The 144179-nt window shown below is 42.7% G+C and overlaps 3 protein-coding genes and 1 long non-coding RNA gene across 8 annotated transcripts in view; 2 read left to right on the top strand and 2 right to left on the bottom strand.

Moving 5' to 3' along the window:
* Positions 1 to 3732: 3732 nt before the first annotated feature.
* LOC110259968 (uncharacterized) lies at positions 3733 to 78167 on the bottom strand. Of its 4 annotated transcripts, none has more exons than XR_014841222.1 (5): positions 78056 to 78167; positions 59206 to 59426; positions 58826 to 58889; positions 19992 to 20077; positions 3733 to 3846 (listed from the first exon to the last, which is right to left on the bottom strand). It is a non-coding gene; the product is annotated as an uncharacterized LOC110259968 (long non-coding RNA). The 4 variants fall into 4 exon arrangements; XR_014841221.1 differs by lacking the exon at positions 3733 to 3846 and adding an exon at positions 27828 to 27952 and having other exon boundaries at positions 19584 to 20077; XR_014841220.1 differs by lacking the exon at positions 3733 to 3846 and adding an exon at positions 61620 to 62676 and having other exon boundaries at positions 19584 to 20077.
* LOC110260117 (spermatogenesis-associated protein 31E1-like) lies at positions 45395 to 47621 on the top strand. Its single transcript, XM_085016186.1, has 2 exons — positions 45395 to 46028; positions 46204 to 47621. Exons 1-2 carry the CDS (start codon positions 45395 to 45397, stop codon positions 47619 to 47621), a joined length of 2052 nt encoding a protein of 683 aa, XP_084872312.1.
* Positions 47650 to 49165, top strand: LOC110259967 (spermatogenesis-associated protein 31E1). The gene has a single exon (XM_085018471.1). The coding sequence runs from the start codon at positions 48122 to 48124 to the stop codon at positions 49088 to 49090; it is 969 nt and encodes a 322-aa protein (XP_084874597.1). The 5' UTR covers positions 47650 to 48121; the 3' UTR covers positions 49091 to 49165.
* A 24212-nt stretch (positions 78168 to 102379) lies between the features above and the next one.
* SEPTIN10 (septin 10) overlaps positions 102380 to 144179 on the bottom strand; it is a 63175-nt gene continuing 21375 nt past the window's right edge. The window contains exons 2-11 of one of the 2 annotated variants that reach the window (XM_021087089.2): positions 142316 to 142384; positions 137010 to 137130; positions 136404 to 136599; positions 124904 to 125090; positions 120221 to 120382; positions 117897 to 117993; positions 116585 to 116753; positions 108117 to 108249; positions 105947 to 106134; positions 102380 to 104186 (exon numbers count right to left, since the gene is read on the bottom strand). In XM_021087089.2, the coding sequence (XP_020942748.1) occupies positions 104171 to 104186; positions 105947 to 106134; positions 108117 to 108249; positions 116585 to 116753; positions 117897 to 117993; positions 120221 to 120382; positions 124904 to 125090; positions 136404 to 136599; positions 137010 to 137130; positions 142316 to 142384 (1338 nt within the window). In that variant the 3' untranslated portion in view covers positions 102380 to 104170. Of the gene's footprint in view, positions 104187 to 105946; positions 106135 to 108116; positions 108250 to 116584; positions 116754 to 117896; positions 117994 to 120220; positions 120383 to 124903; positions 125091 to 136403; positions 136600 to 137009; positions 137764 to 142315; positions 142385 to 144179 lie in introns of both variants that reach the window. The other variant, XM_085018472.1, reaches the window with a different exon arrangement.

The raw sequence follows: 144179 nt of genomic DNA on the forward strand, positions 1-144179 counted from the left end.
AAACGCATGGAAAATTTCTCTGATAACTGAGTTGAGTATCAGTTTTCAAATTAAATTTAAATTCATTAAAATGTTTTTATAATTTAAGTAACCAGTGCCTCAGCCATGCTAGTCACATATGTGACAGCAAAGCCTAGAGGGCTACACTATTCCAGAACTGAAACTGGGTCAGAGTTGTTGGGATAGAGGGAAGACAAATTCTAATGATGAAAACCAATTCTGGTGGTCACATTCTAAGGTGATCTCCAAGGATTTCCACCTCCTGAAGTTCATACCTTTGTGTAAGTCCTTCCCCTTGAGTAAGGGCTGGATCTGTGACTCGCTGGGATGTTACTCTTGTGATTCATTTATGTTATCTAAAACTTCTCAACAGACTTAAGACTCTCCTTATGGGCTTGATGAAGTAAGCAAAGGTGTTGGAGAAGCTCATGTAGCAAAGAACTACAGGTGCCTCTAGGAACAGTGACATGCCTCCTCCCGCCAACAGCCAGCAAAAAGTCCTCAGTCATTCTACTGTAAGGAAATTCATGTTGCCTGCAATATGAATAAGCTTGGAAGTCAGTTCTTCCCCAGTGCAGCCTCCAGGTGAGAAGACAGCCTGGCTGATGCCTTGATTGTAGTCTTGTAAGAACCTAACAGAGGACCTGTGTGCCTGGACCCCTGGCCTATTGGAAAGTTGAGATTATAGATGTATGTTGTGTTAATTTGTTACTCAGCAACAGAAGCAGATACAGGCATGAAAGGGGAACCAGGATGTGGAGCCTGAACTGTTCTGGAGCAGGGCGCCAGACGTAGCCTCTCTACAGAGTTAGCAAACGAAATTTCACACTCGAAATGAAACCTATCTTCTTACGGGATGATACATACAGTATTGGGTCCAACATGAATTCACTCAAGTCTGTCATGCTTAATGATCATTTATTTAGCAAATATTTGTTGAATGCGGCAGTCGGTATTGGGAATGTAGAAATGAATTTGGCACAACACCTGCCCGCAGACACCTAGTGCAGAGTGAAAAAGATGGAAAAAACAACTATGACACATTCTGATGAATTAGAATATATAGATAAGTATATAGTTCAGCCTTTAAAAAAGAAAAGACAAAAACCTTTGGAAACCTTCTCTTTCTCTCACATTCCACTCAATCTGTTAGTCAATCCTACAAGTTCTGATGGAAGAAGTTTTCACATATTGAGGTATGGGGAAGTCATTCGGGCTTATATATGATATGCCTTGAACTTTATGCTAACTAAAACAGCCCACCTTATGGCCTGTCAAATAGACATCATACATCTGCTTTAACCATTAAAGAAAAGAATGTTACCCACCATCCAGTTATACAAAGGGCTAAGTAGCAACCCTACTGTTGTCACCCACGTACATCCCCCCTCAAAGGAAATTCAGGAGAAAAAATAAAAATAGGATAGATCATCCTGTGATTTGAATAGATGGAACCTAAACAGTTAAGATGCATACCTCCAGTGGGGGAAAAAAAAAAAAAAAGATGCATACCTCAGGAAGAATTTTAGTGACCCCAGATTCTTGCATCTTCCCATATGTAGAAAGGCACTAAAATCATTGAGATATAGGTTCTTTGTGATTAGTAGTAACATTTACCAAGATGTATCCTTGACTGCATGCATTTTCTAGCCAAAATTTCATATATATGGTGACTAACCCTCTCATTTACAGGATATATATATATATATATATGTATATATATATATATATACACATACATACACAGGCTCCTCCCCTACCTCTTCAGAGCAGTCCCCTCAGAGCTACTGAAAGGCAGTTTCCCAGGCTATAGTCCTCTGCATGGCTCGAATAGAACTCTCTTCTGTTCTTATTATAGATTGTTTGCTGCTTATTTGCATCAGCAGTTCCATTTTCAAAATAGGACCGGAATTAAACCTCTTCTCACTTTACTGCTACTATTGGGTCCAAGCTGCCATCATCTCTTACCTGAGATACTGCAGTAGCCCCTGTCAGGTTTCTCTGCTCCTATATCTGTCCTCAACATTCTGTTCTCAATACAGCAGCCAGAGGGAGCCTTTGAAACAAGAAGTTGTGTCATGCAGTGCCTCAGCTCACACTGCAGTGCCCAAAGCCCCTGTATGATCCATTAGTTCTCCTCTACCCCTTATGGATCACTGGCTGGTTCACTATTTCTCTGCTCGTCATTTCTTGACCTCACTGGGCATGGTGTTACCTAAGAACATTTGCGTGTGCAGTCCCCCTGCCTGGCATACTCTTCCCCCAGGTACCTGCATGACTGACTCTCTCACCTCTAAGTTTTTGTCACCTGTCACCTTCTCAGCGAGGCTACCGACTATTTAAAAGTCAGAAGCCCAACCAGTCCCCAGTTTTTGGCACTCCTAATGTCTGTTTTCCTGCTCTATTCTCTGACAATGTAGTACTTACTGCCTTACACATGCTATAGGATTTACTTACTTATTAGACTAATTGTTTATCGCCAGCTCCTCCACTGTAATGTAAACTACTTGAGGGCAGGGATTGTTGTCCCAGTTGTATGCTGGTGAACCTCGAGTGCTTACAACAGGGACCATACCAGACACTCAATAAATATTTGGCGTTGAACTGAATCTTGAAAGATAAGTAGGATAATCACAAGAAAAAAAAAACACGCATGAATCTTAGTTTTCTCAGTCATTAGATGAGGAGTTTGGTATGATTCATTAGCTCTAAGACATTTTCAGAAGCCTCTTTTGGCAGCCTGAGGGTGCATACTTGGGCCACTTGTGTTATTGCAAATTTGAACCTCACTTGGAACACTTGCCTCATCCCTAAGTGGCCCTTGGGTTAAAAGTAAGCCAGATCACGTACGCTGGAGCCTTGAACATGGAAAAACCTTATAGACCTGGTAGAGACCAGAGAAATCTCTTCGTCTTAGCAGAAGGGACCTCTGGCCAGAGGGAAGAGTAGCGCTGCTGAAGAGGAGACGGGTATAAAATTTAGATCCCTCTCAGAAAGCCAGTGTGTCTCTGGCTTGAGACTTTGTATTTCCCCCCGGGGCACATTGTTTCACTGGGACATTTTGGTTGACTTGATAATAAATAGCCAGCTTGGAGGTGATGTTTACATGTGGATTTACTGGTTGAATAGTCAACATCATGAGTTAATTGATAAACAGGGGTGTTTTTTGAATGAGAGTTAATTGATAAACAGGGATGTCTTTTGAATGATACATTAACTGCCACTGTTGAGTTCACTCTTTTAAGTGCTTGCCAAAGGAAACAATGTTAATTACCATTTACAGTATTATTCTTTTATTGGTTGTAAATTCATTTAAAGTATGGAAATGGGATTAGTTTCCTCTACAACTCCAGGACCCTAAGTAACAACAGCCCAGTCATTTTACATCCTCAAGTTTCCATCAAAGGTATAGATTTGCCACAATTAATATGAAACATTCAACTCAATACGTCCTTGAAGAACTGACCCTGAAGAACGTGGATGGGCCAGTTGCCCCCCCAGCCACAAGCCCACACCCTGCGTCTCAGTCTAACTGCCAGAGCCTTTGTTTTTCATTCTCTTGCCCGAGAAATCACTGGTGGTTCAGTGCTGTGGTGAATGCATTCATTTGCCCTCAGCAGTGCACCGTCTAAGAGACGTGGACTTAGGGGAGGTGGGCAAGCACCATAAATGTACCTGCTAGTGTGATTTCTGAGTGTGACTCATTTCCTCCAAGTACGCAGGCAAGAAGGCAAGAGATGCTGCGGGGAAAGCTGGTCTTTTTGTTTGGCAGGAGCCATAAAACACTGCTTCTCGTCTGCCTCTGTGATTCTGTAATTCTGGAGACATGCACAGTAGAACGGTCTCCTTTCAGAGAGAAGAGAAAACTCCTGAGTAAGACACCAACCAGTCTCCTCATAACACTGAGGTGAGGGGTCATCTCTACGGCACTAATCGTCCCAACGAGTATTTCCTGGGTGCAGATTATGTGTCAGATATTTAGTGCAACATCTATGAAAAGAACACATTTTTACACTTTTGGTTTAAGACAGTGGAGAACTGTGATAAGGTCTCAGTGAATTCCTGGGTCTAGGGGAACCATTAATTTTCCCAGATGAAAGCAAGTAATATTGACCATTTTCATTCACGGGGTCACCAAAGAAAGACAAGTGTGAATCTTTTACACTGAGGAGAAGGTGGTGTTTAGGTTAGACACTACAAGGGCATGAGCTCTGTCTTGCTAATTGCTCACAGATCTCAAACAAATCGATATTCTTGACCATTAGGTTTTTTTTTTTTTTCTTTTTACAGCTGCACCTGTGGCAATATGGCAGTTCCCAGGCTAGAGGTCGAATCGGAGCTGCAGCTGCGGCCTATGCCACAGCCATGGCAACACTGGATCTGAGCCTTGTGGCAATGCTGGATCCTTAATCCACTGAACGAGGCCAGGGATTGAACCTGCATCCTCACACAGACAGCATCAGAGTTCTTAACCCACTGAGCCACAATGGGGAACTCAACCGTTAAATATTCTAAGAGTAAAGCAGGTGTATTGCATAAACTGATACAAGAAGGAATTAGTTGGTTATAATAATGCCCACCAGGGGCTGGTCTTAGGTCGAACTAGACAATCAGACTCAATGATTGTACCAGACCATGCTTGGCATTGGGTTCACTGAGAAGGCTAGGGGTCAGTAAACAGCATTCTGGCCTGGCGTGTCAGGTGTGTTTCTTCAGCAGTAGTCTCATAGCAGTGCCTGGATCAGTCCAAGTGGCAGCTTAAATGTGAGAGAACGAGATGACAGAGGTGGATGTGAGAGCCAAGCTCATGTCCCAAATAGGAATCAGTAACCTGGGTATGGTCCCATAGGCAGAGTCTCCAGGGCCATGAGTCCCTGTTCCTAGTCACCACACTCAGGGAGGTCTAGAGCTATGCCTTTCCATCAGGCATTTATACTCTATTCCCAGTCCTTGTAATCCAGAGGCATTTTAGCAATCAGGGTTCATTTTTACCATAAGCAGTGTAGACATTCCGGCTCTGTCAGGTTTCTAGGGAAAGGGGGCTAGAAAGATAATCCAAGGTCACTTTTTTCAGTAGAGAAGGATTTTTGTTAATCCTTTCCTTACATGTACAGTTGGTCTAAGATCTTCATTTTTATCAACATTAAGAAGATACTAATGTAGAACAGAATAAATTCCAGACATGGACCCACATAAATATGGCCAGTTGATTTTTGACAAAGATATGATGACAGTTCAGTAGGTGTATGGTAGTATTTAGTAAATGATGCTGGAATAATTGGGCATTCACAAGTAAAATAAGAACCCTGACCCATAGCTTATGCTACATGTAAAAATTAATTCCTAGTGGATCACAGACCTAGGTGTAAAACATAAAACTATAAACTTTTAGAAGAAAACATAAAGAATTTTCATGGGCTCGCCTTAGGCAAAGAATTCTTATTATGATACTAAAAGTACAATCCATAAATTGAACTCTATTAAAATTACACAACTTTGCTCTGCCAAGGACACTGTTAAGAAAGCAAAAAGACAAGCCAGGAGTACAAATTAACTTAGGAAGAATTGATTTCTTTTTTTTTTTTTTTATGCTGATTTAGCCTTTGCATCTATTTTTCTTTTTTTTCTTTTTTTTTAAAAATTAATTAATATATTTTTCCGCTGTACAGCATGGGGGCCAAGATACGCTTACATGTATACGTTTTTTTTACACCCTTCGTTCCGTTACGATATATCTAGACATAGTTCTCAATGCTACTCAGCAGGATCTCATTGTAAATCCATTCCAAGTTGTATCCAATAACCCCAAGCTCCCTCCCACTCCCTCCTTCTCCCCCCAGGCGGCCACAAGTCTATTCTCCAGGTTCATGATTTTCTTTTCTGTGGAAATGTTCATTTGTGCTGTATATTAGATTCCAGTTATAAGTGAAATTATATGGTATTTGTCTTTCTCTTTCTGACTTATTTCACTCAGTATGAGAGTCTCTAGTTCTACCCATGTTGCTATAAATGGTATTATATAGTTCTTTTTTATGGCTGAGTAGTATTCCATTGTGTATATATACCACCTCTTCCGAATCCAATCATCTGTCGATGGACATTTAGGTTGTTTCCATGTCTTGGCTATTGTGAATAGTGCTGCAAGGAACATGCGGGTGGATGTGTCTCTTTTAAGTAGAGTTTTGTCCGGATATATGCCCATGAGTGGGATTGCAGGGTCATATGGAAGTACTATGTATAGATTTCTAAGTTTATCTCCAAACTGTTCTCCATAGTGGCTGTACCAGTTTACATTCCCACCGGCAGTGCAGGAGGGTTCCTTTTTCTCCACACCCCCTCCAGCACTTGTTATTTGTGGATTTATTAATGATGGCCATTCCGACTGGTGTTAGGTGGTATCTCATGGTAGTTTTGATTTGCATTTCTCTTATAATCAGCGATGTTGAGCATTTTTTCATGTGTTTGTTGGTCATCTGTATATCTTCCTTGGAGAAATGTCTATTCAGGTCTTTTGCCCATTTTTCCATTGGGTGATTGGCTTTTTTGCTGTCGAGTTGTATAAGTTGCTTGTATATCCTAGAGATTAAGCCCTTGTCCATTGCATCATTTGAAACTATTTTCTCCCATTCTGAAAGTTGTCTTTTTGTTTTCTTTTTGGTTTCCTTTGCCGTGCAAGAGCTTTTCAGTTTGATTAGGTCCCATGGGTTTGTTTTTGCTCTTATTTCTGTTGCGTTGGGAGACTGACCTGAGAAAATATTCATGAGGTTGATGTCAGAGAGTGTTTTGCCTATGTTCTCTTCTAGGAGTTTGATAGTGTCTTGTCTTATATTTAAGTCTTTCAGCCATTTTGAGTTTATTTTTGTGCATGGTGTGAGGGTGTGTTCTAGTTTCATTGCTTTGCATGCAGCTGTCCAGGTTTCCCAGCAATGCTTGCTGAATAGACTTTCTTTTTCCCATTTTATGTTCTTGCCTCCCTTGTCAAAGCTTAATTGACCATAGGTGTCAGGGTTTATTTCCGGGTTCTCTCTTCTGTTCCATTGGTCTGTCTGTCTGTTTTGATACCAGTACCACACTGTTTTGATGACTGTGGCTTTGTAGTATTTCTTGAAGTCTGGGAGAGTTATGCCTCCTGCTTGGTTTTTGTTTCTCAGGATTGCTTTGGCAATTCTGGGTCTTTTGTGGTTCCATATAAATGTTTGGATTGTTTGTTCTAGTTCTGTGAAAAATGTCATGGGTAATTTGATAGGGGTTGCATTGAATCTGTAGATTGCTTTGGGTAGTATGGCCATTTTTACAATATTGATTTTTCCAATCCAGGAACATGGAATATCTTTCCACCTTCTTTAATTTCCTTGATTAAAATTTTATAGTTCTCGGCATATAAGTCCTTTACTTCCTTGGTCAGGTGTATTCTGAGGTATTTGATTTTGTGAGGTGCAAGTTTAAAAGGTATTGTATTTTTGTATTCCTTTTCTAATATTTCATTGTTGGTATATAGAAATGCGACTGATTTCTGAATGTTAATCTTATATCCTTCTACTTTGCTGAATTTATTAATCAGTTCAAGGAGTTTTTGGGTTGGGTCCTTAGGGTTTTCTATGTATAGTATCATGTTGTCTGCATACAGTGACAGTGTGATCTCTTCTCTTCCTATATGGATGCCTTTTATTTCTTTTGTTTGTCTAATTGCTGTGGCTAGGACTTCCAAAACTACGTTGGAGAGCAGTGGTGAGAGTGGGCATCCCTGTCTTGTTCCAGATTTGCGTGAGAAGGCTTTCAGTTTTTCTCCATTGAATATTATATTTGCTGTGGGTTTGTCATAAATGGCTTTGATTATGTTCAGGAATGTTCCCTCTATACCCAACTGAATGGATGTTGGACTTTGTCAAATGCTTTTTCTGTATCTAGAGATGATCATATCATTTTTGACTTTTCTTTTGTTAATGTGGTGTATGATGTTGATTGATTTGCTTATGTTGAACCTTGTGAATTTGGGATGAACCCTACCTGGTCATGCTGTATATTTTTGATATGTTGTTGGATTCGGTTGGCTAAAATTTTGTTGAGAATTTTTGTGTCTATATTCATCAAAGATATTGGCCGATGGTTTTCTTTTTTTGGTGGTATCTTTGTCTGGTTTTGGAATTAGGGTGATGGTGGCATCATAGAATGTCTTTGAGAGTGTTCCTTCTTTTTCAACCTTTGAAAATGTTTAAGGAGGATGGGCACCAGTTCCTCTTTATATGTTTGGTAGAATTCGCCTGTGAAGCCATCTGGTCCTGGACTTTTATTTGTAGGGAGTGATTTTATGACCTCTTCAATTTCATTTCTAGTGATCGGTCTGTTCAGTTGGTCTGTTTCTTCTTCTTTTTTTTTTTTTTAAATGATTTTCTCTTTTTTTCATTCGTTATTTTTATTTTATTTATTTATTTATTTATTTATTTGTCTTTTTGCCATTTCTAGGGCCGCTCCCACAGCATATGGAGGTTCCCAGGCTAGGGGTTGAATTGGAGCTGTATCCTCCGGCCTACGCCAGAGCCATAGCAACGTGGGATCCGAGCCGCGTCTGCAACCTACACCACAGCTCACGGCAACGCCGGATCGTTAACCCACTGAGCAAGGGCAGGGACCGAACCTGTAACCTCATGGTTCCTAGTCGGATTCATTAGCCACTGTGCCACGACGGGAACGCCTGTTTCTTCTTGATTCAGTTTTGGCAGGCTGTAAGATTCTAGAAAACTGTCCATTTCTTCCAGATTGTCAAATTTGTTGGCATGTAATTTTCATAGTATTCTCTTACAGTATTTTGTATTTCTGCAGAATCTGTTGTGATTTCTCCTTTTCCGTTTCTAATTTTGTTTATTTGGGTTCTTTCTTTCCTCTTCTTAGTGAGTCTAGCCAGGGGTTTGTCAATTTTGTTTACCTTTTCAAAGAGCCAGCTCTTGGTTTTATTAATTTTCTCTATTTTTTTTTTTTTTTTTTTTGTCTTTTGTCTTTTTTTGTCTTTTGTTGTTGTTGTTGTTGTTGCTATCTCTTGGGCCGCTTCCGCAGCATATGGAGGTTCCCAGGCTAGGGGTTGAATCGGAGCTGTAGCAACCGGCCTACGCCAGAGCCACAGCAACGCGGGATCCGAGCCGCGTCTGCAACCTACACCACAGCTCACGGCAACGCCGGATCCTTAACCCACTGAGCAAGGGCAAGGACCGAACCCGCGACCTCATGGTTCCTAGTCGGATTCGTTAACCACTGCGCCACGACGGGAACTCCTCTATTGTTTTTTGAGTCTCTATTTTATTGATTTCCTCTTTCATCTTTATAATTTCCAGTGGTTGGCTTCTTGCAAATGGTGAGGCCAGCCCTCTGGGATGGCAGGCAGCCTCAGGTCCAGCGCACGTGCATAGGGGAGGGGGAGGGGGAATGCGTTGGGAAGCACAGCTTTCTGATAGCTGGTGGGCAAGTGAGCCCACTGTGGTGTGGGGAGCATTCTATGGTGGCCCACCCCTCCTTCTCTCCCCTCCCCAACACTGGCGCCTTGTCTCTCCTGCAGATCCAGCTCTTCTCCCAGGTTCCCGCTGATGTGGTTTTCCACCCCCCAGCCCTTAGCGTATTGCTCCCTGAACCTGCAACACTCAGCTTCCTAGTCTCCCAGGTAGTCTCTGCCCTGAAAACTGGACAGACCGGTTCCTGGTCCCCCAAGCAGTCTCAGCACTGCCCACCCCAGCCCATTCCCGTTCCGGGAGACTAACCTCCGGAGCTGAGGTCTCGGTGCCCAGACCCCACCCAAGTGTCGGTTTTTGGTGACTGTGCCAGTAGTTCAGATGATCTGTTCGGTTCTCATTCTGCTCTTCGGAACTCAGACTTACTGCTGCACTCTTCTCTGCATCTGGAGATCTCTCTGATTGGGTTGATCTTTCCATTGAGTAGGTGACTGTCCAGGGTGTGGGATCCCTTTTTCCTCCAAAGTTCCCTTTCAGGAGTGCCTGTCCAGCCCTGATTCCCCTTCTCTCACTTTCCTCTTTTCTCTTGTTTTACCCAGTTATGTCATGAGATTCTTCCCGTTATTGGAGTTTAGGTTCTTCTGCCAGTGATTAATTGCTGTTCTGTGTGAGTCGTTTAACCTGTAGATGTATTTTTTTGTTGCATTTGTGGGAGAGGGCCAGCGTGTCCCCCTACTCTTCTAACATCTTGTCTTTCTCCTTCAGGAAGAATTGATTTCTTTATGACGTGGTTGTCCTATTAACACGTGGTCTGGGGAGTTTTTGTTGTGGCTCAGTGGGTTAAGAACCTGACTAGTGTCTATGAGGATGAGAGTTCTATCCCCGGCGTCACTCACTGGGTTAAGGGTCCAGCGTTGCCCCAAGCTGAGGCATAGGTCTTAAATTCAGCTCAGATCTGGCAATGCTGTGGCTGTGGTGTAGGCTGGCAGCTTCAGCTCCAATTTGACCCCTAGCCTGGGAACTTCCATTTGCCACAGGTGTGGCCCTAAAAAGACCAAACAAACAAACAAAAAGACTGGGGGAAACCTTTAAAAATTACATATCCAACAACTGTGTGCAGAATACATGGAGAACTCTAAAAACTCAATGGTAGAAAACAAATGGGAAAGATTTTAACAGACTTTTTACCAGATAAGATCGACAAAAAGTAGACAAAAAATTGTCACTGCTTTGCACATGTCCACAAATGACCATCATAAATGTTGACTTGGATATTACAAATAAATTGTAATGAGTAGGTGATTTGTAAACATGGAAACATCAAGCAGTGGGCCAAACATCAGACCTTCTAAGGCAGCATTTCCAGGGATGGTGCTTTTGCATCTATATTTTTAACAAGCACCACAGATGATTCTGTTGGACTGCAGGATATGGCAAACATTGATATAGCCGGATGTGGAAAACACTTACTATGTGTCTATACACTGTGTCTTTCTTTTGCTTTTCTACTTTTCTGTGTTTGCGTGGCAGCCCCATTGTGTTATTGGCTTACCATATGTTTCCTATTATTTTACCTGCTTTCTCCAGTCCCTAGAATATTTCTCTACAAAGTGAAAGCTTCAGAACTGATGACTCAAAGTGAACCTAGGAGATTGATACTGTGTCCAGATTTGCCTTCAAATAGGTGGGTGATTAGTGATGCGGGTTAGACTTTCTTCACCATATTTTAGGGCCAGGAGATTTGGTATGTGTTGGATAACTGATATGTGCCGACAGAAATTCCAAGACAGAACGAGGACTTTTTAAAGGAATATCTTAAAATTACTGTCAATGTTAGTACTTATAAATTGGAGGAGTCAAATCAGAAAGAGTTGTCAATTAAAAAAATATATATATATAATTGGCAATTTCAAATATATACAGAAGTAGAAAGAATAGTGTAATGAACTCCCATTTCCCCGTCACAAAACTTCAACATTTATTAAATCATGGACAGTGTTGTTCCATCTGTAAGCCTGCCTGCTTTTCCTCAGCCTGGATTAATGAATAACCTCCTATTATTCTATCCATAAAAATTTTAATGTTTATCTCTAAAATCATAACACCACCACAGCCTCTAAAAATGTAATGTTAAAAGGACAAAAAAAAAAAAAAAAAAAAAAGGAGTTCCTGTTGTGGCTCAGTGGTTAACCAATCCGGCTAGGAACCATGAGGTTGCAGGTTCGATCCCTGGCCTTGCTCAGTGGGTTAAGGATCCAGCGTTTCCGTGAGCTGTGATGTAGGTCACAGACGCAGCTTGGATCCCGTGAGCTGTGGTGTAGGCCGGCGGCTACAACTCCGATTCGACCCCTAGCCTGGGAGCCTCCATATGCCGCGGGAGCAGCCCAAAAAATGGCAAAAAGACAAAGAAAATAAAAATAAAAATGTAATGTTGCCTTAATATTATTAAATATCCAAGTCAGTTCACATTTCTCTGATTGTTTCATAATTTTCTTTTTCAGTTTGTCTGTTGAAGAAATCAGGTGATTTGTCGTATAGAGTTTTCCATAACTTGAGTTGTATTTTTTATTTATTGTTTGTTTGTTTTTTTAGGCCAGCACCCTTAACATATGGAAATTCCCAGGCTAGGGGTTGAATCCTAGCTACAGCTGCTGGCCTGCACCACAGCCATGGCAATGCCAGATCTGAGCCGTATCTGTGACCTACACCACAGCTCATGGCAACGCCGGATTCTTAACCCACGGAGCTAGGTCAGGGATTGAATCTGCATCCTCACGGATACTAGTCGAGTTTGTTACCACTGAGCCACAATGGGAACTCCCACAATCTGAATTGTATTAATTGCATCCCTTTGGTGTCATTTAAGACATTCCTTGGTTCCTTATAGAGGCATACCTTGCTTTATTGTACTTCACTTTATTGTGCTTTGCAGAAATTGCATTTTTTACATGAGGGTTTGTGGCAACTGTGTATTGTCAGAGGGTGGTTAGCATTGTTTAGCAATAACATGTTTTAAAATTAAGGTTTGTATGTTTTTTTTAAAAAAATGCTATTATATGCAATTGATTATAGTATAGTGTCAACATAATGTTTATATGCACTATAAAACCAAAATATTCATGTGACCTGCTTTATTGGATATTCACTTTATTGAGGGATCTGGGACCACACCTGCAGTATCTTCAAGTTATACCTATATTCCTCAAAACTGATAGTTTGATCTAGAGACTTGATCATATTCAGGTTCTGCTTTTGGGCAAGAGTGTGCCATAGGTAGTGGTATGTTCTGTAGGAAGGCAAAAGGCATGTTTTTTTGTTTGTTTTGTTTTCTTTCTCTCTCTTTTTTGATGTTGTGGATAATCATTGCCCATACCATTAACTCATCAAGGATTTCAAGTTTCATATTTAAAAAAAAATTTTTTTTATCTTCCCACTGTACAGCAAGGGGATCAAGTTATCCTTACATGTATACATTACAATTACATTTTTTCCCCACATATTTTTAAAATTTTTTATTAAAGTACAGATGATTTACAATGTGCCAATTTCTGCAGTACGGCAAAGTTATCCAGTCGTAAGTATATGTATACATTCCCTTTCTTATATTATCTTCCATCATGGTCTATTCCAAGAGATTGGATATAGTTCCCTGTGCTATATAGTAGGACCTCATTGCTTAGCCATTCTAGATGTAATAGTTTGCATCTACTAGCCCCAGACTCCCAGTCCACCCCACTCCCTGCCCCCATCCCCTTAGCAACCACAAACTTGTTCTCTATGTCTGTGAGTCTGTTTCTATTTCGTATACAGGTTCATTTGTGCCATATTTTAGATTCTGCAAATAAGTGATACCATATGGTATTTGTCTTTCTCTTTCTGACTTACTTCACTTAGTATGAGAATCTCTAGTTGCATCCATGTTGCTGGATAGATGCCCAGGATTGGGATTGCTGGATCAAATGGTAGTTGTATGTTTAGTTTTCTGAGGAATCTCCACACTGTTTTCCACAGTGGTTGTACCACTTTACAATCCCACCAACAGTGTACTAGGGTTCCTTTTTCTCCACACCCTCTCCAGCACTTATTGTTTGTAGACTTTTTGATGATGGTCATTCTGGCTGTTGTAAAGTGGTACCTCAGAGTGGTTTTGATTTGCATCTCTCTAAGAATGAGTGATGTTGAACATCTTTTCATGTGTTTTTTGGCCATCTCTATGTCTTTGGAGAATTGTCTGTTTAGATCTTCGGCCCATTTGTTGATGGAGTTGTCTGTTTTCTTGGTATGGAGCTGCAGAAGGTGTTTATAAATTTTGGAGATTAATTCCTTGTCTGTCGATCACTTGCAAAGATTTTCTCCCATTCTGTGGGCTGTCTTTTTGTTTTGTTTAAGGTTTCCTTTGCTGTGCAGAAACTTTGAAGTTTGCTTAGGTCCCATTTGGTTATTTTTGTTGTTATTGTCATTACTCTAAGAGGTGGATCTGAGAAGATGTTGCTGTCATTTATGCCAGAGAGGATTTGGCCTATGTTTTCCTCTAAGAGTTTGATAGTGTCTGGTCTTATATCTAGGTCTTAAATCCATTTGGAGTTGATTTTTGTGTATGGTGTTAGGGAGTGTTCTAATTTCATTCTTTTCCATGTGGCTGTCCAGTTTTCCCAGCACCACTTATTGAACAAGCTGTCCTTTCTCCATTGTATATTCTTGCCTCCTTTGTCATAGGTGAGCTGGCTGTAGGTGCGTGGGTTGAATTCTGGGCTTTCTATCCTGTTCCACTGATCTCTATCTCTATCTTTGTGACAGCACCATGCTGTTTTGATGACCGTTGCTTTGTAGTATAGTCTGAAGTCTGGGAGCCTGATTCCTCCAGCTCCATTTTTCTTTTTTCGGGATGTCTTTGGCTATTCTGGGGTGTTTTGTGCTTCCAAACAGACTTTAAAATATTTTGTTCAAATTCTGTGAAAAATGTCCTTGGTAATTTGATAGGGATTGCATTGAATCTGTATAATGCCTTGGGTAGTATAGTCATTTTGATAATATTAACTCTTCCAATCTATGAGCATGGTATATCTTTCCATCTATTTGTGTCATCTTTGATTTCTTTCATCATTGTCTTATAGTTTTCAGAGTACAGGTCTTTCATCTCTTTAGGTAGGTTTACTCCTAGGCATTTTATTCTTTTGGATGCGATGGTAAACGGGATGGCTCCCCTAATTTCTCTTTCTGATCTTTCATTGTTAGTGTATGGAAATGCTGTCAATTTCTGTGTATTAATTTTGTATCCTGTGACTTTGCCAAATTCATCGATGAACTCTAACAGTTTTCTGGTAGAGACTTTAGGATTCTCTAGGTATAGTATCATGTCATCTGCAAATAGTGATAGTTTTACTTCTTCCTTTCCAATTTGGATTCCTTTTATCTCTTTTACTTCTCTGATTGCCATGGCTAGGACTTCCAAAACTCTGTTGAAGAGTAGTGGTGAGAGTGGACATCCTTGTCTTGTTCCTGATCTCAGTGGGGAATTCTTTGAACTTTTCACCATTGAGAATGATGTTCACTTTGGGTTTGTCATATATGGTCTTTATTATGTTGAGGTAGGTTCCCTCTGTGCCCACTTTCTGAAGGGTTTTTATCAGAAATGGGTGTTGGATTTTGTCAAAGGCTCTTTCTGCATCTATTGAGAGGATCATATGGTTTTTATTCTTCAGCTTGTTAATGTGGTATATCACACTGTTTGATTTGTGGATATTGAAGAACTCTTGCATCCCTGGGATAAATCCTACTTGATCATGATGCACAATCCTTTTAATGTATTGTTGGGCTCGGTTTGCTAGTATTTTGTTGAGGATTTTTGCATCTGTGTTCATCAGTGAAATTGGTGTGTAGTTTTCTTTTTTTGTGGTATTTGTCTGGTTTTGGTATCAGATGGTGGCTTCATAGAATGAGTTTGGGAGTATCCCTTCCTTTGCGATTTTTTGGAATAGTTTCAGAAGGATAGGTGTTAGCTCTTCTCTAAATGTTTGACAGCATTCACCTGTAAAGTCATCTGGGCTTGGACTTTTGTTTGTTGGAAATTTTTAAATCATAATTTCAACTTCAGTTCTTGTGATTGGTCTGTTCATCTTTTCTATTTCATCTTGGTTTAGTCTTGGAATAGTGTACTTTTTTTTCTAAGAATTTGTCCATTTCTTCTAGAATATTTTTCCAGAACTCTACCAACTTGTATTTTTCATTGTTTTAAGATGGCACTTCCAAGTGATTCCTTTTGTGCAGCCAACCTGAGTTGAATGTCTTGATCTCTAGTATTGCATCAACTCCCACGACTTCTGTGAGTAATAAATTTGGTTATCGATTCTATATTTGTTACATATATTCACAGAACTCAGTTCTTTCCTCACCTTCTGTCTTTTTAAAACAACAATTTATGTTGAAATTCTGTTGTCGAAGTTCTTGGGCATCTTGTAGAGAACTTTGTACATTATGCAAATTGTAAATATTACTCACCAACATTATAATAACTCAGAGCTGCCTCATCATTTTCCATCTTCTGAGAAATATTTAAGTTTGCAATCATTTCCCTTTTTATGTCAATCAAGTTTTGTATTATCTTCCTAAAATGACACAGAGTTTCAGTGGAGCCAGACAAAAATCTCGCAAATTTTCCCAGCATTTACCTAAAGGATTCAATCTGATAATTTAGCTTTGTCTCATTTAACAGCTGCTGCTAGTTACATTTCTATATGAAAATATTTTTATAATGCTTCTCTTCACTGAAAGCAAAGCATGAATGACCTTTAACACTTCCCTTAGCACAGCTTTGTTCAAGATTGCTATTCTCCTTCATGTGAGGATCAGGAAGAAGCTATCAGCCTATTAATCCAAGAAGGTTTGGGGCTCTTGTCTTGTGGCTCATTTTAAAGGGTATAAAATGAGTATGGATGAGTTCTTGTTGTGGCTCAGTGGTTAACAAACCCAACTAGCATCCCTGGTGACGTGGGTTCAATCCCTGTCCTTGCTCAGTGGGTTAAGGATCCACGTTGCTGTGAGCTGTGGTGTAGGTGCCAGACATGGCTTGTGGCTTGGATCCAATGTTGCTGTGGCTATGGCATAGGCCGGTAGCTGTATTTCCGATTAGACCTTCAGCCTGGGAATGTCCATATGCTGTGGGTGCAGCCCTAAAGAGACAAGACAAAAAAAATAAAATAAAGTAAAATAAAATAAAAGAGTGTGGAGAATGTAGTTTAAATGACTCACTAGTATCACTGCCTCAACATCCACTTTGGGTGGTGGAGTGGCCCACAGGGGCCTTTGCCAGCCCTTGCTCGACCGTAGTGCGTGGCCCATGGAGTCTCAGGAAGTGCTGAGTTCCTGATATGACTTCTCCAATGCCCTCGGTGATTAATAGTCCCTCCAGCCTCCCAGCTCCTTCCTCATGTGCACCCCTTAGATAAGACTGCCCCCCCAACTGCAGATCTTACCAAAACCCTGCTCTTCTTGGATTAAATTGGCCAATCTGCCCTTATCCCTGGAACTCCAAAAATCACTGCACCTTTGGACCTTAATAAAGTCACCCCAGCTGCTGGGCTCTCTGCCTGCACCCTGCCCTGACCGCCCCCCCCCCCCCGCCCCCACCGTGGTCCTGCCAGCTGTGCCTTGTACCTGCTCTAGGACTTGGGACTAAAAAACTTCTCTATTTCATCTTCCCTTGTGGTCTGCTGAACCATGACTTACCATCCAATTCCCCATTTGGGACTTGACTTAACACGTGTTAATTTAGCAAAATCACAACACTGCAAAATGTGGTGTGAATTGCTTTGACATAGTTCAGGCTATATAATTGCCCCCAATAGAAACTGTCTTTATTAATATTGTACTTCAACCAAAGAGTTTAGCTAGGCAATGAAGACTCTCCGTAGGAAAAAAAGCAATGTGGCTTCATTGGCTACCAAGCAGTCTTGAAGTGTGGGTAACAGGAGTCCCTTGAGAGAATCTAAGTGAAAATTAAAAGGTGGATGTGTAATTAATTCTCTCACAGTGTGTCCATTAATGTGATCTCTGGAGAAGGTAATTTGGAAGAACTATCAAAATCCACATACCCTATGATGTGGCTGTTTCACTAGGAATACATACTGCAAAAGTATGTTACTACACATAAACATGCAAGAGTGTCTATTGTAGTATAGATTTTAAGAATATAACTCTGGTCCTGCAGAAAATGACTGGTTTAAACCAAATATTGCTTATCTACACTACAATACCATATAAATTTTTACCATTGACATACAATGTTTTAACCTAAAAAATCTAGAGTTCCCAGTGGCTCAGTGGGTTAAGGATCTGGTGTTGTCACAGCTGTGGCTCTGGTTGCTGCTGGGGTGTGGGTTCAATCCCTGGCCCAGAAACTTGCATGCCCCTGGTGTAGCAAAAAAAAAACCTTAAAAATTTTAGGAGGGTGATATTATAAGTTCTTTTTCTTTTTCTACATTATAGTTTTACCCTGATGTGCTATGTATTATTAAAATGTAAATATAAGTTATAGGATGGTGGTTATGGAAAGAAAAGTATTCATATGAAGTAGTGAAGCGTTTTGAAACCATTCATTTCTTTTTGGTTCCACATACTTAGGATAATCATTTAGCTGAACTAGACCAATTTTAATTAAAAAGTGCCTATGGGAATTCCCATCATGGCTCAGCAGAAACGAATCTGATTAGCATCCTTGAGGACACGGGTTCGATCCCTGGCCTCTCTCAGTGGGTTAAGGATCCATCATTGCCATGAGCTGTGGTATAGGTCCTAGATACAGCTCAGATCTGGTGTTGCTGTGGGTGTGGCGTAGGCCAGTGACTATACAGCTCCAACTGACCCCTAGCCTGAGAACCTCCATATGCCGTGGGTGCGGCCCTCAAAAGACAAAAAAAAGTGCCTATTTATCATGTTTACTGTTTGTTTAAAGTATTGTTTACAAAAAAACAAGTGGTTGTTCTGTTTTATTAAAAATTTACTTCTCATTAAACTGTTTTTTGGAACAGAGACAAACATTCTGCATTGGAGCTGTGGGGTTACTCTTAGTCCATATTTTCCAAAGGCCCATCCTCTAGAAAAGAGGACACAAACTGAGGTGACACCAGCCATGTCCTCAGGTCTGGAAAATAAAACCTAGCTGGGCCTGTGACCCCCACTCAACTCCTTGTCCCATCCACCTGCCCTAACATGGAGCAAGAATGGATTGAGGGGGACTCAGAATCACTGCTTTGAATTTTTCCTTGACCATCATGTCTCCAAATCAGCCAAAGAAAAGAGGCAGGGCCACATAAACTACTGAGAGTCCCTAAATTTATAAACAATGAAAACTGTAAAAATGGCACTGTTAGCTCAAAGCCCTTAGGTCCCTGGCACCAAGGATAGCCTGTTTAGAATCCAGGAGAAGGATAACAATTGCGGTTCCTATGGTGGAGGTGGGGCAACTGTGACAAACAGGGGAAAAGATGAGTTTGGGAAGTACAAGCACAAGTGTTCCTGAGGTCAAGTTGTCTTGTTGCCCCTGGGGTTTTCATATCTAAATGCCATCTTCTGCACCTAGGTGGGGTAACACCATGGAAAGAATGTCTTTACTCACCGTTCATCTCCTGAAAAAAGAATCTAAGACATAAAGGACAAATATACTGAAGTTGTTGAAAATAACATGGCTATTAAAAATTAATTAGATCCTAGACAAAAAAAAAAAAAAAAAAAAAGGAGTTCCCGTCATGGCGCAGTGGTTAATGAATCCGACTAGGAACCATGAGGTTGCGGGTTCGGTCCCTGCCCTTGCTCAGTGGGTTAACGATCCAGCGTTGCCGTGAGCTGTGGTGTAGGTTGCAGACGCGGCTCGGATCCCGCGTTGCTGTGGCTCTGACATAGGCTGGGGGCTACAGCTCCGATTCAACCCCTAGCCTGGGAACCTCCATATGCCGCGGGAGCGGCCCAAGAAATAGCAACAACAACAACAACAACAGACCAAAAAGACAAAAAAAAAAAAAATTAATTAGATCCTGCTGTATAGCACAAGGAACTATATCTAGTCACTTGTGATGGAACATGATGGAGGATAGTGTGAGAAAAAATATATATATTCTTTTTTGGTACAAAAGAAACTGACAGAACATTGTATACAATAAAATTTTTTTTTTTAGTTAATTAGAAAGAAGTCAACAAGGTTTAAACAAAGTAAAGAAATAAGTCAACTCTTGGAGTGATTTGACAGTTTAAATCCTGGTTCTTAATTAACTTATAGAGGGGATCACATCAACCCTTCAAGAGGAAGGTCAAGTTCTTCTTTGTTCCCGAAACATTAGACCTATGAATGCTCATCTTTTCCATCAACAGCAATTGCCACGTTGGAATTCAGGTGGCACTTCCAGTTCACAGCATGACTCCATGCTGAGGGGAATAAGAAGATCCCAGGTCCGGGGAACTGAAAGCAGAGGTTTCTTCAGGGTAAACATCTCCCAGGACTGGAAAGTCAGTGTTTGTGATGCTGGGCTCCTGAAGGCTTCTTCTGACATATGCAGAACTCACCTTTTCAGCCCAAGGCATGGTTGGTCTGGCCTCCTCCTTCCTCTCATTAGGGAAAATCGTATGGCTCTTCTAGAACAGGTTGCAATCTGTATAGCAATTCAGAGAAGATCTGGTCACAGGATAATATGGGGCTCGGTATTCAGAAATGTCTGGCATGTTGTGTAAGCCCATGAACGGGATGAGACAGTTGTGGGCATGTGGTCACCTACTCTCCATACTTGCCAGATAGGGGAGAACTTTTGTTGTTGGGTGTTTTTTTTTTTTTTTAAGTCTGATTGAAGTATAGTTGATTTACAATGTCATGGTCATTTCTGCTGTACAACAAAGTGATTCAGTCATACATGTACACACATCCATTCTCTTTCAGATTCTTTTCCCACATAGATTATTACAGAATATTTGGTACAGTTCTGCTATACAGCAAGTTCTGAGTTGGCCAATCATTCCGTATGCCTCAGTGTGCATATGCCAATCAAAGAACTTTGAATTCACGCACTGAGTGCTCAGCAGTAATGCAATTTAGAAACAGAGCTTTAAAAAAGACTAATACGTATAAAGCATAATAAGCCATGACACTGCAAAGATACAAAAGCACTTAATAAATGGAAAAACCTTTGCAGACTCCATAAAATGCTTCCTGTAACACTTATATGTGTAATTCTCCACAATTCCTTAGATACTGTGAAGTTTCTTAGGTAAGTAACAAGTTTACATTAGTTTGAAAATGAGCTGGTTTTCAAGGTCACTAACAGTATCTGTGAGGTCAGCCTCTATTCTTATAACCAAAGTTGAATATGCAAAAAGAAAGCGTGGGAGGCTGGCCCATTGTAGTATGGCCTTGAGGGGGAGTTGCCCTCCTTCAAAGCACAAATGGCCCCTTGGAAACTGAAACCTGTTCCTTGGAAACCAGCCAAAGCTCAGGGTGATCAATTCTTTTAAAGTGCTGAAGAAGTGGGTCTGTCCTGGGTGGCACATGACATAATTCATCCTGCAGGAACCCAGGGCTGGCATATCTGTCCTCGACCCCAGCAGGAGTTGGTGCTTGGCTTAAGAGTAATTCACCCTCAGGGACATAGATCCTCTCCCCAGTCTTGCAAGGGATTCTGCTAGATGTTTATATGCTATTTCCATGCTGTCCAACTGCTATAGCCAATGCAGGAATTCATTTCACTGTTAATCCCTGCTCCAAGGCGAGCTGGTTACTCAGGCAACTAGCCTGGTTTGTTGCTTATGTTTTCAGGGGATTTTCCATCTCAACAAATTAAAATATTAAATTCTAAAATAAATCTGAATGCTTAGAAATTTCTCTCAAAATATTTTTTTAATTTTATTTTTGACTTTTTAAGTTTTATTTTGAAGTACAGTTGATTTATAAGATTGTGATAATTTCTGCTGTACAACAAAGTAATTCAGTCATACATCAAAATATTTTTCTACTACAATAATTTTTAAAGTTTGTTGTTGTTTTGTTTTTCTTTTCTTTATAATGAAACCCATGATAAAGGGTTCCTGGCTTAGGTTTAGTTTCAGAATGAGGTCAAGGATTTGTTCTTTGTAACATAACTAATGACTTCTTTATCTTAATTATTTTTTTTTTGTCTTTTGTCTTTTTTTTGTTGTTGTTGTTGTTGCTATTTCTTGGGCCGCTCCCGCGGCATATGGAGGTTCCCAGGCTAGGGGTCGAATCGGAGCTGTAGCCACCGGCCTACGCCAGAGCCACAGCAACGCGGGATCCGAGCCGCGTCTGCAACCTACACCACAGCTCATGGCAACGCCGGATCGTTAACCCACTGAGCAAGGGCAGGGACCGAACCCGAAACCTCATGGTTCCTAGTCGGATTCGTTAACCACTGCGCCACGACGGGAACTCCCCTATCTTAATTATTTAAGCTTGTGGAAACTCTCCCAACATGTAAAAGTATAAACACTTTCAATGTGTACATATCACAAGTTTTGATAAAAATAAAAAATTATAATCTTTCATTATACAGGAGTGTCTGTGCAATTATTTAAAATGATAATTCAGTGCTGTTGTCACTGCTGACCTAAGCCCTTGCCAGGGAGGTCAAACAAGATGTTGTCCACCAGATTTATGATAATTTGAAACTTACATACATAAGACAGTGTGGGGCACAAGTATATAATGCTTGGAAATGCAGTTTGATGAAAGTCAAATATAGAAGGAAAAGGTTGCTAGTTATGCAAAATAAAATCTCAATCAGGGCAATGGATCTTGATTAATCAGGAGTTCCTGTTGTGGATCAGCAGGTTAAGAACCCAACATTGTGTCTGTGAGGATGGGTGTGCAAACCCTGGCCTAGCTGATTGGGTTAAGAATCCAGCATTGCCACAAACTATGGCTTGAATCTGGCATTGCTGTGGTTGTGGTGTAGGCTGGTAGATATAGCTCTGATTCGACCCCTAGCTTGGGAGCTTCCATATGTTGCAGGTGCAGACCTAAAAAAGGTAAATAAATAAATAAATTATTTATTTATTTATTTATTTATTTTTTGCTATTTCTTTGGGCCGCTCCCGCGGCATATGGAGGTTCCCAGGCTAGGGGTCGAATCGGAACCGCAGCCCCCAGCCTATGCCAGAGCCACAGCAACGCGGGATCCGAGCCGCATCTGCAACCTACACCACAGCTCATGGCAACGCCGGATCGTTAACCCACTGAGCAGGGGCAGGGACCGAACCCGCAACCTCATCGTTCCCAGTCGGATTCGTTAACCACTGTGCCACGACGGGAACTCCTAAATAAATAATTTAAATGAAAAATAAAAAAGGAATCCCAAACTTCCTACACTGTTGGTGGGAATGTAAATTGGTACAGCTGCTATGGAAACAGCATGGTTTTCTCAAAAAACTAATATAGAACTACCACATGATCCTGTAATCCCATGCAATTCCATTCCTGGGCATCTATCTGGAGAAAATTCTAATTTGAAAGGATACATGCCCTCCTATGCTTGTAGCAGCACTGTTTACATAGCCAAGACATGGAAGCAGCCTAAGTGTCCATCAACAGATGAATGGATACAAAAGATGTGGTATATTTATGCAATGGAATACTACTCAGACATAAAAGGGAATGAGATGATGCCATTTGCAGCTACATGGATGAACCCAGAGATTATCATACTAAATGAAGTAAGTCAGAAAGAGAAAAGCAGATGCCATAGGATATAGCTTATATGTGGAATCTAAAATATGACATAATTTATTTATAAAACAGAAACAGTCACACAGAACAGACTTGTGATTGATAAAATGAAGGAGGGCAGGGGAGGATTGGATTGGGAGTTTGGGATTAGCAAATGTAAACTATTAGATACAGATTGTATAAACAACAAGGCCCTATTGTATAGCACAGGGAACTATATTCAGTATCCTTTAATAAACCATAATAGAAAAGAATATATATATGTATGTATAACTGAGTCATTATGCTGCGCACCAGAAACTTACACAACACTGTAAATCAACAATACTTCAAAAAACATAAACTAACTAGGTAATTCCTGTTGTGGTTTAGGGATAACAAACCCCACTAGTATCAACAAGGATGTGGGTTCAATCCCTGGCCTTGCTCAACAGGTTAAGGATCCAGCACTGCCGTGAGCTGTGGTGTAGGTCACAGATGCTGCTCAGATCCTGAGTTGCTGTGGCTGTGGCGTAGGGTATCGGCTGCAGCTTCAATTCGACCCTTAACCCGGGAACTTCCATATGTCACAGGCGTGGCCCTAAAAAAAGCAAAAAAATAAAAATAAAAATAAATTTAAAAAGAACACCATTTATGTTGGTTAACTATAATAGATACAACAAAATTAAAATTTTGACTTAAGAAAACAAATAATACATTAGCCTCAGGTTATTAAATTATTTAGCAAAACCATTGGCTTCTGGGTGGGAATTTAAATTAAATATCTGTGCTAGCTACTTTTCTTAGTCACTAATAATATTTTGGTGGAGCAATTATTTACCATTTTACATGTTACATTTAAATTTATTAATCATGATCACTTATATCTGGAATCTAATATATGGCACAAATGAGATTTTCCACAGAAAAGAAAATCATGGACAAGGAGAACAGACTTGTGGTTGCCAAGGGGGAGGAGGCGGGAGTGGGATGGACTCGGAATTTGGGGTTAATAGATGCAAGCTATTGCCTTTGGAATGGATGAGCAATGAGACTCTGCTGTATAGCACTGGGAACTCTATCTAGTCACTTATGATGGAGCATGATAATGTGAGGAAAAAAAATGTATACATGTATGTGTGACTGGGTCACCTTGCTGTACAGTAGATAATTAACAGAAGACTGTAAACCAGCTATAATGGAAAAAATAAAAATCATTTAAAAATGTTTTAATCATGAGACATATGTATATGTCTGGAGTGTATGTATCTATGTGTAGCTAGATTGTAAAGTCATAGAGGAAAACAAAGCTGCATTATTTTTCTGAATTATCTATTTTCTTATTAAGTTACCTTCCTGAAAATAGTTATAAAGGAGTTAATATCCTTTGCTTCACATTACATTTATATCCTCTAGGTCAGCTAGATCATGACTTTTCTTCAACCTTATCAGGCATCTAAACCCATGACTGACCTATATCATGACTGATATTGTCATTATGTGAACCGTGTAGAACCACATTTTGCAGGACCTGTGGTGAGTACTGCTTCTATCTGCCTTTAGCAATCCAAGCTGCATGGGAAACAGTTCAATTTAATTGTCATTTGTTGGTAGGTAATTGCCGACAATTTGACATCGAACGAGATTTTTTTCTTTCACGATTCACTGAAGTACTAATGTAAACTAGTTTCTTTTTCAGCTTTTAGAATTGTCTCTAATTATAATAGATTTTGAATTTCCTATGAATCAATGACCTGTTTACTTTTTCAAGCTATTTAAAACCTTCTTGAGTGACAATAAAACTTAAAACGTTAAACACTTTAAAATTCTTCAGAAGAGCCACATGCATAGGTTTCAAAATGTGGCCGTCATTCTCAGAAAAGACAAAGTTTTTAAAATATATCATGCAAAATGTGGGCTACTTTAAAGTATTTTTATTTGGAACTGCCATACGATCCAGCAATCCCACTCCAGACATGTGTTCATATTCACTGCAGTATCATTCACAATCACCAAGACAAGGAAACAACTTAAGTGATGATGAACAGATAAAGAAAATGTGTGCTATGCACACATACACAGTGGACTCTATTCAGCCTGAGAAAAGAAGGAAATCCTTCCATTTGCAACAACAAAAATGAAATTGGAAGGTATTATGCTAAGTAAAATAAATCAAAGACATCTACTGTATGGTGTCACAATTATGTGGATTTAAAAAACAAACAGGAGTTCCTGTCGTGGCGCAGTGGTTAACGAATCCGACTAGGAACCATGAGGTTGCGGGTTTGGTCCCTGCCCTTGTTCAGTGGGTTAACGATCCAGCGTTGCCATGAGCTGTGGTGTAGGTTGCAGACTCGGCTCGGATCCCGCGTTGCTGTGGCTCTGGTGTAGGCTGGGGGCTACAGCTCCGATTCGACCCCTAGCCTGGGAACCTCCATATGCCGCGGGAGCGGCCCAAAGAAATAGCAAAAAGACAAAAAAACAAAACAAAACAAAACAAACAAACAAACAAACTCAAAGAAACAGAATAGATGGTGGTTTCCAGGAGCTGGGGAATGGGGGAACGAGGAAGAGACTTGTCCAAGTGTACACATTTTCAGTTACAAGATGAATAAAATCTGTAGATCTAATTATACCATGATGACTATAGTTGATAACTGTAATATATGAATTGAAATTTGCTAAGGGAGTAGAACTTAAGTGTTCTTACCAAAAACAAACAAAAAAAAAAAGAGACAAAAAAAGGTAAATACGCGAGCTGATGGATGTGTTAATTAACTGGATAGTAGGAATCCTTTCACAATGTTTATCAAATCATCGGGTGATATATGTTAAATGTGTTACAATTTTATTTGTTAGTTATACCTCAATAAAGCTGAAATAAAAGGAATGAAAATTCCAGAAGTGTCAACCGTAGGTATGTTGATAAAATTAAGCAAAATATTATTAATACTTGGATGGTATAAAATAGATGGCAGGGTTCCCGTTGTGGCGCAGTGGAAACGAATCCGACTAGGAACCATGAGGTTTCGAGTTCAATCCCTGGCCTTTCTTAGTGGGTTAAGGGCCCAGCGTTGCCATGAGCTGTAGTGTAGATCACAGACACGCTCAGATCCGGCATTGCTGTGGCTGTGGTGTAGGCCAGCAGCTACAGCTCTGATTGGACACCTAGCCTGGGAACCTCCATGTGCTGCAGGTGTAGCCCTAAAAAGCAAATAAATAAATAGATGGAAAAATGACTCAAATATTTTGGCAACACTTTTTGCTCCCTATTTAAAGGGAAGATATTTAATGCTAATGTTTTAAATATATTTAGCATTTTGTGAGAAAATGATTTTAAAATATCAGTTAAAATATAGATTTGTTTTGTGCTAAAAATATGAAGAAATGCTGTATCATTTGAAATAACATTAAAAAAGTAAACTTAAGAATGATTGATAGTGGAGTTCCCATCATGGCACAGCATAAACAAATCCAACTAGGAACCATGAGGTTGCGGGTTTGATCCCTGGCCTTGCTCAATGAGTTAGGGATCTGGCATTGCCGTGAGCTGTGATGTAAGTCACAGATGTGGCCTGGATCTGGAGTGGCTGTGGAGTAGGCCGGTAGCTGCAGCTCTGATTAGACCCCTAGCCTGGGAACTTCCATATGTTGTGGGTGGGGCCCTAAAAAGCAAAAAAAAAAAAAAAAATCTGGTTTTCTGGTTGAGAGAAAAACATATCTAAGATATTTCAGATCTAAAGATTTACCAGCTAAGGATCACGGTGAATGTGAAATGTATTGCCATTTATCGAAATCACTCTATGTGTGATATGCTTTACCTTCTTTTATCTCCAATTCTGCAAACTAGGAATTTTTATCTCCATTTTATAAATGAGAATGAGAGAGCATGTTCTCAAGGTCACAGTTAACTTTCCTTTTTCCTTGGCAGAAAGATATATACCTAGTAACCTAAATTATAAAGAATAGCAGAAGAATTGTGTCCTGCAAAGCCTTTAACTAGATAAATAGATGTGCCAAAGTAAATGGGAAAAATCCATTTCCAAATTTATATACAATCAGAAAGGATGGCTGAAACTGGCATTGCTGATAGAGGTAAGTGGAGGGAAAATTTTATTCACATCTTCACTCAGTATTTCAGATGAAACAGTTACTTAACAACAGTCTAAGCTGCCTAGGAAATCATCATTGCGAGGCCTTGGGGATAATTAACTAGGATGCCCAGTTCATTCATGATTTTCTGATGAGAATAGGAAACTGAAAAGAATAATACCAGGATAATCTGGAACTTGCTTTTCTGACAGTATTAGCGATTTTTTTTTTTTTTTTTTTTGGATACTAGGTGTTTCCTAAAACTTTAAATCAAGAGTACAAAGAGAAATATCTTTGGCCTCATCTTGTAAACAAATGCTAAATCCCTCTGATTTCTCCATTTGGTACTATTTTGCTGGGTATAATAAGAACCATAAAGTGGAGAAAAGAAATATACCAAACAACTGCTGGCCAGGCTAGTGAATGAATAGCAAACTTAGGAGGGATCATCCCAAGGATCTGGCAAAGTCAAACATAATTGTAAGCCTCTGTTTAGCCCTATTAGCCATGGCAGCCTTCCTACACTTCTAAACTGAAATTTAAGCCTTAGCCACAAAATCCAACCACCAGAGGGTGCTGTGGGGCAGTCTCTATCCACTTACCCTTCATACTTCGATTTCTTCATCCTTTCTCCTTGAAACAAACTTTATCACTTCCATTTCAAGACCCATCATACTTGGAGAGCAAAGCCATTTCATACTGTTGTTAGGATTACAGGCAATCAATCCTATTGATTGTAAGATGAAAAGTTTTTATGTTTTGGAGTTCCCTTGTGGTACAATTGATTAAAAATCCTATGTTGCCCCTCGCAACCTACTAAGCCACAGTGGGAACTCCCCCAAAACACTGGTCTTGATGGAGTGAATGGAATCCAACAACAACACAGAGAAAAAAAAAACAAACTGGAAACAAATCCAACTATGGAGTCCTGCCTCCCATTCTCTGACCAGTACTTTCTGTTTTTCCAAGTCATTCTCCCTAATCCTCCATCTTCCACAAGGCTCTTTACCCCACCAGGACCTCAACTCCATTGACTGGATGAACTATCCACTGCCCGCCCCCACCCCATGTTGCCCTCTCCCATTGGGTTCTCTGGAGGAAGCCGATGCCAAACCCTGCCAGCTCACTGAATCCCTTCCTTCAACCCCTCAGCTCTCATCTTGCTTCTCTGCATTTGACACCAGAGTCCTCACACCAACGACACCTGATGCTCCATCTTTATTTCACTGGCATCTCTAGTCTGTTCGGTCTCCACTTTCCTACACAAATATTGCTTATCTTCTCCTCCTTTCTCAGCCCCCAGTACCTTCTTCGCCATCAACAACCTTGCTCCCTACTTATTAAGAAGATTGAAGCCCTCCAAGAACAGACACCTTCCTCATACCCCTACACTGAGAACTTGAACTTTCTGTGAGCTACCCCACAACACCAGCTGTTTTTAAAACATTTGCTAGCTGCAACCTTGTATCTCAAGGTTAGTCCCCCTTATAACAATGCAACCATTTCAGATCCCAACCAATTGGTGCTTGACAAGCACCTTGACTTCTTTCCAGCTCCAATTATAATTCTTGACAAACAATTCATGCAACTAACTGCGGCCTTGCCATTTATGCCTTCATAACCTTCCCCTATTTTTCAGTCCATGGAACACAATTCAAGTGCCCCCTGAATCTGTCTCCCAGGCAGCAGTTCTAATAAATCCCAAATGAAGTCTTTATTTCAATCAGATCTGTTTCCGAAATTTTGGTGAACATAACACATGAATCATTCTGCCCGTAAGTTACTCTCACAATCATTTCCCCATCTTCAAAGAGTAAGTTATGTATATATATATTTCTTTTTTCACCTACCAACAAGTCTCTCTATCCTGTATCCCATTCACATACTTTTCTAAGTAGGCAGATCTGGAAGATATATTTTTCTTGAATAGGGAGAGCCCTCTCGTATATTTCAAACCTTCATTTTTTTTCACAAAAGTGACTGATAATAGAGGAAACTCAGTTTTAACCAAAATTTAGTGTTATATGGGGAACATATAGAAAATATTTTGACAGGCATTTATAACTGTGGTAGAAATGGGATCCTAAAATTCACATCTCAATCTTCTGTGAACCTTTAGGAGAATTTAGGTTGTCACACTGTTATTTTATATAGTTCTGGGAACCTAGAGGGCAGGTCTGTCTCTGCACAGTGTACATAGACACATAGTTCAGATTAAAGAGTGATAATGGGGTTGAAGAGTAGATTTAAGGATATTTAAATCAGAGTTTCTGTTGTGGCTCAGTGGTTAATGAACCTGACTAGCATCTGTGAGGACTCCAGTTCAGTTTCTGGCCTCACTCAGTGGGTTGAGGATCCGGGGTTGCCATGAGTTGTGATGTAAGCTAACAGCTACAGCTCCCATGTGACCCCTAGCCTGGGAACTTCCATATGTTGCAGGTGTGGCCCTAAAAAGCAATAATAATAATAATAATAATAATAATAATTTTAAAATATGACTGAAAGCCACAGTTCAGGCTATGTAAGTTATTAAATATACATAAATCTTCCAGATCAAGAAAACTTGAGATAATGAGAATTTAAAAGGTCTTATAATTACTTCAATAACAAGACCACTCACTTTTTCTTTCAGAGGTGGCAGTGGCTAATTCCAGAACAGTTCCTTATCTCTTGCCATGTTTCATTACTTTTCTCCTTATTTTAAAAAGGCATTTTTCTCTGTATTTAGAGATTGTAATACCCAGGAGATCTTCTCACTGGCCTTCCCAGTCTATGGACCCTATTTTGAGTGCCCTTTATATATTTATGTAGTGTCCTTCACAAAGGGCAACAGGATCAATTTAAAAAGCTGTGTGTCTTGAATGGAGTTTTGAAATCAAGTATACAGAGAAATGCTAGATCGCATTCTGCCCCAGGTCTTGTTGTGATTTAATCACATTCATAGGAAACAATATTGATTTCTACGGGCAGCTTGTAATAAGTTCAGGTATTGCAAGCCTAAGCAACATTACTGTGCAACTAATGAATATACAAACATAAAACACTGTATGGATATGCTTAGAGTTATGCCAAAATTCTAAAAAGATTAAATTGCTTCAAACTATACCTCAAATACTCACAGGCCTAGTGCAAAGACACACATGGGTTCTAGAAATATATAAACAATACCTTCCCTTAAGCAAAGTGATAAAATCAAATCTTTTGGAAGCTGATCAAGGACATTCCAAAACAATTAAAGACAGCATGTTTTTAAAAAGGTTTTCATTGGCTATACCTCAATTAAAAAAATAAAATTTAAAAAATAAAACAAAAAATCTTTTAAAATAATATAGAGATTACTATATTTTTGAAGTAAGCAATGGTTTAATTTTGAAACCTGAATCCTTTGAAAAATTAATCTGAGGTCAAAATATTTAAAATCATTTTTGACCGTTAGCTTGTCCATCTGCCAGAGCTTTGTCCTAAAACCAAGAGTCAAAGTAGGATAAATGTGGTACCTGTGGCGTGGGTACAGCAGACGTGCCGTGTGGACTAAAGCTACAATGGGAAAACCATAGGAGAATCCGGGGCTTGTTAGTGTTTTGGGCTTCCTGATACCCACCCCCCCCACACACACCCCAAGTAGAAAGTCTGTCATCAGCTGTGACAGTATCAGTGAGAAAGAGAACATGTTTCCACTGCCAGCTTGGGTCCTCACCCTACCACCCCCTCTAAGACTGATGAGGACTGGTCCTGGGGACCCCAGGCAGGAGCTGGTGGCATCCTTGAACAAGATCTACATCTGTAAATAATAAGGAGAAAGCCAAGCGAGAAGGAAATTTATAGGAGCCCCTTTAACAGCCCTAGTAGAAGGGTCATGTCCAAACTGGAATCAACAGTTAACAGTGTCCCTTAAATCTCTCTCTGGAAGGAAGGAAAGAAAACTGCATTCACAAGGTCATGTCTCTGAGTTCACTCAATTCTGAATGCACGAACATGTATTTTTTAATCCACTCGATCAAAGAATCTTGGTTTTATCTATCTATCTATCTATCTGTCTATCTATCTATCTATCATCTATCTATCTATCTATCTATCTATCTATCTACATATGTAAACAAGGCTACTGGGACAAATTTCATATCAGTGATTACCAAATCTGGGTGATTTTCGCCCCCATGGATACATTTGGCAGTGATAGCCATGCTTGTGTTCAGGAGCAGAGAGTCGGTGCTGGAATCTAGTGAGCGGAAGCCAGGCATGCTGATAGATGCTCTGCAATGCATGTAACAGCCCCCACAACACAGAATTATCTGACGCAAAGTACCAATAGTGCTGAGGTTGAGAAACCCTGAGAGAAGTATTCCATTCCTTGGTGTGTTTGAATGCCATTCCTTGGTATGTTCCTTGGTATATGTTCCATTATATAGATATACCATATTTTGTTGAGCATGCAACTGTTGATGGCCATCGGGCAGTTTTCAGTGTTTGGCTATTAGCAATAATGCTGTTGTGAACATTTGTGTGCAAGTTTTGGCATAACTGTATGATATCATTTATTTTGGGCAAATAGCTGGAAGAGAAATACGAAAAGGGACATCAAAAATTTTAAGGAAACTTGTAAATCATCTATACTTTATTTTTTTTTTTTTCTTCTCTTTTAGGGCCACACCTGCAGCATAGGGAGGTTCCCAGGCTAGGGGTTGAAGAGGAGCTACAACTGCCAGCCTACACCACAGCCACAGCAATACAGGATCCCCAACCAACTGAGTGAGGAGAGGGATTGAACCCCCATCCTCATGGATCCTACTTGGGTTCATTAACGAATGAACCATGAAGGGAACTCCCAATACTTTAATTTTTTTAATTTAAAAATAAATTCATTTTTGCACTTTGGGAAACAGAAAAGCCTGAAGCCGGTTCCCAGCCGCAGCCAGGATGTGTATTAAGGTCTCTTAGGGGGAGGGTCGTGGGCTGGTTTTCTGCTGGTGCTACCTCTGCCTCCCAGGGTGGCAGAGCTGGGACCTCGCCATGCTGCACCCACCTGCTCTGGTGTGGCCCTAAAAAGGAAAAAAAAAAAAATGAAGTAAAAGTCCAGTATGGAGAAGGGGATTAATACGGCAGAATAGAAGGACTGGAGCTCAATTTCTCTCCTAAAAACAACAAAATTCACAACTAAAGGATGAGCAATCTTCACTCCAATGGACCAGAAACCTTAAAAATGTATCCTACTCCAGAAGACAAAGAGGAGGCCCCATCAAGAGGTAGGAGAGGCGATTTTGTGATATAAACAACCCCATACCTCCCGGATGGGAAGCCCCACAGACTGGAAACTAACTGGTTCACAGAGACTCACCTACAGGACTGAGAGTTCTGAGCCCCACATCAAACTCTCATGTGGGGATCTGGCACTGGGAGAAAGAGCCCCCAGAGCATCTGGCATTGAAGGCCAGTGGGGCTTGTGCGCAGGAGCTCCATGGGACTGGGGGAAATGGAGACCCCATTCTTAAAAGGTGCACAGATTTTCACGTGCACTGGGTCCTAGGGCAAAGCAAAGTCTCCATAGGAATCTGGGTCAAACCTGACTGCAGTTCTTGGAGGACATCCTGGGATAACAGGGGTGAATGTGGCTTGTTGTGTGGGAAGGATATTGAGAGCAAAGCTCTCAGGAATATTCAGCAGCCTGCCTTTCTCTGGAGCCTGGCCATTTTGGGAAAACCTGACCCCACCCATCAGTCAGCTTCTGAGAAGCCCCAGGGCAAACAACGATCCAGGTGGGATCACAGACCCGCCTCTCAGTAAACCGGCTACCTAGAGAACCCTCAAGCACACAGCTGCCTCTAATCCCATCCAGAGACTAAGCCCCATCCAGCAGAGGGATTAGAATCAGCTCCACCTACCAGTGGGCTGGCATCAGCCCCTCCCATCAGGAAGCCTCCCATACCGACTTCAGCCACAAGGGAGGCAGCCACCAGAAATAAGAGAGGCTACAACTCTATTATCTGTCAAATGGTCACCACACCAAAAACCTATAAAAATGAAAAGACAGAGAACTATAACTCAGATGAGGGAGAAAGGAAAAACCCAGAAAATCAGCTAGTGATGAGGAGAGTCTCAGCCTCCAGGAAAAAGACTTTAGATTGTTGATGCTGAAGATGATGCAAGACAATGGAAATAAATTGGAGGCAAAGATGGATAACTTACAGGAAACACTGAGCAGAGATACAATATATAAAAATTAAACAAGAAGAGATGCAAAATACAATAACTGAAATAAAAAATTCACTAGAAGCAGCTAAGAGCAGAATACAGGAGTCAGAAAAATGAATAAGCGAGGTGGAGGACAGATTAGTGGAAATTATTGATGTGGAGCAGAAAAGAAAAAAAGGATTGAAAACAAATGAAGAGAGTCTCAGAGAACTCTGGACAACATTAAACACACCAATATCTGTATTACAGGGGTGCCAGAAGAAGAAAAGAGACAGAAGGGGAGAGAAAAAATATTCCAAGAGATAACAGTCGAAAACTTCCCTCACATGGGAAAGGAACAACTCACTCAAATCCAGGAAGCACACCGAGTACCATATAAAATAAACCCAAGGAGGAACACCCTGAGACACATATTCATCAAACTGACAAAAATTATAAAGACAAAGAGAAAAATCTTGAAAGCAGCTAGGGAAAAGAAACAAATAATGTACAAGGGAACCCCAATAAGGTTATTGGCAGATTTTTCAGGAGAACCTGTGCAGGCCAGAAGGGAGTGGCATGATATACTTCACGTGATGAAAGGAAAAAACCTCCAACCAAGATGACTTTACCAGCAAGGCTCTCATTCAGATTTGAAGGAGAAATAAAAACCTTCACAGCTAAGCAAAAGCTGAGAGAATTCAGCAACACTAAACCAGCCTTACAACAAATACTAAAGGAACTTCTCTAGGCAGAAAAGAAAAGACAGCAACAGGAAACAAAAATTACACAAATGATAAGGCTCACCAGTAAAGGTATATATACAGTAAGATACCAAATCATGCACAATTATACCACCAAAATCAGAAATCATGAGAAGAGGTGGGTACAAATGCAGGACACTGGAGATGAACTTACAATTAAGAAAACAACAACTTGGAGTTCCCGTCGTGGCGCAGTGGTTAACGAATCCGACTAGGAACCATGAGGTCGCGGGTTCGGTCCCTGCCCTTGCTCAGTGGGTTAATGATCCGGCGTTGCCGTGAGCTGTGGTGTAGGTTGCAGACGCGGCTCGGATCCTGCGTTGCTGTGGCTCTGGCGTAGGCCGGTGGCTACAGCTCCGATCCAACCCCTAGCCTGGGAACCTCCATATGCCGCAGAAGCGGCCCAAGAGATAGCAACAACAACAACAACAAACAACAACAACAAAAGACAAAAGACAAAAAGACAAAAAAAAAAAAAAGAAAAAAGAAAACAACAACTTAAAACAATCTCATATACATATAGACTCTTATATTCAAACTTCAGAATAACTGCAAACCAAAAATCTACAACTGAAACCCAAACAAAGAAAAATCAACACAAATACAACACTAAAGATAGTCATCAAACCAGAAGAGGAGAGAACAAGAGAAGGAGGAAAGAAAAAAGAGCAACAAAAACAAATCCAAAGCAATTAATAAAATGGCAATGGGGACATACATATCAATAATTACCTTAAATGTTAATGGACTAAACGCTGCAACCAAAAGACAAAGACTGGCTGAATGGATACAAAAACTAGACTCATATATATGCTATCTTCAGGAGACCCACTTCACTTCTAGGGATACATACAAATTGAAAGTGAGAGGATGGAAGGAAATATTTCATGCAAACGGGGATCAAAAGAAAGCTGGAGGAGCAATACTCATATCAGACAAAATAGACTTTAAAAGAATATTTTAAGAGACAAAGGTCATTACATAATGACCAAAGGATCAATCCAAGAAGAAGATATAACAATTTTAAATATCTACTCACCCAACATAGGTTCACCACAATATATAAGGCAACTGCTAAAAACCTTAAAATGACCAATCGACAATAACACAATTAACAGTGGGGGATGTAAACACCCCACTTACAGCAATGAACAGATCATCCAGACAGAAAATCAATAAGGAAACACAGGCCCTGAATGAAGCATTAGACCAGATGGACTTAATGGGTATTTATAGGACATTCCATCCAAAAACAACAGAATACACATTTTTCTCACAAGGAACAGTCTCTAAGATTGATCACATCCTGGGCTACAAATCCAACGTTGGTAACTTTAAGAAAATTGAAATCATATCAAGCTTCTTTTCCCACCACAACACTATTCGGCTGGAAATCAACAATAAGAAAAAAACTGCAAAAAACACAAACACATGGAGATGAAACAACATGCTACTAAACAACCAATGGATCAATGAAGAAATCAAAGAGGAAATTAAAAAATACCTAGCAGCAAGTGACAACGAAGATATGACACTTCCAAACTTATGGGATGCAGCAAAAGCCGTTCTAAGAGGAACGTTTATAGCAATACAACCGCACCTCAGGAAACAAGAAAAAGCTCAAATAAACAAGCTAACTTTACATCTAAAGCAGCTTGAGAGAGAAGAACAGAGAAGACCTAAAGTCAGTAGAAGCAAAAAAAATCATAAAGATCAGAGCAGAAATCAATGAAATAGAAATGAAGAAAACCATAGAAAAGATCAATGAAACGAAAAGCTGGTTCTTTGAAAAGATCAACGAAATTGATAAACCCCTAGACAGACTTACCAAGCAAAAAAGAGAGAGGACTCAAATCAATAAAATTAGAAATGAAAAAGGAGAAGTAACAATGAACATCACAGAATTACAAAGGATCATAAGAGACTACTATATGCAACTATACGCCAATAAAATGGAAAACATTGAAGAAATGGACAAATTCTTAGAAAAGTACAATCTTCCAAGACTAAACGAAGATGAAATAGAAAAGATGAATGGACCAATCACAAGAACTGAAATGGAAACTGTGATTTAAAAACTTCCAACAAACGAAAGTCCAGGACCAGATGGCTTCACATGTAGAAAAGAGATAACACCTGTCCTTCTGAAACTATTTCAAAAAATCGCAGAGGAAGGGATACTCCCAAACTCATTCTATGAAGCCACCATCACTCTGATACCAAAACCAGACAAATACCACAAAAAAAGAGAAAACTACACACCAATTTCACTGATGAACACAGATGCAAAAATCCTCAACAAAATACTAGCAAACCGAGCCCAACAATACATTAAAAGGATTGTGCATCATGATCAAGTAGGATTTATCCCAGGGATGCAAGGGTTCTTCAATATCCACAAATCAAACAGTGTGATATACCACATTAACAAGCTGAAGAATAAAAACCATATGATCCTCTCAATAGATGCAGAAATAGCCTTTGACAAAATCCAACACCCATTTCTGATAAAAACCCTTCAGAAAGTGGGCACAGAGGGAACCTACCTCAACATAATAAAGACCATATATGACAAACCCAAAGTGAACATCATTCTCAATGGTGAAAAGTTCAAAGAATTCCCCACTGAGATCAGGAACAAGACAAGGATGTCCACTCTCACCACTACTCTTCAACAGAGTTTTGGAAGTCCTAGCCATGGCAATCAGAGAAGTAAAAGAGATAAAAGGAATCCAAATTGGAAAGGAAGAAGTAAAACTATCACTATTTGCAGATGACATGATACTATACCTAGAGAATCCTAAAGTCTCTACCAGAAAACTGTTAGAGTTCATCGATGAATTTGGCAAAGTCACAGGATACAAAATTAATACACAGAAATTGACAGCATTTCCATACACTAACAATGAAAGATCAGAAAGAGAAATTAGGGGAGCCATCCCGTTTACCATCACATCCAAAAGAATAAAATGCCTAGGAGTAAACATACCTAAAGAGATGAAAGACCTGTACTCTGAAAACTATAAGACACTGATGAAAGAAATCAAAGATGACACAAATAGATGGAAAGATATACCATGCTCATAGATTGGAAGAGTTAATATTATCAAAATGACTATACTACCCAAGGCATTATACAGATTCAATGCAATCCCTATCAAATTACCAAGGATATTTTTCACAGAATTCGAACAAAATATTTTAAAGTCTGTTTGGAAGCACAAAACACCCCAGAATAGCCAAAGACATCCTGAAAAAAGAAAAATGGAGCTGGAGGAATCAGCCTCCCAGACTTCAGACTATACTACAAAGCAACAGTCATCAAAACAGCATGGTACTGGCACAAAGACAGAGATAGAGATCAGTGGAACAGGATAGAAAGCCCAGAATTCAACCCACACACCTACAGCCAACTCACCTATGACAAAGGAGGCAAGAATATACAATGGAGAAAGGACAGCTTGTTCAATAAGTGGTGCTGGGAAAACTGGACAGCCACATGGAAAAGAATGAAATTAGAACACTCCCTAACACCATACACAAAAATCAACTCCAAATGGATTTAAGACCTAGATATAAGACCAGACACTATCAAACTCTTAGAGGAAAACATAGGCCAAACCCTCTCTGGCATAAATGACAGCAACATCTTCTCAGATCCACCTCTTAAGAGTAATGACAATAAAAACAAAAATAACCAAATGAGACCTAAGCAAACTACAGTTTCTGCAAAGGAAACTTTAAACAAAACAAAAAGACAGCCCACAGAATGGGAGAAAATCTTTGCAAGTGAATCGATAGACAAGGGATTAATCTCCAAAATTTATAAACACCTTCTGCAGCTCCATACCAAAAAAACAAAAAAACAAAAAACAACAACAAAAAAAACAAACAACCCCATCAACAAATGGGCCGAAGATCTAAACAGACAATTCTCCAAAGAAGACATAGAGATGGCCAAAAAACACATGAAAAGATGTTCAGCATCACTCATTCTTAGAGAGATGCAAATCAAAACCACTATGAGGTACCACTTTACAACAGCCAGAATGACCATCATCAAAAAGTCTACAAACATTAAGTGCTGGAGAGGGTGTGGAGAAAAAGGAACCCTAGTACACTGTTGGTGGGATTGTAAAGTGGTGCAACCACTGTGGAAAACACTATGGAGATTCCTCAGAAAACTAAACATAGAACTACCATTTGATCCAGCAATCCCACTCCTGGGCATCTATCCAGGGAAAACCATGACTTGAAAAGACACATGTACTCTGATGTTCATTGCAGTACTGTTTGCAATAGCTAAGACATGGAAACAACCTAAATGTCCATCGACAGAGGAGTGGATCCTGAAGATGTTGTACATATACACAATGGAATATTACTCAGCCATTAAAAGGAATGAAATACCAGCATTTTTAGCAACATGGATGGACCTAGAAACTATCATGCTAAGTGAAGTCAGCCATACAATGAGACACCAACATCAAATGCTTTCACTGACATGTGGAATCTGAAAAAAGGACAGACTGAACTTCTTTGTAGAACAGATGCTGACTCACAGACACTGAAAAACTTATGGTCTCTGGAGGAGACAGTTTGGGGGTGGGGGGATGTGCTTGGGTTTTGGGATAGAAATCTTGTGAAATTGGACTGTTGTGATCATTATACAACTACAGATATGATAAATTTATTTGAGTAATAAAAAAATAGAAAGAGATCCACAGCTATGCAGTGTATTATCTGAATGAATCAGATAATCTGTTGACCACTTGAATTAATAAAATTAAAAAAACCTTATAGTTTTACGACTCAACCTACTTGTCAAAAAACAAGAAACTTAAGTTTCTCAACTGAATGTCATCACAACATTAAATGATACACCAAACTCACCAGAACTGGAAAGGGAGATAAAATGTGTGGTACATTAATGGCCTTCTGATCACTTCTCTAGATTCTACTGAAATAAGTAATGATTCAGTAGGAGAGAAAGGGAGTTTTTCTGAAATTCACCTTAAAATTGAGCATCAGGCAATTCCTATATATTTTGTCTGTTATTATTACAGAGATAGAAATCCTCATATATGTCGGGTAAATAACCCAATGTAATATGGCTACCTTTTTAGGGGTCTTTAATACCAGGGCTCCTCTTTATGATACACACAATTCTATTGGGATTAGGTATTCTGGAAGAGTTTTCTCCCCCCCACCTTTTTTCTTTTCAGGGCCACACCTGCAGCATATGGAGATTCCCAGGCTAGGGGTCTAATGAGAGCTGCAGCTGCCAGCCTATACCACAGCCATGGCAATTTGGGACCCAAGGCACATCTGCGACTTACACCACAGCTCACAGCATCTCCAGATCCTTAATCCACTAAGCAAGGCCAGGGACTGAACCTTCATCCTCATGGATACTAGTCTGGTTTGGAACGTGCTGAGCCACAACAGGAACTCCTGTAAGACTTTTCTTATTGATTTATATTTTAAAATACATGTCCTAAGGGCTTCATAAAAATGGACATGGAAACCTAGAACAAATGCTGAACAGGATTAGGTTTTAGAGTTCGTTAAATAGAAGAAACCAAATTCAAATGCTCAAGAATAGAATGCAACATAAAGATAAGAAGTTTCAATACTGAATTACATCAAATTTTCTGCATATACTGAGGTGATCATTTGATTTTTCTTCTTTAGTTTGTTAACATGATATGTAATAAACATTGATTTTTTTGAATGTGAAAACAACCTTGCCCTCATGAAAGAAACTTTCTTTAATGGCTTTTGCGTCCATTGCCATTTCCCCAGGAACTTTCATTTCTTCATTGGTAGCAGTGCTAGAGGACCCTCATCCTCTTGAATTCCTTCCCCCTTGCTAGAAGTAAATGTGTTGCAATCCAGACATCAGCATTGGGTTTCATAGCAGAGGATGCTGAGACCAAAGAAAGGGGCAAACTGGAAGACTGTGGAGGAGGTCATGGCATATCTGGTAACAGGGCCAGGAACCTTTCATTGCAGGAAAAGTCACATTTCCCTCATAAACACAGACACATAACTCAGAAAAATATCATCAGCAAAACAGCATAGTGAAAATGAGAATATTTTTGATACTAAATTAAACACTTAAACATGATTTTGGTGACTACTAAGAATTATTCCATGATCAAAAATTGGCATAAATTAGAAGTAAATATTCCAGCATGAAGTAATAAGAGCAACATATACAAGACCCCTTTTGGTAAAACCAAGACTATCTTTTTATCAATTAAAATACTCTTTCCATAATCTATGTCTGTGTATATGAAATTATCCAGTAACTACAAATTTGAATATCCAAGCATTCATATGTACCAAGGAGTTTAGAGAATTAATCATTTATACTCATGAAGTGACGCCCAAGACACCCTTTTCCATTAATTTGCTAAAGGTGCACACAGAATTCAAGGAAATACTTCTATTTACCAGCTTATTAAAGGATATGACAAAAGATACAAATGAACAGCCAGATGAAGAGTTACACAGTGTGATGTCTGAGAGAGGTTCAAGCTCAGGAGTTTCTATCCCCATGGAGTTGGGGTATTCATCCACCTGGAAGCTCTCTGAATTCTTACTTGGGGATTTTTTCAGGGGGGACTTCCTCATTTGGGCATGATCAACCATCATCTCCATTTTTAGTCCTTCCTTCTCAAGAGAATGGGGCGGGGGCTGAAACTTTCAAGCCTCCATCATGGTTTGATCTTCTGCTGACCAACCCTCATCCTGAAGCCATGCAGAAGCCCACCCAGACTCACCTCACAAGAACAAAAAGACACACCTATCACCTAGGAAATTACATGGGTTTCAGGAGCTCGGTGCCAGGCACTGGTGGCAGAGACCAATATAGAGTCTATTATCTCACAGAAGCATATTGGAAGTGGATTCCTTGTGTGCCTAAGCCTGATCTTCTCGGTCAAGAGGAGACCCACATCTTCATCACAAGTGCCGTTGCAAACGAAGCGGAAATCAGGAGCCACCATGATCTCCACTGATGCTACTCATTCCAATGAAGGACTCTCCACACTGCTCAGGTACCCTAGTTGCCCACACTGGGGACTGTAATACCCCACAGACAATGTCATAAAGGGGGAAGACACTGTATCAAAAGCAACAGGAGATGCCAAAGATGTGTTCTTGAACATGAACGTTCATGACAGTACAGCCATATGAATAGTTCATATATGAAGAAAAACTCACCAGGTGGTGATTAAAAAGTACAATCCCTAAATGAATACCCAATTCCACCTGCCAAAGCAATGTCCAATGATATCACAAGGGAATTTCCTATAAGAATCAAAGTACCCTTTCTATACAGTACCAGCAAGATGTGAGGCTCCGGGAGTGTGAAGGGTAGAGGCGGGAAGGCACTGTGTACTCTGAAGAAGAGACTATGCGTAGAACACACTGGTGATAGCAGAAAAGGCTACTTAAGATGACTCAAACCCAGGCCCCGGGCCTCCAGCCCCAGTGTCCACTCTAAAGAATAGAACTTGAGTTCAATTAAACTATCCCTAGCTTCTGGGTGTGCCACACAGGTTTCTAGACTTTGGAGAATGGAGACTGTCCATTCTGGTCAGAGTAAGAAGAAATATGGTCAAGACCATACACACACAAAAATTTAAAGAACACGAGGACACGCTTAACTTTGGGATTTGAAATGACTGCACTGGCCTGTCAAAATGTGTATGTGTGTGTGTATGTATGAGTCCAGCATGTCCCATAAGCCTTGGTGAAGCTTTTCTAACTTCAGAAGTATAAATGCTACTAACACAAACCATATCGTTTCGATGTTTAATTACTTACTTATCTTTCTATTATATGGAGTTTTGTAAATTTTAAGTAATACATCATTTGTTTGAATTTTTGTGTCAGTTGTTCTGAGTGAAGATGGCAAAGGTGGATGGAAACAATCACAAATTAAATATTCAACGTTAAGTCAGGATAAAATAAGATTCCATTTCTGGGTTGAGGAACGTCAAAAACTTACCACATGGGAAAAAAAGAGTTAAGATTTGCAACCATGTGGAGGAATCTAAAGGACATCCTGCTAAGGCAAATAGGCCAGACAAAGACAAAAACAGCCCCTTATCACTTCCATGTGAAATCTACCAGGAAAAGTCAGACTCATAGAAACAGAGAGGTGGTTGCCAGGGGCAGGGTTGAGGGAAATAAGAGGCCAGTAACAGGGTACAGATGATACCCAACCCAAGTCTGCTGTGTGTGCCGCTCGACAGGCCAATAAATTCGGAGACGAGTTTTTGGGACAAGGAATAGCAACTTTAAGCGGAAAGCTGGCAGACCGACAAGATGGCAGACCCGTGTCTCAAAAACCCATCTTGCCTCAGTCCCAATTCAGGCTCTGTTTATCCAGAGGGAAGGGGAGAGAGGGAGGGGCCCATGGTCACTCCTTGTCGCTTGCTTGGGGGAAGGGCCCACCGCAACGCCCACCAGTGGCTGAGCAGGGCCATAAGGACACTCCCTAACGGTTGCTCCCTGACACAGACTTCGTTATGAAATGAAGGTTTTGGGATCTAATGTACAACATGAGCTGATAATACTGTGTGGTATCATTGAAATCTGCTGAGGAAGTACAACTTCTATGTAAACAGGTAAGGTGAGAAAAGGATGAGATTGCAGACAGAGGAGATGCTGACGGTTTATATATGTGTCTCTGGGCAACAGCCAAATGCCTGGGAGAGGATCAGACTTTCAAAGGCTAAGAAATAGGTGGGTTCAAGCCAAGATCTCCAAGAGACCTGCGGAACCAGGAAATACCTGGCTTTCAGGTGAAATGATCCAAAAATTGATTGAGGTCTAGAAGGCCCAAGAGGCTGGAAGGAGAGAGCTGAGGGGCTGGGTGGCAGGGGAGGGGCGCTGGCCCAGCCTCCTCCCCTCCTGTCCCCTCCCCCACCCTCAAGAGCCCTTTGTGATGTGGCTGCAGTTCTGTGGTATGAGCCTGGGGCTCTAACTGCCAGGTCATTCACAGGGTTCAGTTGCCTGAGGGTAACAGTGTTATTTCCTGTGAAAGTCTTGTGAAGAGACAAAGACTCTTCGCTCTTTTGTGAAAAATATTTGTGCTCTTTGGTGGCGCCCCAGTCCCGATTCCTGGGTGGATGAAACCATCCTCGCCTTGGTGTGTGGACTGGGGCTCTTCTTCCTACTACTCCCCTACCTCAGGAGTGATCCGTCCTCACTACCACCTAGGACACACGGGAGCATCAGGAAGGTAAGGAACCCGGGGCCCAGACCCAAGAGCACATGAGTCTCTCTTTTCTAGTATGACTTTCACTTTTCTGAAGCCACTAGAGAGACTCCTGAGATGGGAAAGAAGAGGACATCTATTCTCAGGAAACAACACACACCATCCCTCTAGGGACAAGCCAGGCCTGACAGGGAATAGAGTGGGCGCTGGGATTTCTGGCCAAAGATCTCAGACCAGGTGTCCCAGGAGGGGAGAGGGCTCCAGGGCTAGTCCCAAATGCAGTGACCAGCGGCCAAGGACTGGATACTAAGAGTTCCATCTCAGCCACAGGTCAAGCTCCTGAGCACTTGTTCACCAGCCACGAACAAGGGTCTTGAACAAGGGCTCGTCTGAGGGCAGTGCTGAGGCTCTGAGAGCCTCTGAGCAGGTGGGGCCCCACCTCGGAGGGCAGAGACCTGAGATGTGTGTTTCTTGAGCAGAGGAACAGTGACGCAAGAAATCCAGAGTAGATCTCTTAGAAAATCCTTCCTTGTGTTCTTCAATGAAGGAACACAGAATATTTGTATTCACTTTAAAAATGAGTGAAAGAAAAGAAAGCCCACAGAGCTCCATTAGTTCAATGTAGAAAGTCCTATTATGCCTGGTTGTGGAGTGTCTTGAGTGTTTGATGCTTTAGAGAAGGCAGAGTGAGAAGTGGGAACCAGCCCCTCCTTTTTTTTTTTTTTTTTTTTCTGTTTCTCAGCAACAAATAGAGCCGCTGGGGAGGAGGAGGAGGAGGAGCATGAGACAGAGCGCTTTGAAAGGTAAGCTTCCATGTTCAGCCCTGTGCGCCCTGAGAGTCTGCTTCCATCTCTCCCGGCCCTGAGGGACCAGCTCCTTGGTCTATAAGGATGCCAGCAGCAGGGAACAGAATCCTCAGCAAAGGAAAGCAGGAACCAGATCCTTTTGCAGAATGAAGCTGTGAGGAGCCTGGGAAAGGGCCTGACCCAGCAGGGGCGTGTGGGCTGTCTTGGACCAGGAGTGCCTGGATTGGGAGGTGGATCCTCCAGATTGGACTGAGAACAAGTGGTTTCACATGGCTGGGATTCCTCTGTGAGGTCTCCCTGCTCCCTCCCCCCCACCTCCGCACATCCAGGGAGCTTGTGAGGGCGGCCAGGGGTAATAGATATGGAAGCACTTTGCCAATGAGAAAACTGTCTGGGAGCTTCTCCATCACTGTCAGGATTTGTGTGGCCTTGGACACTGGTGCTTGGGTTCCAGTCTCCCAAAAGTGTCCCTAAAGGGACCAGCCTCCTGTAAAACCCTCATGCCCTTGCCTTCACCACCATGACCCAGTGTCCTGATTTCCAGCCTGCAGAGATGGTCTGCAACAGCTGGGATGGGTTTGGGGCCTGATGGCACATCTGCAAAGGTAAAGAATCTTTCCTTTCTCTCCTGGGTTCTCCTTCCTTCCAGGGCTCAGGGTGTGACCCTAGGGCTGCAGGCAGCCTGGGGCTGACCTGGGAAGGGGAGCCATGGCAGCAGGGTTCAGCTCAAGCCCCAAGGGGAGGGACAACAGGTGCACTGTGAAGTCAGCGTGGGGGCTGTGGGGGGTCGTGGCTGCAGGTGCCTACCCCTGCCTTGGCCCTGTCGGCTCCTGCCTAGAGCCTGTGCCTCTTGTCTCCTGCAACCACCTGCGCAGAGTCCCTGACAGGGGCCGCTTTCACTGCTATTCACGTCCAGACCCCCTTGGCGAGGTGTGCCAGGTAGTGCCTGCTGGAGCCCAGCAGCCATGCAGGGAGCCTGCACAAGAGGCTGTTCCTACCATGTCCCCATCAGCTTCCCGGGCTCCTCTGACCCAGAGCCCTCCCCCTCTGGCCTCCATCCTGGCAGCAGACCCTCAAGACCAATGCAACATCAAGAGCATCCCACAGGGTCCTGTCGCAAAGTGCTCACCTCCAGGTAACTCCTTTTGGGCATCTACCATCCAAGCCATCTGGGTCTTGGCCTCGCTAGCTGTCCCATGTCATTCCTGTCGTGCTGGTGGGAGACCACCAAGGCCTTATTCTTCCCCACCTCATCCAAGCAGGAGGCCCAGCAAGAGCCCACCTCACCAGAGGCCTCCAACTGGAAAAGCCCCACAGACAGCTGCGGAGAGACGAGCAGACCCTCACTTGTCAGCCCACATATCCAGAGGCTGCTGGAGATCCTTCATCAGCAAGAGGATAGAACTAAAGATTCAGAAAGAGAGAGGAAAATATGGGTCATTTTCAAAACAAAGGAGCTCAGACTACCCCCTGAGCTCTTTAGGGATGATATGGACATCACTGAGTGGGCAGCAGGATGCTACAACCCCTCCATCCTTTGGGAACATAAAGACAAAGCAGAGCTGCTGCCCGGTCCTCAGCAGTTCTTATACCTCGGGGTCTTGAGGGACCACTTTGAGTGCACACACAGCCAGCTCTTCTGGGGTCTCCCCTCTCTGCACAGCGAGGCATTGGTGGCTACTGCTTTTGTCCCTTGGAGCTCTTCTCAACTACAGGCTCCCCCGTTTTATTCTATGGAATCTCTAGTGGCTTTCCACAACCCACGCCACCGAGACTATCTGAAGGTTTTTCCCAGGACTCCTTCTTGCCCTGCTCTGAGGCCCAACCCCAGCCTTTGACTCAAAACTTGCCTTAGTCCCAGGCCCTCTTCCTGGCTCAGACCCATGCCTAGCACTTCCTCCCACTGTCTCTCTCCTGTTCAGACCACCTTCTGCTCCACCCCAGCTGGGGACCCTTGGGCTATATTGCCCAACATTCCAGAAGAAGGCACTCTATTTCACCCCAGCTGAAACGCAACCTCTGGCATGCTCCTGGCTGCAGAAGCAACAGCTTCAAAAGAGGCTCACTGAAAATCAAAAAGAGAGGGGCCTGTCTCTCGGGATCCCACTGTCTCTGGAACTGAATCCATTTCAGTGCCCACTGGTAGACATGCATGCAGCACAGGGCCGACAAGGACCCAGGCAGCCCTCTAGTCTCACAGGCAGTAGTGGCCTGGACCCATATAAGACAAGGTCCAGGAGCACTACCAGATCCCAGAGGAGATGCCAAATGACCATCCAACTAGGCAAGGAGTTCATCAAGGCTCTAGAGCCATGTCTCAGTAGGGTCTCAAAAGATCTCTCCAGGACCAGCCTCCCAGACACGTTTCTGGAAATGAACTCTGACATGGTGGCAGAAAGATCCTTGCAGAGGGACTCTGCAAAGTGTTTCCCCAGGGTTCCAGATAGAAGACATCTAGAAAGAACCTTGAAAGTCCATCTGAGCAAAAAGGTGCAGCAGATTCATAAGGGTTTGATCCCTGTGACTGTACGGCGATCCTGGCTTGCTTCCAACCAGTCTCTTCCTAAGTCCCACAGTCACAAGGAAATCCGAAATCCAGCATCCTTGAAGTATTGGAAGCCCTGTGTAAACACCTCCAGGCAGCTTTCCTTTCTTAGTCCTGGCATTCGACAGATGCTGGAAGTACATATTATGAGGCTGAGGGTAAGGTACAGGTGGGGCTTTCCTACCCAGGCTTTTGAACCCATATATCTCAAGCCAAGTGGGGCTCAGCCCTCACCCCTTCCAAGGTGTACCTTTTCCCCCTCAGTCACCCAGCAACCCAGGGAACACTCCAAAGCCAACGTTTCCAAGGTCTTGGGAAAACCTCAGCCCCATCAGGGAGAGAACGTGCTAACAAGAGTGTCCGTTCCCACCCTGCTGAGTCCCCTGCCTGCCCCCTCACCTGCAGCTAGGCAAGTCCACGGCGCCCTGGGCAGGCCTCTACCTGGAGTCAGCCACGAGCCCTCAGAGGCCCCTCTGACTGGGCAGGAGAGAAGGACGCCTCCTCCCAAGCCCCCACGCAAACACAGGGGCGGAATCCTGCCGGTGGGGAATTTCTCAGGGCCCAGTCCAACTTCACCAATGACCAGGAGGAAATCCAGGGAAAGGTGTCTGGCTCAGACCTACAAAGACCTCTGCCATAGTGCCTCGGTACTGGAGATGGACTTAACGTCCCCATCTTCAATGGCCAAACAGGCCATGGAGGCAGTGGAGGCCATGGAGACTGGGGAGGACCCTGCTGGGGAAGTTATCTTGGGACCCAGTGTGCTGGCCAACTCTCAAACCTCGGAGGCAGATCTGAGAAAATCCGGGTTTCCAGCCACTAGCACAAGCCTATCACCGCTGACAAAGCCAATGACCCAAGACCCAAAGGAGCCTTGACTTAAAACACAGGTGGCTAGTAAGTTTGAACGGAGAGGTCTGGTAGAGGCAAAGAATCAGCCTCAAGGCCATGCCACCGATGAGGACCTTAAAGATACTCACACAGATGTCCTCCTCCAAGACTATGCCACTGGCATGCTCCTCCAGGATGCTGTCACCACTGTGCTCCTTCAAGACTCTCACACTGATGTGCGCCTTGCTTCAGACATCTTGGCTTCTCAGAGCTCCCTGTCCAATTTCCAGAGAGAATATGCTAGTGAAGACAGGCCAGCTTCCCAGTTACCATACGACCCCAAAGGGAGCGAACAGAGCAGCCAAGGGCAGCAGAAATCCACAAAACCAAAACTTAGGGACCCATACAATAGCCAGGGTGTGATGCTTGCCCCAACTGATGAGTGGAGGGGATTTATGAGGCTCCAACCAGAAGAGCACAAAAACTCAAAGAGCAGCCAGGGACAACAGCAACCCCCAAACCCAAAAGTGACCCATGTAAGGGCCAGATGGTCTCAGATGATGAGGAGGAGGTCTGTGAGTGGCTCCTACCAGAAGATGACAATGAAACAAATGGCCAGAGAGAGATGTTTGCCCCAGCTAAGGAGTGGCAGGGCTTCAAGAGGCCCAAGCCAAAAGCACATAAACAAAGAAAGAGCTGGAGAGAGAGGTTTGCTCCAAATGATGAGCAGAGGGGACTTACAAGGCTCCAACCAGAAGAGTATGAAGAAAAGTTTTCAGGTCTAAGGGCTTCCCAAGCCAATGGTGTGAGCCATCCTCCCAAGGTCAAGGAAAGAGGAGAGTCCCTTGGGAGCAAAGACCTCCCGTTCTCTCCAGGGAAGCAACAGATTTTACTGGAAAGCTACTTCAGAAGAAGGATGAAGCGCTTTCTGCAGTGTGTAAGTCCCCATAAAAAAGGTAAAGGAATGGAAACAGTCCCTCAAAAAGGCAAGCCAGTATCACTCACTGCTCCATGCCAGGAACCAGTGCAAGGGGGATCTGGGGCTCCAGAAGCTGAGGTGACTGGAACTGTTATTGGACAGATCCTGGGAGAGCAACTGGGGCTTCGTCAAGACCTCCAGCCCTCAGAGTTAAACCAGCACACACAGCGGCTCCAGCCCCCAGCAGGGGGGCAGTCTCACTACCAGAAGGTTCACGCCTTCTTAGAACAGAAAAGACTGTTGAGAAGTCGAGTTCACAGTCGCCAAACCACCCCCAAGGACCACAGCTCTCTCAACAGTGGGGGTACCAAAGACAAGGGTGGCAAGTGGACCTCCCCACCCAAGGACCTGGGGACCCCAGGCAGACCCTGCCAGCAGGGACCAATAGCGGCAGGTACCTCAGGCCATCTGCACCATCACCCGACATGCTCTCCTCAAAAATGTGCATCTGCTGGTCAACCAGGGTGTGCTCCTCAAGCTTTGCCTGATAGGAAAATTCAGTCCATGCTAAGGAAACCTGTTTCTCCCTCATGGTAGCACATCCTCTATGTGCCAATGGCTTATTCCTACCATAATGTTCATTGTTTCCCCAAATATGTTTCTTTCCCACAAGAGGTGGCGATTTCTGTCTGTGCCTGCAGGGGGAGGGGATGGGATCAGGGTCCACTTTTCCCAGGTGTCTGCTTTGGCTTCCAGAAGGGACAGGGCCATAGAGGGAGGCTGGCCCCAAGGTGGAATGCTCGCCCCCAGTTCCCTGGTTGCACCTGAAGCTCCCCTAATACCAGAATTACCAAAGCAAGCGACAGCATTCAGGACATGGCAGGGGAACGCAACCTGGAAGACTTCCCCCCACGCTACCATCTGGCTCAGCCATCCTCTCCCGCTGTCTACCTTGAACTTGTGTGGCTGTAGGGGACGGGGGTGGGTGGCAGAGGCTGAAATGCCCCTCAGGCTCCAACAAGTATCAGAGACCAGTTCCCATGTCAGAATAAGGAGGGCATTTGGGGGCAGCGCTGGGGTGCGGGCAGGGGTGGGCAGGCCTTGGTGGGCAGAGATGACATCCACCTGGGAAGCTTCTCCTCTGGCTGAGGGAGCTGGGGGGGAGATGGCCCAGGAGGTCACCCTCTCTCTGCCTTTCTCAGGCTCTGGAGCAGCGGCAAGGACAAGGACCAGGCAGTCCCATCTGTGAGGGTGCAGGGGGAGGGTGGGGACCATTGAGGCCACTGAGGGCCTGTCCACTCCTCCTGCTCACAGGGCCCATATCCCCTGGGGGACAAGCAGGGCCATGACCATGTGTGCTGTCACCTCACCACCTGTTAGAGGACACTGTGCCCCAGGCTGGGATGCCGGGAAGGAGGCAAGTGGAAGAGGTGCCCAGGCTGGGATGCAGGCAAGGTGCAGTGACCAAGGAGCCTCTGGTGTCCCACCACATCTCTGGCCCAGAGAGGAGAAGTTGGCTCTTGGTGGCCCTACCCCAGAGCCTCCCTGCTCCTCCAGCTCCCAGAGCCCAGAGGAAGGATGCCTGTAGCTCCTTCATGGAGGTGCGGGGGAGGCTCATGGAGGCAGCAGAGCCTCAACAGGGCGGGTCACTTCCCCACCATGATCTCATCAGCTTTCACGGCAGGGGCAGCTCCGGACAGACTCGCAATCTGTGACCTTTACCTACATACATGGCCCTAGGAGGCTCCCAGGCACTTAAGAGGCCAGGGACTGTCCTAGGGTTCTAGCAAGTGTCACCTGGCAGCAGCCTTGCTCACTCCAGAGCCCCGAGGGAGAAGGGCCAGCAGACAGGACTTGTCACACAGTAGGGAGGAAGTGACCTGCAGGGCAGGAGGGCGCATTGGGTCCCCTCCCTGACCGTGCACACGGGAAGCTGGGGGACCAGGGCAGTTCTCTAGAGCCCTCGGTGCTTTGTGTCATGGTCACTCCCACGGTGGAGGGACCTTCTCCAGGAGGGGACCCGATCCAGGTGATAGCAGGAAGGGCCCTGCCCCATGCCTGTCAGGACCCAACATGTGGGCCCAGGACCCACGGAGGAGGGGGGAGCAGGCACAGGTTTCTTCCTGGAGCCAGGTCCTGCCTCAGGGCCCCATCCTCCAGGGTGGGCACAGCAGTGATAGCGCAGTCAGGACCAGGGAAGGGACCAGGACCCAGAGCAGAGCACACCCTCGGGAGCTCAGGAGAGGGTGGCCCAGAGCGGGACCTGAGACTGGCCACTGCTGTGTCCTCTCAGGGGCACTGAGAGGTGGGGCTGGGGGTGGGGGGAGCTGGCTCCTGTCAGAAATGACACAGATGGCGACACTGAGAGAACAGCAAGAAACAAGAAGGGGCAAGTCTCTCTGCCCTTCTCCTGCCATAAGGTCCGAAGGCCAGCAATGGGAAGCCCGCCACCAAGAGTCCCACACAGAGACCCCTTGAGACCTGCACAGAGACCTCTCAGAGATCATATAGAGAGACCTCCACAGAGACCCCTGACAGACCCCCACAGAGAGCTCATGGAGAAGATACACAGACTTCACCCAGAGACCTCTGAGAGACCCTCACTGAGACCTGTCAGAGATGATACAGACTTCACACAGAGAAACCTCCCCCAGGAACCTCATACAGAGACTGCTCTCAGGGAAGAGATATCTCCGAGACCCGCACACAGATCCATGAGGTCCACACAGAGGCACCCAGTGCTCCACCAAGAGCACAGAGGGACCTCAAACCAAAGCCTGAGCCAGCCACCCAGAGACAGACCCTGAGCAGATCCCAAGCCACACAGCAAACTGACAGTGAAGGAGGCTGACACCAGTGGACCCCACACACCAAGAAAATTCTTGTGTATTTGTTAATTACTTCTAAAAAAAAAAAAAAAAAGAATTAGATTCCCCATGAAAACCTGCAAAATCCTTTCCTTCCCAGGATTTCATTAGCTTGAGCTCTGACTCACAGTTGAGAGAACGACAAATTTGGAAAAGGAGCCAAACTCTGTTGGCATCGAATGAGGGAAACTATTTGTCCAGTTTCAGTTCCCATTCAGTCCAATGGCCTCAGGGGTCTCATGCTTCATTTTTGGGGGGACAAGTTCCTATGCTCAAAGTGACTTCTTTCCTTTGGAAACCTGAGGTAGGGAGGCCTATGGCAAGTGGGATCCAGGATGAAATGAAGCAGCAGAGAAGCATCTGACGCCTCTTTGCTAGCTTGCAGACAGCCAAGTGATTCTGTACAGAAGAGCTTGTGTTAGGTTTGTGAGGTTGGCTTTATTTTGCAATGAAAGCAGCCATATTATCAAACACATGAAGCTTATCACGAATGAGACAATTTTTGGTAACACTTCGATTACATCCTCTAGTGTATTTGTATTTACTGCTTAGTATTAAATGATAGTGCTCATTTGGCTCCTTTTAAAATACAGTAGAACGTTCAGACGGTGGTACGCATGTCTCTAGAAAATGAAAAAACCCTAATGTTCAGCTGTGATAGTTTAAACTTCTGAACCATGCAGAAGGATTCACATTTTCTATCATTCTAAAAAATGCACATTTTTCCAAGTCTCAGGAAATTTATATTTATTATATTTATTTTCTATTTATTGTAGGGCTACAAAAAGGATATATTGCTTAAAAGAATTTTGATCTCTTAGAAAATATGGCACTCAATATATATTACCTCAAATTTCTTGAGAATTGGCATTTCAGCATCTGTTAAAGAAAGTATACACTTAATCAGCATTTCTATTATAATACTAATGAAGTCTCACTGTCTGCCTCATACTTTCCAAACCGTGCTCAGTTGAGACTCCATATTTCTCATTGGTCATAAAAAGTCTGTTGTTCTCGACACAGGAAAATCTCAATAATGAACATATGTCAAGCGTACGTCTGGTGAAGTCTCTCAGGTCACTCTTTGGGGTGACAGTATCATGGCCCTTTCTCTCAAAGCTGACGGGAGGGCTCTGTGAAGGGTACTTTTTCAATAAAGAAAAAAACATTCAGGTGGTAAAATAATTTACAAAATCATAGCTTTTATTCTTTTTGAAATGTACTTTGTGATATTTTCTGATGTTACTGAATCACAGACCTATGGAAAGTGGCCACCATGTCCAAGAATGTCCAATGGATAATATTTACTAACTAGAACAGCATAGTTATTGTACACCTACAATATCTCATGGTCAAAAACATGACACTCTCTTTTTGGAAGTTTAAGCTGGAAAACCTTCTTTTTCTTCTTAGTTTCCAGGCTAGGGGTCGAATTGGAGCTGCAGCTGAAACCTATGGCACAGCCACAGTAATGCTGGATCCAAGCCACACCTGCAATCTATGTTGCAGCTTACTGCAATGCCAGTCCCTTCACCCACTGGGTGAGGCCAGGGCCGAACTCGCATCTGCACAGAGGCTATAGTGGGTCCTTAACCCACTGAGCCACAATGAACTCCTAAACTGGTATTTCTAAACCACATCTTTGAGATAAAACTAAATTTGAGTAAAAGGTACTATAAAATAAGGTAAAGCTCAACAACAGTTGAGGATAGAGGAAATACTAGCATCTTTCATAGGAAAACACAATTTCCTCTTCTCATCTTGACTACAAGAAATGTGGATGATTCAGCTTTTTGGTGTAAGCATGTGTGTGTGTGTGTGTGTGTGCTTTAGCTAGTCCTGTGCATTGGATGATTAAAATTCTTTTTTTTTTTTTTAATTTGGGGATCAGAATATTTTTATATAAGTGATGCAAAGGATATGTGATTTATTAGTTAGGTTCTATGACCATTCTCCTTTTGGAATGGATCACAAGGGCAAATAATTACTAACACATATTTTCTGGAAAAGCAATTACATGTCCTTGAAATTTCCCCGTAGGGAAAAAGGTGGAGACTTTGGGAAGGTAGATGAGATATCCTTGCCCCACAAATAAGGTTTAGGCTATTCAAACTGGAAGGGGACAAAACACTGTAAATCAGCTATACTTCAATAAAAATTTTTGTAGGAGTTCCCACTGTGGTGCAGTGGAAATGAATCTAACTAGGAACCATGAGGTTTTGGGTTCGATCCCTGGCCTCGCTCAGTGGGTTAAGGATCTGGCATTGCTGTGGCTGTGGTGTAGGCCAGCACCTACAGCTCCAGTTTGACCCCTAGTCTGGCAACCTCCACATGCCATGGGGGCAGCTCTAAAAAGAAAAAAAAAAAAAAATTTAAAAGAACATAGTAAATTAACTATACCTTAAAAAATTTTAAGAATCAAACAAACAAACAAAAAACCCAAAAAAACCCCAAAACTGGAAGGGCTCACCCAAGCCTGTTTGATAAAAGAAACTGCAGAGAGCAGATCAAGAAGGGCGGACAGGCAGGTCTAGAGTCTGACGCCCTGGCCAGGACACCATCTAAAATATTTGTCCATAATTTAAGTAGGAACCACAACTTGCCCAAAGTGATGAGTGCTGCTCCTTCTCTCCATTTAGGCAAAGAGGACACTGCCCTTGTCACCCCCACACCCTAGAGCAGAGCCCTCCTTTACTGCCTAGGGAGTTACCAGGGACTTCTGGTGAAGTAGACGAGGAGACGAGGGAGAAGCAGGAGTGCAGGGGGAACACGAGGAGGAGGAGGAAGAAGAGCCATTACCAAAAATAGGACTGGAGCCTCTTCTATAGTTTGGTCACCTAATTAACAAATGGTGACCCTGAGGCACAAAACGGTTCACCAAACTACACATGTGCTTGCTTTCCACAACGGACTCAGACCAAAAGCTGCTGCTGCCCCAACGTATACAACCTGTGTGAAAGAATCCTTTTCCTGGGTCATCCAGGAGATCTCCCTAGAGCAAATCATTTCCACCGCCACCAGGTTATGGCACCTATTACTCTCTGTGCCCTCCCCCCAAAACATCATTTTGCCGCCTGGATAAAACATGTCAGAGCATAGCACCATTCTCAGCAGTTTGTTATTTTTATTCATGGCATGTTTAAAAGGAAAAGAATAACAAGAGAAGGAAATTCAATTTACTAACTTTCATGAAAAAGAGCGCAATATAGCGTGATCCATTTCGTTCTGGGTAGAACTCCATTATGAAAAACACACCTTTCCCTGAATCTGGAATTCACCTACAAGTCCAAGGTCATCCAGGCAGATTTTGAGGGTTGAAGGCAAAAATACCTTCAACCATCCCTGTAGCTATCATCCCTCCTTTGTCCCCATCCCCACCCCCCCACGCCTTCACCTGAGATGCACCGAGGTTCTCTCAGAGTGAGACCTTTCAGGCCCACCAATTGGAGTGGAAGACAGTACACCCAGATACAGGAAGAAAATATCAGAACTTCCATTTGGATTCTTTTTCATCTCATTCTTTTAAAATTCTTATGCTTATATAAGCTTTGTCATGCATACAAATTATAGAACTGTAGAATATGCATTTAATTCACATGTCAGAGAACTTTTTACTGAGCAAGAGGATTGAAATATTGGAAAACAATGATATGAATCAGATTGCTGGTCTTTTCTAAGGAATCAAACCAGAATCCAAAACAGCCCTGGGGGCTGGGCACTGTCAGGCAAAGCACACATGTGGCCTGTCCGGGGAGAAGAAGGGCCATGAATAAACTCTAGAAAATCTGTTTCATCAAACTCTGAAATTCAGAGGGGCCTCATCAGCCCTGAGTTTCAGCTTGTAGGCAGAAGGGAGATAATGTGGAGGTGAGTGAATTTTTTCCCCATTCACCTGCAAACACCAGTGCGGTGAGAATACAATTCAGGAACCTACACCCCCTCCAGGGCCATCAGAGCTGCAGGGTGTGTGTGTCCACGTGTGCAGAAGCAATGGGGACTTCTGGCAGCATCTAGCAGGGACTGGTGCACCGAAGCACCCACAGCACCCAGAAGAATGGCTTTTTGTTAAGAATGCAACAGTTTGTGCTTACATTACATTTTTGGAAGGGTCCTGTTGCTTTAGAGGCAAAATTCTACAGGCAGCAGTTTACTTACTGATTTTTTTAATACATATGAAAAATCTACTGGAAGGTGTTTTGGATCAGGTAAGAAAAAAGAAAAATGGACTCGTTCAGTCAAGTTTATGGATATAGTGACTTGCCTAGGAAGCAGGAGAGTAAAAATCCTGGGCAAAATGAAGCATCTGATCAAGACACCTAGGGTGCACAACCACTGATTATGCTCGCCAAATGGCATATGGGGAAAGGGTCCCAGCTCTTAGGCCAAGCAACTGCTGGGATCCAGCTGAGGCCTAGGCACATTGCAAACACTTTCTCCCAAGGCAGGGCTCATAAGCTAAGAGGAGGGGAGTTTAGCCAAGAGCCAAGTTGTGGTGAAGGCAGCATCTGTCATTGTGAGTACTTGCCATTGGAAGATCATGTGTGAATAGCAAGTTAAGAAAGAGAAAGATTTCCGTTTTGATGCCAGAATCAATCACTGGGACACATCACTGGATGTAGAAAATGGACTGAATTCAGCATCTATACCAATCTATCCACTGTACACTGTCTAACGTACCCAGTCATCTTCAGTAGGCTTGTCATTACTCCACACAGTCAGTGATCTCTAATGCAGTGGAGTGGTCAGACATGCTTGTCAAAGTGAAGTTGGATGGCAGGGAAAGATTCAGCAAAAGTGTGAAAATCTTGCCACCTGGTCTCAGACAGATGACCATCAAAGGAAACTTTTTTTTTCTTTCTTTTTTTTTGGGCTGTACCCGCAGCATATGGAAGTTCCCAGGCTAGGGGTCGAATGGGAGCTGTAGCCACCGACCTGCACCACAGCCATAGTAACACCAGATCTGAACCACATCTATGACCTACACCACAACTCATAGCAATGCCTGATCATTAACCCACTGAGCAAGGCCAGGAATTGAACCTGCGTCCTCATGGATGCTAGTCAGATTCGTTTCCACTGAGCCACAACTGGAACTCCAAAGGAAACATTTCATGATATGAGATGTATCAACACACAATGAAATGGTTAAAAAAAATCTAAAAACTACAAACTTACAAAAAAGGTTGACTGATAATCTCTGGACAAGTACTATATTTTTAACTTCATCCCACTGGCCTCGTGGGCAATCATGTCTATGTTTATACGGGTAACATTTGTAGCCTTACTCAACATATGGATAATTTAGCAGTGGTTAAATTTTTTTTTTTTTTTTTTTTTTTTTTTTTTTTTTTTTTTTTTTTTTGCTTTTAAGGGCCACACCTGCAGCATATGGAGGTTTCCAGGTTAGGGGTCCAATCAGAGCTACAGCTGCCGGCCTACACCACAGCCACATCAGATTCGAGCCAAGTCTGTGACCTACACCACGGCTCATGGCAATACCAGATCCTTAACCCACTGATGGAGGCCAGGGATTGAACCCGCAACCACATACTTTTTAGTTGGATTCATTTCCACTGCACTGACAAGGGAACTCCAGCAGTGGTTAAATTCTTGCTTGTTAAAACATTTTGTATTCAAATTAGGAGCAGACTTTATGGACAGTTTTTGTAATGGATGACTTCTTGGTTTTCTCTCATTCCACTCCGATATCACTGCACCAGTTTCCTAATCAATCGAGCTGGGAGGGGGAGTGATAGGGGTTTAAATCCTAAGTCAAGAGAATCCACAGTTTCAGTCTGAGACAATCCTTACAGGAGGATGGATGAACTGAAATCTGACTGGTGTTTTTAACATTTATGAATGTGGAGTTCCCGTCGTGGCGCAGCGGTTAACGAATCCAACTAGAAACCATGAGGTTGCGGGTTCGATCCCTGCCCTTGCTCAGTGGGTTAACGATCCAGCGTTGCCGTGAGCTGTGGTGTAGGTTGCAGACGCGGCTCGGATCCCGCGTTGCTGTGGCTCTGGCGTAGGCCGGTGGCTACAGCTCCGATTCAACCCCTAGCCTGGGAACCTCCATATGCCGCGGGAGCGGCCCAAGAAATAGCAACAACAACAACAACAACAACAAAAAGACAAAAAGACAAAAAAAAAAAAAAAAAAAAAATTTATGAATTTTACATCAAAATACAACAAATATAAAACTTGAGAGTAGAGGCGTTTAAACAAATCTTAGAAAATACATGCAAGCCAGCAATGAGCTGAATGTGCTTCTTCTGTTCACATTTCTTCTTCATACATGGAGTGGGTGTGCCTAGAAGACCTGTACTTTTTCACTGATTGCTAACATTCTAGAAGGATGTCTTCCAATTCAAGCTAAAAGCCTCCCTCATGCTTCATGTTCCTTGTGAGGAGAAAACAAAGACAAAAACAACAGCCTTGCTGCTATCCACTAGTGAGCCTGGTCATAAATACTAAGAAGTATCAAGAGAATACCAACACCAAGTAAGATTACTTGGAGAGCATGATAAAGTGAGACAAAATGATGGCAATTCATAATTGTTTTCTAAGTACAGGGGAAAAAAAAAAGGTCACTGCGCCACCCCTCAAATACCAAACACTCCATTCTTTTGGTTAAAATGAATGACAGCTACTTTGTTTCCAGGAACGGCTCTTTCCTACCCATCATCTTCCCTCCTGTCGGTAAGATTCATTGACAGATGAATCACAGAATTGCCCTGGCTTTCAGCATCTGATCTAAATGACCCACCACTTTCAGGCTCTCCCTCAAATCACCTGACCTAAGCCCAAATCCTGCAGTAGCTTTCTTCTAACATCCTCCTCCTGAGACACTCAGGGCAATGAGGAAGAAACCCAACTTGTTCTAGATTCCACTTGTTCTCAGGTGTGTTCCTGCTGGTTTCTGGCTGGAGAATATGGACGCGGGAATGATCTCATCTTAGTCAGCTGACTCTGGCACCCCAAGGAGAATACCCCCATGCTTGAGCCTTTTTCCTAAACACTTCTTACTCCCTACTTCCCCACGGAGGGCTGGCCCCCTGTGCTATTGTTGTCTGGAACCCCTTGCACTTCTCCCCTCTGACAGCCTCCACATATCGTGAGGTGTTTCTCCAATGGCAATGAAAGGTCTTGCAGGCAAGGGTGAGGAGTGAAGTCAGACCACAGTCCCAGTATTCTATTCCCTGATGAAAAGTGTTTTATAAAAGCTTGCTAATTACACTGAGGAATATGGAATGATTGGCCAACGGGGACCTGTTGTATAGCACAGGGAACTCGACCCAATATTCTGGGATCATCTATGAGGAAAAAGAATCTGTATAACTGAATCACATTGCTGTAGAGCAGAATTACCACCAACTTCTAAGTCAATTATACTTAAAAAAACTTGAAAAAAATGGAAAAAAGTTGGCTAATTCATGGACATAGGAATTAAAGCTTTCTAACCTACCTTCTGTATAGATCACCACTTGGTCATGACATCTCTCAAGCCACCAACATATTTTGAGAAGAATCTGCAAGAATAAAACAGCATTAAAAATTGAAGTTTCACAGTGCCAAGAAAATTCCTAATTATTGAGTCTAAGTCACTTATTTTACATTTCAAATAGGAATATCCTTGCAGCTTTTTAAATTCTTCACTGCAAAATTTAGGTATTCACAGACGAAGGATTAAAAAGCAAATTTATTTCAAAGTATTATTTCTGTTTTGACACAAATTCATAAAACAAAATCTATTACCAAAAAAGACATGCGATATAATTTAAATATGTAATTTGCAACAGCTACATATATTGTAAAGCTACTGTTCTAAAACTAAGGAGCAATTACCTCTTGTTTGCTTTAGCACTCAGTATGCTGAAAAGTCTGGAGAACCATTGGTTTATTAACAAATATATTTAGGGAGTTCCTGTCGTGGCTCAGTGGAAATGAATCTGACTCGTATGCATGAGGACGCAAGTTCGATCCCTGGCCTAGCTCAGTGGGTTAAGGATCCCGTGTTGCTGTGAGCTGTGGTGTAGGTCTCAGACTCGACTCAGATCTGTGCTGCCCTAAAAAGACAAAAAAAGAAAAAAACAACAAATAGATATAAAATGAAGTAGTGCAAAAGAACCCCATGTGCACTTTTGCCTGTTTGAAAATTACTTTTAGAATTATCGAAAAAAACTGAAAATGTTTCAAAACATTATTTGAAAGATATGTAAGGGAGAGGGTAGGACGATATGCCTGCATACTTATTGCCTAATAATTTAAATTACAAATATGGGGAGTATAGACTTTCAGTTATAAGACAGATAAGTTCTAGAAAATTCATGTACAGCATGGGGATTACAATTCATAATAATGTGCCATATACTTAATTTGCTAGAAGAATAGATCTGAAATATTCTGACCCCCGACACACATACACACACACACACACACACACACACACAAAGGTAACTGTGTGAACTGATGGATATGTTAATTGGCTTGATGATGGGATGGTTTCCTGATTTCATTTCATGAAATGATAGTGGAATCATTTCACATTGTGTATGTATATCAAAACATTATGTTGTACAATCTAAATATGTACGACTTTTGTCAACCACACCTCAGTAAAGCTGGAAAAAGTACAGAGACACAGCACTCCCCTCTTACCTCACCCTTACCATTCTCTGCCTTATCCAGTGTGCTGCTATGATGTACTTTGAACATGCCATGGTCTAGTCTCAGTTCCTTTTTATCTGCTGTTTACTCTGTAATCAGACTCTTAAGATAGTTGTATGGCCCTGCCCTGACTCCTGCTCTGCTAAAAAGGCACCATGACAGGAAGAACTTCCCTGATTACCTTAAAAACAAACAAACAAACAAAACCCTGGTCCTCACCTTCTCCCTTTGCATTCTTAATCCTCATTCCTGCTTCATTTTAGTTTTTAAATGTTAGTTTTATTTTTAAATAAAATAAATTATTTCAAAATTTAGATGTACAGAAAAAAATCCAGAGACAGCAGAGACAGCTTCCGCATGTCTGTTACACAACTTTCCTTAAGGTTAACCTCTTATGTAACTATAATACATTGAACAAAAGTAAACAATTAACATTGGTATAATACCATACACTACACAATACAGTTTTTAATTTTACCACTTTTCCACTCATTTGTCTTTTCTGGCCCAGAAGCCAGTACAGGGAGCTATAATGCATTTAGTCATCAAGACCCTTTCCTTTTCCCAAATCTGAGATGGATCCTCAGACCATCCTTGTTTTTCATGACCTTGACACTTGTGAAAAATACCAATGAGGTATTTTGTACAGTGCCTCTAGTTTGGGTTTGTCTGACTAGACTGGGGTTCATGGGATCCTCATCCCTGCAATGTCCCCCAGCAGTTCTATCGGCCACTTGATGGGACAAGAGAAGTGGGTCTTCTTGAGAGTGTCCTACACAGCTGGGGAAACCAGGCACTCACTCACACACCCTCACTTTACCCCTTGGAAGAAATCACAGGCTGAGAAGATATGGCCTGACATGAAGCTGTGCCACCTGGAGGACAGATGACATGTGTTAAGTCAAATTACTCCTCTTCCCCTCATCGGTATGTCAAATTTGTATGTGTGTGTATATATATGTATTTTATATATATTTTACATATGAAATGTTTCTACATATACACACATATGTATATATGTATATATATCTGTGTGTATGTATATACATATATACACTTTTATACACACACACACACACACACACATATATTTTGCTCCAGTGCTATACCAGCACTTCCCTGGAAACCTAGCCTTCCTCAAAGTCTCTCTTACCCATGAGTGATTGTCAGAGTCAGTGTTCTTTAGGGACTTCTGGACCCCAGCTGAGCAGAGCTGAGGCAGGTTCATGGGCTACTACAGTGTCCACAGGCAGGACCAATTCCCGCCACATGGATGGGCAAGACTCCTCCAAGGACCCTTGGTACCTGGTGCTGAAATCTCTCATCTCCCAGAAAGTCACCTGTTTCTGTGGATGAATGCCAAGTTGTTGTTGGGGGAGGCGGGTAGCAGGATCTGCATTTTGAAATCGTTTTTGTTAGGTGCATACACATTTAAAATTGCTGGGTTGCGGGGAGCTGAGGAGATGCAAGGACTCAAAAAAAGGACCTTGCCTGATGGCAGAAAAACCTGAAGGCAAGTTCCTAACCAAGGAAGGGAGCTCATCTGAATGGTATATGCCAAAGGTGGGCCTCTGGACAGGATGAAAACTCACCTGAATGGTACAAGCCGAAGGTGGGCTTCTGGTCAGGATAAAAAGCCTGCCTGAACAGTACAAGCTGAGGGCAGGCCTCAGGTTACACAGCTCTCATTTTGATGTTTATGGGGAAGAACTGGGGCTTTCCTGGGAAAGCAATTTCCATGTTTGCTCTGGAGAACATGGATTGTTTCTCAGGTGACCTAGTCTATCCTGTTGTTTTATTTGTTATTCAGTTTCCTCAGTCTTTCCTGATTATTTACTTATTATTCTTATTTTCCATTCTTATTTTCCTGTGGTGATTTGTGATTTAACAAAATTACAACAATAATATAATAAGAATTTCATCCTGAAGGACTTTCCCCTATTTAAATCCAACTTAATTAATATATAGTGTTTATCTACTAACTAGTTATACAGTAAACTTTAGAGTTAGGATTTTAATGAGGTTCATAGAAGTTAGACATATATTATTCTTGACCAAAAGACACCTAGCTATGAGTTATAGAAGCTTTTAAGTGATATCTAGTTAAGTTGGTTTATATTTTCTTACACTGTCTCCCTGCCATAATGCTTTAAAGATAAGCACCAGTCTAAAAACAAGATTTGTGAATTCCCAATTCTTGTGTCTCTGACCTCTTCAACTTGTGGAGAATTGCTGGCCATGGGATGATTTGTACTGGGTCTCCTCCTTTCCACATGATGTATTGTACCTAATTGCCCTTAAATTGTACTCACTTAGTTAAGACAAATATGTTAGAACGTGATGTATAGCTGCTGTACCATGTAAAAGTTAACCAATGTACTTTTAACACTACGATGTAATTTGTAGTGAAAAACTGCCGATATAATCTACTACTTTTGCCAAAAAAATTTGAGCAGTCCAGCGCCCTAAAAGAAGGGACAAAGAGGCTGTCTCCATATGTACATTCGCCGACACCGTGTCCCTCTCCGATCGGGATGTATACTCCCTGGCCGCTGGAGCTGGCCTCTGGCACTGTGTCTTTTTGGAGAATTGTTGTCTTTATCATTATGAGAATCCTCATTAAAATAGGTGAGGCAGAAGCTGATCAATCTGAAAGGAGAAATACACAAATTCACATTGTAGGAGATAAGGACTCGTCACTCAATAAATGGTAGAATAGGTAGGCAGAAAACCATGTGAATCATCATGACTTCAAAAAGTCAGGTGAACACTTATGATTTCAAAAACCAACTAGAGATTACAAATTAAAGTACTGCCATGGTGTAATTTTTGACTATTTCTTATTACCATCTGAAGGGCAGGTGCAGTTTAGCCAGATTTAGTGCTACATGGCATATAGAAGGGTTTCTTTAGCATGTACATCAGAATGAAAAGAGGGCTAATATGGGAACAGTGGTATAGTACATTTGGGTTAAGCTAATTGCATATTTTCTTGTGATAAGACTTCTAATAAGACTCATTATTTATGCACATACATAAAATTGAGACACAATTCCTTTTGTTCAACTCTTAATAGTGTATTTAGCATTCTCATTAACAAGTTTTCTCACCAGTGTAGAAGCTGTCCTTTGGTTTTGACTTTTGCTTCTAAACTAGAGATAAAGCTTGCAATCCAATTTTGCATTCACAGAAGAATAAGAAATTGCTCAATGTGTCCAGTTCAATACTATAGTCATGTTTGCATGTTGAGATAAGAACAGCCAAGTAGAGGGAAAAGAGGACGGCAGAGAACAGAAAGCAAGTAGTCTCCTTCCTTTGTTTTTAAAGCTAAGTGTGTTGGTATGTTAAGCAAATTCAAATGTGAATTACATTAAATATTCCTACAGAATTCATTCTGCAGAAAAGGCTAAAGAAATGACAATCATGGCAGCAACAGCATTGAGATAAAATGTTAATCTTTTTACTGAGAGCTTAATGGAAATGATGGGGCCACAGAGCCCCTGCCATCTGCAACTGAACACAAGTGGAGAGTCAACATCAAATAGCAGTTACTTGTATCTATAATAGCTAAAATAATATTTATGTGATATACATCATAGGAGAGAAAAGTGCGCTCGGGTTTATTGAGAAATTGAAATTCAAGGATCATTCCAGAATGAAAACCAGTTCCTTAGGATCGATCTTGGCAAGACAGCTGTGCTTTACATACTTCACCGTGTGGTACATTATTAGAAATTAAGTGAACATATCAGAGGAATGGATCCCTATTTTCACCCTAAGAAGTTATTGATTATAAGAGACATCATTACATTTTAGAAGACTAAAGGAAGAAAAAGAAATATGAGATTAAATATGCACTTTAGTTTTAAAATTCATACTATAGATAGTAAATATGAAAAAACATGTCTAACCATTGAAGGAACACAGCAACAATCTCAACATACCGATCAATCATTAGATTACTTTAGTAGCCTCAATGGGGATGGACACCACATCACAGAAAGAACATTAACGGACAAAAATAACTCGAGAGGAAAACATACAGGAGATAAGGAGTCTGAAAACATTCTTAGAACTCAATGGCCATATCTAAGATTTGCTAAAATAAAAAAAACTAAAACCCCACCAAACTCTAGGGAAAGGGGAAAATCTGGTTTCTCTAGTTTACATGTTCATCAAATCCAAAAGTCAAATTTTCAATAAAAGCAATCAAGGCACACAAAAAAACAGCAATGTTTAGCTGATTCAAAGAAGCAAAATAGGAGTTCCCATGGTGGCTCAGTGGAAACAAACCCAACTAGTATCCATGAATGAGGATCTGGATTTGATCTCTGGCCTCGCTAATCAGGTTAAGAGTCTGGTGTTGCTATGAGCCATGGTGTGGGTTACAGACATATCTTGTATCTGGTATTGCTGTGGCTATGGTGTAGGCCAGCAGTTATACCCTGATTTGACCCCTAGCCCGGGAATTTCAATATGCTGCATCTGCAGCCCTTAAAAAGAAGCAGCAAAATAAATCAACCAACAGAACATGTACCTGAGGAAGCCCAGATGTCAAAATTACTAGACAAAGACTTAAAAACAATTATTTTAAAGATGCTCAAAGAGCTAAAGGAAGACATGGACAAAAATAGAAAAATAATATGTAGAAAATAATATCGATAGAGGTTAAATTATTTTCAAAAAGAACCAAAAAGAAATTTTTAAGCTGAAAAGTCCAATCACTGAAATGAAAAGTATCTCAAAAGGGTTCAAAACCAGATCTGCAAGCCGAACAATCAGTGCACATAAAGAACAAATAAAATGATCAAGTCTAAGGAAGAGAAAAAAAAAAATGAAGAAAAATGAACAGAGCCTGAGAGACTTGTGAAACATCATCAAGTGGACCAACACAGGCATTGTGGGAATGTCAGCAGGAGAAGAGAGATAAGAAAGGAGCAAAATGAATAATTCCTGAAAACTTCCCAAATTTAAAGAACTGAAATGGCTATAAGTGAATCTATAAATCCAAGAAGCTCAAAAACTCCAAGTAGAAGAAACTCAAAAATACTCACACTGAGATGCATTATCATCAAAATATTGAAAGACAAAGATGAAGAAGGAATCTTAAAAGGAGCAAAAGTGGCTGACTCATCCCATACGAGGAATTCCCAAAGAGATGACCTGTCAATTTCTCATCAGAAACCCTGAAGGCGAGAAGTCAGTGGGTTGATACAACCAATACGCTTAAAGGGGCGGGGGGAGAATATCAATGGACAACTTTATATCCAATAAAACCATCCTTTAACAATGAGGCAGAAATGACATTCCAAGATTTTAAAAAGCCGAGGGTGTTTATTACCACTAGACCTTCCCTTCAGGAAATGTTAAAGAGAGTTCTTCAGGCTGAAATAAAAGGAAAACAGTAACCTGAAGCCACATAAAGAAATTAGGGTAAAGGTAAATGCATAGGCAATTGTGAAAGCTACTACTACTGTAATTTTGCTTGTAGCCTGATTTTCTATATTCTAAAGATTTAAATTACAAATGCATTAGAGGAGTTCCTGTCATGGCTCAGTAGTTAATGAATCCAACTAGGAACCATGAGGTTGTGGGTTCGATTCCTGGCCTCACTCAGTGGGTTAAGGATCTGGCGTTGCTGTGAGCTATGATGTAGGTCGCAGCTGCAGCTCAGATCTGCTGTTGGTGTGGCTGTGGTGTAGGCTAGCGGCTATATCTAGATTCAACTTCTAGCATGAGAACCTCTATATGCTGTCTTTTAGGGTCACAAAGGCAAGAATGCCCACTTCCTCTGCTGTTATTTAACATTCTACTGGAAGTTCTAACCAGAACTATTGCTCTGCATCCAAAATAGAAAGAGCCCAAACTATCTCTTTTGCAGATGAAATCATCTGCAAAATACAGAGAGTATCCCAAAGAATACACAAGAAAGCTATTAGAACTAATAAATCCAATCAAGTTGCAGAACACAGAGTTTGTCTGTTTGTTGTTATGGCCACATCCACTGCATATGGAAGTTTCTGGACCAGGGACTGAACAACAAATCCTTCAATGTACTGTGCTCACTAGGGATCAAACCCATGCCTCTGCAGCAGCCAGAAACACTGCAGATGGATTCTTAACACATTGCACCACAGCAGGAACTCCAAACTGGCATATGCACACTGTGGTAAATGAAATGACAGGCCAACGGGGACCTGCCGTATAGCACAGAGGAATCTATCCAATATTCTGTGACAGACTACATGGAAAAAGAATCTGAAAAAGATGGGATGTGTGTACATATATAACTGAATTACTCTGTTGTACAGCAGAAATGATCACAATAGGAAACTGACTATCATTCAGTAACATTTTAGGGTCACACCCGTGGCATAAAGAGGTTCCCAGACTAGGGGTCAAATCAGAGCTGCAGCTGCCGGCCTACACCACAGCCACAGCAACGTGGGATCTGAGCCACGTCTGTGACCTACACCACAGCTCACAGCAACGCCAGATCCTTAACCCACTGAGTGAGGCCAGGGATCAAACCCACATCCTCATGGATGCTAGTCAGGTTCATTAACCACTGAGCTTCCCCAGGAACTCGACAGTGTTCTGTCAATTTTCTATTGCACAGCTAGCAATCCCACTCTTGGGTATGTATCCTGACAAAACGTTCCTTGAAAAAGTTACATGCACCTGGGAGTTCTATATTTGTTTTAAATGTATCATTTGTATAGATGTTTTGGCTGTTACTCTGGGTAAGTCATTTATATAACTTATTGTAGTTCTGTGGTGTGGGCATTGTAACACAGCAAGTGGAGGTAGCTTACCCTTCCCACTTTATAATTTGCTTTAAAATTACAACTATATATGTTGAAAACCTTATCAGACAAGGTAGTAATTTTTGTTTCAACCTGCAAATACAAGTTAGAAACTCAAGACCAGAAAGATATTTGTATTGTATTTACTCACATTTTTACTCTTTCCGTTTTCTTTTCTTTTTCAGAATATGAGTTTCCTTTTCCTATCATTTCATTACTGATTTCAGGACTGCCTTAACCACTCTTAACTAGGTCTCTGGTCTTCTTTTGAAGCTCAGGCTCCTGAATCAGTCACAATTTGGCTCTAGGATGTACAGGGGGCACAGATTGTAGGTGGTCCTAGAACTCAAACAGAGGGGTCTGAACTTGGCCCAAGAGTCATACCCCAAGGCGTGAGAGCTCCTGAAACAGGAGAGGGTTTTATGCAAGCTGTGTTTCATAGTGATCATCTTTATCTATGTAAATTCATATTGTGGATAACTGTTCCTCCGGGAGACCAACTGGAAAGATTTTAATAATTTCAGTAAATATTGAAACCCTAAGCCAAGATGGAGCTCGGGAAAAAAACAGCAACATGTTGAGACAATCTAAAGGGAAGAAATCAAAATGTTATAGGAGTTTGATTTTGAAAAAGAATCAGGAGGCATTTCTGGCCCCTACTGTCATTTCTAGGAAAAGTTGTGTTAGATCCAATCCATGCTAATTACTTGTTCTCTCCTAATTGTGAAAAGTGTATGGAAAGAATGGCACACAAAGTCCTTTTCAGAAACTGAAGGCATTGTGTTATTAGCCAAATCCCCTTTGATTAAAAGAAGTACATGTTATTCGTCCTCAATGTGGGATGAACACCGAACATTTACAAACTATCAGAAAGGAGGTCTTTATTGCTTTACTGGCCAATCAAGTCCTGAAAAAGCCTGAGAGGGTGGTCAGGGTTTTGAACTAAGTGCTGGAAAAATGGCCTTGGCCTTTTCTTCCTGGAAATGTCCCACTCAACCTTGACTGCGAGGTTGTATGACACGAGAAAGCACAGACACTGTGAAGAGAGAGACCACGCCCTTGAAGAATAAAGTCCATGACTGTGACCTTTCACTTGCATGACTGGAAACTGTGCCTCTGCAAGTGCAGAGCCAGCTGCTGCTCACAGCACTCAGTGCAGTCCATGTGCCTTGCTGCAGGTCAGCCACCGTATGTGAAGGATGCTGGGTGAGGACCCTGGGGGGAGGGGGGAGTCTCTGACATCACTTGAGGGACCCTATGCCACACACCAAGGTCCACACAGCATCTTGTGAGCAGAAATGGGGAAAGAGGAGAGACTTCAAGGGGCTGCAAAGGTCAACACAAACATGCAAAGCAGAAGCATATTTATTTGATTTTTTTCTAATCATCAAATCTCTCTGAAGTGTAAAGGTAACATTAAATTCTTAAATGGTTCTGGTCATAATAAACAGTGATATTTTTAAACTGAGATTTGCATTACCATGTATTTGCAGTTATAGTGTTGTTTTAAAATTGTATCATAATGGGAGTTCCTCTCATGGCTCAGTGGTTAATGAATCCAACTAGGAACCATGAGGTTGTGGGTTTGATCCCTGGCCTTGCTCAGTGGGTTGAGGATCTGGTGTTGCCGTGAGCTGTGGTATATAGGCTCAGATGCTGCATTGCTCTGGCTGTGGTGTAGGCCGGCGGCTATGGCTCCAATTCAACCCCTAGCCTGGGAACCTCCATATGTCGCAGGAGCAGCCCAAGAAATGGCAAAAAGACAAAAAAATAAAATAAAATAAAATAAAATTGTATGATAATATATTTAGATGGAACACAGGGTCTATGAGAAAATACACTGGGAGAACTTGTTAGTAATTTCTTTGAAATAAAGTTTAAAAGTATATTATGTAGGAGGAATCTAGAAAGATAGCAGAGGAGGAAGCACCAGGAATTGGTCTTCCCACCTAGGAAACATTTACACTAGCAGAACCTGTCTAATGCAACTAACTAGGAACTCTGGAGTCTATTGAAGGCTTGCAACATCCAGGGGAAGACTCCAACAATACATTGTGGTTAATTTGGGTCAATTTCAGCTCCTAACACAGTAGCAAGTACCAATCTCCTATTCCCCTGCTCAGGGCAGACAGCAGTTTACATGCTTCCTGAGCAGTTTAAATGCAGCTTGCAGGAGCCATGGTGGGCAAAAAGGACCCTGTTCTCCAAATATTGGAACTCTCTGCTCTGATCACTGATTGCTGCTTCTGATCACAGAGTGCAGACAAAGAGACAGGCAGTGACTGTGGTTGTTGCCCCTCACTTCATGGTGGAAAGCCCCTCTCTCTCTGGCTAAAGTGACATCCATGAGATTTAGAGGGATGGTGCCTTTTCCTCCTCTTTGTTTTACTCTTTCCCCCTTCAGGGAGACAGACATTGAAGACTAGAATAGAGCACAATGACATATATGAGAAAAATAAGAAAGTCACCACACAACCCCAAGATAAGGTATGGACTCAGAAAAGACTTGATGAGACCTTATATTTACCCTCAAGGTGGTCCCCAGCACAGAGACAGACTAAAATGTTCTACACACACACACACGGGAAAACTCTGGGGAAGGGGGAGGATCTGACTCCCAGAGTTATCATATTATTTGATTTAAATGTCCACTTTTCAACCAAAAAAAAAAAAATCACCAGGCATGCAAACCAAACCAGATATATATGACTCATGCAAAGGAAAATATTATTATTTCCCACAGACACTGTCCCTGGAAAAGATGTAATGACAGATCTTCTAGACAAATACCTGAAAAACAGCTATCTTAAAGATGTTCAAAGAACTAAAAGAAGACACAGAGAAAGTCAAAAAAATAATGTATGCATAAAATGTACATGTAAATAAGATAGAAAACCTAAAAAAGAAATCAGGAACTGAAAAGTATGATAACTGAAATTTAAAATTTACTAGAAGGAGTCAAAGGTGATTTTGAGCAGGCAGATATAAGCACCCATGAATTCAAAGATAAGTGAATGGAAATTATCCGGTCTGAGGAAGAGACAGAAAAAAAAGAGAGATTATAGAAAAACAAAGAAAGCCTATGGGACCTGTGAGATACCATAAAGCTGCCCAATATATTCCTCTTGGTGGGAGTCCCAGAAGAAATAAAGGGACAAAGAATATTTGAAGACAGAATAGCTGAAAACTTGCAAAATTTGATGAAAGATGTCATTGTAACCATCCAAGAAACAAGTAATTGCATGTAGAATGAACTCAAAGAGATCCCCACTGGAACACAGCATGCTCAACCTGTCAAAAAGCCAAGACAGAAAGAGTATTTCGAAAGCATTGAGAGAGAAGGGACTGAGCACATCCAAGGAGTCCTTTATAAGATTATCAGCAGACTTCTCATCAGAAACTTCAGAGGCCAGAAGGCAGTGAGCTAGTATAATCAAAGCACACACAAAAAAAAAAAAAAGAAGAGAAAAGAAAAGGCAAAAACTGTCAACCAAGAATCCTTCTTTCAGGCAAAACTGTTCTTCAAAAATGAGGGAGAGATTAAGACATTCTGAAGTAAACAAAAGCTCAGGGAACTCAATACTAAACTGCAAGAAATGCTAAGGGAGTCATGCAGTTTGACATGAAAGAACACTAGCCAGCAACCAAAAGCCATATGAGGAAATAAAGATCTTAGGAAAGGAAAATAAATGAACAATTATAAAAGCTAGTATCCTTGTAACGATGGTGTGTGTAATGATGATGTGTAACTTCACTTTTTTGTTTTCGACAGGATTTGAGACTAGGATGCTTTAAACAAAGTATTAGTCTAAAAGGCAGTATGATTGTAACTTTGGTTGGTAACCCCACATGCACTCTTCTACATAATTGAAGACACTAATGCAGTAAAAATCATACCATTTTATATGTTTAGCATATTATCTATAAAGATACAATTTCATAACTTCAACAACTAAAAGGGGTGGAGATGGAGTCATTAAAGGAGCAAAGTTTTTGTTTGTTCCTGAAGTTAAACTGGAATAAATTCATTCTTAGAATGTTATAACTTTAAAATGGTAAATGTAATTTCTGCAAAAATCACAAACAAAATATCTAAAGAAGACATAGGAAAGGAAATGAGGGGAAAAAAAAGTGTTTCCTCACCAAAAAAAGCCCAACTAGGAGTCCCATCGTGGCACAGTGGAAACGAATCTGACTAGGAACCATGAGGTTGCGGGTTTGATCCCTGGCCTTGCTCAGTGCGTTAAGGATCTGGCATTGCCGTGAGCTGTGGTGTAGGTCACAGACACAGCTCAGATCTCTCCTTGCTGTAGCTGTGGGGTAGGCCAGCAGCTACATCTCAGATTTGATCCCTCGCCTGGGAACCTCCATATGCCATGAGTGACACCCTCAAAAGACAAAAACAAAACAAAACAAAACAAAACAAAAACCCAACTAAACACAAAATAAAACAGTAATGCAGGCATGTAAAAAACCAATAGCAAAATGACAGAAGTAAATCCCTCCTAATAGTAATTACCTTAAATTAAGAGGTTTACAGTTTCTAATCAAAAGTCAGAATTGGCAGAAGGACTTTTTTTTTAAGTATATGATCCAACTACGGATTATCTACAAGAAACTCACTTTAGATCTAAACACAAATAGGTTAAAAGTGAAAAGATGGGAAAAGCTACTTCACGCAAATAGTAACCAAAAGAGAAGAGGGATGGCAATACTAAAGGAGTCTGTGAGTTTTCCTGGAGTCATTTGAATTCCAAAGATTTTTTTTCCTCTTTAACCACGTTCTTTTAAGGCATTGTGTACTCTGCAATTTTCATGGGACATTGTTAACAATGCATGTGTCACTTCTTGCACATTATCTACTCTGTATTCTCACGATGTCTCTTCTATCAAATGATTCAAGTATAAAGAGACTTTCAAGAAGGGTACATTAAGCTTTGAAGTTAATCAATTCCATATCATTTTGTTCATGGGTTATAGCAGTGGGAGAAAATGGATGTACCCATATATTTCCTATTGACGGGGGGGGGGGGTGTAAGTCACTGTGGTACACTTACCATCAGCCAGAGTTAAAAAGTAATACCAGGAATTTCCCTCCAGTAGAGTGAACGGAAGGGATGGGCTGAGTGACCATATCTATAAAACGGCCTTTCTGAAGAGCAGACTACAAAATGGAGTTTGAGGGCCTTTTCTTTTTATTGAAAGCACTGCCTCTTATCACATCACTCACTGAAGAGTCAAATAAGGACAGAACCATGCTGCATTTCCCTGAGAGTGCACGACAGGGGATCCTCACAGTTTGGGGGAATATTGGCAGACCCTTGGAGTAAGGCTCTAGAGATCATTAATATAACCCTTATACATTATTATTTTATTGGTGAAGAACTAAATCCTAAAGTACTTCAAGAGGCCTACATGATGGAAAAAATTGTTTGCTGTTCACACAGCTTAAATTATGAATTAGGTTGTAGAGAGGTTCATTACGACAATGGCTACAGTTTGGAAAAGATCTGTGTAATGTCACTGAGTCAGACACCTCCGAATTTGTTTATTCGGACTCACTGGAACCTGTTTTCTTAGCTCATTAAGAGGGTAGTTATTAGTTGACCCTTGTCTGTCCTCTAAAGCTCAGTCAAATAAATGTACAATTTTGTAAATTAAGCTAAGTTAATGGTATGATTTGATTGGGTTTAGCAGGATGAATATATAGACTTTACTCTTGACTATTCTAAAAATTCCTCATTTTGTTTCATTCTGTGAAATGATATCTGCTTTGTAATTTTGCAACATTTACTTTCACTTTAAAAAAATTGTTTCTTGAGTCCCCCAAAGAGTCTTTTTACAAACCATCTCTAACTTGAAAGAAAATTGTCTTTTAATGGACAAGAAAACTAGACTTTGATTTTTCGCATAAGGTAAGAGAAAAAAAAACAAAAATCAGGAGCACACTTGCCATGCTCATTCCCATGTGCCCAAGAGGAAAACGAAAATAAAGACCACATCAAGAAAACTGATGCTACTATGGGAGCTGTCATTCATGATTTGGAATTGTATCTTCAGCAAAATGAGGGCAAAATCCTCTCTCTTGGCAGCCTATAAACAATTCACACTTTTGTCAAAAGACTCTCCTTTAAGAAATGCCAAAAATTGATTCCGATGGGAAAAGGAAATATAATTCATGATGAAATGGAGGAGAAAATACACATCGATGATTTTTCTTGTCACATTTTATGTCTAGATATCAAGTGTATCAAGGAGGTGCATGCTCGGTGATGAATAAAGACAGGCTGATGAAAACACAGACAGCTATTTGTGGAAGCACAAAACTGTGGCTCTGAGAATTGGAGCCCCATCTCAGGCTGTCTTCCACTATTTACTCTCTTGAATGAGACATGCACATGGATTAGAGTCTATGCTTTATCTAGATGAACACTCTTGAATATACATGAGTAAACTGAGTCCTACAAACATGAACTCACCCACATTTAGAGTACCCAACTTTATCACATGAATGGATGAAGATTCCCAAAGATTATTGAACCATCTTATGCTAAACTAGTTGGAAAGCCATCAACTAAGTTCAGCAAGATATCCAATGCCTCTCCCATATTTGACATGAAAACATCAGTGGGAACAGAGTTAAATCAAGGGACTTAATATACATAATGCAGCCAGGTGTGCCACCTGAGCATTTTCCTAGGAAGTCTTCTTTTTTAATAGACTATTTTCAGCATCTTACCAAAGCCTTGCCAACTTCTGCCATAGGTCTCAGAGACGAGCTCCTCCTGTGTTTCTACATCAGTCAGAGTCAAGAATATTGTGGTGTTTGGGCTCCTCTTTTACTGAGTGGAAGGAGGATGAGGGCCCCATTCAGATGTCTCACACACCCTCTCCCAGATGTTGGAGGGAAAAAGGCTCAGCCAAGAGGCAGCACTCATCATGGTTCCCACAAAGGCCACTGTCTTCAACCACAGTAACAGGAAGAAAAACAGAGGAAAGTGAGTAACCTGGAGTTTTGTCATCAGCCCTAGAATCATAAGATTGGCAAATAGCTTTTTTTAAAAGGCAATTTTCTTTTCTTTTTTTTTTTTTTTTCAGGGCTGCACCTGAGGCATATGGAGATTCCCAGACTAGGGGTCTAATCAGAGCTGTAGCTTCTGGCCACAGGCACAGCCACAGTTATGTGGGATCTCAGATGAGTCTGTGACGTACACCACAGCTCACAGCAATGCTGGATCTTTAACCCACTGGGTGAGGCCAGGGATCAAACCTGGGTCCTTGTGGGTACTAGTTGGGTTTATTAGCCACTGAACCACGATGGGAACTCCTAAAAGCAATTTCTAATCTTCTAGTTTCTTCAATAGAAAGATTCTATAAATTATCTATTGTTTTCATCTTCAATTTCCCAATTTTCAACCTAAAAGAAAGTTTATGTCTAGACATGGAGAACAGACTTGTGGTTGCCAAGGGGGAGGGGGAAGGAAGTGGGATGGATGGGGAGTTTGGGGTTAGTAGATACAAAGGACTGCATTTCCAGTGGATCAACAATGAGGTCCTACTGTATAGCACAGGGAACTATATCCAACCTCTTGGGATAGAATATGATGGAAGATAACAGGAGAAAAAGAATGTATATATAAGGGTAGATGACAAGAGAGATAAATAGATGACTAGGTCGCTATGCTGTACAACAGAAATTGACACAACACTGTAAATCAACTATACTCTAATAAAAAATTAAAAATAAATAAAATTCTAAAAAAAAAAAAAAAAAAAAAAATGGAGTTCCGTCGTGGCGCAGTGGTTAACGAATCCTACTAGGAACCATGAGGTTGCGGGTTCGATCCCTGCCCTTGCTCAGTGGGTTAACGATCCGGCCTTGCCGTGAGCTGTGGTGTAGGTTGCAGACGCGGCTCGGATCCCGAGTTGCTGTGGCTCTGGTGTAGGCCTGTGGCTACAGCTCCGATTCGACCCCTAGCCTGGGAACCTCCATATGCCGCGGGAGCGGCCCAAGAAATAGCAACAACAACAACAAAAAAAAAGACAAAAGACAAAAGACAAAAAAAATAAATAAATAAATAAATAAAATAAAATTCTGTCATCACACTGTCAAGTTTTTCTCAGTGTTAATGACGAAATGCTGGCCAAACTCCCAGTGGGGGAGACTAATTGACAGCGGCAATACCCTGAGAAACTGGGTTTTGCTATATCACTTTCACTAGGTCACTTCTCATAAAAGGTCCTGACTACTTCAGAAATGCTCAGACTGTACACTTCATTAAGGAGTAGATTGTAAGGAAATAATTTTCCTTTTTTTTTTTTTTTTTTTTGTCTTTTTGCTATTTCTTGGGCCGCTCCCACGGCATATGGAGTTTCCCAGGCTAGGGGTCTAATCGGAGCTGTAGCTGCCAGCCTATGCCAGAGCCACAGCAACTCGGGATCCAAGCCGCGTCTGCAACCTACATACACCACAGCTCAGGGCAACGCCGGATCGTTAACCCACTGAGCAAGGGCAGGGATCGAACCCGCAACCTCATGGTTCCTAGTCGGATTCGTCAACCACTGCGCCACGACGGGAACTCCGGAAATAATTTTCCTGATGCTTTTAAGCTATTCGCAGACTTCTATCATAAATCTACCCATGGAAATTTGTTTCCTTGGAAGACTGTATTTATGTCTGGGCCCCTCAAAAAGAGGTGATACAATGACTCCCACCTCCCTAATGCCTGCTGAGAAGATTTCCTTCTCAGCTTGTCCTCAGGATTTGGCAAAGGAAAAGAAATATTAAATATTAATATACTGTCTGACGACTGCCCCTACTGAAGAAAACTGTTATTCCAAACCACCCATGAAACACAGGAACAGTTCTATTAAAGAAGGATCATTGCTTTATTTTGGGTTAGAAGAGAATTAGTCTAAGAATTCCATGGTTATGGATTCTGATCAAAAGATACAGTGAAAATGTTAGTTTCAGATTATTATTAAGAATTTTCTTTAGGTGCTCCACAAAGATAGCACATACACAGTAATCATGATTTAATTGTGGATTAGTACCATTGGACAATGTCTAACATTTCCACTTGAGAATTATGCAACTACCACAATCCACATCTAAACAAAGAGGCAAAGAGGTAACTCTTCCACCTGGATTCTTGAGATGTTGTGTATAAAAAGGAGCTAGATGAATGGGAATGTTGGCATGGCTGTAACGCTGCAATACACAGGAAATGACTCCAGGGGACCTCTTCCATCTGTCTGGAAGAGGAAAGCCCAAGAGATCACCCTTGTGCTGTGGGCTTCTTAGATGCTCCTAGAAAGCTGCCAAAGGGAGTTCCTGTTGGGGCTCAGTGGAAATGAGTCTGACCACTATCCATGAGGTCATGGGTGCGATCCCAATGGCTGTGGCTGTGGGAGGCTGGCGGCTCTCTCTCGAATTCAACCTCTAACCTGAGAACCTTCACATTCTGCAGGTGTGGCAGTAAAACAAAAAAAGCTGCAAAGAACCATCGTGTCCAAAGTGTTCCACACACTTCCAAAGTGGAAGATAAGAGAATGAATCTCTCCATATTTTTAGTTAGGATCTCAAAGGAGTCTCGGTTTTGCATTGCTACTCTATGATATATATCAAACATCATTTGTCATGAATATACATGAAACTAGATTTGATCTGAATAAAACGGGAAAAGAGGTTTGGGGGTTTGGAAGGGGTTTGGTTCTCTTTTGTTTTTATTTTTGTTTTTGTTTTGGCCACACCCGCAACATGTGTAAATTCCTGGGCCAGGGATAAAACCACTGCCACAGCAGTGACCTAAGGCACTGCAGTGGCAGTGCCAGCTCCTTAACCCACTGCACCATAAGAGAATTCCAAAGAAGTATTTCGTATCAAGGTAAATTTCTTTTATTACCAGAGTAATATAACATGGCTCCTCCAAAATGCAAATTTGATATATGTTCATCATCAAAGGAAGAAGGAAAGAATGTTCAGTATTTAAATGTGAAGGAAGGCATATGACAAGCATACTGTAAGCCACTGGCTAATGAGTGTCATTTTGCATTATCTTTATGTTTTCTCCAGGTAACTATTCTTTCTTTCTTTTAAATAAGGTAAAAGGATCCTAAAAGGCAGAGTAAATCTCAAGAAATATCACTGGGAAAACTTGTAGATTTGAACCTTACATGCTATAGAAATGGAAGCTTCGGAGTTCCCGTCGTGGCGCAGTGGTTAACGAATCCGATTAAGAACCATGCGGTTGCGGGTTCGATCCCAGCCCTTGCTCAGTAGGTTAACGATCCGGCGTTGCCGTGAGCTGTGGTGTAGGTTGCAGACGCGGCTCGGATCCCGCGTTGCTGTGGCTCTGGCGTAGGCCGGTGCTACAGCTCCGATTCAACCCCTGGCCTGGGAACCTCCATATGCCGCTGGAGCTGCCCAAGAAATGGCAAAAAAAAAAAAAAAAAAAAAAAAAAGAAAGAAAGAAATGGAAGCTTCTTCTCAAAGTCATGGTGTCTGGAATTCAGAATTAAATCCTGTAATTAAGTGAGGAACTGGGGTTTTACTACTGCTTCATGGTAATTGAATATCTGCACTACATGAGTTCAATTTTCCTAAATGGTGTGCTACTATCCAAATATGCATGTTATAACCAATTTTTAAATTTTGCAATAACTATACCCCTTGCTTGCTTCAAACCATGTTACAAATAAAATTCTTCTTTGAGAGAGAGGAATATGATTTTACAAGCCAGCAGCACCTCCTCATTAAAAAAAAAATTGAGAGGCTCCAGGACCTGGGGAGGGGACAGTAGCCCGCAGGCAGAGCCCCAGCCCCAAGCCATGGCTCCCAAACTGCCCTCCCCGACCCTAAAACCCCTCTTTTGGTCTCAACTCAATGATCTGCAACCGAGGTGACTGCAGCTTGGGGAGGCTGGAGTATAGCAGAGGCCACCGAGTGATTCCCCGAGCTCGGGCTCCCAGCCGCCGGGGCTCCCGGACTCAGGCCACCGGCACCCCCTGACCCACCCAAACCCGAACCCCTCCTTTCCCATCCCTGGTTCTCCACACCTGAATTTCAGGGGAGCCCGCGCAGCCAAACGTTCTGCCTACTTGCAGCAAACTCCGGCCCTGGCCACCCACAGGGCCCCCAGGGGAGGAGAGGGAGGGAGGCAGGGAAGGGGAGAGAGCCGGCCTCTGCCGGGGTCGGCGGAGGGCCATGGCCGGACACCTACCGGCTCTCAGAGTCGTCCTAGCCGCTGCCGCCTGGTGGGGTGGAGAACTGCGCTCCTCTCTGGGCGCAGCCTCCGCTGTACGATCGCTCCAACCACGCAGCACGCGGTGCCCAGAGACAGGGTGGAGTCACGCTGCCAAGGCTGGCCGGAGGCGGGGAGGGGGGTGGGGCCTGCAGCACCTGCCCCTCCTCCCCCTCCGGCGGCCCAAATTAAAAAAACAGCAAAAAGCACCTAATCGCCCCCAGGAAGGGCGGCGCGGCTGGCGGAGGGGGCAGCGTGAAGCGGATGGACTCAGCAGGCGGCACGCAAGGCTGGGCGCTGGCCGGGCAGGGCTGGGAGGCGGGGCCCTGCTTCGGGGAACAAGGTCCTGCCACTGGTTCTCGCTGGGCTCCAGCTCCAGCACCTGCTCTCGCCTCCGCTGCCTCTGCTGCCGCCGCCGCCGCGGGGGGTGGGGGGGAAATGATGATGAATTGCCGGCAAAACCTGGACCGGACTCGACCCTCCCTCCAGCCCCAGTTCCCCTCCCTCCTCCCTCCGCCTCCCTCCCAATGCAGCCCTGGCCACTTGGACAGGCAGGCTCTGAGGCTGGAGCTGCAGCCACTGCGCCTCCAGCTCTCCACACTCTGAGCTGGTCGGCCCTGGCTCAGCTCCCCTGCGTGCCCTGTCTTCCTCTTTTTCCGCAACTTCACAAAAATAAATAAAAGGGAAAAAAATTAAGTTGGTTTAAAAGCTATTTTCCATAAATGTTCTGCAGATGAAAATTCAATTCATATAATTGAACTTCCAAAAAAAAAAAAAACAGAGAACACACATTTTTATGAAAAAGGCCAAGTGACCAGACCTCCCCATCTCACTGTCTCCCGCTGTGCACACAAACCAGGCTTTAAGTACAGCTGGAGTACCAATCAGCAGAGGGATGAGAGAATCCTGGGGAATTAAAGCCCATAGCTTGGGGGAAAAAAAATGGAATTCCTGTCGTGGCTCAGCAGAAATGAATCTGAGTAGCATCCATGAGGACACGGGTTCAATCCCTGGCCTCACTCAGTGTGTTCAGGAGCTGGCATTGCTGTGAGCTGGGGTGTAGGCTGGCAGCTACAGCTCAGATTCAACCGCTAGGAATCTGGAAACCTCCATAGGTCGTGGGTACAAAGCCTTTCAAGGACTTTCAGGAAGCAGGGAAGGAGGAGAGAGATGATATATACAAAAGGGGAAGCAGGGGCCATGAACAAAGGGGCATAAATTCGCTTACTGGGTCCCCACCTGTATTTAAATGAAAGGGCCAGGTAGGGTTTACTTGGTGGAGAGCTGGTGGGTAGTTTAGCACTGGAAGCTGCCTGGAGAAGCACAGGCCAGGTAAGCAGCAGTGAGCTGACCCAGCCTGGATGTAGGGCGGAGTTACACCCGGGCCTCCGGAAGGCCTGTGCATTCCAACCTGAAAAGGGATGGAAAAGTGATGGAGGAGTTCCCATAGTGGCTCAGCAGAATCAAACCTGACTAGAATCCATGAGGACAGAGGTTCAGTCCCTGACCCCACTCAGTGGGTTAAGGATCCAGTGTTCTGGTGAGCTGGGGTGTAGGTCGCAGACACTGCTTGGATCTTGTGTTGCTCTGGCTGTGGTGTAGACCAGCAGCTACAGCTCCAATTTGACCCCTAGCCTGGGAACTTCCATATGCTGCTGGTGTGGCCCTAAAAAGACCAAAAAAAAAAAAAAAAGAATTGAATCCCTCCATGAGTGTTCCTAACTGAAGATGAATGAGACAACAGTTGTGTGGCCTTGGCTCTCAGGCAGAAATGACTAAGGATAGAAACAGAAGGAGCCAGGACAGTGAGAGCAGTTCTGGCTCTGGGGCCAGTTGAAAGGAAATGTCACCTCTGGCACCTGCTAGTGGAGTGGCCCCAGACAAGTCTCTTAACACGTCTGAACCCAGCATTCTGTGTTGTAAAATAAAGAAGGTAAAATCTACCAAGATGAATTCTTTGTAAGGGAATAGATTATGTGAACTATGTGTCCATATGTCTCTGAGGAGCAGTGGTTCAATATTCCTTAATTCACTGTCAAAAGAGAATATGCAAGGACTAAGGAGACTCAACTCTACTTGATATGTTCCCACACAGTTGCTAATAAACAGATGTATATATAGACATAGATGATAAAATGGGAATGTTGTGGGAGAGGGAGGAAGAAATGGAGTCTCAAATGGTCTCTCTGAGAGGCCAGGGTGGGAAAGGAGAGATTATGGGGGAGGGGGAGGAGAGGGGCCAGGAGGTCTGAGGTGAGACCCCTTGGTGGCAGTGAAGGTCAATGCTCAGGAAGAAGCTGGCAAGATGGGGGCTGACAGGAGGTCTGAGGGGCTGCTTTTGCCCATCCAGGGCTCCCTTGAGGAGGAGCTGAGGGCCCCTTCCCAGACCCCCAAGAGCTCACTGTCCTCAAGCCCTGAGTGAACCACAGCTAAAGGTCTTGGGTCCATATGTGACAGTGACACTGGCTAGGCTTGGTCCACACTCAGAGAAGTAGTCTCCTTGTCAAGAGGGTGTGCCCCATGCTCACCATGCAAGAGATGCTTCTGCATTTGAGAAGGACTAGAATCAGAGATTGCGTGACTGTGCTATGACCTGAGTTCTTGGCCTTCCTTCAAGGATAGAAATGGCTAAGAGGCCAGAAGGAAAATTCAGGCAAGGCTTTCCTGGGGCCCCTGTGGCAGCAGAGGGGAGCAAATAAATACACGAGGCTCCTTTGCTTGTTGGATCCCTGGCTGTGGGGGAGGCAAGCTGGTTCCTTACATGGGGTGAGGGTAGAACAGATCCAGGGGTGGGGTCAGAGGGGTGGCTTGGATGGTCCACCACCCTTCCATGGTATTGGGTGCAGTACTATGCTTTTTCTCCCAACATCCTGCTTTTGCTCTCTGCTCTTCAGGAGTGGCAGGTGGGGTTTCAGGTTTTTTGTATCTTCTTGCCTCAACTGCATGTACACAGCTATTTTTAGACCCTTATAATTTCTTTGTATCTTTTGCTCCAGGAGATGTTTGTGCTGGTGCAAGCATTGCAGCCACAGCAACAAAGGGTCCAAGCCTGTCTCATTAAGAGAGCATTAAAGATTATGAACATTGTTGCAATCAACAAGAAGGGAAGTAGCAGGCACCCAAGATCATGACTGTTGAAATACCTGAAGGACCAAAGTGTGGTCAAGTGTGTGTGTCAGGCTTCTGGGTGGAGGAACCATGGATACAAGCATAAGTCCCTAAGAGGCACATGGGGTGGATGAGGTTCCTGTGGGAGGTTTCAGTCTCTCATCCCCTTCTTGGACAAAAACAACTGTCACAATTCTGTTGACACAATTGAAATCTTTAAGATTATGCTCAATTCCACATATTTTTTAAAGATGTCAAGTTACATGATAATATTTTTGTACATTTTCTGGGTTACCTAACAAGGGTTTGGTAGAGTATTTGGAAGAACTTACAGAGAATTTATGATTAATGATTATCACGTACATATACTGTCAAATATTCTTTTGTCTTTTTTAGGGTCGCACTGGCAGCATGTGGAGGTTCCTAGGCTAGGGGTCGAATTGGAGCTACAGCTGCAAGCTTACACTACAGGCACAGCAACGTAGGATCCGAGCCACATCTGTGACCTACACCACAGTTCATGGCAATGCTGGATTCTTAACCCACTGAGCGAGGCCAGGGATTGAACCTGTGTCCTCATGGATCCTAGTCAGGTGTGTTAACCACTGAGCCATAATGGAACTCCTCAAATATTAAAAAAAAAACAAAAACAAACAAACAAAAAAAACCCCCAAAAAACCTTAAATATAGCACAAGATGTTGTCAAGAACATTGGAGGTTGATGCAAAGAAAGGGACGAGGGGTGGGAAGAGGGGAACATGGCCTGCTCAGCATGGTCCACGCATGGCTGGCAACTTCTCCATCAGGGGTGCTCCAGATGGTGTTCTTGGGAGCCTGGGAGCCCTTGTAAACCTTGGTTATCTAATACCTGAAACCTAGAGTCTGAAACACAGCAGGTTTTCTGCTGTCCTCTCCAGGACTGTGTCCCAGAGGGGACCTCTACTCCCAGATAAAGCATCTGCTGCAGCTTCTGGATGAGGAGCACATTTTCCAGATGAATTAGTGTTGTTGAGATTTGTGGTTCTTATTATAGTTTAAATGTCAAACATCCTTTTTTTGTGTGTGTGTGTTTCAGGGCCACACTCACAGCATATAGAAGTTCCCAGGCTAGGGGTCCAAATGAAGCTATAGCCACCAGCCTACACCATAGCCACAGCAATGCAGGATCCAAGCTGCGTCTGCAAACTACACCACAGCTCACGGCAACACCAGATCCTTAACCAACTGAGCAAGGCCAGGGATTGAACCCACATCCTTACAGACACCGGTCAAATTCCTTTCTGCTGAGCCGTGATGGGAATCCCCTTAAACATATTTCTAAAATTGTTGTGCACTTTCAAAATAATTTATAGCATAATTTAAACCATTGAAAACCTCTTAGGTATTTTAGATATACATATATACGTATGTATATATGTGCTATATAGGTATACAATGCATATATATACATATATATATGTATATATGTGTTGTATATATAAGGATATATATGTATATATAATTAAATTCTCTATATGGTATATATCAGTTAATTGATATAAACCACTCTTGTTTCAATAGCAGAATCTGCCTGTATCAGTACAGTTGGCCTTGCTCTTAGGAGGCCTGCAGAGGGGCAGCAGGTGCACTGAAAGCAGGGCCTGCACCCGAGGCCCCCCTCTGCCCCCCTCTGCCCCACCTTTGGGTGGAACTCCGTGCAACTTGCTCAACCTTTCTGCTTTTGGAAGATGCAACTCATAGGAGTTTTGATAGAAGTAACTGAAATTGTGATTTCCCCCCTCTCCTTTCCTGAAGTGATCCATTTAATGGTGCCTTGAAAATCATGTAAGTAGTATGGCATAAATGACAAAGAAAAAGAAAATCTTCCTTTCAGGAGTAGGAAAATAATGTAAGAGGGGATTTCAGAAGTTAAACCAAGTATCCAAGTATAAAATAACCACTTTTTTTTAATCTTTTTTAATTTCTGTGTCATCTAAAGAACCCACAGCTATTTTCTATTAGCTGAAACTTTTGTTCAAATAATAATAATAATAACAACAACAACATAGAGTTCCCATTGTGGCTCAGTGGTAATGAATCTGACTAGTATCCATGAGGACTCGGGTCCAATCCCTGGCTTCACTCAGTGGGTTAAGGATCTGGTGTTGCTGTGAGCTGTGATGTAGGTCACAGACATGGCTCGGATCTGGCATTGCTGTGGCTGTGGTGTAGGCCAGCTGTTCAGTTCTGGTTTGTCCCTAGCCTGGGAACTTCCGTATGCTGTGGGTGCAGCCCTAAAAAGACAAAATAATAATAATAATAATAACTTAATACCTAGGTCTATCCCTACATTGGCAAATATCTATGAAAATCCATTTTAGGCTTAGTAATTATATATTTCTATTTTTTGACTTTTAATCTTTCCTTACTCTAAGAGCTATCTGAACAAAGCAGGCACTATGGATTTCCTAGGTACAAAACACAATTTATGGTATAATCTAATAGCAAAAATATTGTAGGGTGACATCATATTTTGTGAGTGAATTGGCAGGGAATAAAATCAAAGTAATATTGTACAAGCAGGTAAATGTACAATTGGATGGCAGCTGAATGACTGGTCTCCCCGTTCAGAGTGTGGGTGGACTGAAGACCTCCACCTGGGTCCCTGAGCAACTGAGTGGGGCTGCCTCTGGGAGTGGGCTTCCCATCGAGCAGGCATCTGCAAGCCTTTCCAAAGCCCTCCCATCACTGAGGAAGGCTCAGGGTTATGGAGTTGGTGTGGGAATGACAAGTAGACATGGACTGGGTTTGTGTCAAGAAGTCAAGAGGAAGGGTTAATGGGTGAATTATCACCTTACGTACCCTTCATCTTTCTATTAATATTTTTAATATAAATCAATAGACTATTCTCATAGGAAAAACTTACCCTCTGTTTTAAAAAAATGAAGTATATGCAAATAAATGTGTTTCTCAGTGGAGAGAATTTTTTTTAAAATCTGTATTTGAATTGCAAACTATACCTAATTTAGCTGGATACAACAATTTTTCATTAAACATTAAAAATTAACACTGCTTAAGAGACAACTTCTGAGAGCCATGTAGAAAATGAAATATCTGTTCCATGTTGCTTTAAATATACTCAGATACTTGAATGTCAGTGTATCTCTACCTAAACAAATGTGCATTTGTTCCTCAATGAACAAATTAAATGGAATCAGTTTGGGCAAGGAGGATTCCACTAACATAATATTCAGGACTTATTATTGAAATGGCCTAAAGTGATATTTTGCTTTTTAAAATATGTGGCAATTTCCCTTCGTGGCTCAACAGTTAACGAACCAGACTAGGATCCATAAGGATGTGGGTTTGATCCCTGGCTTTGCTCAGTGGGTTAAGGATCTGGCATTGCCATGAGCTGTGGTGTAGATCACAGATGTGGCTCAGATCCCACGTTGCTGTGGCTGTGGTGTAGGCTGGCAGCTACAGCTCCAATCTGACCCCTAGCCTGGGAACTTCCATGTGCCAGGAGTGGGGCCCTAGAAAAATAAGCAAAAAAATAATAAAAATAAATTCTAAAAATATATGTGGTAGGAGTTCCTGTCGTAGCTCAGTGGTTAACAAATCTGACTAGGAACCATGAGGTTGTGGGTTCTATCCCTGGCCTTGCTCAGTGGGTTAAGGATCCAGCATTGCTGTGAGCTGTGGGGTAGGTCGCAGACGCAGGTCGGATCCCGCTGTTGCTGCGGCTCTGGCGTAGGCTGGTAGCTACAGCTCTGATTAGACCCCTAGCCTGGGAACCTCCATATGCCGCAGGAGCGACCCTGGAAAAGGCAAAAAGACAAAAAGAAAAAAAGAAAAAAAAAATATATATATATATATGTGGTATACTTTAGGACTTCCCTGGTGGTGCCACAGGTTAAGGATCTGGCATTGTCACAACAGCAGCTTGGGTTCTTCTGAGGTGTCTGAGCACTCCTGGATCCCCTCCCTACCTTTCCTGAGGTGACCCTGAGATCAGAAGTCTGGGGAAAGGGGTGCAGTGGATGGCTGTGTGCAGCCTTGACTTATTTTGCCCATTGCACCCAGGCCCTGACCGGCTCATTCTGTCTGGTCTGCACTTACCCACTTCTATGCCACTTAACACAGGGCTTCAGCACAGGTCAAGGGGAGAGCAATGGGCCTGGGTGGCACTGGGTACCCCCTTTTCTTGCAGCAGCTGTGTCCTTCCCCAGGGTAAGGGGAGGAGATGCTGAGGAGGCACTTGGGTCCTGAACACCAGAAACCACCAGCTCACAGGGTGGACTTCTCCTGGGGCCCTGGGTGCATTTTCCAAGAATTCTGGGGTCCTCTAGAAGGCCTTTTCTTACACCTTCTGTCTAAATCCCACCTCACAACTAGAGAAAGATAAATCACCTGCTTCTCTCCTTTCCTTTTTTTTTTTTTTTTTTCCAATTTCAGCACAGTTGCTAATGTATCTTAATTCAGTGGCCTTTTTTTTCTGGCACTGATTATTCCAGGAAGGGCTTCCACTCTCAAGGAAATTTCTTAATCTCTTCCCTGCACTGCTTCAGTCTTTCTCCTTTTACCTCTCCCCTTTTTGGTGCATAAAAGTGAGATTTTTAGGATTAGAAAATAGAAATTCTCCTCACCCTCTCCCCACACCACCCTCACTAGAATGTGTACGGGCAAAGCTTAGCAGATGTTGGGCCCCCAGTCTGACTATGGATATAGTGTGTCAGGTCCCACCAAGCCCCACCAACCACATGGGTCATCTTCACGGGACAACAGCCCTTCTCACCCAGCAGTGCTGAATGAGCTCTGAGCACAGCCAGCCGTGGGCATAGTTCTGTCTTCCATCTGAGAAAGCGTGTAGGGAGGGAGGGACGCCTGGAGGGGTGAGAACTCTGATGGCTCCAGGACATCCAGAATGTGCGGGACATTAGGTTCACAGCAAGACTCGGATTTCAGAACAGCAAACACAGCATAAGCTGATACCTTCTGTGTGCAATTCCACCTTCTCCATGACCTTCATCAGCCAGGCGAATTGTGAGAGGACATGGCTAAGTCTCTCTCTCTCTCTCTGTTTCCACATGTACTGGCTAGGATAATGGGGCCAGTACCTCAAAGCATTTAAGAGGATTACACATGAAAAATGTGTATCACCCTGGGCGGAGTCTGGTGAGTAAGCATCCACGTTCTACGCATCACTCCCCTTTCCCTCCTTCTGCATGTGGCTTCCTTTTCTCCTCGTCAGGCTTGATGACATCCAGGTCTAAAAAGCAAAACTGGGGCATTTATTATAAGTATGTTCTCAGAGTTCCCTTTGTGGCTCAGCGGTTAATGAAACTGACTAGGATCCATGAGGATGCAGGTTTGTTCCCTGGCCTTGCTCAGTGGGTTAAGGATCCAGCATTGCCATGAGCTGTGGTGTAGGTTGCAGATGCGCCTTGGATCCCATGTTGCTCTGGCTGTGGTATAGGCCAGCAGCTCTAGTTCCGATTTGACCTCTAGCCTAGGAACCTCTGCATACAGTGGGTGCGGCCCTAAAATAGCAGGGGAAAAAAAAGTATGTTTTCAACCCTTATTAGAAGAGATCTTTTCCCCTAATATTTATGTAAAGCAGTGGGATCAAAGCTGACAGTGACTCTGAGCCATATCCCAGAGCAAGGCAGCAGCAGGCCTGCCTGCATCCCCACTTGTCTGTGTGTATTTCCTGGAGCAGGGCTCCTTTTTTTTTTTTTTTTTTTTGGTCTTTTTGTTGTTGTTGCTATTTCTTGGGCCGCTCCCGCGGCATATGGAGGTTCCCAGGCTAGGGGCTGAATCGGAGCTGTAGCCACCGGCCTACGCCAGAGGCACAGCAACGCAGGATCCGAGCCGCGTCTGCAACCTACACCACAGCTCACGGCAACGCCAGATCGTTAACCCACTGAGCAAGGGCAGGGTCCGAACCCGCAACCTCATGGTTCCTAGTCGGATTCGTTAACCACTGCGCCACGACGGGAACTCCAGGGCTCCTTTTAGCTAATCAGAGATAACAGGTGCATCCTCACACCACAGTTTTCCTTCTGCTAGTCAACCTTTTAAAAAATCCATTGTGTTGAATTATTTGCCCAAAACTTAAGGCATTAGCTCATAATCTTTTACTGGGCTTACCCTGAAACCCATTCCCAGGCCTGACACTTCAAAAGACAAATGATTTCATTTGGGTCTGTCTTCAGAGAGAGAATTATATCACCCTGTGACAGGGGTTGAAGCCCAAGAAGTATTACTGTTTAAAAATAAAAGGTTTGGAAGTCATATAAGTACCAGACAATAGCATCAGTGTGAATGACCTATATAAGCAGAAAAACAAGTTTGTCTAGGAAAGAGTTTTCTGGATAATTCCCACAAAGAACTAGGTCTTCTGCCCTTCTTCATTTTTGAAGTTAGTGTTCCTAATGATTAATAGTCAACATGAGACAAGAGAGGATCTGATTAAAAAAAAAAAATGTATGCCTGGGAAGTATAGAACTTTCTGCGGTGACAGAAAAATACTCTTTCCTTAATGTCCAACAAGGCAGCCTCCAGCCGTGTGTGTGGTCAGGGAGCACCTGACATGGGTCCCTTGTGACTGAGGAACTGAACATTTAATTTCATCCATCTGTGACCAGTGGCTACAGAACCGGATGCTTTTCTGAGTGAAGAACATTTTGTTTTGTTTTGTTTTTCTTTTTGTTTGTTTTTTTTCCTTTTGTCTTTGTTTTTAAGGAAGACAGTAGCAACAAAATTTGGGGATAGGAAAAAAACCAATTTTCCGGGAGTTCCCTTGGTGGCTCAGCGGTTAATGATCCCAACTAGGATCCATGAGGATGCAGGTTCATTCCCTGGCCTTACTCAGTGGGTTAGGGATCTGGTGTTGCTGTGAGCTGTGGTGTAGGTCGCAGATGTGGCTCGGATCCCAGGAAGGGTCTGTGTGCCATGATTCCTTCCATCCCTCTCCCCACACATACCACCTAGAATGTCAGCGAGAGGTTCAGTTCATGTGATAAGCAGCACATAGCTGAGAAATTAATATGGAAAATATCAATTACAGTGGATGAGCCTTAAGTATCAGTTACACTTTAATGCATCTTAATTTAATCAGATAATTTCTGGGCACCCACTACTGGTCACTTTAGTGCTAGGTGTGGTGTTTCTGTGGTCAACATGGCAAACAGCACTGGGGAGACGTAGTCAGCAAAGAGGAGGCAAATTTACCGTTATGATCATTTCTGAGAGTGAACAGTACAACAACCACAACGACAGGGAGTAATGATGCAGCGTGACTTGGGATGGAGAGAAAGTGTTAGTCAGGGGATCAAGGACACCTCACAGAAGGGGTGCTCTTTGGTTTAAAATCTGAATAGTTAATGTGCCAGCAGGGTATACCTGGGGAGGAACTTCATAAGCTAGAATGAAGAGGAAGTCTAAAATGCCAAGGGGCAAGAATAAGCACAGAGTTCTCACTGGGGCTCAGCAGGTTAAGAAGACAACATAGTGTCCATGAGGATGTGGGTTTGATTCCTGGCCTTGCTCAGTGGGTTTAGGATCCTGTGTTGCCATGAGCTGCAGCATAGGTTGCAGACCCAGCTTGGGACCAGCTGTTGTTGTGGCTGTGGTGTAGGCCTGAAGGTGCAGCTCCTATTCGACCCCTAGCCTAGGAATTTCCACAGGCCACAGGTCTGGCCATAAAAAAAAAAAAAGGAAATGAATACGCACAATGTCATCAAGGAGAAGAAGAATGGTCATCCCAGGAGGAGATGAGTAAATAAGGGAGGTCATGGGAGCAGACTTTTCAAGGGAGTGGTCAGGCCAGGTAGCATCTTGTAGTCATGGGGATGGAGGATGAAGCCTGAGGACTGATACAAATGATACAAATGAACTTATTTACAAATCAGAAACAGACCCACAGACATAGAAAACAAACATAATGATTACCAAAGGGGAAAGGGAGATGGGATAGGGGTAAATTGGAAGTATGAGATTAACAGACACACACTACTATGTATAAAATAGATAAACAACAAGGATTTACTGTGTAGCACAGGAAACTATACTCAATATCATGTAATAAGCTCTAATGGAAAAGAATAAATAGACAGATACATACATACATAGGTATAACCGAATCACTTTGTTGTACACCTGAAACTAACACCATGTTGTAAATCAACTATACTTCAATTTAAAAAAAAAAAAAAGGAAAGAAAGGGAAAAGAAAAATAAGGAAGGGAAAAATATCTTGCACTACTTATTGTTTCCACTCTGATGAGTGTACCTAGGAGTTTGAAAGGTGAAAACTACTGGATGGTTTGTGGACAAATTTCCCAAGTGTCCACAGACAAATTTTAAAAACGTTCTATAACCATTAACATGAAGAACAGAACACACTATTTTTCTCTTTTTAGCTCTCCACGAACTAAAAGTCTACGTACAGTATTTCACAATTATATTGGGTATGATCAAAATGAAATCTTATTTTTCTCCCTCTGAAGAAGGAAAATAAGGATTAGAATGAGGAGTTCCCGTCGTGGCGCAGTGGTTAACGAATCCGACTAGGAACCGTGAGGTTGCGGGTTCGGTCCCTGCCCTTGCTCAGTGGGTTAACGATCCGGCATTGCCGTGAGCTGTGGTGTAGGTTGCAGACGCGGCTCGGATCCCGCGATGCTGTGCCTCTGGCATAGGCCGGTGGCTACAGCTCCGATTGGACCCCTAGCCTGGGAACCTCCATATGCCGCAAGAGCGGCCCAAGAAAATGGCAAAAAGACAAAAAAAAAAAAAAAAAAAAAAAAAAAAAAAGAAAGAAGGATTAGAATGAGATGATACTGACAGAAAATGGATTTATTTTAGTTTTAAATACAACCGAATTAGGAAACCACAATGTTTCCTTAGTGTCTCTTTCTAGAAGATTTCTCTTGATCCCCAAAAGTCACTTCAGGGTCTATTTCCTGGTTATTTGCTCACCATAGCTTGCAGGTCCCTCAGTGCCCATCCTTAATTTTATCTCCCATATTCACCCTAACATGGTATTTTGTTCACTGGTGTGTTATTTTCTGTCAGCCATGGCTGATTACTACTAAAACTCTATCATGTGAACTGCATTAGAATGAGTACCTTGAACAACAACAAATTTTAAGAAAAATGCATGTGTTTTTTCTTCCATACTCTTTTAAAGAGCATTTTAGGCGTTCCCGTTGTGGGGCAGCAGAAACGAATCCTACTAGTATCCATGAGGATGCGGGTTCGATCCCTGGCCTTGCTCAATGGGTTAAGGATTGCTGTGAGCTGTGGTGTAGGTAGCAAATTGGCTCAGATCCCACATTGCTGTGGCTCTGGTGTAGGCCAGTGGTTAGGCTCTGATTCGACCCCTAGCCTGAACTTCCATATGCTCCTGGTGTGGCCCTAAAAAGCAACTGTTTCAGAGAAGACCAACTTGAATTGGGCACAGAGACTAACTAGGAGGAGCTGTGCTCTGCCGGGTGCTCAGGCTGACACAGGAGCATAGAACCAAGATCATGAAACTCCAGGACCTGACGCAGTTCTGCAGGAAACTGCAGCAGACTGCAGGTCTGCTAAGTCATGCTATGCTCAGTGGGCAAGGCTATAGATTTGAAACCTTAACAATAAGGAGTTTAAAGCATTGCTAGGAAAGAAGGAGCATTTCCAGCTGAGCCTACCTCCATATCCAGTCCCCCTTAGGGGAGAGGAGGCAGCAGACTCCTAGGACAAGCAGGATGCTGGGTGGAAGTTGACTGAAGTTTAGGAAACTGGATGGTGAGAAGAGAGGAGTCTGGGAGTTGGGTGAGGGCCACACTGTGAGAGGTCCAGAGAGTCAAAGTAAGAGAGATCACGGAGTTCTCATTGTGGCTCAGCAGTAATGAACCCGAATAGCATCCATGAGGACACAGGTTTGATCCCTGGCCTTGCTCAGTGACTTAATAATCCAGCATTGCCGTGAGCTGCAGTGTAGGTCAAAGATGTGGCTTGGATCCCACGTTGCTGTGGCTGTGGTGTAGGCTGGTAGCCATAGCTTGATTTGACCCCTGGCCTGGGAACTTCCATGTGCCATGGGTGCAGCCCTTAAAATAAAAGTAAGGGACATCCCAGGCCCCAGGCAAGGGGTTATCCAAGGAGGCTTGGGGTGGGGGGCTGAAGACATATGCCCATCTACTCATGGTGAAGATGAACCCTCACAAGATCAGGAGCCAAGGCAGAGAAATTTGCTTCTGAACACAGGACGGAAATCTGTTTTTACAGACTTAGTCTGGAATGGAGATCCTTAATAATCAAAAATGAGTTAAAATTGAGATCATTTCATTTGGAGCTAGAACAATCTCTGGAAGATGCTACCTACAGTTGCAAGTTTCTTTATCTCCTGGAGCATAATCTGATTCATTTTAGTTTCTGTTTGTTCTTCTTTCTCATCAGCTACAATGAAATCAGGGTAGGGGTAGAGTTCCCAGGAGCAGTAACTGTTCCCTGAGGGCAGGACAGTGAGCGGGGTCTCACTCTTTGCAAGAACACAGCTCATCGAGGCCCTCAAGGAGGAGAGCAGTGCTCTGCAGAGCCTCTCTGGGTCCTGAGTCTTCGTCCTTCTCCAGCCTGAGGTCAGAGAGGTGAATTGTCCCTCCTTTGGGGACAGCCCTGCCTTCCCCACTTCAGGAGTCTCTCCTGGGATGATCCCTGGGCTTGGGTCCCTGAGAGGCTGCTCTGGGCTGATCCCTGAGGGTACCAAATGTTCTTCCCAGCATTTGCCAGTGGTCTCTGTGCAGGTATTTGTTAGGGCAGCTGGGCTGGGAGGATGTGACCCACAGGAATGAGTCATTTAGTGGAACCCATGAGGTGGCATCATTCAGTCCAGTTTGTTAGGATCACATCTAGATGGCCCTCAGGAAAACTGCTAGAAAATGGTAAATGTAGGTCTCCAGAAATGGGCCTGGAGGGAGCAGATACTAGAGGAAGGAAAGGCTTGGGAATTTATAGAGACAATGACAGAGGGACACAGGATAAGACAAGGCCTGGGTGGATCAACAGGGAGACATTAGATGAAGTCATTTAAGGGAGCTCTGGGCCAGTGCTGGTTCCTAACATATCCAGGCCACATGCTTCTTGTGCAGAATGAAGATGCTCTAGAAACCAGCATGTTTTGGGGATTTTTTGTTTATTTGTTTTCAAGGAAATGCCTCTTTATTGGTGCTGGAGCTGTTCTTGAGGGAGTCAGACCAAGGGACCCTCGCCCTCAATTTTTTTTTTCTAATATTTTTTCTAGGTTTTTTCAGTTTTAAAGTTTTATTAAAGTATCGTTGATTTACAATGTTGTGATAATTTCTTCTGTGCAACTATGTGATTCAGTTATACATGCAAAAAACAAGCATGGGGCATTTCTGTCATGGGCACAGCAGGTTAAGAACCCGATTAGGAGTTCCCGTCGTGGCGCAGTGGTTAATGAATCCGACTAGGAACCATGAGGTGGCAGGTTCGGTCCCTGCCCTTGCTCGGTGGGTTAACGATCCGGCGTTGCCGTGAGCTGTGGTGTAGGTTGCAGATGTGGCTCGGATCCCACGTTGCTGTGGCTCTGGCGTAGGCCAGTGGCTACAGCTCCGATTCAACCCCTAGCCTGGGAACCTCCATATGCCGCAGGAGCGGCCCAAAGAAATGGCAAAAAAAAAAAAAAAAAAAAAAGAACCCGACTAGATCCATGAGGATGTGAGTTTGATCCCTGGTCTCACTCAGTGGGTTAAGGATCCAGCTTTGCTGTGAGCTGTGGTGTAGGCTGCAAACATTGCTCAGATCTGGTGTTGCTGTGGCTGTAGTGTAGGCCGGCAGCTGTAGCTCCAATTTGACCCCTCACCTTGGAACTTCCCTATGCTGCAGAGGTGGCCCTAAAAGGCAAAAACAAACAAACAAACAAACAAACAAAAACCAAACCTGCATGTTTTTATATTTACAGTATTTCTATCACTTTCTGAACAAGTATTGGCCTAGAAGCATTCTCAGTACCCTTTATTTCTGTGGAGTTTCCATGCATGCAGTGTTCCTTTTCCAGCAGCATCTGGAGAGAGTATACCCCTACCCCTAGCAGAGAAAGCAGAGCTGGGTTTGAAAGGAAGCATCTCCAGTTATACAAAGTCAATTGGCCCTTTTATCCATCAAACAGGATAGGCTGGAGAATAAAGAGCCACTTCTTCCAGTGGTGACTCCGATCCATTCACATTTTTGTTTTAATTTTAAAATATTTTTAAAAGGTAGAACTATTGCAAAATACTAAAACACACCCATCAGCACATTTTGAAATAAGTTTATTTTATAAAACTGACTTTTAAAATGATTTTGAGGAAGTTCCCATTGTGGCTCAGTGGGTTATGAACCCGACCAGTAACCATGAGGACATGGGTTCAATCCCTGGCCTCGCTCAGTGGGTTAAGGATATGGTGTTGCCATGAGCTGCAGTCTAGGTCACAGACACAACTCGGATCCTGCACTGCTGTGGCGTGGCTTAGGCCAGCAGCTGCAGCTCCAATTTGACCCCTAGCCTGGGAACTGCTATATACTGCAGGTGCAGCCCTAAAAAGACAAAAAAAAAAAAAAAAAAAAAAAAAAAGATTCTTAAAATGAAGGAAATTTTCGTTAATGTGATGGCTACCAATACGGCCCAGACTAATCTGCAATACAGGGAGAAACAGTTTCTAGCACATGTAACTCCCCATGGTGCTAGGGAATTCCACCCCTCCCAGACACAGGCACAGATTTTCCAAATATCACAGCAAGGAATGGTGGACCCTGTGTTGGAATTCACTCAGTCTGACCCCAGAGTCTGCATTTTCACCTGCCTATTTGCTCTGCCTTCTAGCTCTTCCCCATTTGCTAGCTACTAAGAAGACATCTCGTCCAGATTTGACATTTTAGCATTCAAGTTACTCTTGGGTTACACAGCAGAGTTAGGGCCATATTCTCACACAACTGCTGCTAACACACCACAGGTTAAGAGTTAATGCCCTGGTGATCCTCACTAACCTTGTCCACCTGCAGCTCAGATTTACAGTCACATTTCCTGGTCCTCCATCCAAGAAGCCTGGACATTGAGGAGAGGGACAGCCCAGCGCTGACTTTCTGCAGAGCTCTGGCAGAGAGAGCCTTGTTCTAAAATGGGATCCAGCAGGACTTCTGACAACTGGAAACCCCGGGCAATTGCCAAGGAGATATCACAGAGGTATTTAGAAAGAGAAGCAATAAATAATCTTTCCTAAATATTGATGTTACCTGAAGCACATCCTGCTGATCTATATCCCACCAATGGAATTCCTTTGGGGCAAACATTTTCTTAAAATATTTTGTCATAGTTTAAATGGAGAATTTAACTCAGAGAATAATCCTTGAAGACCCGAGTCAAACAACAACAAAAAGAACACATGCTAACATAGCCAGAGAGAAATTTAGTGTGTGTGTGTATCAAAGATTTAACTGTAAGAAATCAATGTTTTTCAGTTCAGAGGTGCTCTGGAATTTTAGATAGGCAGATTTTTCCAAGAGAACCTGGATATCACTGTGAGCTTCCTTCAGTAATGGGTAAGTATATTTATTTAATTCAAGAATCGAACAGCTATTGGCAATGTAATTCACTGACCATTTTTAATTATTATTATGGGATGTAAGGAGTAAAAAGATTGCCATAGTAAGTTTGCTTTGAGTTTGGAGGGGGGCACTTCCCTACAATAAATGTAAGCCTTTCCTGTATCTGAATTTTCCTTCTGTAGGGACTTTAGTAACATAGCAACTGCTGGAGAGCAGCATGAAGGCTCCCTGAGGTTCTCTTCCCATTGCTCAAGCAATTTATTTCTCTCATTATTAAAAAAAAATGATATTGAATTTGAAGTGCTGAAAGGAAGATAAGCTGTGCAGTTCAAACGATTAATACGGATATTAAAGAACAGAAAATAGAAGACAGAAGTGCAAACCCAAGTAAAAATTTTATTTGCACAATGGAGATCAAATCAGCTTCTTTTAAACGTTTCTGTTTTATAGACCCAGCACTAAGGCTTTGTTCTGGTGTTTTCACAGCCCATTTTTCTCCTTTCAACCTCACAGCGACCTCCGGGCAAGTGCCCTGACCCTGGAGGTTTTTCAAAATTTATCTCTTCCATAGCAACCAAAAGATTCCTCCATAAGCATTATATTTGTGTGTTAATGAGTTTAGCGGACCCACTAAAGAGGCTTTTACCCACTCTGCAACCTTCTTTTGGATATCACTCCTTTAAGATCTTGTAGCACAACTGTTTTTATAACTTCGTATTCTCATGCAATATTAGCATGAGGAAAAAACTTGAATATGGGATATTAAAAAAGGCAAATATATGTACTGATAATGAACTTTAAGATGTGTTAGGGAATTGGGGATCCTTTATTAAGCTAAACCATTTTTGAATTGTCTTTGTGCCAGTCAGGTTTGCTGGATATGGGTGATTTCTCACAGATCAACCTACAGACAATGCCTGGTCCCACTTCCACCCTTTCCTTTCATAATCAAAGAATAGGAGGGACTTGCTTGTGATCATATGACTTACTGGGCATCAACCTGGGGACAAAGCCCAGTTGTGCCTTAGCCAGTGATTTGTCCACCACCCCACAAGATGGTGAGACACAGGACAAGTATCAGGAATGACTGAAGAAGTCAAAGAAGATGGTCATTCATTCTTAAATTAGCACCACACTGAATACTGAAAACACTCCTTTGGTGTCTCTATGATACTTATTAAACTGGGTTTATACCCTAGTTCGTATTACAAACTTACAATAATGTATAACCTGTGAGAGGCCTGTATTATCTACTGTACGATAAAAAACTGAATGACTGGATCATGTCCCATCTATTCTGCTCTAGCAAACTACCTTATCTTTTTACCCCATCCCCCTTTACCCACTCTGCTTGAAACTTCACGAAAGTCTCTTCTCCAACTAAAATTAAATTCCCACCACCTTTTAGTCTCTCCTTCACTCTTGAAGACCCAATCACTCATTATTTCAAAGAGAGGCCCATGTTCATTAGAACCGAGCTTATCACCCGGCCTCCATCCCAACAGGAGTGTCTGAAGGATCCAAGATTTTGTCCTATTTACCAGTTAGCAAACTACCCTAACTACTATTTATGGGTGCTGCTAGAAGACATGAGACTGCTGTACAGAAACAAAGAACTTTCTCTTCTCCTGGAAAAACAAACAAACAAACAAACAAACAAACCAGTGGCTAGAGCTTTATGTTGGTGTGAGTAGGTTCCTCATGAGCCCCATCATTCTCTTGGAGCCATGCAAAGAATCCAGGGTGGATGCCTGGGCACTCTGTGGACTGCATTACAGGAAGGAGCAGACACTGAACTTGGCGGAGTCATTGCTCTTACTATGAACATAAACAAGTCTGTTCTTTTTCTTGGGACCTTAGGATTGTCATCTTGCCTTGATTAATTCTGCACATCATATTTCAAGGTAAAAATGGAATAACAAACACATGGGACCTAATCAAACTTACAAGCTTTTGCACAGCATAGGAAACCATCAAATAAATAAATGACAGCCTATGTAATGGGAAAAAAATAGTTGCAAATGATGCAACTGACAAGGGCTTAATCTCCAAAATATACAAACAACTCATATAACTCAAAACAACAACAAAAAACCCCAATCGAAAGATGGGGAGAAGACCTAAATAGACATTTCTTCAAAGAAGACATACAGATGGTCAATATAGGTGCAGAAAAAGGTGCTCAACATCACTAATTATTAGAGAAATGAAAATCAAAACTGTACTGAGATACCACTTCACACTGGTCAGAATGGCCATCATTAAATAGTCTACAAATAACAAATTCTAGATAAGATATGGATAAAAGGATAAAATTCTCCTACACTGTGAGTGGGAATATAAATTAATGAAGCCACTATGAATAACAGTATGGAGGTTCCTCAGAAAACTAGAAATAGAATTATCATATGATCCAGCAATTCTACTCCTAGGCATATATCTGAATAAAACTATAATTCAAAAAGATACATGCAGCCTTATGTTTATAGCAACACTTGGTTTACAATAGCCAAGACATGGAAACAACCTAAATGTCCACCGACAGAAGAATGTTAAGAAGATGTGGTATATATATAAAAAGAATACTACTCAACCATAAGAAAGAAAAAAAATGATGTTATTCACAGCAACATGGGTGCAACGAGAGATGACCACAGTGAGTAAAGTAAGTCTGGAAGAGAAAGACAAATACTGTATGATATCACTTATATGTGGAATCTAAAACATGGCACAAATGAATCTATCTACAAAACAGAAACAGATTCACAGACCTAGAGAACAGAATTGTGGTTGCCAAGGGGAAGACAAGGGAAGTGGAAGGGATGAGGAGTTTGGGGTTAGTAGAGGCAAACTGTTACATTTAGAATGGATAAATAAAATGATCCCACTGTTTAGCACAGGGAACTATATTCAATTTCCTGGGATAGCCCATGATGGAAAATAATACTAAAAAAGAATGTATATACATATATATGATTGAGTCACTTTGCTACACATCAGAAACTGGTAAAACATTATAATCTACTATACTCTAATTAAAAAATGGAATAATCTGGAGTTCCTGTCGTGGCTCAGTGTTTAACAAATCCAACTAGGAACCATGAGGTTGTGGGTTTGATCCCTGGCCTCGCTCATTGGGTTAAGGATCTGATGTTGCCATGAGCTGTGGTGTAGGTCACAGACATGGCTTGGATCTGGCGTTGCTGTGGCTGTGGCATAGGCTGGCAGCTACAGCTCTGATTAGACCCCTAACCTGGGAACCTCCATATGGCTAGAAAAAGACAAAAAAAAAAAAAAAGGAATAATTTCATTTTACTTAGGTGTTAATTTAGGGAGAACTAATATCTTTATAGTATCAAGTCTTGATATCCAAGGTCAGGGATTTTTTTTAATCTTTTATTTTACCCTTCAATGGCATTTTGAATATTTTTCATAGATATCTTAGAACATTTCCCATTAATTTTTTGTTTCACACATATATATATATATATAAAATATTGGGTTTTTTTTTAGATTGCGCTGAGGGAGAGACTTCACTGAATTCCTTTTTTTTATTTTTGTCTTTTTTTTCTTGTCTTTTTAGGGCCACACCCTCAGCATATGGAGGTTCCCAGTCTAGGGGTCCAATTGGAGCTGTAACCGCTGGCCTACACCACAGCTACAGCAATGCGGGATCCGAGCCACATGTGCAACCTACACCACAGCCCATGGCAACACCGGATCCTTAACCCATTGAGCGAGGCCATGAATTGAACTCGCATCCTCATGGATGCTACTTGGGTTCATTAACCACTGAGCCATACCGTGGACCTGGATTGTCCCCATCCCGCCCCCAAGACTTGTGGTGGCCATGGCCACTTGCTGCCCGGGGCTCAGGTTTCTGTGTGGTTGGTTCTTCCTGGAGCTCGGGCGGGTTGGGGGGTTGAAGATGGGCTGTGACCTTGAGGATTTGCAGTGGCTCTGGCCACACGAATGACGGTTTCTGGGAGGCAAGAATTTAAGCAAAGGCCACTTGGGCCTCGCCAAGGCACACGCCATGTGCGGGAACCCAGGAAGCTGAGCCCTGTGGAGGGCCCTGGCCTTGGCTTTGACCCACTGTTAACGGGCCTGGGGCCTTGGAGCCTCAGCCGGAACTGGTCAAGGAAGGGCACTGAGGTGGCCAGAGCTCACACGTGGGGCCAAGCCGAGGGCACAGCCCAGCTAGCGGGGAGTCTGCACTACAAAAGCAGGACTCCAAGCCCGCATACACCCCCCTTATGTCATTGGGTGGCCGCATACCTTCAACCCTACTGGACTCCTGACCACACCTACACATGGATGTACCTGTGAGTTCAGCCACCCAGCCCCAGAGGAGCTGGGGCTCCAGGGACACATCTGAGGGACAGGGACGGTGGGGCCACCTTCCTTGTCCCCAGCCTTTCAGTGTTTTCACCATAAGTATGATGCATACTCTTGGTTATTGTCTGTAGATACCCTTTATCAAATTAGGAGGTTTCCTTCTAGTCAGTGTTTCAAGAATGTTCCTTTGTCTGGTTTTGAAATTTTGAAGAGATGATAAATTTATTACTAGCTTCTGATTCTATAGTGATAACCATATGATTTTTTTTTTTAATGTTCATGCTGTGACTTAAACTAGTAATTTTCTAATGTTAAAATATCCTTGCATTCCTGGATAGGAAGTCCTATCTTTTTAAATAGGTATTCATGGATTCAGCTTGTTAGTAATTTGTTTAGGATTTTTGCATCTCTGATCATGCATGAGATGAGATTATAATTATCCTTTATCAGAGTGACTTTTTTTAGGCTTTGAAAGGAAAGCCATATTGGTCTTACAATGAGTTGGGGATGTTTCTTTTACACATTTTGGGGGGATATATTTTCCACTGCTGCTGTAACAAGTTATCACAGATGTCATGGCTTCAGACCATACAAATGTGTCTGTAATTTGTGTTCTCAGAGCTAAGTGCCAGGCACAGCTGTGCTCCTGTTGGAGGCTCCAGGGCCAGTCCATTTCCTGCCCCTGCCAACTTCGGAGGCACCCTCCTTCCAAGGCTTGTGGCCCCTTGCTCATCGCAGCCAGTGGTGCTGCCCCTTGGACCCTGCCTCATCAGAGCCGGGAAGGGTCTTTGTGGCCCTAAGCAATTGGACCTGGCCCCCAAAATGATCCGGGGTGCCTCCTGGTCTCGTGGCCACACCTTCATGGCCTCCATCCACAGCCTCCTGCTGGGCAAGGTGGCCCTCAGGGCTCAGGATGATCCTGGGAGTCCGGGGGGAGAGGCAGCTGGTCAGAAAACACCTTTCTTCTTGGAACCTCTAGGAGGATCCGCAGGTGAAGTTATCCCAATCTAAACTTTATGGGCATTTTAATTACTGGTTGTCTTTTATTATGAAATGTTCTACTCGTATATGAGCAATTTTAAAGTTATTTTCAACTTCTGTCTTTTCTAGTTTATTGATGACACTTTAATGTCCCAGCATCTGTAGTGATACTCTTTTTTTATCATCCCTCCTGTTTTTTGCCCTTTAACTTTTCAGGGAAAATACCAGACTTATTGAGGCATAATTTACATATATGCCTAAAAGGTTGTTAAGGCATTTAGTTACACTTTTACAAATCTGTGGCCATGTAACCCCTGCCCACTGCACCTGCACCAGCCGCAGGGGATCCCCTCCTGCCTGTGAGGCCTGTGCCCCCAACTCCACCAGCCTCATCCCTAATGATGCTTTTTCTGCCTTTTGGTTGAGGGTCTGTGTGTGCCCTTCCTGTCGGGACAGAAAGCTTTAGCCTCCTCTCTCTTGTAAAGTGATACAGCTCATTTTTAAAAACTTTTAAAGCATGTAATCCAGGTAACCACTGATTTATTTGGTCTAAATCTAGGGATTACTAAATGCTTTCTAGCTGTCATACCTGTCTTGTTTCCTTGTGGATTATCACTCCTTAGACTAGTTTTCCCTCTACTGGTCTGAAAGTCACCTGCTTTCCCACACTTTCGTGGCTCTGCCCAAGTCTCGCGTGACCTGACCAGGACTCGATTCCCGGGCAGTGAACACAGAGCCTCATCACGCCAGTCCTCTCTCCCAACTCCTGTGCCACTGGAGGCTTGAACTTTAGTTCCCTTTGTATTTCTAGCTCCACACATCATTTTCATGGTTCTACACGGCCGTGTAACCACTACCTCCTTCTGGTTTGCAGCTTGTTTCTTAAGCACGACTTACCCTACTGTGTACTCGGTGTTAGGGCCACGGGCCTGCCCTGGCTAGGCCCTTCCTCCCCCAGAACCTTCCCCTGAAGCTCTGGGAATATCCTGCCTTTCTACGGCCCCTGCACCTGCCCCCCACGTCCTCTGAAGCCTCATCCCCACTCCTGCCCCGCACTTGCCTTTCACACTGAGCCATTTCCCAGAGGTCAGGCTTCATCAGAAGCAGGCTGTGCCCCATGTCTGGTGTCTGGGCTGCCCCTGCCCATTCCTGCACCTGAAGTTACTTCAGTCCTTCAAGGCGTCCCCCTTTCCCCTCCCCCCTGTGCTTGGGGCCCAGTGGCAGCCCTGACAGCAAGCTCTCCACATAACCTGCTCATCTTGTGTCTGTCCTGGCTGCTCCACTGGGCCTTTATCAGTTTGTGTCCCCACCTCCTGGCCAGATGGGAAAGTGGGGCCTGAATGGAGTTCATCTTCAAAGGGGGGCTGTGACCACCTGTGGTGCTTGGACGCTGAAACTTTGTCTGTGAGAGCTCAGATTCAGAAGTTTCCGTACAAAGGTTAATGGTTGGCAGTGAAAGGCAGTTGTTTCACATAGTTTATGGGTGGGGGGCGTTCTAACTTTATTTTGTTCCCAGGAAATTTATTAATTTAGGCATCGGTGGATAGCAGCTCGCTCTGTGATCTTGAGCCTGAATAGTGGAGAATAAAGTAGCTTTGAAGGAGAAGCTCAACCCTGAGCAGGCGGACCCCCCCACCCCCCCCTTTACTGGGCAGACGCTGTGCTGTTCACAGCACCTGGCAGGCCTGTTGGCGCAATTTCCCGACAGCATTTCCTCACTTTATGTCCCTGTGTCACATTTTGGAGACTATCACAATATTTCAAACTTTCTCATTATTTTCATTAGGCTGACTGATTGTGATCTTGGTGATGTTATTAGACGATCCATTATTGAAGGCTTGAGATGGTTACCATTTTATAGCAGATAAATATTTTTTAACTCAAGTATGTGTCTTGGTTTTTTTAGACACAATGCTACTCCCCACCCAGTAAAGGCTACACTGTGGTGTAAGGGTTGTCACTCACACCAGGACCCAGGAAATCCGTGTGACTCATTTTATTGTGATCCTCACCTCATCGGGTGGTCTGGACCCGAAACCCAAGCCCGCACCATCTCTGAGGTCCACCTGTAGTGCAGCTATTTAAAAGTTTTTTCCTTTTCAGAGCAGCTCTTTTAGAATAAAGCCTTACGCGGAGGCCCCGGTCCACGAGATAAAGGGTACATGGCACCCGTGCGCCTGGTGAGTCTCCCCACAGTGCGCCAGGGTTCCTGAAGCCCGAGGTTGACACCCTTCAGCTCAGAGTCTCAGGCAGGCTCCACCATCCACTCACAGAGATGAGAATGCTCAAACATGCCAACAACCGGTCTGGCATTTCAAAGTAGCTTTATTGAGGTTCAGGATGGCACTTTATATACAGTTTGACAGGACAGGCCACAGAGAAGGCTACTTGCCACACCTGAGCTTCGGGGATGTGGTTCCACGACAGATGCTCAGCACTGCAGCACTGACCGGGCATGGGGGGGCCAGGCTGCCCACCCCTGGGGATTGGCTGGCTCTCCTGCCCCCACCTTCTCGAAGCTGGGAGCTTCTCATCCTGAGAAGAAAGCAGAGCTTTTTCTATGATGCTGACAACTTACTTGACTGGAGTTTTAAAGGGCTAAGAGACATTTGTGAATTTCATTTGTAAAACTGGGGTTTAAAGTGTTGGCCCCGATAAACTGTGCTACGAAATGAAGATTTTTTTTTTTTTTTTTTTTTTTTTTGTCTTTTTGCCAATTCTTGGGCCGCTCTCATGGCATATGGAGGTTCCCAGGCTAGGGGTTAAATCAGAGCTGTAGCCACCGGCCTACGCCAGAGCCACAGCAACGCAGGATCCGAGCCGCGCCTGCAACCTAAACCACAGCTCACGGCAACGCCGGATCGTTAACCCACTGAGCAAGGGCAGAGATCAAACCCGCAACCTCATGGTTCCTAGTCGGATTCGTTAACCACTGCACCACGATGGGAACTCCCCGAAATGAAGATTTTATTTGCAACTTACACACCTTCATGAGTGTTCACAATCTGACGTGGATTAAGTAAACATTCTGTTGTCTGAAAAATACTGGTAACATCCCTCTGTTTTTAAAATAATTCAAACAGATAATTGAACTAATTTTGATAAAATGTTGACAATTACAAAAGTTAAACATAGTTCAGTAAATATGTAGATACATTCATCAAGAATAACTATGTTTTATTTAGAATATTTAAGTACAAAAACTTACACCCCTAGACTATTAAGAAAGTTAGAAATTGTTCTGCAAATACTAAGGCACTGAATTCAAATATCCTTTAAGATATGAATCATCTAAATGTTTATATCTTTAATATTCAGATGTTCAGTTACTTTCTTAAAATTGAATAATTAAAAATATTTTTTCTCCTGAAAGTTTTGAACGACGAAATAATGTTAATACATACTAATGCAAACTGTGCAAGAACACCCACTTTCAAAGGTACTTATCACTAGAAAAAAGGTTTACATACCTGAATTTTTTGCTTTAAACATATTGTGTTTCATCACAACAGCATATCAACCACAATACTGAGCATGTAAGGTCAGCATATTATATAATTTGATACAAAAGCTTAGGATCATGTTACTAATTGTGTAATTGCATCAAAAATTTTAAAGTTCTATAAAACTATTGAGAGGTTAGTTTCAGGTACATAAGACATTTTAAAACATATTCCCCAAAGTTTACCTTGAGTATGTACACAGAAGGCTCATCCTAGAGTATATATGCAATTATACAGTCATAATATAAACGAGTCCTATATTTTCAAAAGCACCAGCACTCTGCTCGAGGGACAATGCACAGCAAAGGGCCAGTAACTGGACAGCAGGAGAAATTACCTCGATTCATCACAAACCAACAACTTAAAAACTTCTAACAGTGAACACATATATGATATCTTCCAATCTGGCTTATGTATTGACCTCATACTTAAAAGTATTTTTCCATAAGAGACAGCAACTGTAGCCATTTGCCAGATATAGAATAAACAATACAGCAAATAAACAAACAAACAAAAAAAAACAGTAAGAAAATCAAAGAATTCTTCTAACATAGGTTTGCTTGTGATGACCTTCTGTGATCTGGAACCTTTTGTTTTACATAAAATTGGAGCTGAAAAGAGAAAAAAAACTTTTGATTGGTACAATTAAAAGAAGAAAGGAAATAAAAATCACTAGAATGAGTGGGTTTACAAAGTTTTTACACAAAGCAAATGTACATCTAGTATGCACTGGGATAGCTAGCCATGGGACTCTGGAAAAGAAGAGCAACCAAACTTCCTTGAGGGTAAGTTTTTTTGAGCTCTCAAAATTCTCTGGGCTTAGCCCTGATTTTATAAGCAGCCCACACCTTGCTTTCTACAAGGTGACCGCCAATGGCCTTTCACATGTGGAGTAATGTTGGGGAGTCCAGGTCTAGCAGCGCTGGACCACTGCTAGAAGGTCAAGGGCCCTCAGCTTCACCATCCACAGGAAAGAAGTCATAAATGCTATGTATACAGTTGGCCCTCTGGATCTGAGGGTTGTTTAAGGATTCAACCCACTGCAGATTGAAAATACCTGGAAGAAAGTTCCAGAAATTTCCAAAAGCAACTTGAAATTGCTGCTTGGCAACAATTTACCTGGCATTTGTGTTATATTAGGTATTATAAGTAACCTGGAGATGATTTACAGGAAAATGTGCATAGGGTCTATGCTGTGCTGTTTCATATGTGGGACTTGAACATCTGTGGATTTTGGTATCTTTGGCGGGTCCTGGAGGATGGTTTTCTTTTGAAATTCGTTGTCTTCGTATTTTCCATAAATAACTGCATTTCCTTTGGGTATCAGGCACTGCTCAGGGCTCTGGGGGTGAATACATCCGCAGACCAAACAGAGACCCATTGGTTGGTGGAGTTTATGTTAAAACATCGCATATGAGAATTCCTTCTTGCTTCTCCCCAAATCGTAAAGTTCCCCCCAGTCCCTGTGGATTTCGTTTTAAGTAGCTGAAAAATGGAAAACTACCATGGGCAATGTATTCCCAGCTCTTTAAAGGTAACTTCCGATATTGTGAAAATACTGGTTTGAAAAAGGAGGTGACAAAGGAAACCTGAGGGCTGCCTGGGAGAGCCAGAGCTGCCCACGCGGCAGGCGGGGTGGACTGCAACTAAGACCCGTGAAGCGGCGATCTCAACAGAGCTTGCAGTCCAACAGGCAAGGTGATAAGGACATTAAGTGGGACAGATAAAGTAAAAAAATATGAAGGGAAAAAAACTTTATTTTCTAAGACTTTGCTTACACTGCCTTTAACACGTACCCCAGACCTAGAAGCCTCGGGATCACCCTCTGCCTGCTAGCCAGGCCTCCCGCGGTCTACTCTCCCTCCTCTGCGTCTTTATGTCCGCCACTCATCTCACGGGCTCTGACATCAAAGCACAGGAATTCGAATCGATAGCCTCGTTCCCTTATTAAAATAAAAATTCTCACAAAATCATTATCAGTAGGATTTGTTAAAGTAAACCTAAGAATCAGTTTCCTTTATCAAGTAAAAGTCTTTGATTCCCCAACAAAGCAAACAGCTTGTTGTGAAATCGACATAACTCGCGGTGCGTCCACAGTTCCTAGAAGCACTGGAGTGGCTTGCGTCCCAGGAAACGGACCCTTTCCCACTGGGAATGTTTTTCTCATTAATTCATTCACCTCCAATGTTAGATGTTCACAGAACCTGGGACGTGCTGGGGCCCTTCTAGCTGCTGGGGAAACAGCACAAGAGGGACCAGGTCTCAGCTCTCAAGGAGCTGAGTTTTTAGCTGCAGAAGGTTTAGACAGGAAGAAGGAAACAGGGTGAGAAGCACTGGCAAGATCAGCTGGGGCGGGGCTGGGGGGGCTTACTTCTTTCGGTCCTTGTCCCTCCTGGGGTTGCCACCTGGGGCCCCGTAGGGCTGGTTCTGGTAAATCTCGGAGGTAGCTTTCTTCTTGGAGAAAGCGATGATTTCCTCCTCCAGGAGTCTTCTCTTTTCCTCAAGCTTCATCTTCTCCTCCTGGTGGACCCTCTTCAAGTGCTCAAATTTGGCCTGCAGCTATGAAACAAGGTGCAGTCCCCCGTGAGGCCGCTGTGTGGCAGCACACGCCGGGCCTTCCGGCTCCGCCACCAGCTGCCTTCAGAAAACCTACAGGATACAATCTACTGACTCTCAGCCACGCTCCAATGCGGAGTTGCTCTGCAAGTTTAATTTCAAGCGAGCTCAAGTGCAAAAAATGCAGGAACAAAACATAATAAAGACAGCCTCACACTAACCTCGGCTTTTAAAACATTGGACCTTTTTAAGAGTTTGTATTTTCTTGCTCTTACATTTTCCCCAAAAGGCCTCTTCAAATAAGGTTTCTAACATCTGCTTCTAATAAAAGTGAGGGAAACAAATTATAGAAGCAAGTTATCAAAAAAGGAAAGAAAGCCCTTATTTTCCAAATAAGTTTATTATCTCAGTGAAATAGCTGTTATTTACTGGTAAAACCTGTTTGAAAAGCAAGTGTCAACTGTCAATTTAAATCAAGAACCTTAAAAATTGTTTTTTTCCACAGTCATCTACCTTCTTGAAATCTAAACTAATTCAAAAAAATCCTAAATTCAGAGAAAGTTTTGTACATAAAAGTATAGCTGACCCTTCAACAGTGGGGGGGGGGGGGCTAGGGGCAGGAGCCCCCACTAGTTGACAATCCAAGTCTAATGGCTGACAGAGCAGCCCTGGGGGAAGCGCACATATAAATGGGCCAGGGCCATTCAAACCCATGTTGTTCACAGCTTGTCTACACTTGAGCTTTGTAGATGCATGAGGTGCCACGAGGGAGTGCATCAGTCAGGACATCCACCACAGCACTCTGGCCACCGGGGCTGAGTGCACGCTAGAGGTGGCAGAATGTCCGGTCTAACTATCCACAGGTACTCTCTGCTTTCAGTCCCCTGTCGTCTGGACTTTTTCAAAATAAAGATCAAAATTCAAATTACAAGATATACTAGTAGATTATTAATTTTACAGAACCACTTACTATATGGTTCATTTAAATAGCAAGTACTGTAAGGGTACTTAAAATAATAAATTGGTAAAAGTAAATTACAAAGAACTCCTCAGGGGCTCTTATACTGTCAGTTCACTTGTATTAACATTCCTGTCTTAGAAATTCTTTTCTGCAGCTCATCCTTTTTGACCCTCATCTTAACTGTGGCACTTTACTTAACAGCAGCCACTGCAGTTGGGTCTACAGAGAATAGCTTAACTCAAGTAAAACTGAAAGTGATGCTTGAACAACCAGAAGCAAACAAACATATGGAGACTCACTGCTGATGGTTTTGTGCCAAGGGTGCCCAGAGGCCACCTGAGCCACCCAACTTCTCCAGGAAGCTGGACTTCAAACTCAAAAGGCTACTTAGCAACTTTGAGAGTCACCCGCTTCATGGCAAACAACAATGCCAAAGACTCTCAAAATCCCCCAAAAATGCTTTCTCAGGCCACGGCTGAAACATCTCTGACTCCCGGTTAAGATATTAAAATACCTCTTAGTAATCCAGTTAGTCCTATACAAGCCCTTGATAAACCCCTTCTACTGGAGACACTTTGCTCAAAAAAGCAAAAATTTTTATAAGATTTCAGACGATGATTTTTTTTTTAATTGGTGCCACACCCACAGCATATGGAGGTTCCCAGGCTAGGGGTCAAATCAGAGCTGTTGCTGACGGCCTTCACCAGAGCCACACGGGATCCATGCCATGTCTGTAACCTACACCACAGCTCACAACAACACTAGATCCTTAACCCACTGAGTAAGGTCAGGGATCGAACCTGCGTCCTCAAGGATACTCGTCAGATTCGTTTCCGCTGAGCCAGGATGGGAATTCCCTGACTATGATTTATTATGACGTCTGCATCCATAGACCAAGTGTTAAAATAACTACTTTTAAAGAATGACTAGTCTTCAAAAGCATCTAGATTCAGTTGTTGGGATAAATCCCTAGGCTGAAGGATGCCCCCAAGAAATGCAGAGCCTGTCAAACCAGTGCACTTGCCTCTCTTTCAGCTTCTTTCAACACAGCTTCTTTCTCCTTCACACGCTGCACGAACACCTGCTTCATTTCTTCCTCTTTCCTCTGACGTTCACCGTAAAATTCGTGCCTTTTGGCTTCGTAGGTCTCCTGCAGACTGAAAAGCCATTTATTTGTGATACTCCCATTAGGAAGACAACAGACACATTGTCTGGGCTGGGCTGGGCGTGTGACCATCAGGACCATGGCTGTGCCCTTGGGAGCACCTGGCATAGGACAGCTCACAGGGACCCAGGTCTGTCAGGCCCCCCTCACCAAGCCCTCATTGCACCCCAGATGGATTCCTCTGTCCAGCTGTTGACTGAGTCTGTGAATTCAGCCTGGGACTCCGACATCATTTCAGACCAGTCCTATTTTCATTTCTCCAGGTACCTGATCTCTGTGCTCTTCTGCCTTCTCGACCACAGTGCTCCCCTAAAGGGCTTCTAAGCTTCAAGTCCTGCTTACAGTTTGTTCTTCTTGCCACCCCTGCGATTTTCCCACCAAACACAGAGATCTCTTCATCCTTTTCCTCTGTTATAGATATTTAAAGGAGGGGGTCCCACCTCCTTTTTTTTTTTGTTTTTTGTTTTTTGTCTTTTTGCCATTTCTTGGGCCACTCCCACGGCATATGGAGGTTCCAAGGTTAGGGTTGAATTGGAGCTGTAGCTGCTGGCCTACACCACAGCCACAGCAACACGGGATCCGAGCTGTGTCTGCGACCTACACCACAGCTCACAGCAACGCCAGATCCCCAACCCACTGGGCAAGGCCAAGGATCGAACCCGCAATCTCATGGTTCTTAGTCGGATTCGTTAACCACTGAGCCATGGCGGAAACTCCGGTCCCACCTCCTTTAAATAAGCACTTAAACTTCACAATCTGGCCAAACAGACCCAAACACCCTAAAACATGCCACACATTTCCCACTCCAGGGCCACAGCCCACTTCCCGACCCAACTCCACCCACTAATCCTGACCTTCAAGGCCAAGTTCAAATGCAGCTTCCCCTGGAAAGCCTTCTCCAGGGCTCCCAAGCACTTCTGTTGGCACTGACACCCTACCTGCCTCTGTTGTAACAACTCCCTTTTGTAACCCAGCTGTCTGGCAGAGCTCTCTAGACAGTTCTATTTCCTCATAAATGTTCATTCAGTGGTGCAAAGTGCAGGGAAGTAGAGCCAGCTTTAACCCAGCAGAGCAGGGGCAGTCCTGGAACTCCATGGCCAGCTGCCCCTGTCACTTGTGGCTTTTCAGAGGGATGATGGCCCTTCTCCTCAGAAACGCTGAGCCTCCATCTCCACTCCCTTGGAGAGTATCCCAGAGGTTTACCAGGGAAACACAGATGCCTTTCCTGCTGTCAGAGTTAGAAATTTCTATTGCTCTAAAGCAATACTTTATGGCTAAATAGACTTAAAATACGATGAAATTATGGAATCTTATTAATCTTAAATATCATAACCAGAGAAATGAATCTTTTATGCGTAGAACTGAAAGAGGAGGGAAGGGGTGGGCAAGGCCCTTAAAGGCACAGCAGAGTGGTCAGGCTCAGGAGAGCCGAAGGGTAAACCGCCAGGGGGCCCCGAGTCTCGCTCTCCACCAGGCAATCCACCAGCTCAAGACACACCCGAGGTCCAGCATGCAAGACCAAAAAGGGGGTGGGGCCCAAATCCTAGAAACCTATGCCCCTCATCTACAACAGCCTATGAATTCACCCAGCCCACAAAACCTACCTCCCCATACCCAAGGGCCTCTCTTGCCTCTTGAGATGGCCCACATCCCATCTACTGAACGTGCACCTCTGGGGCTCTCGCCTTCTGAGAGTCCCACACTATGTCTCTCTCAACAAAACCACCTCTTACTTATCACTCTGTCTCATGGAATTCCTTCTGTGCCGAGACACAAAGTACCTGAGCTTCAGTAATTCCTGACACCAGGTGAGTGGTTTTAATTAGAGGAGAGTAGGTTCAAGTTCCAGTCTGAGTTGTGCAGTTTCAAAATTGTATACATTTAAGGAAAAACATAGTAAGAAAGGTTACACGATAGCTTTTACAGCTGACTGTGAGTGTGGGGTGCTCAGAGCATGGATTCTAGGATGGAATATCTTCCACACTGTCTTCGCAAGCAACGTTTACAAATGTAAAAATGCCTCTAATCTCAAGGAGCCATTTTACTTTTTTAAGGTTCTTTGTTTTTCTCTATTTTGGCCCTATTTTAAAGAGGCCTCTAAATCCAAGCTACCTTCACTGTTTTCAGAAACCTCCCTACGTCTCACTGGTCCTACACTGGATAGAGAGCCTTTAGCCACAAACTTGGTTTAAATAATGTACTTAGATCAAATCTAAGTTTTAAAAAGTTCTTATTAATTTATTGACACAAGGACTTGAGCTGTTCAGGAGGAAAAATCAACCCACCTGATCAAGAGAAAAGTTACCTAACACTTGCTGCCTTGCTTTTTCAGGCAAGGGCTGGTCTGGGCTCTTGCTAATTTCTGCAGCACCATAAGGGACAAGCACAGACACTATTACAGGTAAGAAGACTAAAGCTCAGAGCCGGCGAGTCATTGTCACAAAGGGACAGAGTGAGAACAAGGCTGGGGTTGGAACCTTATCAGACCTGCTCCCAAGCCTGTACTCCTGACTCCCATGAATCCTGCTTACAGTGAGACCTCAGCAGTAGGTAAAACCAGACGCTCAACTGATCTTACCTTTTGTTCTCCATCCTTCACACACCTGCCTGCTGTGCCAGGTAAACTTACAGAGCCAGCTGCGAGGCAGGAAACCTGCACTGTCTTTCAAAAGGTGGTAAAGAAACTCAGATCATCTGGAAGCAATGGCTTATATAGTGTTGACTATCATGGATTTACTTACTTTGGGGATGAGAATGAAAACGGCTTTCTTGTTATACTACTCCTGTCTCTAGTATAAAAGCAGCTTGCTGCTGTGATATTTAATGCAGCACATTTACTACTCCAGCTGCAAAGATCACTGATTTAAAACAAAACTGAAAACCCGAGAGGAAGAAAACGACCCTCAGGTGCTTGTGTCCATCAGGAAAATGGCTGAGCTCCAGGCAAAGTTCTAAAAAGCCCGGAACAGTCCCCATTCCTACTGCAGACCAGTCCCCATTCCTACTGCAGACCAAGTGCAAAAAGCGAACTGTTTCCTGAGTTCCAAAAACCAAAGTTTATGACACAAAAATCATGCCAAACACTTCAGTGACTGTGAAATACCACAAAAATCTCCCTTCCAAACTACAGGGCCTAGAGCACATCAGTGATGGTAAATGAGACTGATGAGATTAATCTAAAATAACTTGGGGATTTAAGGTTTATAAAAGCATCTTCCATGTAGTTTAAATAATTGAAGATCAGCTAATTAAGACTACCAGCAAAGAACACATAAGGCCATAACCTGGACCTCAGGACACTAAACAGGACTCAGCAGTCACCCAGTGAAATGGATATGCAGACACCTCAGGGCTGGCAGGACCACAGATGAGCCACCGGGAGGACCAGGGCACCCTGACAGGCTCATGGGACCCCTTTTTTATTGGTATAATACTGAGGGATGGACTTTACATGCCCAGCAAATTAGAGTGACTATTGTTGCATACACTCCAAATTAAAAGCGATGGTTCCCAAGAACATAAGGTTTTGAAACCACAGTAGGTATAAACCTTCCTAAGACCTCAGGCCATGGAGAATGCTAGAAGCTTTATCAAATAATTTATTCGCAAATGAAAAAGCACCAAGAGAAGAGAAGGTGAGCCATGCCTGACCCAGGAAATCCCCTGAGAGGTGTCCTCCCTTGTCTGGAGAGCAGGCCAGGGAGGGGAGAGGACGTGCTCGTTCCGAGCCCAGCGTGTGGACAGAGGCCTCCAGGCTCAGAGCTGGAGCCCTGCCCCCAGCTCGTCCTCTGCAGGTGACCTGCAGCCTCCGCCCTGGCCACTCTGTACCCTCTCCCAGTTTCCCATTCTTCACCCTTTCAGTGGGCAGCTGCTGCCCAAACTGAAGAAATGCTGAAAAACGCCTGTTCTGACTGACTGCCCACCCCTCACTCTGCATTATTAAGCTGGTTGCCTCTGGAGTGCGACCTCCCCGGGGCAGGTATTCTGGTTAGACAACCGGTGAGGCTCATGCCCACCCCCAGCTGAGACCTGGACACACATCCTAAGCTGGGCCTCTGGACACTCCTCCCTGGAAGGAGGACCAGAAATGGCTTCAGTTCACTCATTTCACTCCTAGCACAAGCATGAAACTGGTCTTTTCCCTCCACGTCTGCAAGCCCTGGCCTACACCGTCTGTTTTGACTCGGATGGTGTGTTCACGGCTATTTTCGAAGAACAGGAAGCAGCTGGACTGTAGCAGCGGCTCTACATCCACAGCAAAGGCCTGGTCAGCTGATCTCTCCTTCATGCCACGCGCTCTCCACCTGGCTTCCCTGCTGGTTTCCTCCTTCCTCTACCCAAGTCTTCCTGTTAGGTGGGAGAGAGGACAGGGACTCTGACCCGGTGATTCTGAGCTGGCTCTGAGGCCAATGATGGCTACCAAAACTAGGAGGCCTGCCATCAAACAATGAAGATACATGCAGGTACCAGCTCTTCAAGCATCTCCCTATAAACTCTCTGCCTGCAAATAAGGTGTCCTCGCCCAGAACCAATCAGAGGATCCAAACGCTCCCCCTTCAGTATGCATGGTGCAGGGGGGTTGGGACAGGAAATTAGTGGGTGTGGGGCAAGAGACTAGTGGTCCCCAAGCAGGTCTGCGATACAGGAATATAAGGAGAGCCCAAACTGCAGCTGGTGCCAGTCCCTACCCAGGGCTGCCTGCAACCTCTGGGGTCAAAATACAACTTGCTGTGCACTGCTGCCTGAAGCCTGAATGCCACCTCTGAGGCAACAGGCAGCATTTTTGGTTCGGCGTGACGGACCTGAAAGGCTCATTAAAAGAGCCCAGGTCAGAGCTATCACACTACAGTATGAATTCGAGGGGAAATTCCTGTCAACCCGGAAGCCCTCCCTTCCTGCGCTGATTGCTCCTACCAGGAGAGATGGCCTGTCTCCCTCCCTGCGGGGCAAGCCCATTGGCTCCATCCCTGTGCCGCTACCGTGCTTCTGGGCTGTGCCTCCAAATCCCTGCAGGGTGCAGGCAAAGACCGAGTGAGACGGAGCCCAGCAGACGAACCTGACATTCTCAACCCCTTCTACCTGCTGCTTCTGCTGACACAATTTGAGCGACCCAAGGCTGTTTCCTTTCTTTATAGACATAGTTCTTTTTTTTTGGTCTTTTGTCTTTTGAGGGCCGCACCCACGGCATATGGAGGTTCCCAGGCTAGGGGTCTAATCGGAGCTATAGCCACAGGCCACAGCCCATGGCAATGCCGGATCCTTAACCCACTGAGTGAGGCCAGGGATCGAACCCTCAACCTCATGGTTCCTAGTCAGATTCATTTCTGCTGCACCACGACGGGAACTGCCAGACATACTTCTCACTTCAGGCATTTCATCCATACTCAGTGTTCAATTAACCACCTTGTAGTGCCTGTGACTCTTAAGTTCAATCCTTTGGCCCAGTCCTCTCTTTTCTCCTCTGAGTTACAGACAGACTCGCAAAGACTGTCTGTAGCCTGGCAGCTTGTGATCTGACACTGTCATCTGGAAGTTTCAGAGGAAACTCAAAGTGCCTGGGTCCCAAACCAAGCTATACTCTTTGTCCTGCCCCACAGGACAGCTAGTTCTGCTCCAGAGCCACCCGCCAGGCCAGTGAGACCACTGGCCCAGGACATGAGAGGTCTTCTTCAGGCATCTTCTGTTCTTTACCTCATTATAGCTTAACAGTCCCTAAATTTTCCCAATTTCACCTCAATGTCTCTTAAACATGCCGGGGTCTCTCTCTGTTGCTAGTACTTAGTCCATGCAATGCTCTCCCAACAGGTCTCTCCTAAGCAGTCTCTGCATATGCCTTGCTCTTTTTTTTTTTTTTTAATCTCTCAAAACAGTAATTGTGCTGTACACCTGAAATTAACACAATGTTGTAAAGCAATTATACTCAAAAATAAAACAAAACAAACCCACCTAGTTAGGTGCCAGACAGAAGCCTTCCCTCATTTTCCAGATTAAGTCAGGACATCTCCCCATTACATGCCACGTCTATGCACAGTGCACAACCATAACTGGTCGTGTAGTTAGCTATTTGAGTTCAGCCTCCCTGACAAGAAGATAAACTACATGACAGCTAGGACTGTCTGACCTTCAGTTTTATTCAGCAGCACCTCACCCAGAGCACTGCAAAGGGCACTACAAAGGGCAGACACTTTAAAGATACTTACAACTGTACACAGTCCTGTTCAGTGTTGATTCCCAAAGTGTCGTCTCGGCCTCACCTTCCCCCCATCCTCACCTGGATATTTCATAATCGACTTAAATGTAACACATCCCAAACATCTCAATTACCAACCAACAACCCCTAAAATCTCCCCTTTCCCCAGCCTTGCTCCTCACATTAAACACACCACCATTTACCCAGTGTCTCGGGTCAAAAGCAGTGGCTGGAGCCATCTTGGTTCCTTTCCACCCACATCCAAACCATCCCAGTCCTATCAGGCTCACTTTCAAGCCTCATGTTCTAAATATGCTTCTCACCCCTGCAGCACGGCTGGAATGGACTGTGCCAGCCTCCTGCCTAGGTCTCCCCACCCCACTCCTGACCCCACCCCCACACAGGGCAACAGCGTCTCCCCCGACACCACCCCAAGCCCCACAAGGGCAGGGTCTTAGTACCCAGTGACCAGCAGGAAGTACCTCCTGATGGCTGAGTGGGAATCTTAATTAAAACACAGATTCTGGAGTTCTTGTCGTGGCTCAGCAGAAATGAATCTGACTGGCCTCCACAAGATTGCAGCTTCGATCCCTGGCCTTGCCCCTAGGTTAAGAATCTGGCGTCGCCGTGTGGTCTGGTGTAAGTCGAAGACAAGGCTCAGATCTGGTGTTGCTGTGGCTATGGTGTAGGCCGGCGGCTGTAGCTGATTGGACTCATAGCCTGGGAACCTCCATATTCAGTGGGTGCGGCCCTAAAAAAAAAGACAAAAAACAGAAACAAAATGCAGATTCATAGGCCCCATCTCCAGAAATTCTGAACTAGTATTTCGTAACTTTCCATGGTGACTGCTGACGGCTCTCTGAGTCCCTCTTCTCAGAGGCCCTAAGAGGCCCACTTGCTATTACCCAGGGTCTGGGTCTCCTCCATGCACAGAGGTCTCAGAACACCCCAGACGTGGAAGGAGGAGAAGCAACACCTCCTCTGGGAATCACGAAGGATGGTGATGCTGGACAATTCCCTTCATTAGAGAAAATCATCACTTCATCAGAATGGCGGCAACCACATGCACAGCTGGACCTGGGCCTGGTGAAGAGGGGACTCTGAATTTACCAATAAAGTGAGAGCTAATCACCAGCACCAATGTACTCTGTAGAACTGAATAATTAAAAGTCTAGCCTCCATCTGTAATAAATCTTCCCAAAGACCACGAGCAGCAGCAGTGGGCCCAGGGCTCCCGCTCCTGCGGGGTCTGCTCTGGTGCAGACAGGACACCCAGGAAGGGCTCGAATATACAGAAGGAACCTTTGGTCTTGTGACAGATTTAAAGCAGTATTGGTCCTGAGCAAAATCGTTATGAAATGCAGCATCAAAACACATTTGTTACAGTATTTTAAGAATTATGTTTATTTATTTTTTTTTTTTTTTTGCTTTTTTTTACGGCCGTACCCTTCGGCATATGGAAGTTCCCAGGTTAGGGGTTGAACTGGAGCTGTAGTCCGGCCTACACCAAGCCACAGCGACTCCGTGTCTGCAACCTACACCACAGCTCACGGCAACGCTGGATCGTTAACCCACTGAGAGAGGCCAGGGATCAAACCCATATCCTCATGGATACTAGTTGGGTTTGTTACTGCTGAACCATGATGGGAACTCCTGTTTACATATATTAATCCAAAAAAAAAAAAAAAAAAAACAAAAAAAAAACAAAAAACCCTCAGGTATGTGGCAGCATATAAAATGACCAAGCAAGTTTATAACAACGCTTCACGCTCTAATCACTGAGCAAGTTACAATTCTTGTAACTTTATGAATATTTTAAGAAAGTCTAGTCTCTGTCTCCCCACAAGTTCTCTCGTGCCTCCTTTATAAGATGCTTTCCTTAGTCATTCTCAAACTGTCATTAGGATGAAAAACAACAGTTTTATTTAGTGTGACTTAGATTCCAACTTACTTTTGCAACGGTCAGTACACTTGCAACCAGAGAGCATTTTCCTTCGGTTACTCACTTCTGCCCTGTCTTCTTCCCGCCACCTGCCCAGCTTCCTGAGTTGGAGGAGGAACTGGAGACCCTCCAAGAGCAGGAAGCTTCCAGGGGTGGAGAAGCAGGGCTCAACACCCTCGCTGGTGGGCTGCTCACCTGCGCGGCTTACTCTCCGGGCCCATGTCGGCGAAGCCCATTTCCTCCAGCCGGCAGCGCCTGTACAGCTCATAGTGCCGCGTGTGGGTCTGGTCTCGCAGGTCCTCCATGTTCGTGCAGATGAGCATCTCCCGGAGCTTGACAAAGTCACAGTGGTTTTCATTTTCCACTAGCCAGAAAGCAGAGAACAGCAGTGCCCATGTTCTGTTGTTTCACATAGGGACCCAAGGAAGCAATGCTTGTATTACACACACTGAATTACAGGCAGCGCTGATGAGCAGACCAGGAGGCTTGCTTACATTTAGCAGCCAAGGATCAACAGGAAGTAGGAAAGAAATGCAGTCTATTCTGCACCATATGCTCCAGTTACTTCACTCATATTTTGTTAGTTTACAGGCCCTCCCCAGGACATGTCACACAGCACTTTAAAAAAGTATGTAACATGATTTCACAAACATGTCCAGGTGTAAAGCCTGCACACTCCAGAACATCATCTAGGCCTGCTCTAACGTCAGTCCTGTCACACAATGCCATATCTGTGACTGTGGGTCAGCATTCTACTGTGAGCAAGAGTCTGAGGTGCAATTATTACCTTTATGTTTTCTAGACATTAAAAATCTTAAGTTTTATCAATATTTTTCATTAACTACAAAATGTGTCTCTGAAAAAAGCAGCACAGTGGGAGCTCCCTGGTGGTCTAGTGGTTGGGACTCGTCACTTTCACCACTATGGCCTGGGTTTAACCCCTGGTCTGGGAGCTGAGATCCCATATCAAGCCGATGCACGCTGCAGCCAAAAACATAAATAAATAAAATTTAAAAGCAGTGCTGGGAGGCCAGTGCCTGCGGGGGTACTCTCCATTCCCCACTGGTTGGCATCATGAGCAAATGAGCCAGACAATACTAATTACTTACTCGTTACAAAGCTAGGTAAGTTCTAAAATTTTTTAGTTGGCTGACTGGTTTGTTTGGGAAATAGCTGGCAATACTGTGATGAGTAAAAATATATAAACTTACAAGGTGGTTTACTGTGCCCAGAATTATCTAGTCATAGTTGATGTGCTATGTTTAAACAGTTCTGTTCACACTCAGATTTAATTCAAAGTACCTGATGGGTGCTTCCCGCCTCCTCAATGTCTTGGTCACCTGGGAGGGGCAGAGAAGCTTTGCCTGGCCTCAACAGAGTGGGTTGAAACAGAATCTGGCCAGCCCTTCTGACAGTGGGTGGGAACCCAAACAAGCAGCACTGAAAGAACGCATGCGAGGCGCCTCTCTGGTCTTAGCACACATCCTTCCTGCTCTTTCTCCCTTACCTTGCACGACGCCCCAAGGGTACTGGCGCGCTTTGACCATCTTATTGCCCACTTTCACCTCGTCCATACTTCCAACCACGGCAAATGGCAACTGTCCCTGGAAAAGGGCCAGGATACTGATCATATCTCATACCAATGAAAACAGAGTGAGAAAATGTATTAAGTAACCAATTTACTAAAGTCAAATGATCTGCTATCCTCAGCTTTTAAAACCTGCCCTGTACTTATAGTTTCCAAAGGAGACAGGTTGGGGGATGGGGGGATGGGCTGGGGGTTTGGGATGGAAAGGCTGTAAAATTGGGTTGTGATGATTGTGGTACAACTATAAATATAAAATTCACAAAGTGAAAAAAAAAAAACCCAAAAAAACCCTGCCCAATAGAGAAAGTTATTTACTGAGCATGCCCCACATGTGTGCTTTTTTTGGGGGTAGAGGGGCTGCACCTATGGCATGGGGAAGTTCCTGGGCCAGGGGACTGGACCCAAGCCACTGAAGTGACAGCGCCAGTCCTTAACCTGCTCAGCCACAAGGGAACTCCATCTCCACGTGTTCTCATTTTACTATAAGAACAAAAAAACAGAATTCTAGCACAAGTATTATTTCCCTCAATACTATCTTTATGCTAAAAGTCAAAGATAGTGTTGAGGAAACCACATACACACTATAGAACTAAAGTGTATATCTATATTTAGTGTATGTGTACACATTTAATACTAATATAAAATAATGAAGTCCCAAACTAAGCTAAATACAATGAATGTCTCTGAAATTTAGAGGAGTGATAGAGCACCATGGAAGATGGAAGACACCCAAACTGGGGATGGACAGGACAGAGCAGGAAGAACCAGCACAGTGAGGCGATATTGAACAAGACACAGCAGTTGGAACTCATGGCAATGAGGAGACTGTCCTGCCCAAAGCCAAGGATTACGTAGGGGAAAAGTCTAATGTAAAAAGTATCATATTTAATATTTAATAATTGACAATATTTAGTCTCTTAATTGTGCCTCTCTGAAAACGTATTCCAGGTGGGCCCCCAAAATTAATTAGATCTAAATACAATTTAACACGTAGGAATTTATAGCACTTCATTTATATTAGTCAACTTCTTATATACTTAAAGTTTCTTTCCTTGCTTTTTTTTTTTTTGCTTTTTAGGGCCGCATCCGCAGCATATGGAGGTTCCCAGGCTAATCGGAGCTGTAGCCACCGGCCTACGCCACAGCCACAGCAACACCAGATCTGGGCCATGTCTGCGACCTACACCACAGCTCATGGCACTGCCAGATCCTTAACCTGCTGAGCGAGGCCAGGAATTGAACCTGCGACCTCATGGTTCCTAGTCAGATTTGTTTCCGCTGCACCACAATGGGAACTCCTATATAAAGTATCTTAATATGAACAAAGTAGGAAAGAAATAGAAAAGCAAAAGGGGAGTAAAGCAAAAGGGGGGGGGGGAATGGAACAAACAGGTACTGCTTGTCACCATGCCAGGCAGTGAGCAAAGCTGTATCCTCATGACCACCTGTACAACAGGTATTACTGGCCCAAGTCTGTGGCTAAGGCAACAGTCTCAGGGGAAGTTAATAACTCCCATAAGAACATATGGTTAAGACTGTCTGACTCCAAAACCCATGATCCTTCAAAGTGTGACCAAGTATATAAGAAATTTGGTAGCCTGAATAAAGTAACACAATCATACATAAAATATATATTAAAATATATTTTATGTTCTAAATTCTTTTTTTTTTTTTTTCATTTTTTTAGGGCCGCACCCGAGGCATATGAAAGTTGCCAGTCAAATTGGAGCTGTAGCCGCTAGCCTACACCAATGACACAGCAACGCCAGATCCGGGCCACATCTGTGACCTACACTACAGCTCATGGCAACTCCAGATCCTAAACCCACTGAGTAAGGCCAGGGATTGAACCCACTAGTCATGGATACTAGTCATGGAATGCACTAGTCATGGAATGCACTAGTCATGGATACTAGTCGGGTTCTTAACCTGCTGAGCCACAAAGGGAAGGCCTTCTAATGTTCTTAAAGACAGGACAGAAAGGCATCTTTCTCAGGTTCTACCAAAGGTGACTCCCAGTCTCACAAATATATCACTTTATTTAGGTGAAACTAGAGAGGAAAGGAAAAAATGCTCAAAAATACATCCTCATTATACTTTTCCAGCTCTAAAAAACATTTTCTATATTGATGTTTTCAACATTCACCTTGTTTTCGAAAACACAAGTGAAAATCCATTAGTAGCAATGTTACTTACAAATTCCTGTTTTTCATATGTAAAACAATATTCAACTAGCAGCTTACATTCATGGAAGCATTGATTTTGGCAATAGTTTCATCATCTGTTGGGAACTGGTATATCTGAACACCATTGCTGACCAGTTCACTCATGAGCTTGATCTTAAACTTCTGTAATTCGGTTTTAGAAATGGCATCTGCTTTGGCAATCACTGGTATAATGTTCACCTATAAAAGATAAAGAAAAACAAAATCTCTACTCATGACACATTACATGCTGCCAGGGCCACTTTCATCCCATAACAACAGCAGGGGCTGGTCACAGCAGAGGCCCATGGCCTGCGAGCCCTGAATTCTCTCCCTCCTAGCCCTTTACACCCAACCTAGAATCACTGGCTTCATTCTTACCAGATGCACCTATGCAACCACCCCTACAAATGCTGGCCTTACAACTGCTTTTGGAATTCTTAAAATTCAAATTTCATTTGAATTTAGGCTTAAAAATCTCATGTTTTTGTCTCTCCTCTCAAAGTCTCTTACAATTCCATCATACACAAAATAAGTAAAATGTAAGTTGTGAGCTGAAATCTTCTGCATAATTCACTAAGGATTTTTTATTTCTTAATAAGCTAAAGCACTAAGTAATCAGGGTGACTGATTCCAGCAGAACTATGAACCAGGCGAAGCTGCTCTTTCTGCCTCTCATTTAAGCAGGGCCCTTTGCCGAGCAAATTCACCTGGTCTGCCCTCCGCTGTCATACTCTTACCCAGACGCCAGAAGAAGGAAAGGTCAGGAATGCCAACAAAAAATGTTCGTAACTCCAAGGAATAACTTCCTCAGCATTATTTAAAAGTCCTCTCACTGGCCAGAGAGGAAGAGACCTGGGGTCAAGAGGACAGACTGACCTGCAAAGCTGTTTTTTTTTTTTTTTTTTTTTTTTTTGTCTTTTTCTAGGGCCACACTAGCTGCATATGGAGGTTCCCAAGCTAGGGGTCTAATCAGAACTGTAGCCACTGGCCTAGGCCACAGCCACAGCAATGCCAGATCCAAGCCATGTCTGCAACCTACACCACAGCTCACGGCAACGCCGGATCATTAACCCACTGAGCAGAGCCAGGGATCAAACACAAAACCTTATGGTTCCTAGTTGGATTCCTTAACCACTATGCCACGCAAGGAACTCTAGCAAAGCTAGTTCTGTAGATTAATGTCCCCACCAAAAGCTGATGTCTCCATAAATTCAGGGGTTTGCAGGGTTTTAGGGTTTTGGTTATCTCTTTTTGAACAACTTCAGGATAGGCAGTCATGTGTGTCAAGAGGGTGAGACAGCAATATAAATTTCAGAATGAAAGTGGAAAAGTAAAAAATCGTAATTCCTATTCCATTCTTTTTTTTTTATTTCCCCAATACAATTTTTTTTTCTACTGTACAGCATGGTGACCCAGTTACACATACATGTACACATTCTATTTTCTCACATTATCATGCTCCATCATAAGTAACTAGACATAGTTCCCAGTGTTACACAGCAGGATCTCATTGCTAATCCATTCCAAAGGCAATAGTTTGCATCCATTAACCCCAAGCTCCTAATCCACCCCACTCCTTCCCCCTCCCCCTTGACAACCACAGGTCTATTCTCCAAGTCCATGAGTTCTTTTCTATGGAAAGTTTCCTTTGTGCCATATCTTAGATTCCAGATATAAGTGATACCATACAGTATTTGTCTTTCTTTCTGAATGACTTCACTCAGTATGAGACTCTAGTTTCACCCATGTTGCTGCAAATGGCATTATGTCATTCTTTTTATGGCTGAGTAGTATTCCATTGTGTATATATACCACATCTTCCTAATCCAATCCTCTGTTGATAGACATTTGGGTTGTTTTCATGTCTTGGCTATTGTGAATAGTGCTGCAGTGAACATGAGGGTGCATGTCTTTTTTAAGGAAAGTTTTGTCTGGATATGTGCCCAAGAGTGGGATTGCTGAGTCATATGGTAGTTCTATGTACAGATTTCTAAGGTACCTCCATGCTGTTTTCCATAGTGGTTGTACCAGTTTACATTCCCACCAACAGTGCAGGAAGGTTCCCTTTTCTCCACACCCCCTCCAGCATTCGTTATTTGTGGACTTATTAATGATGGCCATTCTAACTGGTGTGAGGTGGTATCTCATAGTAGTTTTGATTTGCATTTCTCTAATAATCAGGGATGTTGAGCATTTTTTCATGTGCTTGTTGGCCATCTGTATATCTTCCTTGGAGAAATGTCTACTCAGGTCTTTTGCCCACTTTTCAATTGCATTGTTGGCTTTTTTGCTGTTGAGTTGTACAAGTTGCTTGTATATTCTAGAGATTAAGCCCTTGTTGGTTGCATCGTTTGAAACTATTTTCTCCCATTCTGTAAGTTGTCGTTTTGTTTTCTTTTTGGTTTCCTTTGGTGTGCAAAAGCTTGTCAGTTTGATTAGGTCCCACTGGTTTATTTTTGCTTTTATTTCTGTTGCTGTGGGAGATTGACCTGAGAAAATATTCATAAGGTTGATATCAGAGAATGTTTTGCCTATGTTCTCTTCCAAGAGTTTCATGGTGTCTTGTCTTATATTTAAGTCTTTAAGCCGTTTTGAGTTTATTATCATGCATGGTGTGAGGGTATGTTCTAGTTTATTTGATGTGCATGCAGCTGTCCAGGTTCCTCAGCAATACTTGCTGAAAAGACTGTCTTTTTCCCATTTTATGTTCTTGCCTCCTTTGTCAAAGATTAACTGACCATAGGTGTCTGGGTTTATTCCTGGGTTCTCTATTCTGTTCCATTAGTCAGTATGTCTGTTTTGGTACCAGTACCACACTGTCTTGATGACTGTGGCTTTGCAATATTGCCTGAAGTCTGGGAGAGTTATGCTTCCCACTTGCTTTTTGTTCCTCAGGATTGTTTTGGCAATTCTGGATCTTTTGTGGTTCCATATAAATTTTTGGATTGTTTGTTCTAGTTCTGTGAAAAATGTCATGGGTAATTTGATAGGGGTTGCACTGAATCTGTAGATTGCTTTGGGTAGTATGGCCATTTTTACAATATTGATTTTTCCAATCCATGAACATGGAATATCTTTCTATCTTCTTTAATTTCCTTGATTAAAGTTTTACAGTTCTCGGCATATAAGTCCTTTTCTTCCTTGGTCAGGTGTATTCTGAGGTATTTGATTTTGTGAGGTGCAAGTTTACAAGGTATTGTATTTTTGTATTCCTTTTCTAATATTTCATTGTTGGTATAGAGAAATGCGACTAATTTCTGAATGTTAATCTTATGTCCTGCTATTTTGCTGAATTTGTTGATCAGTTCAAGCAGTTTCAGGGTTGAGTCCTTAGGGTTTTCTATATATAGTATCATGTCATCTGCATACAGTAACAGTTTTACCTCTTCTCTTCCTATTTGGATGCCTTTTATTTCTTTTGTTTCTATTCCATTCTTAAATGTCTTCTCTAATTTCACACTGATTTACTGTGTTCATCTGGATTAGTGTTAAATATGTTCCAAAGAAGATAGGGATTTTTCTAACCACCCATGAAATAAACTTTCCAGCAACTGTGGGTAAACATGTTTCAAGTTAAATGAGTGAAAGTACATAAAAATTTGATGCCAAGTTCTTGATTTAAATCTCATTTCCTTAGATATTTCAATAAACATGAAGGTAATAACTTATCATTGATTCCACCATCAACAGCAGAAGCAGGTGATATAAGTGCCTGATGTTAAAAGCTTTTTGATTATAGGGTAAGTGCCTGACACTGATCTCTGATTGCTGAGGCATCTATTTCAGAGACATCCATCTCTAATAACACACTGCAGCTGTAGAACACAGCTACCAGCTGCCATCGGGTACTGAACCAGGCAGCCCCACCCCCAAGGAGCCCCTTCCCACACCTCAGTTCCCACTCTGCTGCTTTAACTTCACCAACAAGGAGGGTGCCTGAGAACCCCAGATGCCCATGCCAGCACCTCGAGACAGGCACCCCTCCCACCCCCCTGCATGTGCCACAGTCCTTGAGGACAATCCCCATTCCTCAAGGTCCCTGATGCTTGTTGCTGAGTTGCATCTGGCAGAGGGCAAGTGAGGGGCTCGCCATGGTAAGTGCAGGCATGGAGCCAAGCACATCACCGTCAATGGTCTGACAGCGCAGCCCAGATCAAATGCAGGGCCCCACCTGCACAGGTGAGGAATTCTCCCACACCCACCCCTTGAGGTAGGTACTCTCCAGGTTTTTAATTTCAGAAATGAGGAAACTGAAGCTCAGAGTTCCTGAATTCATAAATAGCGCCTTCCTTGAGTTTATATATAGCTCATTGGCTCAGAAATTCAAAAATACGGTTTTTGGATACAGTTCAAATTAAAACATAATTCACTATAAATATGATGAAGCATTAGAACTTAATCTTCATCAAGGAACTTCTCAACAGCGTCGCAAAATTAAATTAGTGTCAAATAAATTCTGTATTTAAAAAAATGAAAACGATTACTCATAGCCTGGCATGGAACTGAATCACCACAAAAGGACTAAAATTTTAGGTTACTGCTTTTTCCTTTGCATCTCATCTCCCAAATCAAATTTCTCTGGAAAATAGCCTAAAGTTAAAACTTGCCAAATTTTTTAAATGCACAGAATAAAAGTTATGATACGTGTACATATCATAAGACATTTTAAGAGTGCAAAATGAATACTGAAGCATGACAGTGGGTCCTTTCCAAGCCCACCTTGCTGTCAAGGCTCTTCATGGTCAGGAGGTCCAGGGTCTTCAGGGAGTGGCCCGTGGGTGAGATGAAGTAGAGACACACATGGATGCGGGAGTCATGATAATTAAAGAGAGAGCGCTGGATCTTCAGTTCCTCCTGGAGATAGGCCTCGAACTGAGCGTCTATGTAGTCCACAATTGGCTGGTAACTGGAAACAAAATTATTTGAATATTTAATATGATACCTTCGCAAGGCATTTGTATAAATTTAAAGTTTGAGATCCGTATTTTCAACAGGGAGCGACAGTGGATACCTATGCTAAATAGATAACTTCAGGAATAAAACAAATGATACAGAACATGCGCGTACAAAGGCAATACTTTGAAACTGTCGGGGCATCCTGGGCTTTAAATCATTTTATATGACTAATTATACACAGACTCCCTTTCACACTCATCCATGCACTGGATCCCTGCTGGCACGGTTCCTGTACTTCCCAGACTGCTCAAGGAGGGGACGCGTCTAAGTGTAGCCAAACTGGACATGGCATATTATTCTACCAAGAAACGTCATGAGTATCAACAACTAAGATACTGGAGTCAAATTCCATGACTTCCTGCTTCTTAGATGATTCCTGTGCTTCATAAGGCCTCAAGCGCATTAATAATGCTGTGAGGAGGGCAGGCACACCAGGTGGAAGGGTCTACCTGGGGTGCAGAATAATTTTACTCTAATTTACTTACAAGCAAAGGAAGGCTCACCACACCCACTGTGCTGAGTGTGTGCTGGATGCTCCCCCTGCCTGGTGTCACTGCCCCCAAGGGCCACTTCAGGCTACCCATCCCTCAAAATGAAGTCACATCTCAGCGTTCTACAGGGCCCAATGCTAACTCTAGTTTAAGGACGGTTGGTGAGCTGTCCACTTCGTTCGGAATGCTACATCACTGCCACACGAACGTCAACTTTCTATGCTTACTAATTCTCATCAGGCTAAGCTAGGTTTCCAGGGGAGAAAAGCAAACCAACAGATCAAATTCCCTAGACACCTTTACAGTTATCTCTGTAGCCCCCAAATGGAACAGTAACCATGCAGCCGAGGTTCTAATAAATGTGCACTTGGCGGAACAGGCGGCCCTGCTGGGACTTAAGGATCATTACCTCCTTCCTGCAAATTCACAGAATCCCTGTCATCCCCACACAAGAGGAGCTCTACCAAGAGACTGCCTCCCCACACTGGGCTGAGGTGTGTGCCTTCAGTGTGAGAATGAGCAGGAAGTAAACCTGTGGCTCCTCCCCTCTCCCCAAGGATCTGGGGGAAGGTTGCCCTGGTACTAAATGAAGTCAGGAAAATAAATAGAGGGAAAACCACCCTCAAGAACTTTTAGGTACAGGGCCAGCCCTCACATGCATCCATGGTCCAGGTTCCCACAGCCTCTGACTCTGAGAAGCTTGAGCCATGAAACTGGGATCCTGAGTAGTAACACCCAGAAGGACCTGATGTAAGCAAATCCAAATCTATTTAAAGCTTCTCTGCAATAATTTTTCAAAGACCATGAGAACAACGATAAAAAAAAAAAAAAAAAAAAAAACCAAGCACATCAGGGGTTAAAAGCACAATGAATGAGAACTAAAGGAAAATACAAACATCAGTACAACAAATACAAAATTTCAGTGTACTGGAATTATAAGATATAGTTACAAAATAGAGACAAAAGAAATAGAAATAAAAGGCAAACTTGAATACATGTGCTGGGAATAGTAAAGAAACAAAAAGTGAGTAATCTTACAGATATGAAGATGAACCACACAGGATGTGAATTTGAAAACTATAATAACTCAAATGAAAAACTCATGGATTAGTTTAAGTGTACTGGATACAGCTAAAGAGAGACTTAGTATAATGGAGGATGAATCAAGACTAATTATGGAGTTCCTGCTGTGGCACACTGGGTTAAGAACCCAACTACAGAGGCTCAGATCACTGCAGAGGTGTGGGTTTGATCCCCAGCCCAGGGCAATGAGATAAAGGTTCTGGCAATACCATAGTTGCAGTGTAGGTCACAGCTGCAGCTCTGATTCAATTCCTGGCCTGAAAACTTCCAAATGCCATGTGCGTGGCCATTAAAAAAAAAAAAAAAACAACCACCAATTACCTAGAAAACAATAGGCAAAAAAAAAAAAAAAAAAAGATAAATCTACACAAGAGAGATTAAGAGACATGGAAGACATAATGAGAAAGGCTACCATACATTTCATCAAAGTTTCAGAGGGAAAGGGGCAAAAACAGATTTGAAGAGATGATGTCTCAGATTTTTTTTAAAAACTGATGATGCTATTCAGACTCAAGAAGTCAAAGAGGAGTTCCCGTCATGGCACAGTGGTTAACGAATCCGATTAGGAACCATGAGGTTGCGAGTTCGATCCCTGGCCTTGTTCAGTGGGCTGACGATCCAGCATTGCCGTGAGCTGTGGTGTAGGTTGCAGACGCAGCTCGGATCCCACGTTGCTATGGCTCTGGTGTAGGCCGGGGGCTACGGCTCCGATTGGACCCCCAGCCTGGGAATCTCCATGTGCCGCAAAAGCGGCCCTAGAAAAGGCAAAAAGACCAAAAGAAAAAAAAAAAAAAAGTCAAAGAAATCACAAGCAGGATAAATTATAAATAAATGAAAACCCAGATATATCATGGGTAAAATCAGAGAACAAAAGCAAAGATCTTAAAAGCACTTAAGGGGAGACAGACCAACAACTGCCTTCTCAGCAGTAAAAATAGAAGCCAGGAATGGAATGGTATCTTCAATGAGATGAGAAAAACGGCTGCCCACCAATAACTGTATACCCAACAAAAATTTAAAGTATGAGAGTAAAACAGAAAACTTTGGTTGAGAGGGGTGGTAAATATTAGCCACAAAAAACAATAATAATAATGTCTTGTGTGGTTACGGAAAAAGAAAAGAAACTAAGGGTAAGTCAGTGGTAGGGACTGTAATGTGATTAAGTTTAACTGTTCAAAATCCCATTTTTTTTGTCTATTTGTATCATCAGGGACAAGTACAAATATTAATTCACCTTAAACTCTGATTAGGTTAGATATTATGTTTTATAATTTCTAGAGCAGTAACAACCTCAGGAATAGAAATTAAGGGAGTTCCCGTCGTGGCTCAGTGGTTAACGAATCCAACTGGGAACCATGAGGTTGCGGGTTCGACCCCTGGCCTTGCTCAGTGGGTTAAGGATCTAGTGTTGCTGTGAGCTGTGGTGTAGGTTGCAGACGCGGCTCGGATCCCACATTGCTATGGTTCTGACGTACGCCAGTGGCTGCAGCTCTGATTAGATCCCAAGCCTGGGAACCTCTACATGCCGCGGGTACAGCCCTAGAAAAGGCAAAAAGAAAAAAAAAAAAAAAAAAGATTAGAAATTAAGCAAGAAAGGAAAAAGAAATATGGAACTGGCAGGATAAGCAGAAAACACAAAATAAGATGGTAAATTTGAAACCTAAAATATCAGAACTATATTAGCAGTGAATGGACTAAGTGCACAATTAAAAGATAAGTGTTGTCAGAGTGAATTTTAAAAAAGAAAACCCTAGTCTAATCAGAAGCACAAGAAGGCCCAAAAGGGGACTAAAGGAACAGAACACGCCTCCAGAAGAAAGAGAGTCTGCAACACGAGAAGCTTCACAGGAGGAAAAGGTCACTACATTATGATAAAACTGTCTATTCTTCAGGATGAAATAAAAGTATAAATTAAAAATTAACTGAAATTGGAAATACTCTATATTAAAAGTTGTGGGATGCAGCTAAAGCCATACTTAGAGAATAATTTAAAATCAATGCATAAGGCTAAGAATCAATGAGAAATTGGAGCAAATCAGATAAAAACCCAAAGAAGGGTAATTATAGACATAAAAGCAGAAATTAATAATATAAGAAAAACAAGAAGCATAAAATTGAGAGGATCAACAAAGCCAAAATTTGAAAAGGCCAGGTAAACTGACTTTGCTTTGTTGAGACTGACAGAGGGAAAAAGAAACAAGCACAAATAGCCAGCATCAGGAGAGAAACATCGGAGAGAAACAAACAAACAAAAAAAACATAAGGCGAGAGGAGGCATCAGTACAGAAGACTAAGACGGTAAAAACACATTAGGAGGACATGATCAACATCCTTAAGTAAACATATTGGGAATCTGGATGAAACTGATACCTGGAAAAGTGTAACTATCAAAACTGTCTCAAAAACACCTCTAACCTGCCCTATTAACCATTAAAGAAGATTAATCAGTCACTCAAAATCTTCTCAGGAAACTCCAGGCCCAGGGGGTTACATTGGCAAGATTCACAAATCATTCCAGAGAAAAAATAACTCTAATCTTACATAATTTTCTTCTCCCAGAAAACAGAGTAAAAAACTCCCTGAACTCATTTGAGAAAACTAACATAACTGTGATTTTTTTTTTTTAAGATAGTACAAGAGAAAATATAGGTTGAAAACGTCATGTATAGACATAAGATGCGAAAAATACCAAGAGGAAAAAAAAAAAAATCAGATACCAGCATAACATAAAAACAATCCTAGGCGTTCCCATCGTGGTGCAGTGGTTAACAAATCCGACTAGGAACCATGAGGCTGCGGGTTCAATCCCTGCACTTGCTCAGTGGGTTAAGGATCCGGCGTTGCTGTGAGCTGTGGTGTAGGTTGCAGATGCAGCTCAGATAACCATGTTGCTGTGGCTGTGGTGTAGGCCAGCGTCTACAGCTCCGATTAGACCCCTACCCTGGGAATCTCCATATGCCTTGGGAAGCGGCCCTAGAAAAGGCAAAAAAAAAAAAAAAAAAAAAAAAAAAAAAAAAAAAAATCCTAAATGGTATCCAAGATTCAAAGTTAATTTACCGATAAAAAGTCAGTTATTGTAATTCATCTTATTAAAGAAGAGACATTCAAGAGACATTCAATCATTTTTACATATTTTACAATGCAAAAAAAACCCTGATCATAATATCTATCCCTGATTTTTAAAAAAGCAACTCTTATTAGTAAAATAACTTCCTCATTCTAACTGAAAAAAGGCAAGCACCATAGCATATGGCAAAAAGAAAGCTTTCCCTGTGGAGCCAGGATAGGGTAAAGATGCCCCGGCCCCACTGAGCCCAGCAGGGATGCTGTCCATCCCACCAGCACAGTCAAGGCACTGAAATGAAAGAAGGGAAATAAAGGCCACTGTCTGCAGCCATGACAGAAGAGCAGGGACTGATCTACTGACAACCCAGGCAAATTACATGAAAAGGGGGTTTCAGGCGTTAAAAACTGTGACCACCGGGAGGGAAATGAATGAGGGGAGTCTAGGAAGTCCCCAGCCTACTGCCTACTGCCCTGGAGACCAGTTTCTGGGGCAGAGCACAAAGGAGAGCACAAAGCCTGGCAGACGCATTGAGTGAGGAGACAGATAGGAGCTCAGGGAGGTCAAGGCACTTAGACCTGGAGGGAGGGCGCTGGGGACAGGAAGCTGCGCCTGCCCCACGAGGAAGCACTGAGAGGTGACCAAGGTGCGGGGGCCCATGAGGAAAGGGCCCAAGACCACAGACACTTCCCATACAACAGTCATGCTGCTGGTGGTTAAAACACATTTGTCAAAATTAACTGAATTGCAGATTTTTAAAAAAACCAATGCATTTTATTTACTCTACGTAAAACAGACATCAATAAAATTTATTTTAAAAGAAAGAAATGGAATACCTGTTGTGGCTCAGCGGGTTACAAATTAATACTCATCAGGATGTGGGTTTGATCCCTGGCCTCCCTCAGTGGCTTAAGGATCCGGTGTTGCTGTGAGCTATGGTGTAGGTCACAGATGTGGATCCCATGTGGCTGTGGCTGTGGTGTAGGCTGGCAGCTGCAGCTCTGATGTGACCCGAGATGGAACTTCTATATGCTGCAGGTGCAGCCCTAAAAAACATGAAAAAGAAAAAAAAAAAAAAGAAAGAAACAAAAGTACTAGAAAGGAATAATATGCTATTATTTGCAGATTATACCATTACATACATAGAAAACCTAAATAAATTTAGTCTCGGCCCCTGACATCTCTCCAGGTGACTTGTGGTTTCCTCTGGCTCTTTCCTTAACATCACTGCCAGGAGGCCTGTCTCGGAGATAGGATTAAGAGGGCGGAATAGAAGGACTGGAGCTCAACTTCTCTCCTAAAAACAACAAAATTCACAACTAAAGGCTGAGCAATCTCCACCCAAATGGACCGGAAACCTTAAAAAAGATACCCTACTCCAGAGATCCTGCTGAATAGCATTGAGAACTTTGCCTAGATACTCATGTTGCAACAGAAGAAAGGGTGGGGGAAAAATGTAATTGTAATGTATACATGTAAGGATAACCTGACCCCCTTGCTGTATAGTGGGAAAAAAAAAAAAAAAATACCCTACTCCAAAAGAAAAAGAGGAGGCCACAGCAAGAGGTAGGAGGGGTGATTTCACGATATAAACAACCCCATACCTCCTGGGTGGGAAGCCTCACAGACTGGAAACTAACTGGTTCACAGAGACTCACCTACAGGAGTGAGAGTTCTGAGCCCCACATCAAACCCTCACCTGCGGGGACCTTTCTCCTGGCACTGGAAGAAAGTGCCTGGAGCATCTGGCATTGAAGGCCAGTGGGGCTTTCTCCCGGCACTGCCTTTCTCCCGGCACTGGGAGAAAGATCCCCTGGAGCATCTGGCAGTGAAGGCCAGTGGGGCTTGTGTGCAGGAGCTCCACAGGAGTGGGGAAAACGGAGACCCCATTCTGAAAAGGCACACACAGACTTTTCACGTGCACTGGGTCCCAGGGCAAAGCAAGGTAGCCATAGGAATCTGGGTCAAACCTGATTGCAGTTCTTGGAGGACATCCTGGGAAAACAGGGGTGAATGTGGCTTGTTGTGAGGGAAGGACACTGAAAGCAAAGCTCTCGGGAATATTCAGCAGCCAAGGCCTTTCTCTGGAAGTGGCCATTTTGGGAACATCTGGCCCCACCCTTCAGCACTGAGAAGCCCCAGGGCAAACAACAACCCAGGTGGGATCACAGACCCGCCCCTCAGTAAACAGGCTACCTAAAGACCCCTCAGGCACACAGCTGCCTCTAATCCCATCCAGACACTAAGCCCCACCCACCAGAGGGATTAGAATCAGCTCCACCTACCAGTGGGCAGGCATCAGCCCCTCCCATCAGGAAGTCTACAGCAAGCCCCCACACTGACTTCAGCCACAAGGGGGGCAGACACCAGAAGTGAGAGAGGCTACAACTCTATTATATGTAAAAAGGTCACCACACCATAAACCTATAAAAATGAAAAGACAGAGAACTATAACTCAGGTGAGGGAGAAAGGAAAAACCCCAGAAAAACAGCTAAGCCATGAGGAGATTCTCAGCCTCCAGGAAAAAGACTTTAGACTGTTGATGCTGAAGATGATGCAAGACATTGGAAATAAACTGCAGGCAAAGATGGGTAACTTACAGGAAACACTGAGCAAAGAGACACAAGATTTTTGTAAAACTTCAACAAGAAGAGATGCAAGATACAATCACTGAAATAAAAAGTTCATTAGAGGCAGCTAACAGCAGAATACAGGAGGCAGAAGAACAAATAAGTGGGGTGGAGGACAGATTAGTGGAAATTACAGATGCAGAACAGAAGAGAGAAAAAAGATTGAAAACAAATGAAGAGAAGCTCAGAGAACTCTGGGACAACGTGAAATGCAACAACATCCATATTATAGGGGTGCCAGAAGGAGAAGAGAGAGAGAAGGGGACCACTCACTCAAACCCAGGAAGCACACCGAGTACCATATAAAATAAACCCAAGGAGGAACACCCCGAGACACATATTCATCAAACTGACCAAAATTAAAGACAAAGAGAAAATCTTGAAAGCAGCTAGGGAAAAGAAACAAATAACGTACAAGGGAACCCCAATAAGGCTATGGGCAAATTTTTCAGCTGAAACTCTGCAGGCCAGAAGGGAGTGGCATGATCTACTTCACACGATGAAAGGGAAAAACCTCCAACCAAGATTACTTTACCCAGCAAGGCTCTCATTTAGATTTGAAGGAGAAATCAAAACCTTCACAGATAGGCAAAAACTGAGAGAATTCAGCAACACTAAACCAGCCTTGCAACAAATACTAAAGGAACTTCTCTAGGCAGAAAAGAACAAGAGAAGAAGAAAACAAAAAGAGCAAGAAAAACAAATCCAAAGCAATTAATAAAATGGCAATAAGAACATATATATAAATAATTACCTTAAATGTGAATGGACTAAATGCCCCAACCAAAAGACATAGACTGGCTGGATGGATACAAAAACAAGACCCATATATATGCTGTCTCTAAGAGACACACTTCACTTCTAGGGACACATACAAATTTAAAGTGAGAGGATGGAAGAAAAGATTTTATGCAAATAGGGATCAAAAGAAAGCTAGGGCAGCAATACTCAGACAAAATACTTTAAAATGAAGAATATTTTAAGGGACAAAGAAGGACATTAAATAATGATCAAAGGATCCATCCAAGATGAAGATATAACAATTTTAAATATCTACACACCCAACATAGTTTCACCACAATATATAAGGCAACTGCTAACAACCTTAAAAGGACAAATCGACAATAACACAATAATAGTGGGGAATTTTAATAACCCACTTACAGCAATGGACAGATCAACCAGACAGAAAATCAATAAGGAAACACAGGCCCTGAAGGATGCATTAAACCAGATGGACTTCATAGATATTTATAGGACAATCCATCCAAAAGCAACAGAATACCCATTATTCTCAAGTGCACATGGAACATTCTCTAAGATTGATCATATCCTGGGCTACAAATCCAACCTCAGTAATTTTAAGAAAATTGAAATCATATCAAGCATCTTTTCCGACCACAATGCTATACGACTAGAAATCAACAACAAGAAAAAATCTACAAAAAACACAAACACGTGGAGACTCAACAACGTTCTACTAAACAATCAATGGATCACTGAAGAAATCAAAGAGGAAATTAAAAAATACCTAGAAGCAAATGACAACAAAGATAGGACACTCCAAAATCTACGGGATGAAGCAAAAGCTGTTCTAAGAGGAAAGTTTAGAGCAATACAAGCCCACCTCAGGCAACAAGAGAAAGCTCAAATAAACAAGTTAACTTTACACCGAATGCAGCTCGAGAGAGAACAGACAAGACCTAAAGTGAGTAGAAGGAAAGAAATCATAAAGATCAGAGCAGAAATCAATGAAATAGAAACAAAACCATAGAAAAGATCAATAAAACGAAAAGCTGGTTCTTTGAAAAGATCAACAAAATTGATAAACCCTTAGCCAGACTTATCAAGCAAAAAAGAGAGAGAACTCAAATCAATAAAATTAGAAATGAAAAAGGAGAAGTAACAACAGATGTCACAGAAATACAAAGGATCATAAGAGACTACTATATGCAACTATACGCCAATAAAACAGAAAGCCTAGAAGATATGGACAAATTCTTAGAAAAGTATGATCTTCCAAGACTAAACCAAGATAAACTAGAAAAGATGAATGGACCAATCACAAGAACTGAAATTGAAACTGTGATTAAAAACCTTCCAACAGGAGTTCCCGTCGTGGTGCAGTGGTTAACGAATCCGACTAGGAACCATGAGGTTGCGGGTTCGGTCCCTGCTCTTGCTCAGTGGGTTAACGATCCGGCGTTGCCGTGAGCTGTGGTGTAGGTTGCAGACGCGGCTCGGATCCCGTGTTGCCGTGGCTCTGGCGTAGGCCGGTGGCTACAGCTCCGATTCAACCCCTAGCCTGGGAACCTCCATATGCCGCGGGAGCGGCCCAAGAAATAGCAACAACAACAACAACAAAAAAAAGACAAAAGACAAAAAAAAAAAAAAAAAAAAAAAACCTTCCAACAAACAAAGTCCAGGACCAGATGGCTTCACAGGTGAATTCTATCAAACATTTAGAGAAGAGCTAACACCAATCCTTCTGAAACTATTCCACAAAATTGCAGAGGAAAGGGATACTCCCAAACTCACTCTATGAGGCCACCATCACCCTGATACCAAAACCAGACAAAGATTCCGCAAAAAAAGAAAACTTCAGGCCTATTTCACTGATGAACATCAATGCTAAAATCCTCAACAAAATACTAGCAAACCACATCCAACAATACATTAAAAGGATTGCACATCATGATCAAGTGGGATTTATCCCAGGGATGCAAGGGTTCTTCAATATCCACAAATCCATCAGTGTGATACACCACATGAACATACTGAAGAATAAAAACCATATGATCCTCTCAATAGACCCAGAAAAAGCCTTTGGCAAAATCCAACACCCATTTCTGATAAAAACCTTTCAGAAAGTGGGCATAGCAAGAATCTACCTCAACATAATAAAGGCCATATATAACAAACCCACAGCAAACATCATTCTCAGTGGTGAAAAGTTGAAAGAATTCCCGCCGAGATCAGGAACAAGACAAGGATGTCCGCTCTCGCCACTACTCTTCAACAGAGTTTTGGAAATCCTAGCTACAGCAATCAGAGAAGTAAAAGAAATAAAAGGAATCCAAATTGGAAAGGAAGAAGTGAAACTATCACTATTTGCAGATGACATGATACTATTCCTAGAGAATCCTAAAGATTCTACCAGAAAACTGTTAGAGCTCATCCACGAATTTGGCAAAGTCGCAGGATACAAAACTAATACACAGAAACCGATGGCATTTCTATACACTAACAATGAAAGAGCAGAAAAAGAAATTAGGGAAGCCATCCCGTTTACCATTGCATCCAAAAAGAGCCAATTATGCAACATATTTTCCCTCCAAAGCAAACCAAGACTAGGAAACTACCTCTAATAATGAAAATATATAAGCTTCAAAGAGGAAAAAAGAATAAAAGTCATCACTAAAGCAAGTCAATTTACTTTTTTCATAATTTAAATTTCATATTGAATTTATAATCAAACTTTATAAAACCATAGGAGAAATAACAACAAAAATAGTGACATAACATAAAAATAAAAATTTCATTGTCAACCTTTCCTGCAATGCTTAATAAGGTACCTAGGTGATTTGGTTATAATCTTACCAAAAAATTCATGCATTGTGGATGATTTGGTCATTATACATTTGCCATGTAGGCCCTGTATTTTTCCCCTCAATAAGACAAGTCCTGCTTGAAAATTAGTAAAAATCACTTAATATACACTGATATGTCATCATCAGGAAATAATTAAAACTATTTTTGCTGAAATATACATTTTAAAAATGTGATTCAAGTAATTTTAAAGAAATTAGACAATTGGATAGAAAAATGTGCATTTATTAACAAGAATAAATATTGCTTAATTATTATAAACATTAAAGTCTAGGAGAAAAGGCCTGGATTTCCAGAGTACACAAATCAAATCACAGCACACAGGGCAAGAAGGCAATATCCTAAAATGAGAAAAACCTGTTTTATTACAAGAGAAAACATGTACCTCTCTTCTTTGTTTATTTGGTCCCCAAATCCCACCGTATTCACAATGGTCAGTTTCAATCGAACGTTACTTTCCTGGAGATCATATGTCTGAGCTTTAAGTCTAACATGTGGGTAAAAATGGGAGGATTCATGGTCTTCAAAATTCGTATTAAACAACGTGTCAATCAGCGTTGATTTTCCGATTCCAGACTCCCCTGAAAGAAATGCAGGCACATCTTCACAGGTGCACAGAATGGATAAGGAAAAAGAGAGGATAAATTTTTACGCTTGTTTCACGGATTCCAAATATTTCAAAGGCCTGCTCATCCCTAAAAGAAAATAAAGGCTAGAGCTGGTCCACTGAGTCCCTAGCAGAGCAAAAAATGAGTCATGTATGCTAAGTTGCTCAGAACTGTGAAGAAAGCACTGAAATGTTGAGAGAACAAACAAAAAGTTTAAAGCAGTACAGCTAGAAAAACCAAAACAGACAGAATTTAAGTAATGGGGAAAAACTAATTGCGTTCATGCTCTTAAGTTGTTAATGTTACACTGCCAATGATAAGAAGGAAGTGAGCACCAGAACAAGAAGGGATGATCTGGGGGACTTGGGGGGCTTGGCACTTACCCACACAGAGGATGTTAAAGCAGAAGCCCTGCTGGATTGATCGATTGACCAGCTGATCAGGCAAGCTCTCAAAACCAACATGACCAGACATGGTTAAAGAACGAGTGTTTTCTTTTTTTTGCTAAAGGAAAATAAAAACAATGACAACGTTTTTTTAAGTTTCATTAAAACAGGATATGGGCACCTTAGAAAGGATACATATGATTTATCAAAGAACCCACAGATTTTTTTTGATGATTATACTTCGCACAAGATACAACTTATTAAGTAAGTTTGTAAAAAACTTGTGTCCAGACCCTCAAAAAACAGATTTTTTTATTATCTTCCTATGATGAGGGTCCAGCACTATTTATAACATTAAAATATTTGATTTCCCAAAACAAGAAAATAGCCACATAAACTATGACATAATCATTCACAAAAGGGAGTGTGTGAAAGTCATTAAAGATGCTTATGATAAATTTTTAATAACTTCAATGCTCACATTAAAATGTCAAGTGAAAGGAGTAACAAATTACAGACACAGATCCAGCTCCCAATAATGACAGAGTCACACTCACCTCCATGCTAATAGCAATTACAATCACTTCTTTCAAATCATTGCAACAAAGGCAGAAAGACACTGGGGGGAACAGGACTTTGGAGGGAAGGAAAGCAGGGGATGAGGGAGACACATATCTCTTAGCTTTTCCTGATAGCAGACCCAATCACTGCTGGACAAAGAAGACAGTGGAGACAAGAGGAGGCCAAACAGCTGAAAAAAATTGAAAGGGAAAATTCCAGAAAGGAATGAGTCCAAAATTTGTACACATAGCCCTCACATTTTTGGCTATGTGCTGAGCTGCACACATAAAGGGGGAAATGGGAGTTGGAAGGAGCCATGTGGGGCCAGCCTAGGAGCTTGAATTTTAAACCTGTAAGTTAAAGGGGCTCAGTAAATACATGAAAACCACTTCCACTGAAAACCTATATGGGCCACACTTTAGGAATATGGATCATATCCCAGGAAGAGAAAATATTCTGCAGTACCAAGGGCACAACTGAAATAGACCTGCCATAACAAAGAGCATTGTGACCAGCCAGTGACTTAACTGCCTGCTAGGACAAAAGCCAACACTCCTCAGAAGAAGATAGAATCCAGCACCTCTACAATATAGTATTCACAGTATCTACTATACCATCAAAATATTACATAGGAAGAAGAAAAAAAATGTGATTCATAGTCAAGAGAAAAAACAGTCAACAGAATGAGAACAAGATCCACAAATGAACCAGATGTTGAGCTAGCTGATGAGAACTTTAAAATAACTCTAAGGGAGTTCCTGCTGTAGCTCAGCGGAAATGAATCTGACTAGTACCCAATGAGGATGCGGGTTCAATCCCTGGCCTCACTCCGTGGGCTGGGGATCCAGTGTTGCCATGAGCTGTGGTGTAGGTAACAGACACAGCTCGAATGCCACATTGCTATGGCTGTGGCACAGGCCGTAAGCTGTAGCTTCAATTTGACCCCTAACCTGTGAAACTTTCATATGCTGCATGTGCAGTCCTAAAAAGCAAAAAATAAATAAATAAAATAAAATAACTGATAAATACATTAAAAAAGAAAAATATGTTCTTTTTCGACAGGAAAAAGAGATACATATAATGAGTGATGTGATGGAATTATAAGAGATACATGAAAGTGCTCAACAACAACAAAAGGCCACAAATGGAATTCCTAGAATGGGAAAATGCAACATCAGAAATAAAAAAGCTAGGCACAGGAGTTTCCGTTGTGGCTCAATGGTTAATGAACCCGACTAGTATCCATGGGGTCAGGTTCCATCCCTGGCCTTGCTCAGTGGGTTAAGGATCCAGCATTGCTGTGAGGTGTGGTGTAGGTCACAGATGCGGCTTGGATCTGGCATTGCTATGGCTGTGGTGTATGCCAGCTGCTGTAGCTGTGATTCGACCCCTAGCCTGGGAACCTCCATATGCCTCAGGTGAGGCCCTAAAAAGAAAAAGAAAAAAAAGGTAGGCACAACATTGTAAATCAACTATAATTTTTTAAAATATAAAAAAAAAGAAATAAAAAAGCTAGTGATAGTATTAATAGCAGATCAAACAATGAAAGGAAGATTTAATATCATTATCCATGCTAAATATCTTGATTTAACCAAGCTGAAAATCTCTCATAGATGAGATAAAACTATAACAGGGCCTCAAAAAATCTGGCACAAAATTAAACAGTGTAAAACACCTGTAATCAGAATGCCTAATGGGAAAGAGACAGGAGCCGAGGGGGTGGGGAATGAAATGGCTAAATAACAGTGACTCAAAATGTTCCAACCTTCTCAACAACAACTCACAGATCCAAGAATTTCAACCAACTAGAAACAAAAAATCCAAAGGAACCCACAGCCTGGTACATAAGAGCACACCACTTAAAAGTCACGATAAAGAAAAACTTTATGAGCAAGCAGGTGTGGGGAGACATATTACAGACAAGTGAAACATAAAATGACCACAGGTTTCTCATAAGAAACAATGCAAACCAAAAGACAAAAGAAAAATATCAGTAAAATGTGAAAAGAAAAAAAAAAAAAAAAACAACCCAGAATTCTATATCCTATGAAAATATCCTTCATATGAAGTGAAGCAAAATGAAGACCTCTTCAGACAGCAAAATCTGAGAGACCTCATTGCAAGCAGAGCTACACTTCAAGAAATGTTCAAAGTTCTCCAGGAGAAAGGAAAACAACAATGGATGGAAACTCAGACAAAAAGGACAAAGACTGTCAGAAAGGTAAAAATGTCGGCAAACATAAGAGAATTTTTTTCTTGTTTTACTTCCTTGAAAATATAAGTGGACTGTTTAAAGCAATAACAACAACGCTTACAAGATGTACTACACAGGCAGAGGCAGAATGTGTGACACTGACAGCACAAAAGATGGGAGGGGTGGAGTTACACTGCTGTAAGATTGCAACATTATACAGGAAGTACTACAAAACTGTTTGAAGGCAGTGAGTAATAAGTTAAAGCTGACGTCAATCACTATTAAAAAAAAAAAAAAAAAAAGACCAAAGGGGTTTATTGTAAGCCAATAGTGGAGATAAAACACAATCATAAAAATATTAATCCAAAAGGAGTCAGGAAAAGAGAAATGAAAGAGTAAGTGCAACAAACAGAAAACAAGTGTCCAGTTGGTAGACTTACACCAGCTCTATCTATAATTAAATAGAAGTGGTCTAAGCAAGCAGTGTCCAACAGTGTCCATGATGATCGCAACAGGTACCACCAGCCACATGCAAACACTGAGCACCTGGATGTGACACAAGCAACTGAAGAAGGAACTTTCAAATTCTATTTAATTAACCAGTTTAAAAGTTTTAACAGCCACATGTGGCTAGTGGCCAACATAGTGGACAGTGCAGGTCTACTTTACTTTTCAATTAAAAGGAAACTGTCAGATTGAATAAAAGAGAAAGACCCGACTATATGGTGTCAATATAGTGACTGATAAGCTGATTAGGAAATTCATATGAGAAGGCATATGATTTAGAAGAGCTAAAATAACTGTACAGAAGAGCAAGCTGAAGGATGTACACTCCCTAATCTACAGCCACAACCACCAAGGAGTGTGACATTATGACAATCTTTATTTGTCTACTTCATCAAAATTAAAAACTGGTAATCATCAGAGTTCCTGCCATGGCTCAGCAGGTTAAAAACCCGACATAGTGTCTGTGAGGACATGGGTTTGATCCCTGGCCTCACTCAGTGGGTTAAGGATCTGGTGTTGCCTTGACCTGCGGTGTAGGTCGCAGACGCAGCTCAGATCCTGCATTGCTGTGGATGTGGTGTAGAACAGCACCTGCAGCTCCAATTTGTCTCCCAGCCTGGGAATTTCCATACGTCGTGTGTGCACCCCTAAACAAACAAACAAAAAGTCTGCAAGGTGATAAAATAAGGATGGAATAGACTACTATTACCAATGAGAGAAAAAAAAAAAAATGATGGCAATCTGGTGGCCATATTACCATTTATCAAAACTGTAGGACCTTAGCATGGGTGGAAGAAGAGAAAAAACTTGAGACTTACAGAACTAAAGGGAACTATCTGATCTTATGGATGACCCATGCTCATATTTGCAATTTTCATTTTTTTAAAAATCGACAACTCACCTTGTTCACCAAGTTAAATTTACTCCATCTTTTTAAATACAACTTTTAAATGAAATAAAGCCATTTGCAGCAACATGGATGGACCTAGAGATTATCATACTAAGTAAGTCAGAGAAAGACAAACATCATGTGACATTACTTACATGTGGAATCTTAAAAAAGGATACAGATGAACTCATTTGCAGAACGGAAACAGAATCATAGATTTTGAAGGCAAACTTACAGTTACCAAAGGGGACAAGTGGGGGTGGGGAGATGGACAGGAGGTTTGGGACTGGCACGTGCATACTGAGGTCTATGGAATGACTGGCCAACAGGTACCTGCTGTGGGGCAGGGGGAACTCTACCCAATATTCTGTGATCATCTACGTGGGAAAAGAAACTGAAAGAGAGGAGTTCCTGTCATGGCTCAACGGAAACAAATCTGACTAGCATCCATGAGGACAAACGTTCGATCCCTGGCCTCGCTCAATGGGTTAAGGATCCAGCGTTGCTGTGGTTGTGGTGTAGGCTGGCAGCTGTGGCTCCAAATTGACCCCTAGCCTGGGAACCTCCATATGCTGCAAGTGCGGCCCTGACAAAAAAAAAGAAGAATCTGAAAGAGAATGGAGGTGTGTACATGTATAACTGCATCATTTTGTTGTACAACAGAAATTATCACAACCTTGTAAATCAACTACACTTCAGTAAAACTTCAAAAAAAATTCTTAAATAAAATTTAAAAATTAATATAACTTTTAATATGAAAAGACATCTCTCCTGGCTCCTCCCACCGCAGTCCAGGCACACTTAGAAGGTCCTCGCAAGCATTCAGGTCTGACCTGGCACTCAGGATGGCATCTGACAGTACCCCCTTGCCATCACCACAGCTGCAAGTTCTCATGACTAGAGCAGGGCCAGGCTCCTCCTGAGGGCTGTGGTGGCAGCTGGAGCCCGAATCTGCTTAACCCCAGCAAGGGCAGAGACACTGGACACACAACAATTATCCAATTATCACCAATGTGTAATCTGAATCAACATCAACGTTAATTCACATTTAAGGTAAGCACCGATAAAAGTCTGTTGGGTCTCTCAGCAGTTATTTTGAAACCACAGAGGCATCCAGAGTACCAGGTGGATCTACTTAAAAGATATACTCACTTTCTGCTCATTGTCAGATACTGATGAGGACATATAAGCTGTGTTTGTCGCCAGGTGAGACTGATAGAGCTGAAAAAGAAAAAAAGAAAACATTACTCAGAAAAAAACCAAAAAAACAAAAAAACAAAACCTATATTTAAGTAATATATTTTCACTAAAAAGGAATTCCAATATTGTCATTATCACCAAGTTTTGACTTGCAATGTACACAAATGACTCATTTAAAACTGTGGTTTTTCTGCTGGAAGGATATCTGCATAGGTAATATGTAACATTCAACATATGAGCCACATTATTACACTTAACCACACACAGAAAACTGTAAAAAAGAAAAAATAGTACACTCCCACTTTACATACAGGAGGACAAAGAACAATACTTTTAAGACTTTATAAAATTAAAAGGAGAGAATAAGCTATTTCACTATAAAAAATACTCTAGAAGCCAAGAAGGAGCTCAAAATTAGGTATATTCCTCTCCAGGAAGCCAGAGGAAATAGCAATGTTAATGCTCCAATTTCAGTAGAGCTGGGAGAGCAGGGATTTTAAAATCTGAACAAGCCTCTTAGTTCCCAATTAACAGAGAATTATTACCTACAGACCCCTATCTGTCACCAGGCGAGCCACAAAGGACATACCCTCCTGGGATCCTCACAGCAGATCTGAGCAACATGGATTCCACTCCCACAGCCTGCACCAGAAAACCAGGATTTTCTAAGGTGGGAAGTCACTGTAAACCATACAAGCCAGGAAGCTACAGGCACAGGTCTACCCTGACTGCAAAGCTGGTGTTCCCTCTGCTGCACCAAGTGCAGACCACGTACAAGAAGGGGAGAAGGAGGTAACCAAGGTGCCTCAGTGGCACAACTGTTCTGCTCTGGAGTGGGGCACAAGATAGTGGGGAAATGGAAGCAACACTGGGAGTTCCTGTTGTGGCTCAGTGCTAAAGAACCCAACTAGTATCCATGAGGATGCAGGTTCGATCCCTGGCCTCACTCAGTGGGTTAAGATCTGACATTGCCGTGAGCTGTGGCGTAGGTCACACACATGGCTCGGATCCTGCATTGCTGTGGCTGTGGTGAAGGCCAGCAGCTATAGCTCCAATTCGACCCCTAGCCTGGGAACTTCCATATGCTACATGTGCAGTCCTAAAAAGACTAAATAGATAAATAAAAATAAAAAAGCAACGATGGAATTTTCTCGTAGTGCAGCAGGTTAATGATCCAGCTTTGTCACTGTTGCAGCCTGGGTTGCTGCTGTGGCTCAGGTTTGATCCCTAGTCTGGGAATTTCTATGTGCCATGGTGCCGCCAAATAAAAATAAAAAATAAAAAAGTAATATTAACATCGATGTAGTAAGAAAAAAATGGAGAGAACACAGCAGGAGGAGTTCCCATTGTGGAGTAGCAGAAACAAATCCAACTAGGACCCATGAGGACGCAAGTTTGATCCCTGGCCTTGCGCAGGGGGTTAAGGATCCAGAGTTGCTGTGAGCTGTGGTGTAGGCTCGCAGCTGCAGCTCTGATTCTACCCCTAGCCTGGGAACCTCCACACACTGTGGCTTCGGCCCTAAAAAGCAAAAAAAAAAAAAAAGAAAGAAACGAAGAAGAAAGCAGGATAAGCAAGCTCGCACCCACGGTTCCCAGGAGCTGCACAATGCTCTGCGCTGGGGGCAGGATGCCCACTGACCCTATGAATGGGCAGCCTCTGCCTCTTGTCCACATCCACCATAAATGATCCATGCTCTGCAGTAGGTGTTTTCTTCCCTCTCTCTACCCAGGAGACTGTTCGACCAGTGGGCACGCTACCTCCCTCCCCAGGCCAGCACTCTGCTCTGTGAACACACAACAGGCTGAGGCTGTCTTG

This window comes from Sus scrofa, chromosome 3 (genome assembly GCF_054392235.1).
Source record: "Sus scrofa isolate SSC_HxYL_T2T_F1_AM1 chromosome 3, Sscrofa_HxYL_maternal_Yorkshire_Landrace_v2.0, whole genome shotgun sequence".
Taxonomy (NCBI): domain Eukaryota; kingdom Metazoa; phylum Chordata; class Mammalia; order Artiodactyla; family Suidae; genus Sus; species Sus scrofa.

Excerpts from the sequence above, each read along its gene's own strand:
- LOC110260117 (XM_085016186.1), top strand. The coding sequence starts at position 45,395 with ATGTCATTCCTGTCGTGCTGGTGGGAGACCACCAAGGCCTTATTCTTC. Across the intron at positions 46,029-46,203 it reads TGCTCTGAGGCCCAACCCCA|CTGAAACGCAACCTCTGGCA; the intron begins GCCTTTGACTCA and ends ATTTCACCCCAG.
- LOC110259967 (XM_085018471.1), top strand. The coding sequence starts at position 48,122 with ATGGTCTCAGATGATGAGGAGGAGGTCTGTGAGTGGCTCCTACCAGAA.